General features: G+C 38.7%; 7 protein-coding genes across 10 annotated transcripts in view; 3 read left to right on the top strand and 4 right to left on the bottom strand.

The window, feature by feature from the left end:
* Positions 1–6,382, top strand: part of LOC135464356 (cubilin-like) — a 17,181-nt gene extending 10,799 nt beyond the window's left edge. The window contains 10 exon segments of the mRNA XM_064741785.1: positions 308–444; positions 1,499–1,685; positions 2,125–2,240; positions 3,932–4,172; positions 4,374–4,409; positions 4,412–4,553; positions 4,656–4,659; positions 5,176–5,338; positions 5,875–6,045; positions 6,363–6,382. Coding sequence (XP_064597855.1) covers positions 308–444; positions 1,499–1,685; positions 2,125–2,240; positions 3,932–4,172; positions 4,374–4,409; positions 4,412–4,553; positions 4,656–4,659; positions 5,176–5,338; positions 5,875–6,045; positions 6,363–6,382 — 1,217 coding nt within the window.
* LOC135461552 (cubilin-like) lies at positions 5,936–58,375 on the top strand. Its single transcript, XM_064738702.1, has 49 exons — positions 5,936–6,065; positions 6,363–6,516; positions 7,230–7,417; positions 8,166–8,337; positions 8,894–9,122; positions 10,618–10,748; positions 11,137–11,323; positions 11,998–12,158; positions 12,572–12,753; positions 13,568–13,721; positions 15,498–15,679; positions 16,142–16,301; positions 17,755–17,936; positions 19,166–19,334; positions 19,597–19,778; positions 20,766–20,928; positions 22,113–22,226; positions 23,300–23,542; positions 27,382–27,514; positions 27,989–28,188; positions 28,962–29,143; positions 31,855–32,062; positions 33,243–33,446; positions 34,290–34,451; positions 34,834–35,021; positions 35,220–35,575; positions 35,962–36,140; positions 37,048–37,258; positions 37,880–38,019; positions 38,510–38,691; positions 38,885–39,056; positions 40,464–40,667; positions 41,470–41,622; positions 42,374–42,495; positions 43,651–43,882; positions 44,972–45,156; positions 45,890–46,052; positions 46,683–46,838; positions 47,039–47,227; positions 47,721–47,847; positions 48,932–49,149; positions 49,799–49,998; positions 50,854–51,016; positions 51,636–51,844; positions 52,208–52,349; positions 52,801–52,982; positions 53,403–53,568; positions 56,513–56,751; positions 57,786–58,375. The coding sequence occupies exons 2-49, from the start codon at positions 6,450–6,452 to the stop codon at positions 57,888–57,890; spliced, it is 8,538 nt and encodes a 2,845-aa protein (XP_064594772.1). The 5' UTR covers positions 5,936–6,065; positions 6,363–6,449; the 3' UTR covers positions 57,891–58,375.
* A 1,871-nt stretch (positions 58,376–60,246) lies between these two features.
* On the bottom strand, positions 60,247–69,811 carry LOC135461577 (membrane progestin receptor gamma-like). Its single transcript, XM_064738738.1, has 2 exons — positions 69,780–69,811; positions 60,247–64,652 (listed from the first exon to the last, which is right to left on the bottom strand). Exons 1-2 carry the CDS (start codon positions 69,782–69,784, stop codon positions 63,596–63,598), a joined length of 1,062 nt encoding a protein of 353 aa, XP_064594808.1. The 5' UTR covers positions 69,785–69,811; the 3' UTR covers positions 60,247–63,595.
* A 4,510-nt stretch (positions 69,812–74,321) lies between these two features.
* On the top strand, positions 74,322–104,384 carry LOC135461558 (condensin-2 complex subunit G2-like). Of its 4 annotated transcripts, none has more exons than XM_064738710.1 (29): positions 74,322–74,346; positions 75,796–75,885; positions 76,645–76,800; positions 77,291–77,408; positions 77,915–78,072; positions 78,544–78,678; positions 79,223–79,317; positions 79,748–79,817; positions 80,087–80,179; positions 80,799–80,891; positions 81,195–81,320; positions 81,810–81,989; positions 82,607–82,759; positions 83,149–83,371; positions 91,013–91,146; positions 91,666–91,776; positions 92,095–92,166; positions 97,138–97,208; positions 97,744–97,918; positions 98,559–98,732; positions 98,977–99,093; positions 99,681–99,863; positions 100,319–100,418; positions 100,759–100,958; positions 101,523–101,666; positions 102,721–102,821; positions 103,127–103,227; positions 103,535–103,640; positions 103,996–104,384. In XM_064738710.1, the coding sequence occupies exons 2-29, from the start codon at positions 75,808–75,810 to the stop codon at positions 104,057–104,059; spliced, it is 3,531 nt and encodes a 1,176-aa protein (XP_064594780.1). In that variant the 5' UTR covers positions 74,322–74,346; positions 75,796–75,807; the 3' UTR covers positions 104,060–104,384. The 4 variants fall into 4 exon arrangements, with proteins under 4 accessions (XP_064594780.1, XP_064594782.1, XP_064594779.1 ...); XM_064738712.1 differs by having other exon boundaries at positions 74,323–74,346; positions 76,648–76,800; XM_064738709.1 differs by having other exon boundaries at positions 74,323–74,367.
* Positions 84,574–89,415, bottom strand: LOC135482363 (tripartite motif-containing protein 3-like). The gene has a single exon (XM_064762305.1). It carries the CDS (start codon positions 89,413–89,415, stop codon positions 87,118–87,120), a length of 2,298 nt encoding a protein of 765 aa, XP_064618375.1. The 3' UTR covers positions 84,574–87,117.
* Positions 104,385–105,291: 907 nt separating the features above from the next.
* On the bottom strand, positions 105,292–110,142 carry LOC135464346 (7alpha-hydroxysteroid dehydrogenase-like). The gene is made up of 9 exons (XM_064741774.1): positions 109,870–110,142; positions 109,486–109,578; positions 107,813–107,954; positions 107,414–107,454; positions 107,071–107,140; positions 106,700–106,736; positions 106,313–106,382; positions 105,876–106,023; positions 105,292–105,332 (listed from the first exon to the last, which is right to left on the bottom strand). The coding sequence occupies exons 1-9, from the start codon at positions 110,140–110,142 to the stop codon at positions 105,292–105,294; spliced, it is 915 nt and encodes a 304-aa protein (XP_064597844.1).
* Positions 110,143–116,256: 6,114 nt separating this feature from the next.
* LOC135461571 (proton-coupled zinc antiporter SLC30A2-like) lies at positions 116,257–138,401 on the bottom strand. Its single transcript, XM_064738727.1, has 7 exons — positions 137,590–138,401; positions 128,678–128,824; positions 126,168–126,324; positions 123,049–123,352; positions 122,213–122,324; positions 120,979–121,113; positions 116,257–119,312 (listed from the first exon to the last, which is right to left on the bottom strand). The coding sequence occupies exons 1-7, from the start codon at positions 137,996–137,998 to the stop codon at positions 119,158–119,160; spliced, it is 1,419 nt and encodes a 472-aa protein (XP_064594797.1). The 5' UTR covers positions 137,999–138,401; the 3' UTR covers positions 116,257–119,157.
* Positions 138,402–144,179: the final 5,778 nt, after the last annotated feature.

The raw sequence follows: 144,179 nt of genomic DNA, 5'->3' as shown, positions 1-144,179 counted from the left end.
TCAAATATGATATATTTTCATTTGTTATAAGATTCTTCTGTTTCCTGATTTTTCTGATGTTTTTTCTGATTCTTAAGCTGAATTTAGACAAGTGCGTGCATTTTGGTACTTGGCTCATTTCCGTCAAATCTTTGCTGAAGACACCTAAAGAGGTTGAAATGAAGGCATTTTAGGGGCCAAACACCCTTTAATGTCCAGCTTGGCTCATATAAAAGCAAATATGGCACTTAACTGATCATTGCCTCCTTATTTCACACTTAATATTTTACCTCTGCTAGTATGTGTTTCTCATGTTTTTGTTTATTAGGAATCGGTCCCAGTAACCGTGTGTGTCAGTGCAGACCAGGTTATACTGGGAGTGGAGAGGGCCCCAACGGGTGTCAGCCAGAGTCCACTTCCGGGCCTTGTGCGGGCTCACCATGTGTACATGGGGGAACATGCCTGGTAAGATAAGTTACAAGTATAAAGTAAACATCTACCCTCAGCACGTTCTTCTTCTTGTTGTTTTTGGGATACAGCTCTGCCTGGCGGGCTGTACACATAAGTAAAGAAGATACAAGATCTAAAGTCTTTCCTCGGTGAAACATTTGACAGTATGTTCTGATATATATGCAATGGCAATGTGGTAAAATAGTTGTACTTACGTGTGGTTTAGTAAGCACATGAGATTCACTGTGTTGTATGTCAGAGGAGATCCCCTTTTGGCCAGTTGGGTCATCTTCATCAAATAAATAAAGAATTAAATTAATTTATAAATTTGGGAGACAAAATTATGACCATGTTATACTGAATCAGGTGCTGTCACAAAGCATGTTATATAATGAGGGACAGATGTAGAACAAATATCTATCTTATACCCAATTAAGGTGGCATGGCTGTAGGGTTCAGATGCTAATTGTCTAGTATGTTACACATTGGTGTCAGTTCAACCCCATGCATGGACAGGAAAGTTTTGAGATTCCCTTGGTTGACAGAGCTTCTAGGGCCATTTAAGGTATTCGTCATGGTCTAACTTGAAGTTCAGTACTGCGTACATGTACACCTTGAGCTGTCTCAGTCGTTTAAAGAATTTGCTTGTGTCACATGTGGTAAAGTTTCTCAGTGACTTGCCATGTACCAGTGGTTTATTCTGGGTACTTCGGTTTTTTCCAGCCGTGAAGAAACAACAAGAAGATTAAACAACAGCCGATCAAGCATTTATATGTATATTTAGCATGGTCTTACCCTATGTGTACTTGTATGAACATTGTATACAGGAAGTGATGTCCAACTGCTTGCCCTTCTTCAGAACCTGTTAGAATCAGTGGCATTTGAGGATTATTGTGTTAACATATACACCGAAACATCTCCTTTGTAAATTAAAAGAAGTTGTTTTACATAGAATCGACAATACTTCATACTTCCAGATTTATCATCTTTTCTAAGATGTTGAATGTCTGATAAATTCTAGATGAGCATGACTGTTTCCTAAAATATCCCTTGGATGGTGCACTTTTAGGTGACGGGTAACACATATCGCTGCTCTTGTCCACCTGGCTACACAGGAAATAACTGTGAGACTAATGTTGATGAGTGTGCGAGCTCTCCATGTCATCATGGCGGAACCTGTCAGGACAGAATCAACGGCTTCGTGTGCATCTGTACCTCAGAGTACAGTGGCCCTACATGTGACGAGAGACAGGAGAGTAAGTGAAGATGACCTTATAAAGGCTTCATTTTGGAAATTTAACATCACAGGATAGTAAACATAGCTGGTTTACAATTTTGTTTTTTTAATATCAGCTTCAGTAATTCATGGGATACTGAGTCTTGATCAGTGTTTGACATTTATGCCTTGTGTATTTACTACATTCAAGATGCACCCAGCAAATAGTGGACATTAAAGGCACTTCCATTTTGCAAGTCAGGTTGATCAATTTTTATAGTGCTAATTTATATGATCCAACTTCAATGGCATTTTTAAATCCAGAGCCCATTAATACATTAATTAAAGCTTATTAATCATTAATTACTTATATACGCTGTGAAGTTATACTTTTTTGAAAGAATGTAAAAATAAAGGTTATGGGAATGTTGGGGAGGGTAGATTTGAGGGTGAATATTGATATGCGATTTGTTCTTCAGCTTGTGGTGGTGCTCTAACCGGAGAATCCGGTTCTCTGACCTTCCCACGGCAGACAGGCACCCAGACCCCACATGACCTCAGCTGTGCCTGGTCTATTACTACAACCCGAGGAAAGGTACGGCTCATAGCAGACACTCACTTAACTCATGAGACATAGCAAATTCTCACTTAAATCATTACACACAGCAAACTCTCACTTACAATGTAACTCATGACCTCAAACCAACTCTAACTTAACTTATGACACACATCAAACACTCGCTTAATTTATGGCCCACAGCAAACTCTCACTTAACTTACAAATCACACGTCTTACTCATGACTCACAGCAAACTTTCACTTAATTTACTGATCAAACATGTCTCACTTATGACACACAGCAAAGTCTTACTTAACTTACAGATCACACATGTCTCACTCATGACACACAGCAAATATTTACTCAACTCATGGTCCACATCAACTTTCACTTAACTTACAGATCACACATGTCTCGCTCATGACACACAGCAAATATTTACTAAACTCATGGTCCACAGGACACTAACTTAATTCGTGACTATCCACTGCATACAGTGTGTAATGCACTCTATAGTGTTTAATCCACTCTATACAGTGTTTAATTCACTGTATGTTGTGTTTAATCCATTCTGTGCTTTGTTTAGCACACCATATTCAGTGTTTAATTCACTGTGTGCTGTGTTTAGTCCACTCTGTGCTGTGTTTAGTCCACTCTGTGCTGTGTTTAGTCCACTCTGTGCTGTGTTTAATCTGTTGTTTGTTGTGTTTAATCCACTCTGTGCTGTGTTTAGTCCACTCTGTGCTGTGTTTAGTCCACTCTGTGCTGTGTTTAATCTGTTGTTTGTTGTGTTTAATCCACTCTGTGCTGTGTTTAGTCCACTCTGTGCTGTGTTTAGTCCACTCTGTGCTGTGTTTAATCTGTTGTTTGTTGTGTTTAATCCACTCTGTGCTGTGTTTAGTCCACTCTGTGCTGTGTTTAGTCCACTCTGTTCTGTGTTTAATCCATTCTGTGCTGTGTTTAGGCCAGTCTGTGCTGTGTTTAGTCCACTCTGTGCTGTGTTTAGTCCACTCTGTTCTGTGTTTAATCCATTCTGTGCTGTGTTTAGTCCAGTCTGTGCTGTGTTTAGTCCACTCTGTGCTGTGTTTAATCCACTCTGTGTTGTGTTTAGTCCACGTTGTGCTGTGTTTAGTCCTCTCTGTGCTGTGTTTAATCTGTTGTTTGTTGTGTTTAATTCACTGTGTGCTGTGTTTAGTCCACTATGTGCTGTGTTTAATCTGTTGTTTGTTGTGTTTAATCCACTCTGTGCTGTGCTTAGTCCACTCTGTGCTGTGGTTAATCCATTCTGTGCTGTGTTTAATCCGTTCTTTGTTGTGTTTAATCCACTCTGTGCTGTGTTTAGTCCACTCTATGCTGTGTTTAGTCTGACATATGCAGTGTTTAGTCTTAAATACGTGTAGAGAGTCAGGGTATGTTGCTGAAAGACTAGCATCCATTTGTGGGTTCATGCTTTTCACTTATTCACAAATGATTTTGCCTTCACATGTCTGAATAATTTTCTTCATTCCCACACTCATGATTTGTAGGGCTTTGATGACAATAAGCAGCCAACATGTAAATTGGTGTGTTACTTGTGAAAAAGTTTGTCATTAGGTTGCCATTAGGTCTGTGGCTTACCCCAGGCATTCCAGGTTTTCTCCACCCATGAAACTAATCACCATTATATAAGTGAAAAATTCTTGTGTTTTTGCATTTAACAATATAAAGTACATGTGTTTTGTTGGCAGGTAATAACTTTGACATTTTCAAGATTCAATCTGGAAGCCCATTTCAGCTGTAATTATGACTTCCTGCAAATTCACGATGGCCCAACAGCGTCTGCTTACCAGATTGGCCAATACTGTGGGAGTGGCCTTCCTAACAATGGAACTATCATCAGCACCCACCATCAACTCTACTTGTGGCTGCGTACAGATGCGTCTATTTCAGGAGATGGATTCTCCCTTACATGGGCTTCAGGAGACCCAGGTGCATTTAAGTAACAACCTTGTCTGTAAAACCAAGAATCTGATATTTTAAATCTTGTTTGGAAACATTCTAAAAAAATACATCCTACTATTTTCCTGGACATTGCTTAATTGTCTTTCATCTGATATATAATTATATTTTTGTTGTCTTTGCTTTTGAAAAAAGAGAGCAACATTGGCTAATATGTGTTCTCCTTGACAGTGTGTGGGGGTAACATCGTGGCTGAACATGGACAAATTAAGAGCCTGGGTACCCTGGCCGCTACCCTCACAACAGCGACTGTGTCTGGACAGTGTCTGTTCCCCCTGGCAACACGATTCTCTTCACTTTCGCTCAACTGAACATTGAGACTCATTCTAATTGCAGCTATGATTTCTTGAGGTAGGATACACTTTAATGTCATGTTACAGTCAACAATGTTCCACAGATCACCCTGTTACCAGGATGTGTTTCATCCCCTGTATATCCTTTAATGAAATGCAGAGATGTATTATGTGTTTTTTCTGTAAGTTTTACAACATTTATGATAGTGGTGTCATCAACTTCATAAGATATGTATAGTTAACATATTTATCTTCATTTGTCCATGTTTTAATCATTGCCGGGGGCCTCTGGGTTAGCCCACCAGTGCGGCGCAATGACCTAGAAGCCTCTCACCAATGCGGTCGCTGTGAGTTCAAGTCCAGCTCATGCTGGCTTCCTCTCCAGCCGTTTGTGGGAAGGTCTGCCAGCAGCCTCTGGATGGTAATGGGTTTCCCTCCACTCTGCCTGGTTTTCTCCCACCATAATGCTGGCCATCGTCATATAAGTGAAATATTCTTCAGTACAGCATAAAACCCCAATCAAATGAATAAATAAATAAAATAATCAGTGTTGTGTCCTGATAATGTAAGTTCTGACATCCTGTCATCTAACATGCATAATAATCTTTTTTTGTGTGATGGTTTAGACAAAATATGGTTAATGTGACATCAAGCTGTAATCCTTACGTTGCATTTTTCAGTTCCGTGATGGCCTGCTGGATTCCTCCAACCCCCTGGGCACTTACTGCAGCACCCTCTCCCCCGCCCCACTGGCTACCACAGGACCATATGCCTATGTGAGATTCCACACAGACGCCAGCCTCAATGATATAGGCTTTCACATTACTTTTGCCAGCATCCGGGGTAACCTATACTTTTAATATTTACAGTTTGACAAATCTTCCAATTATTTAACAACACATGCTGTTTTGCTGATGGTCAGTGATGTGTAGGTACTCTCTGAATGCTTTATTGCGTAGAAGCCACATTGCCCACAATTGGCAATATTTTACCACAGGATGACAACAGAATTTTTGCCTACCCTAAATCCTCATCAAATTCAACCACAGACATGGTGCATTTTTTGTACATTACAGGAATGTTACATGATCTGGACAGTTTATTATATAATTTCAGATATGCCCCTAGATGAACAATACATTTACTGTCTAAAAGATGATGAATTTTGTTTTCAAAATGCATAAAAAGTTATTCTTTGCTGATTCAGTTTGTTGAGGATTTAGGTTAAGTGATACATCCTTCAGATTTAAATGCATTCAGGCACTATTGAATGTACCTGGTTGTGTTATAGTGGTCTCACAGCATTGTACTATCCCCAGAAATAATTTGGTCATCAGCATATGTGTGAGCATGAATGAATATGCCTCAATGTATTTCAGCGGACACTCAGTGTGGAGGTGTGCTGACCAATGCCAGCGGTGCTATTACCTCCCCTGGCTACCCAGGACCTTACCAGCACAATGCTCAGTGTGTGTGGACAATCACGGTGGCATCTGGAAGTTCTATCTCCCTCACCTTTTCAGACCTGGACTTGGAGGGGCACAGGGCCTGTAACTACGACTATGTCGAGGTAATAAATCGGAACAGCTGTTATACAAATCAGACTGTAAAGAAATTACCAGCCATCCAGCAATTATATTACCTAAAACAGGACTCAGTGCTATTTTATTTAAACTAGTCAAGTCATTGATTTCATTTGATTCCCTCAATTCAGTGCCAATGAATCTGTTTCTTAGCTTTTGTTTTTCTGCAAGCTATTCTTCATATAACTTTCAGTTTTGCAAAGTGGGCTTGGTAGAAATGTCTTCTGATACTTGTTGATGGTGAGTCTACTGTCATACATTACATCTGTCTGTCTGTTTGTCAGGTCAGAGATGGGCCAGATGAATTTGCAAACACTCTGGGTAGATTCTGTGATGAGGTCCCAGCTACCTTAACATCTACAGGCAACCAAATGTGGATCAAGTTCCAGTCTGACATGTCTATACGAGGAACTGGCTTTAGAGCCACCTACACTACAGGTATGTGTCAATCACCTGTCCCCTGGATCACAAAGCAATTTTAGGCTTAAATCAAAATTTCATTTCACTTTAAAATTGTTATTTCTAACATAACAAGGTCAAAATATTGCTTGACAATGTAAATTCATGGGTAAATTATTGTAAACTAAATTTCAGCTAAAATAACAGAAAGGAACACACCAATTTAGTGATTGAAATTGTGGCGTAAGTGTAAAATTCACACACCACAATGACCCACCACCCTCTCTGCTGAAAACGTTACGTATTATTCCACTCCAGTTGAAAATAAATTGAACATGTGTCACGAACATATGGGACTTGTCATTTAATTCATTGTAGTGCTATAGTTTATGATTAATGAAGTTTGTGTCACAAAGGGGGACATCAAAAATCACTTGTTTGTGGCATTTCACAGTATACATGTTAGTGGGAGTTGTCACACAACACATTTACTCTGCAAAAACTATATGGAAATGACCAGTCTGATTTGAGCTCAGTGTAATCAGAATTACATGTCCTAACACAGTGTACGTGCATGCACCCTAATGATTCCTTCGTCGTCATATGACTGAAAAATTGTTGAGTACGACGTTAAACCCCAAGCACTCACTCACTCCTAACACAGTGTATGTGCTAAGTTTAATAGCCATCTTGACTTTCCAGTGTTATGTACGATTCAGGGTTTATCTTTTGTTTCTTTTGTGTGTACATAGCCTGTGGAGGCACATTCACCACCCCCACAGGATCTCTCCAGTCTCCATTCTACCCCAACTCCTACCCAAGGAACAAGGTGTGTACCTACCTGATCAGTCAGCCTGATGGATTCAGTATCACGCTCAGCTTTAGTGCTTTTGATGTGGAGGGGTCCTCAAACTCCAGATGTGCGTTTGACTACTTGGAGGTGAGCTGTGCTGGGTGTACTCATGTCTTACACCTACGTGTGTAATATGTATTTGTGTATTCAGTTGTTGTGGATGCGTTTTTAGAATGCATAATGATGCCCTTAAAGGACTGTTTTGGTCTTATAAGTATCTTATAACCATAGCCAACATATTGTCTGCAAAAGCATTGGGCAGGGTAAATTTTATTCACTTTTAAACCGGGGGCTCCTCACACCTTCTCTGGGGTTCCTTCACACCTGCTTTGGGGTTCCTCACATCTGCTCTAAGGTTACTCACACCTGCTTTGGGATTCTATACACCTTCTCTGGGGTTCTGCACACCTTCTCTGGGCTTTCGTCACACCTGCTGTGGGGCTCCTCACACCTGCTCTAAGGTTACTCACACCTAGTGTGGGGTTCCATACACCACTTCAGGAGTTCCTCACACCTGCTCTAGAATTCCTCACACCTGCTTTGGAGCTCCATACACATACTGCTTTGTAGTTTTCAAGGTTGTATTTAGCTTGTGAGCTCTGTTTGTTGGTGACTTTAAAAAAAAATAATGATCATGGTAAGCCCAGTTGTTTTATCATCTCATTCCTCGCTGTTGTTTGTTGTTGTTTCATTTCTCACTATGGCCTGACCCACACCCTGTTGGTAGAGGGTACTCATTGGTTTCCTTTGTTTACACTTGTGTGCTTGTAAAGATGGCATATTTACTGATTATTTGGTTGTTCCAAACAAACTATGTGAAATTTATCTTACACAGGTCCGGGATGGCGGCAGTGCTGATGCGGATTCTCTGGGCCGTTTTTGTGGACCACAAGTTCCGGCGGACATTAGTTCCTCTGGGAATCAGATGTACCTGACATTTGTCACAGATGGTTCTGTACAAAACACGGGCTTCAGTGCCACTTATACCACATCTGAAGTGATTGGAGGTGGGTGTGATCACTTTCAGCAGCGGTGGATTCTGAACTGTTACCGTGAATGTCACTCAGATGACAAATGTATAACAGAGAACGCTTTGTCTTTCTGTATGGTTTTTACGGTGTACATATGTCGGGTTACTTTAAACATCATACACATAGATATAACCAATGGCAACCCGGATATTAACACAAAAATGTCTTACTATGAGGCTGTCTGCACTTCAACAGTTCTAGTGCAGTAATCAAGCAGTTTTATGAACACCAGTATGAGGTGGTACAGTGTATATTAAGAGCTTTACATACATTTGATAGTAAAATCACCTATAATTATGAAATTTTTCATGTGTCAAGCTCTTTGCCCTGCCGTATTGAATTGGTGAAAGATGTGAAATTATGTATGATTTACAACAAATCCCATGCTTTTTTACATACTTTTTCACCCTCATGTATATGACAGTTCCTACAGTAGGTCAATTTATTTGTGGGAAATTCCATGAAATTATGGAAGATTTTTTTAGGCGGTACCTTTGCTGACTGCAATCACCCATGAATATTGTATGTGCAGGTTGTGGAGGGACATTCACAGACTTGACTGGGATGTTTGAGAGCCCTGGCCACCCTAACAACTACCCTCATGGTGCCAATTGCACCTGGTTCATCAGCGTACCTGCAGGTCTCATTATCAGACTTACATTCAACACTTTCAGCATGGAACGACATTCACGCTGCCGATTTGACTATGTTGAGGTCTTTGACAACTCTACAGCAACAGACCTTGGAAATTCATTTGGAACGTGAGTTATGGCTGGCATATTTAACTCACATATTTTGTCTCACATTAAACTGAACGAGTAATTTGAGTAAGAATCATTCTGTAGTAGTTTTACTCTAGACAGTCTGGTTTACTCCAGACAGTCTGGTTTACTCCAGACGGTCTGGTTTACTCCAGACGGTCTGGTTTACTCCGGGCAGTCTGTTTTAATCCAGGCACTCTGGTTTACTCCAGACAGTCTGGTTTACTCCGGGCAGTCTGGTTTACTCCAGACAGTCTGGTTTACTCCAGACAGTCTGGTTTACTCCAGATGGTCTGGTTTACTCCGGGCAGTCTGTTTTAATCCAGGCACTCTGGTTTACTCCAGACAGTCTGGTTTAATCCAGGCACTCTGGTTTATTCCAGACAGTCTGGTTGAATCCAGGCACTGTGGTTTACTCCAGACAGTCTGGTTTAATCCAGGCACTTTGGTTTACTCCAGACAGTCTGGTTTAATCCAGGCACTCTGGTTTACTCCAGACAGTCTGGTTGAATCCAGGCACTCTGGTTTACTCCAGACAGTCTGGTTGAATCCAGGCACTGTGGTTTACTCCAGACAGTCTGGTTTAATCCAGGCACTGTGGTTTACTCCAGACAGTCTGGTTTAATCCAGGCACTGTGGTTTACTCCAGACAGTCTGGTTTACTCCAGGCACTGTGGTTTACTCCAGACAGTCTGGTTTAATCCAGGCACTTTGGTTTACTCCAGACAGTCTGGTTTAATCCAGGCACTGTGGTTTACTCCAGACAGTCGGGCTTACTCCAGACAGTCGGGTTTACTCCAGGCGCTCTGGTTTACTCCAGACAGTCTGGTTTAATCCGGGCGCTCTGGTTTATTCCAGACAGTCTGGTTGAATCCAGGCACTCTGGTTTATTCCAGACAGTCGGGTTTACTCCAGACAGCGGGTTTACTCCAGGTGCTCTGGTTTACTTCAGACAGTCTGGTTGAATCCAGGCACTCTGGTTTACTCCAGACAGTCTGGTTTAATCCAGGCACTCTGGTTTACTCCAGACAGTCTGGTTTACCTCTGGTATTCTGGTTTACGCCAGGTGCTCTGGTTTACCCAAGGCACTCTGGATCACCTCAGACACTGTGACTAACCCAGGCATTCTGGCTTACCCCAGGCACTCTGGTTTCCTCCACCCATACACCTGGCCTCTGGCATACAAGGTGAAAATTCTGGAGAACAGTCTTTAATACCAATCAAATAAATACAATAGATAAATAAATATACATGTACTGCGATTAGATGAACGATGAACTGTTATGATAAACTTTAAGGTGTATTTAAGCTCATATATTTAATACATTAACTGACTCCTTCCTCCCAGTCCTGGTGAGCTGAGCTGATGGGCAGCTGTTATTATTCAGAGCATAACAAGTTCACAGAATTAAAAAAATATTTCATAAATTGTTTCTCTTGTTGGTGACTTGTGCAGTTGACTAAGTTAAGCTTTATTTCATACTTTGTGCCCTAGGTTCTGTGGCTCTTCCATCCCACCTGTGATCACCTCTTCTGGTAACACATTGGCAGTACAAATGATTTCAGACTCCAGTCTGGCCTTTGAAGGATTCTCAGCTTCTTATGTAGCCTTGAATGCCACCTCTGGTGAGTCCAAAGGAGACCCCACCCCCACTGTGCCCACTGATATTAAAGCTTATGTGTTCAATTCATCTGGGATAAATTCCTCTTTGCTGGAGTTGAACAATCAATCAATGAAATTTTGGGATTTAAGATATTGGAGTTGACAGTTCCCCCATTTCAGTATGAATACAAGTCTGTCAATTCAGATATTTTTGTTCAAAACGTTTACAGAAGTTTACTAGTTGACATCTCAGTGAAATAATTCTTGAATAAATTAGTGAGTTGATTCCATGATTAATTAGTGGCAGTAAACACAAAGATCCCCACCCTTTTTCATTTTTGTAGTTGTGCTTTAAGTAAAAGCTGTGTGATTCGTTACATTGTTTTTAATGTGACTGTGCCTGATTGACAGTGTGTGGAGCTGAGCTGAGAGACAACGTGGGAGTTATCACCAGCCCTGGTTACCCCAGCAACTACCCTCATAACCGGGAGTGCGTGTGGACAATCGTGGTGGACGCCGGCAAACAGATCCTCCTTAATGTGACGATGTTCAACATGGAGAGACACCCCAACTGTAACTACGACTATCTGGAGATCAGGTGAGCTTGTGCTGAGAGAGACAGTTATTCACCGAGCATTTCATGAAATCATTCACCTGTACCTAAAATTTCACCCATAATCACATGTAAGTTGCACATTTTACCTGATTTTGAGAGTTCTGTTGAGCTGAATAGAAAGATGTAAAAAAGGCTTATTTGGTATATAGGACGATATAGTTTCAGTACCAGAAGTAATAAATGTTAAATGACATTATTTGTAATTTCTTTGTGAAATTATAGGTTCTTTAACTTTAGGTGAAAAATCAAATGGAATTGTTTATGATTAACAGTAAACCGTGTATACTGTGGCTTTAATAAGCAAGGTGATTGCTTCATTTTTAAGGTATCTGTCCATGCAATTATAGGTCATTAACAATACTTGTAGTAGATCGTTCGCTATGTGTGTTACTGTCATGTCCAGTCTTGTCCACAGTCCCTAAGTTACAACATGTGGGCTAAGTTCTAGCCTGAACATTTGTAATTTTTATCTGTCATCATGAATATTTCAAAAAGCTATCAAAGTTGAATGAATGAATGAATGATTATTGCTTAAGGACACATCGGCAATATTTCAGTCAAAGTTGAAGTGATAATGATCATTTCAAGACATGAAAGGTTATGTTACGCCTTGTGTTGGATGTTTGCATGTTTTTTTTTTTTGCCTTTGTTTTTAGGAATGGAGGTTTCAGTACATCACCACTTGTGGGCAAATACTGTGGTAGCGCCATCTCACCTCTCATTCGCTCTCATAGTAACCGATTGTACCTGAAGTTTCGATCAGATAATTCCCTGTCAGCTGCGGGATTTAGAATTATTTACGATGGAACATCATCAGGTTTGCTATATTTATGTAATTGATGTGATTTTGCAGAAATTTCATTCAGATCCCTTTCTCAAGTATTAGGATGATTTACAGATTGAGTGTTTAGCGATATCATCCATTTTTAGCTCACTCATATGTGTCTTTGCTCTGTTTCAAAACTCTTTCCTAGGCAGTTTTCTGTTTTTTGCAACAGGCTTTGTTTACATTGAATTGTATATGACTTCACTGTGACAAGTTACAGATTAAGCTCAAGTTTAGCGCTCTTTTGTTTATTTTCAGCAAAATTATGTCATGTTACTCAATTTTTCTTCATTCTAACAGCTTAAACCAGTATAGTAGTTGTATAGAAAATGCATGTTCAACAAGATTTGCACTTTGCAAGGCCCTGCTATGTTTTGAGACTATTGTTTTTTCTATCAAATAAGGTTGTGGTGCTGACCTGACCACCCCTACAGGCAGCTTTGTCTCTCCCAACTACCCTGTGTCCTACTCACACAATGGGGAATGTTTTTGGACCATCACCACTTCAAGGGGGAGCAAGCTTCAGCTAGTGTTTGTAGACATGGACCTAGAGACGCATTCTAACTGTAATTATGACTATGTTCAGGTATGTATCTCACAGCTGGAACTTCATTGATTTTACCACATAGCGCCTTTGTGTACAGATAATTTATGAGACTTTTGAAAATCTAAATTCTTGAAATCTATGAAGGTATTTCAATTTCAGTTTTGTTGAAAGGTGTTAAATGTTTTGAAAGTCCTTGTACAAGAGTTCATTTCAGAATATGTGTCTTTCATATTTCTTGAATTTTAAATGTTAAATATTATTGCATTATGTTGTAAATGGATCCATATGTGAGTTACCAGAATATCGGGCCACTGTCACCAGACTGTGTGAGTGACATTTCTGGTAGCTTTGCCATATGGCGACATCATGTATGAGTGATGGTACGAAAAATTGATTAACAAAGTTTTGTGAATGTGAGCCCTGTGTGTGACATGAGTGGGAAGTCCATCAGTTACTACCAAAGGGCCAACTACTTTGTGGTAATACATGAAGGCGGTCAGGCTCAGGTGAGACACCCATACAGCTTACCACCCTCTCACATATTATCATTGTAGTGTTCGTGAGTACTGCTTGGAGCAGTAGTCAATCAGTGTGACTGATCTACAGGTTGTGTGGTGTACATTGTACATGTATGTGTATGTCACCCATGCACCTTACCACCCTCTCACATATTATCATTGTAATGTTCGTGAGTACTGCTTGGAACAGTAGTCAATCAGTGTGACTGATCTACAGGTTGTGTGGTGTACATTGTACATGTATGTGTATGTCCTTATTGTGTTCTACACCAAGGCATCAATGTATGTATGGGAAGATACATTTCTGAGAAAGCCGTATTTAATTTTTGCTGCAGGTAAAAGACAAGGACACGAATGGTAGAGAGTTAGCTAAAGTGTGTGGACAAACTCTGCCTGACCCCATCTTCTCCGTCAGTAACAAACTGTGGGTGAAATTCAGATCTGACGTATCCGTGGGAGGGAGAGGATTCCATGCTGCATATTACAGCAGTAAGTCACATGCCTAGCATATAGGCCATGGGTTCTGTAATGAGGGCAGCATATCACAGCACACAGCAGTAAATCACATGTGGATTCAGTCATGAGTGCAGTCATGCCAAGATACATTCCACGCAGCATATCACAGCAGTAAATCACACGTGGGTTCAGTCATGAGTGCAGTCATGCCAAGATACATTCCACGCAGCATATCACAGCAGTAAATCACACGTGGGTTCAGTCATGAGTGCAGTCATGCCAAGATACATTTCACGCACCATATCACAGCAGTAAATCACACGTGGGTTCAGTCATGAGTGCAGTCACGCCAAGATACATTCCACACAGCATATCACAGCAACAAATCACATGTGGATTCAGTCATGAGTGCAGTCACGCCAAGATACATTCCACGCACCATATCACAGCAACAAATCACATGTGGATTCAATCATGAGTGCAATCACGCCAAGATACATTCCACGCACCATATCACAGCAGTAAATCACATGTGGATTCAGTCATGAATGCAGTCACGCCAAGATACATTCCACGCACCATATCACAGCAACAAATCACATGTGGATTCAGTCATGAGTGCAGTCATGCCAAGATACATTCCACGCAGCATATCACAGCAACAAATCACATGTGGATTCAGTCATGAGTGCAGTCATGCCAAGATACATTCCACGCACCATATCACAGCAACAAATCACATGTGGATTCAGTCATGAGTGCAGTCATGCCAAGATACATTCCACGCACCATATCACAGCAACAAATCACATGTGGATTCAGTCATGAGTGCAGTCATGCCAAGATACATTCCACGCAGCATATCACAGCAGTAAATCACACGTGGATTCAGTCATGAATGCAGTCACGCCAAGATACATTCCACGCAGCATATCACAGCAGTAAATCACATGTGGATTCAATCATGAGTGCAATCATGCCAAGATACATTCCACGCAGCATATCACAGCAGTAAATCACATGTGGATTCAATCATGAGTGCAATAATGCCAAGATACATTCCACGCACCATATCACAGCAACAAATCACATGTGGATTCAGTCATGAGTGCAGTCATGCCTAGATAAGTACCATGCTGTGTATTACTGCTGGAAGTCACACATACCTGCCTAGATTGTGGTAAACTCCCATGCCATCTCTTTTGGGATTTACTGGTAAACTCCCATGCCATCTCTGTTGAGATTTACTGGTAAACTCTAATGCCATCTCTGTTGAGATTTACTGGTAAACTCCCATGCCATCTCTTTTGGGATTTACTGGTAAACTCCCATGCCATCTCTGTTGAGATTTACTGGTAAACTCTAATGCCATCTCTGTTGAGATTTACTGGTAAACTCCCATGCCATCTCTTTTGACATTTACTGGTAAACTCCCATGCCATCTCTGTTGGGATTTACTGGTAAACTCCCATGCCATCTCTTTTGACATTTACTGGTAAACTCCCATGCCATCTCTGTTGGGATTTACTGGTAAACTCCCATGCCATCTCTGTTGGGATTTACTGGTAAACTCCCATGCCATCTCTTTTGACATTTACTGGTAAACTCCCATGCCATCTCTGTTGACCTTGGTATAACGCTGGGATCGGGGCGCCATGTTCCTAGCTTAGCTACAAGTGTTATAAAATTCAGAATTTAGGTTATTTTGAGAGATGGTCAGCAGTAAAATTATTTGTAGTCCAGAAATCTTAGCAACATTTTGTGCAGTGAGATTCTGATGTATTTTGACTCATGTATTTTGTGTTGTAGTTTGTGACACGACCCTGACTGACCACACAGGAGTAATCGAGAGCCCTAACTTTCCTAATGCGTACCCTCACTCTCGCAACTGCACCTGGGTTGTGCGAGCCTCACTGGGAAACACCATCAATGCTTCTTTCTCACACTTTGACATTGAGAGCCATTCATCATGTAGATACGACTACTTACAGGTAACTAACAAGTTGTATGTATATTCTTTCTTGGTGTATGAAGTATGTGAATCCCATCATGAATGGATTGCATGATATAAATTGGTTTTCCAAAGGTTTTATGGCTTTTCGAAATATGTATATATGTCCGTACATGTGGATTTTTCAAGCTGTTACAATTTTTGCTGTTAGTTATCAGTACCTTTGATGAATTGATAAATGCCTTTGATATGTTCAACTTGATATACTGATGTAATATTGTTCAAGGTGAGCTTCTGTACATACATAGAAATGGTTTTTATGTTAGAACATCCTAGCAAAATTCTTTGTTTTATGAGAGAACAGGAAAGTCAAAATCTGACTAAAAACTTATAAGTATGACCCTTTAATTGCTCACATGGGGTTATGACCAACAAACACATTTTTAATGATGGCCTAAAACAGTTAATTTATTGAAGATACTCATGTCTCTGTATTCTGTAGATAAGAGACGGCCCTGACGAGACATCAGATCCAATCATGAGACAATGTGGCACAGATATCCCCAACAGCATAGCCACCACCCAGGAGTACATGTGGGTGCGCTTCGTCTCAGATGCCTCTGTGGCAGGGAATGGCTTCAGACTGGAATACACCATGGATGGTAGGCATACCAAAGCCTTTAGTTAAAGAAAAAGAAAGTAAAAATGGAGTAGACGTAAGCATTAGTAGAAAGATCATTATTGGCAAGATCCACAGGGCTACAAGGAGAGCTATGGAAATGTACTATCAGAGAGTAGAGATGAGAAACAATGAGCCTGTTTGACACTCAGATCAGCAAGAGGCCTTACGCAAGATCAAACAAAGAAACAGACATATTATACTGGAACAAAATAGACAAATAAACTAAAACTGACAATAATATACAAAACAATACAAATTTTTACAAATGTATATTTATATAGCCTCTTACTGAAGAGAGTGTTCAAATCTAGATTGAATATTCCAGCTTCCAAAGGCGATTCAGTCCATTTAAATATAGAATTCACAGTCAAGATGCATTCCCCACTGACAGTGTTTATCACCACTGCCTATATCTTCTCAGGGCAGACGGGTTGATAGTAGTGTCTGTGATACCAAACTGGCGATGTATGTTTCACTCCTTAGAAATATACACAAAGTCACTTTCAGGGTAAACTGAGATGAAATGTATGTAATCGAACAATAGATACAATGAGCGATACAAGCTCCAAAGTAATGTCTTAAAAAATAGCAAGTGGCAAAATTAAAGGTCACAAAGTGCTACGCACAAAAAACGGAGTACAAGTAACAAATGTCGAATGACATGAAAGCAAATTTCTCCAAACTCAGCAAAATCTTTTTAGTGGATGACAGTAAACATGACTGTGTCGCTCATTTTTATAGACTTAAGTTAACAAAATTCTGGATGGTTTGATTGTAAACATCTTTAGAACACCAATACTTATTTCCAGAATGTACATTCTATTTACAGTGACACTAAACTCATAAACACCGAAGCCTCTAGAACACTCGATTGAATTACAATGTAGGCTGTAACATACACAGAGGGGAAAATGTAGGTCAGACATTGACCTGGTAAAATAAAAAAATAAAAAATATAATACAATGTTTAAAGATGGGATTTGTAACAAAGGCCCATCATACAAGCAAAGATAGTTTGAGATAGTGTTTTCAATGGTCTATCCTTTGATGTTTGCTTCATTTTTACAGTTTTTTCCCCTTTACATTTATGAAACTGCCTATTGTGGGTTTTTTTAACCACATACATATCCTGGAAAATACTGTACTTTTTAAGCTCTTCGTATATTTATGGGCTTCATTTTTGGGCATGTTGAAGGAATTATTGATAAGTTTACACTAGATTTTGTGAAGCTTCAATATTAAGCTAACCCAATCACTGTGTTCTGTGTTGCAAATCATTTAGTTACATATATTGCATCCACAATGCCTGATTATATATTCATGGTCTTTAAAAATCTGAATTCATCAGTATTAAATTTTGTGTCGTGTTATCTGTTCTGAAAATGGAAACCAGAGTAATAGTTCTATCTGTTTTTTTTTTTTTTTTTTGCCAGGTTGTGGTGGATACTTCACATCTCCCACAGGGACATTTACAAGTCCTAACTACCCCAATCCTTACCCCCACCGACGTGTCTGTGAATGGAAGATCACCGTGGCAACCGGGTCAGCGGTGAAACTCACTGTCAGCAACTTTGATGTGGAGGCACACACAGACTGTCGTTATGACTCCCTTGTGGTATGTAGTAACCATAAAGGAGACATAAAAGTGAAAAAATCAGATGAAAGAGTGTGAAAACTTATTTTCAAATATGGCCTTTATTGTTTTTTACATTTTTTTCTTTTAGGACATTGAAAATATTTTTGTATGGTGGGTATCTGGGACCACCTCTTGATGTATATCTTCTTTACATAAGATTGTAATAAATAAGAATGTGATGCATGTCTAATAAATTTATTTGAATGTGTTTATATCTAAACACATGCATTTAATCTGAATTATGATAAATATTTATGAAAATATTGAAAATATAAATATAAATCCAGGAACACACTTTTTAACTGAAAAGACAAAATTCTAATGGAAACATATTTAGAAAACATATATTACGTCCTCATGTATAACATTATTACACGATGACAAAACATTCCAAGATGTGGTCCCAAAAAATATCAAAGAAATATTTTGTTGGAATTGTTGTAACAACTTGGTGCTTTCAAGTGTACTACAGAACAGGACAGCTGTAGGACTTGACTTCATTACTGTTTGTCTATTGGATAAATCCCAGTGAACAGGTTAATGCTTTTTGTACTACAAGAATTGACACTCTTCACAGAATTGACACTTCATTGTATTTGAAGAATGTGATGAACTTTTTCATTGGAAACTGAAATGGTTTGTTGCATTGTTTGTGTGAATGTATGGATTTTGAATCATAAGAGTGAACATAAAAGTCAACCTGGTACATTCATCTCATGAGGAATAATGTTACAAAAAGCTGTTATGTTTCTTAATGGGGAATACCAGCGGTTTCACAATATTTTTTTACATACATTGCATTGAACAGTTTAGGGATTTATATTACGAATACTTCAGGAATTACTGTATTTCACCTGAAGTTTAGCATTTCTCAAGCAACACATTTTGTTTGATTCATCCACTTGATGGGGCCAGGTAGGAGTTTTCTGTGAAATTTGATTTATTTTATTATGAGAAAAATGTACATATTGGTATGAAAAGAATAATTTTACAGTCCCTACATGCGTCTGAAAGTACATTTTGACATGTGTTAGGTGAGATACAGTAGTTTCACAAAGATTACTTCTGCAACCTGGTACAATATTACAAGAGAAGCCTGAGGAGAATAATTTTTGTTAAAATTGAAAACGTTGCTTTTTAACTTCATTTATGTAGTAGCTATACTTCGGCCAATATGCTGTGATGTATTTTGCGTTCTGATTGGCCAGGTGTATGGTGGAATGGACGACTCAGCACCAGTATTGACCACTCTGTGTAACACAATATCTGCCCCTCAGATCCTAACGTCCACTGGCAACACAATGTTTGTGCGCTTCACCAGCGATATCTCTGTAAATGGCCAAGGCTTCTTGGCCAACTATGAAAGTGTCACTGGAGGTTTGTACAATTATCTATTTTCTTTAGTTATTTTTTTCTGAGTTAATTATTTGTGTATCAAAAGTGGGTATTTTCTGATGGAACTCACATGTAAATATATGTATATGTGATAATAACCAGTGCTTTTTGATATCAAATGGCAAGTTTTGATGTATTATTTTTTGGTACATTTATATATATGTACATATGTACTTATTTAATTTGACCAGTTTTGCAAAGATAATAATTTTGACAGAATAATTATGCAAGTTTTGTTTTTCAGGCTGTGGTGGTAACTTCACTGCACAAAATGGCCTAATTACTTCTAAGAATTACCCTAATAATTACCCTCACGGGACGGACTGTGAGTGGCTGATCACTCTGATGGAAGGACAGATGATTGTTCTGACCTTCCAGGACTTTGAGGTGGAAGGATCCAGTGGTTGTCGCTATGACTACGTTGCTGTGAGTTCATATCTGCACATATACACATATGTATTGTAGGATTATACCAGATCAAAGAATGGGTATTTGTCTCCATTAGGCTCAGCCAGGTCTCCTTCAGTCTCTGTCAGGTCTCTCCAGGCTCAGCCAGGGTTTCCTCCAGGCTAAGTCAGGCCTCCTCCAGGCTAAGTCAGACCTCCTCCAGGCTCATTCAGGTCTCCTCCAGGCTCAGCCAGGTCTCCTTCAGGCTTAGTCAGGTCTCCTCCAGGCTCAGTCAGGTCTCCTTCAGGATCAATCAGGTCTCCTCCAGGCTTAGCCAGGTCTCCTTCAGGCTCAGTCAGATCTCCTCCAGACTCAGTGGGGTCTACTTCAGGCTCAGTCAGATCTCCTCCACGCTCAGTGAGGTCTCCTTCAGGCTCAGTCAGATCTCCTCCACGCTCAGTGAGGTCTCCTTCAGGCTCAGTCAGATCTTTTTCAGGCTCAGTCAGGTCTCCTTCAGGCTCAGTCAGGTCTCCTCCATGTTCAGTCCGGTCTCCTCCAGGTCCTGTTAGGTCTCCTTCAGACTCAGTGAGGTCTCCTCCATGTTCAGTCAGGTCTCCTCCAGGTCCTGTTAAGTCTCCTTCAGACTCAGTGAGGTCTCCTTCAGGCTCAGTCAGATCTCCTCAAGGCTCAGTAAGGTCTCCCCCAGACTCAGTGAGGTCTTTTCCATGTTCAGTCAGGTTTCCTTCAGACTCAGTCAGGTCTCCTCCATGTTCAGTCAGGTCTCCTCCAGGTCCTGTTAGGTCTCCTTCAGGCTCAGTCAGATCTCCTTCAGGCTCAGTCAGGTCTCCTTCAGGCTCAGTCAGGTCTCCTCCAGACTCAGGTTTCCCTCAGACTCAGAAGGTTTAGTTCGCTTGTAAACATCACTGCCTGAAAGCTCAATAAATCACCAGTAAAGATAGATAAGCAAATGGTATAAAAACAGGGACACAACCTCATCTTCAAATTAAAACATTGTTTGACTTTCAGGTGTATGATGGTGCCACTCAAAACGACACAGAATTGATACGTCACTGTGGAAACGCTTTGCCAGACAACCCAGTGGTCCGCTCCTCAGGCAACCAGATGTTCATTCGCATGAGGTCAGATAATTCCATCGCAGGGAAAGGATTTAAGGCCCAGTATGTCAAAGGTAGGTCTTCAGGCTGGTTAAGTGGTCTCCTGCCATGGTCAGCGTAGGTTGTGATTGGGTCTTAAATGTGATGACAACACAGAATCATACCACAGTATTTGCAATGTCAAAGAAATGCCAAAATAACAAGCCATATTTGTGTCTGGTGTGTACAAAGTTTTGTATTATTAGGTGGGTACTTCACACAAGGGACGGTAATTGCCAATCATATAGCGGAGACACTACTTTGTGGGTCAACAGTGGGTTTTATTTGCCAGAGTGGTCACAGTACATTCCACGTCTTTGAAAGAAAAAACCTCTGAAAATCGAAGTAGGCATCACTTATTAGACCACTTAAAACTTAAAACCATAAATGTACTTTCATTTATTTTTTTAGATTTTTAGGCAGAGGGTGATCAAATTAAATGTTTGAATTCTAAGGTGGGCTTTATTGACCATACTACCATTTTCAGAACTCTGATGTCACAAAAAGTTTTTATGTCTCTAATCACAACACTGAATGTTGGAATAGATCGCTTTACCTGTGAGTAAATGACTACTAAAACAATATTCTCAAAAATTCCTTCCTTCTGGTGAACATCAAAAAAAAAAAAAAACAAGGTGATGTGACGTCAGAGCTCCCAGATACAATCATTATGGCTTATAAAACCCACCAAAGAATTCCAGTATTTAAGTGCCTTTCAATACTCTTCAAAAATATCTAAAAAAATAAATGAAAGTAGTTTTACACATAGTTTTCAATTGTCTTTATGATGAACGTTACTTCATATTTTAGCTTTCTTTTACTTTATTGCTTGATTATACCTTTTAGGTTACCGCCATTCCTATATAACTCACATTCCATAGCACTGGCAAATTGTGTCGAAAGCTGCATCGTTTATGACTGATCATGACTGTCACATGACACTCAGCCTCAGCTCTTCATTCACACCATAATCATATACCAGTATATCATTTTTATGTGGTGTTGTAACATGTTTTTTGAGTTTTAGTTTAATTCGTTTTTAACTGGTTTTAAACGTCATCTTTTTTTTCTTTTATTTTGGATGTTGTCATTATCATATCAAAAACCATTTGCTGCCCTTTTGAATATTTTATCTCCGCGATATAGCTGAAATTTTGCTGATAAGGCATTAATCCATAATCCATAATCAACCTTTCATTCTTGTAGTACTGTGTTTCAGGCTGTGGTGGGACGTACAATGCTGACATTGACGGGGCCATTATGTCTCCTAACTATCCAGATCCGTATGACCTGGGGAGCAACTGTACCTGGTTACTCCAGGCACAGACAAGTGGTGAGTAGAAACTATGGTTACTTAAGGCACGGACCAGTGGTGAGTAGAAACAATAGTTACTCCAGGCACAGACAAGTGGTGAGTAGAAGCTATGGTTACTTCAGGCACAAACCAGTAGTGAGTAGAAACTATGGTTACTCCAGGCACAGACCAGTGGTGAGTAGAAACTATGGTTACTCCAGGCACAGACCAGCAGTGAGTAGAAACTATGGTTACTTCAGGCACGGACCAGTAGTGAGTAGAAACTATGGTTACTCCAGGCACAGACCAGTGGTGAGTAAAAACTATGGTTACTTCAGGCACAAACCAGTATTGAGTAGAAACTATGGTTACTTCAGGCACAGACCAGTGGTGAGTAGGAGCTATAGTTACTCCAAACCAGAAGTGAGTAACACCTATCCAAATCAGTATGACTTGGACTGCAACTGTCCCTGGTAACTCCAGGCATAGACCAGGCCAGGGGTGAGTAAAACGTATTCAAATCACAATGACCTGGGCTGCGACTGTACCTGGTTACTCCAGGCATGGACCAGTGGTGAGTATAAACTATGCTTACTCCAGGCTCAGATCTGTGGTGAGTGGAACTTATCCAGATCAGGTAAGTAACTGTGCCTGGTTACTACAGGCATAAATCTGTGGTGAGTGGAACCTGTCCAGATCAGTTAGTAACTGTACCTAGTTACTACAGGCATAAATCTGTGGTGAGTGGAACCTATCCAGATCAGTTAGTAACTGTACCTGGTTACGGCAAGCATAGATCTGTGGTGTGTAGAACCTGTCCAGACCAGATTAGTAACTGTACCTGGTTACTCCAGGTACTCTGTAACTAGCACAAATCTGTAAGACAGACATGTAAATTTTTACTTTTCTTATTTTTTTGCCTTTGCCTTTCTTGCCATATAATTCTATGAATTCCATTAATCTTTGTTCTGAGGTTTGTTTGAAAGATAGGGTGATATCCTATTGGAAATACAAAAAATTAAGTTCCTGCACCAAAATATTATTTTATCACCTTTATTTGAGAATTTTTAGGGCAAATGCACTAAGTTATATGTTATTGCTTACCTTCACAGGTGAGAGAGTTACACTGACCTTCACCCACATGGACATAGAGTCTCGCGAGGGAACATGTAACAACGACTACGTCCAGGTCCTGGATGGTAACTCCGCCTCTTCTCCTGAGATTAACACCTTCTGCGGCACGACCATCCCATCCACCATTACATCCCAGGGTTCATCACTCTATGTCATCTTCAATGCTGATTTGTCAGGTCAAAGGTCAGGCTTCAGAGCCACCTATACCACATCCACTTCCAGTAAGTTTTATGCTTCCAGTATTCCATTCCTTGTCCAGCCTCGTGGGTTATCATTTTCACTGCTCTTTCGAAAAATATTTATGATATTCAACCTTCACTGTGCAATATTCTCTATGTATTTGTCATTGTACATGTAGTTTTACATGTGTACAGTGTTCATGGCTGTTCACGTGTATGGGTGCATGTCATTGTACATGTAGTTTTACATGTGTACAGTGTTCATGGCCATTCATGTGTATGGGTGCATGTCATTGTACATGTAGTTTTACATGTGTACAGTGTTCATGGCTGTTCATGTGTATGGGTGCATGTCATTGTACACGCAGTTTTACATGTGTAATGTGTTCATGGCTGTTCATGTGTATGGGTGTATGTCATTGTACACGCAGTTTTACATGTGTGCAGTGTTCATGGCTGTTCATGTGTATGGGTGTATGTCATTGTACATGTAGTTTTACATGTGTACAGTGTTCATGGCTGTTCATGTGTATAGGTGCATGTCATTGTACATGTAGTTTTACATGTGTGCAGTGTTCATGGCTGTTCATGTGTATGGGTGCATGTCATTGTACACGCAGTTTTACATGTGTGCAGTGTTCATGGCTGTTCATGTGTATGGGTGTATGTCATTGTACATGTAGTTTTACATGTGTACAGTGTTCATGGCTGTTCATGTGTATGGGTGTATGTCATTGTACATGTAGTTTTACATGTGTACAGTGTTCATGGCTGCTCATGTGTATGGGTGCATGTCATTGTACATGCAGTTTTACACATGTACAGTGTTCATGGCTGTTCATGTATATGGGTGTATGTCATTGTACATGTAGTTTTACATATGTACAGTGTTCATGGCTGCTCATGTGTATGGGTGTATGGCATTGTACACGCAGTTTTACATATGTACAGTGTTCATGGCTGTTCATGTGTATGGGTGTATGTCATTGTACATGTAGTTTTACATGAGTACAGTGTTCATGGCTGTTCATGTGTATGGGTGTATGTCATTGTACATGTAGTTTTACATGTGTACAGTGTTCATGGCTGTTCATGTGTATGGGTGTATGTCATTGTACATGTAGTTTTACATGTGTACAGTGTTCATGGCTGTTCATGTGTATGGGTGTATGTCATTGTACATGTAGTTTTACATGTGTACAGTGTTCATGGCTGTTCATGTGTATGGGTGTATGTCATTGTACATGTAGTTTTACATGTGTACAGTGTTCATGGCTGTTCATGTGTATGGGTGTATGTCATTGTACATGTAGTTTTACATGAGTACAGTGTTCATGGCTGTTCATGTGTATGGGTGTATGTCATTGTACATGTAGTTTTACATGTGTACAGTGTTCATGGCTGTTCATGTGTATGGGTGTATGTCATTGTACATGTAGTTTTACATGTGTACAATGTTCATGGCTGCTCATGTGTATGGGTGTATGTCATTGTACACGCAGTTTTACACGTGTACAGTGTTCATGGCTGCTCATGTGTATGGGTGTATGTCATTGTACATGTAGTTTTACATGTGTACAGTGTTCATGGCTGTTCATGTGTATGGGTGTATGTCATTGTACATGTAGTTTTACATGTGTACAATGTTCATGGCCGTTCATGTGTATGGGTGCATGTCATTGTACATGTAGTTTTACATGTGTACAATGTTCATGGCTGCTCATGTGTATGGGTGTATGTCATTGTACATGTAGTTTTACATGAGTACAGTGTTCATGGCTGTTCATGTGTATGGGTGCATGTCATTGTACATGTAGTTTTACACGTGTACAATGTTAATGGCTGTTCATGTGTATGGGTGTATGTCATTGTACATGCAGTTTTACATGTGTGCAGTGTTCATGGCTGTTCATGTGTATGGGTGTATGTCATTGTACATGTAGTTTTACATGTGTACAGTGTTCATGGCTGTTCATGTGTATGGGTGCATGTCATTGTACATGTAGTTTTACATGTGTGCAGTGTTCATGGCTGTTCATGTGTATGGGTGCATGTCATTGTACACGCAGTTTTACATGTGTGCAGTGTTCATGGCTGTTCATGTGTATGGGTGTATGTCATTGTACATGTAGTTTTACATGTGTACAGTGTTCATGGCTGTTCATGTGTATGGGTGTATGTCATTGTACATGTAGTTTTACATGAGTACAGTGTTCATGGCTGTTCATGTGTATGGGTGTATGTCATTGTACATGTAGTTTTACATGTGTACAGTGTTCATGGCTGTTCATGTGTATGGGTGTATGTCATTGTACATGTAGTTTTACATGTGTACAGTGTTCATGGCTGTTCATGTGTATGGGTGTATGTCATTGTACATGTAGTTTTACATGAGTACAGTGTTCATGGCTGTTCATGTGTATGGGTGTATGTCATTGTACATGTAGTTTTACATGTGTACAGTGTTCATGGCTGTTCATGTGTATGGGTGTATGTCATTGTACATGTAGTTTTACATGTGTACAATGTTCATGGCTGCTCATGTGTATGGGTGTATGTCATTGTACACGCAGTTTTACACGTGTACAGTGTTCATGGCTGCTCATGTGTATGGGTGTATGTCATTGTACACGTAGTTTTACATGTGTACAGTGTTCATGGCTGTTCATGTGTATGGGTGTATGTCATTGTACATGTAGTTTTACATGTGTACAATGTTCATGGCCGTTCATGTGTATGGGTGCATGTCATTGTACATGTAGTTTTACATGTGTACAATGTTCATGGCTGCTCATGTGTATGGGTGTATGTCATTGTACATGTAGTTTTACATGAGTACAGTGTTCATGGCTGTTCATGTGTATGGGTGCATGTCATTGTACATGTAGTTTTACATGTGTACAATGTTAATGGCTGTTCATGTGTATGGGTGTATGTCATTGTACACGCAGTTTTACATGTGTACAGTGTTCATGGCTGTTCATGTGTATGGGTGTATGTCATTGTACACGCAGTTTTACATGTGTACAGTGTTCATGGCTGTTCATGTGTATGGGTGTATGTCATTGTACACGCAGTTTTACATGTGTACAGTGTTCATGGCTGTTCATGTGTATGGGTGTATGTCATTGTACATGTAGTTTTACATGTGTACAATGTTAATGGCTGCTCATGTGTATGGGTGTATGGCATTGTACACGCAGTTTTACATATGTACAGTGTTCATGGCTGCTCATGTGTATGGGTGTATGGCATTGTACACGCAGTTTTACATGTGTACAGTGTTCATGGCCGTTCATGTGTATGGGTGCATGTCATTGTACATGTAGTTTTACATGTGTACAATGTTAATGGCTGCTCATGTGTATGGGTGTATGGCATTGTACACGCAGTTTTACATATGTACAGTGTTCATGGCTGTTCATGTGTATGGGTGTATGTCATTGTACATGTAGTTTTACATGTGTGCAGTGTTCATGGCTGTTCATGTGTATGGGTGTATGTCATTGTACATGTAGTTTTACATGTGTACAGTGTTCATTGCATGTTTAAGTGTATGGGTGTATGTCATTGTACATGTATTTTTTTGTGTTCAGTTTCAGAGATAAGTTACACTGTTCTTTTATCAACCTATAAAATGGCTGGTCCAGACTTTTTAGCTGTGACTAAGTCCCTTTATTAGTTGATCAGCTTTGACATCTTGTCTTTTTATTGCAACACAACACTAAATCCCATACAAGGGATGTCTCAGCTGGTGCGAATTTGTGGTTGTTTGTACAGCAAATGCTTCCATTTTCTGACAACACTAACATGGGAGTAAGCTAGGGTTTCTCACAATCCTTACTAACATTTGGTTTTGTTTGTTTTTTTCCCCCCATTAGGCTGTGGTGGAGACTTCACTGCAGAACATGGAGCGTTTAACAGCCCAAATTACCCGCAAAGTTACCCGACCAGTACAGAGTGTGTTTGGACCATCACAACTTCTCCTGGCAACAGAGTCTTCATATCCTTCAGGTAAGTCTCCACTTCTTAGAATCTCCACGATATGTCTGTAATAAGTGGCATTGAGTTTTATAATCACTCATTGCTATTCTCAGAATAATTCTCATGATACGATTACAAGCCAAGTTTCAGTGTACAAGTGAATTAATTCATCCACTGATGGGAACTGAACTCTCTGAGAAAAAAAATATGAACTGTGTACATTCCTGAACAAATTTGTTAAACTGTGATGAAGAGACTGAGTTTAAACATGGCTGTTGTTGTGTCTTCAGTGACATTAGGGGATGTGTTTATGTATGATGTCATGGGAAATTTTATGACCATTGATATTGTTGTGAATAAATACATGTACTTTAGAATGTTTTTAAATCTCTATTTCATGGTAATAGAAATAATGATTATTTTCATTCATGACTGTTCAGATTTTCAGTTCCCCACCCCTCCTGATCATGTTTCACATATTGTTGCTTTTGTTGTTGTTTGCAGTGTATTTGACCTCGAAAATCATGTGCAGTGTAACTACGACTACCTAGAGGTGAGAGAAACTAGTGCGTCAGGCAGTCTGATTGGTCGATACTGCGGATCGGAGATTCCTTCCAACATCACTGCTGTTAATTCCTTGTGGCTGAAGTTCCGCTCTGATGCCTCAGCAACTGGCATTGGTTTTATGGCTCAGTATAACACAGGTCAGACATTTCATGTTTGTCTTTTGATTCCTCCATGTTTGTTCTTGAAAGATTCTTTATAAATCCTTTTGAATAGGAAACATAACAGTTATGCTACAATAAATATGGATGCATCTTATATGTATATCAATGCTATATATCAGGGTATCAAGACTAATTATATTGTCTACCTCGAACAAATAAATTTTAGGCTAACAGTTCTACATGTATTCTGTGGTACAAACTACAATTTCTGTATCTGGAATCTGGATGAAAAAACTTCCAGATGCTGAAAATCTTCATGTTACAGTTACCATGGCAGCCGTTGAGAAAATGTGAAGGATGGAAATTTTTGAAGACAATAACGTGCAATCACTTCATCATTACATCTAAAACCTAATCAGTGATAAAAATTAACATTTAAAATGTGACTCCAAACACTGAGGAATGAATATGAATTTTAAATTTTAAATACATAAGAATTTTGTTGTAATTCATGCATCATTCCTAACTAATCACACTACCTGCTGATTTCTAGATAAGAACATGAATATAAGAAGAAAGACATTACATTTTTTTAACCAATAATAGTTACTGACCAAAGAAGTTAAACTTATGAGGCTCTAACTTTAAGGCGGAAAATTTTAAAGGTGCTGTGGTTTACATCGAGGCTGTGCCTTTTGTGCCCCACCCATAAACCTGATCACTGTGACATAAGTAGAGTATACTAGAGTGTGCCATAAAATACCATTCAAGAAAGAAATAAATAACCTTTATTTGTTTTAATTGTTCAGTTTATGGAGGTGACATAACTGGAACATCAGGGCAGATTGCCTCCCCTCTCTACCCCAATCAGTATCCTCATAACACTGACTACACCTGGACGATCACAGTGGCTGTAGGTGCTCGCATAAGGATCACCTTTGTGGCTCTGGATATGGAAGGAAGCATTAACTGTGTGTACGATTACGTCAGAGTAAGTACATTAAATGTGTGTACGATAATTGTAGGTACGATTACATCAGAGTAAGTACATTAATTGTGTGTACGATAATTGTAGGTACAATTATGTCAGAGTAAGTACATTAAATGTGTGTACGATAAGTTTGCGTACGATTACGTCAGGGTAAGTACATTAATTGTGTGTACGATAATTGTAGGTACAATTATGTCAAAGTAAGTACATTAAATGTGTGTACGATAAGTTTGCGTACAATTACGTCAGAGTAAGTACATTAATTGTGTGTACGATAATTGTAGGTACAATTATGTCAGAGTAAGTACATTAAATGTGTGTACGATAATTGTAGATACGATTACATCAGAGTAAGTACATTAAATGTGTGTACGATAAGTTTGCGTACAATTACGTCAGGGTAAGTACATTAATTGTGTGTACGATAATTGTGCATACCATTACGTCAGAGCAAGTACGTTAATTGTGTGTACGATTTCGTCAGAGTAAGTACATTAATTGTGTGTACAATAATTGTGCGTACGATTACATCAGAGTAAGTACATTAATTGTGTGTACGATAATTGTAGGTATGATTACATCAGATTAAGTACATTAATTGTGTGTACGATAATTGTGCATACCATTACATCAGAGCAAGTACGTTAATTGTGTGTACGATTTCGTCAGAGTAAGTACATTAATTGTGTGTACAATAATCGTGCGTACGATTACATCAGAGTAAGTACATTAATTGTGTGTACAATAATTGTAGGTACGATTACATCAGAGTAAGTACATTAATTGTGTGTACGATAATTATGCATACCATTACATCAGAGCAAGTACGTTAATTGTGTGTACGATTTCGTCAGAGTAAGTACATTAATTGTGTGTACAATAATTGTGCGTACGATTACATCAGAGTAAGTACATTAATTGTGTGTACGATAATTGTGCGTACGATTTACATCAGAGTAAGTACATTAATTGTGTGTACGATTTCGTCAGAGTAAGTACATTAATTGTGCATATGATTACATCAGGTTAAGCACATTAATTGTGCGTGCGATTACATCAGGGTAAGTACATTGATTGTGCGTACGATGACGTCAGGGAAAGCACATTAATTGTGCGTACAATTACGTCAGGGTAAGCACATTAATTGTGTGTATGATTACATCAGGGAAAGCACATTAATTGTGCGTGCGATTACGTCAGGGTAAGTACATTAATTGTGTGTACGATAATTGTGCATACCATTACATCAGAGCAAGTACGTTAATTGTGTGTACGATTTCGTCAGAGTAAGTACATTAATTGTGTGTACAATAATTGTGCGTACGATTACATCAGAGTAAGTACATTAATTGTGTGTACGATAATTGTAGGTACGATTACATCAGAGCAAGTACGTTAATTGTGTGTACGATTTCGTCAGAGTAAGTACATTAATTGTGTGTACAATAATTGTGCGTACGATTACATGAGAGTAAGTACATTAATTGTGTGTACGATAATTGTAGGTCCGATTACATCAGAGTAAGTACATTAATTGTGTGTACGATTTCGTCAGAGTAAGTACATTAATTGTGCATATGATTACATCAGGTTAAGCACATTAATTGTGCGTGCGATTACATCAGGGTAAGTACATTGATTGTGCGTACGCTGACGTCAGGGAAAGCACATTAATTGTGCGTACAATTACGTCAGGGTAAGCACATTAATTGTGCATACGATTACATCAGGGGTAAGCACATTAATTGTGCGTACGATTACATCAGGGTAAGTACATTGATTGTGCATATGATTACATCAGGGAAAGCACATTAATTTTGGAAAAACAATTACGTCAGGGTAAGCACATTAATTGTGCATACGATTACATCAGGGTAAGCACATTAATTGTCTGTGCAATTACGTAAGAGTAAGCACATTAATTGTGCATACTATTACGTCAGGGTAAACACATTAATTGTGCGTAGGATTATGTCAGGGTAAGCACATTAATTGTGCATACGATTACGTCAGGATAAGCACATTAATTGTGCATACGATTACATCAGGGTAAGTACATTGATTGTGCGTGCGATTACATCAGGGTAAGTACATTGATTGTGCGTGCGATTACATCAGGGTAAGTACATTGATTGTGCGTGCGATTACATCAGGGTAAGTTCTTTGACTTTAATGGTGGTTATGAGAACAATTATGCCTTGGACCTTAAAATTAGCACTAACAGAATAACCACTCCTGCGGGCTTTTGTCATTATACATGCATGTAATCTGCCTGCCAAAATCAATTGCTGGATCAAAATTCAGTGTTCATTAATTCATAATTAGGCATAAATTCATATCTTGTATGAGTTGTATCTTGTACATATTTAATGTAATAAGGAGAAATGAATGAACGAATGAATGAATGATTATGGCTTAATGCCATACATACAAATGCATCTTGCCTATTTTGCCTCCCTTGTCAGGTTGTACTAAAGATTTTTAAAATGGTACTTGTTGCTCCTTGCTTGGCACTCTGCACTCAATATTTGTAACAAGGAAAGATGACTGGTTTGCCCGGTGTCAGTATGTGACTAGGTTTGGTGTCCTGTTTGGTGTCTTCGGCATTATACATGTACTTCAGTGGCAGCAGCACTTTAGAAGAATGGACTGCAAAAGGAGACTTTTTTTTTTTTTTGGCTAATACAACTTTGACTTTCGTAATGTTGCAGTTCTTGGATGGAGGAGATGCCACCAGCCCTACCCTGGGTACTTACTGCTCCACTGTCTTACCCAACTCCTTTGTCAGCTCTACCAACCAGCTGAGAGTAGAGTTCCATTCAGACTTCTCTAGCACCGGATCAGGCTTCCTCTTCAACTGGGCCATGACCTCAGATGTACCCATTTCCTCCACCACCGTTGGGCCCTCGACTACTGCAGGTAATGTACAGGGAATATAGTGATAGAAAGCTTCAGAAATGAATAAGCCTCTCCAGAAGTAGAACTGAAAATGGCACTGAAAATATTTCGTTAATATTTTGAAGTTTCTCAGTGTTATCAGATGTTTTAATTATATGGTGGGAACCGTGTTGACCATGTTAAGGTAACATGTAATCCTTCCAAACCTTAACACAGCTTTTAATGTTAAAATTTGTCTTATCCACAGATCAAAAATTGCCTAAATACTCTTCACAAAAATATCGTCTGTGGGTGAATTTATTTTAGGAAAAAGGTGATGTCAGTGTACTCTGCCACTGGCAATATGGTTCATGAAGAGCACCGTAGAATTCAGACATCTGAATGCAATTAATTCCATTTTAAAAAGTGTAAACTATGGGTAAAACAGTCTGTTTAGATATGCTTTCTTCAATTTTGGACTGTCTATTCCTTTCTTAAATTTGTGAAAATCTGGGTCTTCACTGGTGGAGCAGACCAAAACATTCTCTGATAAGAGAATTGGCCATTGGCCAATCATGTGATATGTCCAAATACAGCTTGTGGGCTGATGGGGCTACAGCCTTATGTCAGACAGTTTGTCAGGTACCTGTAAATGAAAGATGGTTTTCTCCAAGCCAATAAACCTGCCCCCTGTCATGTCATTGAAACATTTGTTCGAGAGCCATACATATAAACCTTAATTATAAATTAAATTTAAATAGAACAAACCCGTATTACAGTAATGAACATAAGGAAATTGCACTTTCTCTTTCAATATTTCCTCATCAAATCTGTCATGGTAGCACCATATTTTTCCTGTTTTGTTTGCAGTATGCCAAAAAAATTCATCTCTGAGCTGAGATACCATTACCAGGGCTGCTATGGTTTTGAATAAATCTGAACATTAATGTCCAGAGTTGTCATGAAAAAGTAAAAATTTTCCTTTCTCTGAATATGCCTGTGTGCAATTGTCATATAAAAACTAATGGTGATTAATCACATTAGCAAACATCAGAGCATCTTTATTTCTTCATTCATTATTTGAACCCTGACTTGTTTCCAGATTTTATTATTTGCTGTGGTATAAATCCTGAATTATTGTCATGAAATTTGTGTTTGCAAATGTCTGTGACAGCCATCTTTCAAGTTATTTAAAGGAATAAGAACTCTGTTTTGTCTGCAGTTCCAGGTTGTGGAGGGGAACTTGTGGCCACTCATGACACCAGCAACTTCACATCTCCAGGCTATCCGTCTTCATATGGCAACAATCTTAACTGTCTCTGGCAAATCACAGCTGAGCCAGGCCACAGAATCTGGCTCAACATCACTGATATCAACCTGGAGTCTCATACCTCCTGCAGATATGATGTCATCACTGTTTTTGATGGTAAGTTCTTCTGTAGATACAATGTCATTTCTATCTCTGATGGTAAGATCTTTTGCAGATACAGTCTCATTTCGGTCTCTGATGGTAAGATCTTTTGTAGATACAATGTCATTTCTGTCTCTGATGGTAAGTTCTTCTGTAGAAACAATGTAATTTTTGTCTTTGAAGGTAAGCTCCTCTGTAGATATAATGTCATTTCATTCTTTGATGGTAAGTTCTTCTGTAGATATAATGTCATTTCTGTCTTTGATGGTAAGTTCTTCTGTAGATATAATGTCATTTCTGTCTTTGATGGCAGATATAATGTCATTTCTGTCCTTGATGGTAACTTCTTCTGTACACCCAATCATTGATATCCACATTGATTTCCTTATTTATTGAGGGGCTTAATTTGCTGTGGTCATTCGGGCAGCTTGATACTTCTCCTTTGGTGTATAACAAAGTCCAGAACAAAACATAAAAAGATGTCTGCTTTGTTTGATGGTGCATTAATATTCATGATGTACTGATGCTGTAAACGACCTTAAATTTCTCCCATGATTAAGTTGCTCATCTTTGTTGAGTTTGGAATTCCATTGATCTGTTAAAGGTGTTATGAGTTTTTTTTGGATGGTAGGATTATATCTAGTGTGGGGAAAATGCATTGCAGTACCAAAAAAAATAATTTGTGACAATTTTTTGTCTCTGACTTTGAGCAAATTTTTACATCGTTTACAGATGTAATAACAACTTGCATTTAACTTCATTTGAGTTGATTTTTTTTTCTTTTTTTTTTGGTCTTTTTTTCATGAAATTTACATTTTTCAGTGCTGTTCAAAAGATTTTGCCTTTGTTTTGTTGCAGCGTTGTACAGCTCTGGGAGCTACCTGGGTAACCGGGTAGGTCGTTTCTGCGGTAGAACTGGCAATGACGACCCCATTGTTGTCATGAGTAACCGAATGGCAGTGCGCTTCACCACTGACAGGAGTATCTCCAGGACAGGCTTTGTGGCTAACTTTAAGTCAAGTGAGTACTTATTCTTTACACTCTGTTTTTGTAGTAGGGAGTGGTGAAGACGCTGGGATGCAATGACACGTCATTGGTGACAGTTATTACGCTCCCATGAGGAACAAAGGAAAAACGGTCCTGTGGTATCTCAGGTGTAACATTTTCTCAAATTGTCGAGCTAACCAATGAGACACTGATGTCTGTGGTACCCCATAGATTGTGTTCAGAACAAAATAATGTTTACATATAAACCATTGTCTGATTTTGAGTAGTTGATTTAGTCTTTTTGTGATGAAGCTGAAGTTTCATTGCAGTACTTCATGGTATTGTTGTGGGTATATGTACTTCTGCTCACTCATTAAAGCATATGAATGTGTGTGTGTTCTGTTTGTGTGAGCAGTTTGTGGAGGACGAGTAATTAACACACCCAGTGGAGAGATCCACTCACCAAACTACCCCAACAACTACAACAACAATGCTAACTGTACCTGGGTAATAAGTGTGTCCCCTGGGCGCACCATACAGGCCACCTTTAACACGGCCTTCAACATCCAGTCCTCGGGAAGCTGCAACAATGATTATGTTCAGGTATTTCTTGTTTTTTTCGACATTAGTTACAGAATAAAATTGTGGATTCTTAAAATGTGCAGATAACTGAAACCTTTATAGCTCACTCAAAAATGAGGCTTACATATTCGTAACATTTTGAGGCTATCGAGTTGTTATCGATTAAATATGACTGCTATTATTACTGTTATTTTTATTATTTATTATTTACTTTGTCAGCTGCTGAATGGCAACAATGCTGCCTCTCCTCCGTTGATGAACAACAACAATGGCCGACTGTGTGGTACAAGTGCACCGAGTGTCCCGGAGACGGCCAGTAACAATCTGTTTGTGAGTTTCGTGTCAGATGGGAGTTCCTCTCGCTCTGGCTTCTCAATCGCCTGGAGTGAGGTGACAGTAACATGTGGTGGGAGCCTGAGTCTTAGTGCTGCAGTGACCAGTGGGGTTTTCTCCTCCCCAAACTACCCTGCGGTCTACCCCCACAACGTTGACTGTATCTGGGTCATCACAGCCCCAGCCTCAGAGAGCATCCAGATTGACTTTGATTCCAACTTCAATATTGAAAGTCACAGCAGGTGAGTATAATAAGGCCAGTTGGATAAGTTCAAGATACTTGCACAAAATCTTGATGAGCATAGCTCTGTATTATTTAGAAATAATAGGTTTGATCTGTTGTGTTTTTGTGTTTTGCCGCTAATGAAAAAGATTTTAAGAAATTAACAGAGAGAAAAATACGTAAGAATTTTTTCAAAATCCAAATACAAATTTTTAAAAAGTTTGGCCTTTTTTTGGTGAGTTACTCCCAGTGAACATATTTTTGGTTATGGCCCTATTATTATTATTATTATTATTATTAGCTTTCTACAGGTATTACAGACCAAGCGCGGAATCCAGCATATTTCCCAGTATTTCTCATGACATGTTTTTTATAACTTCTTTAATTATGTACTGTTTTTGTTAGTTGCCGTTGGGACTACATCGAGATTCGTGATGGTGGCACCGAAAATGCTCCTTCACTTGGCTCATTCTGTGGCACATCTGCTCCTGGAACTGTACGCTCTACAGGGAATGTGATGTACGCACGATTCCGCACGGATAACAGTGTACCCAGGGCAGGCTTCAGGGCTACATACAGCCTAGGTAAGGTGTCTCTTAACCATTTACCAGACTAGAAGGCATGAGTGAGAAAAAATCATTTTCTGTACAAAATGGTAAAAATAGGTATTTGTGTGTAGGATAACAATCAGTATATATATGTGTACTCTAATTGTTCAATCTTTTCAACCACTACTCCAACCTATATTTGGGAACATTCTGATAAAACTACTAGTTTAGTGAAATAATCTGCCGTCTTTAATTTTTAGTATGATTTTCATAATAATTGTATGCATAAATTTCACTGAAAAAGTGCTTTAGTTGTTGAAAAGGTGGAAAATTTATAGTATTGCCAATGACATAATGTTTTATCTTTTTATGAAAGAATTGGTATTCTTTGTCTCCATCAGCTAAGAAATACATTGTTCTGTATAAAGTTGCTCATACATGCACGCCCAAGAGAATAGATTACGAGAATTGTGTGCTCAAAATGTCATGATGACAAGCTTGTGTATCATAAACGTGACTTTGGCTGGTTTAAGTGGGGTTTTATAACAAGAAGTTTATCGGGTGCATGTAGTTGTTGATTGATTGATTATGGCTTAATGCCACACTGCCAGTATCTCAGCCATATCGTGGCCACTGTAGTTAGTGAAGTGTTGCTGGCTGGATCATGCCAAAAGAGCACGGTTCAAATAAATAAATAAATAAATATAACAGAATGAGTAAATAAACCCACGAAAATTGTGTTAATGGTTAATTGTGGAATGTTTTGACATGCTTCTGTACAAGATTATGATGAAATGTTGTATTCATTTGTGGATAATTAGCCAAAAAATAAAAAAAAATAAAGATCAGAATACTAGCATTTTCTGCCAGCAGTGTGTGGTTTATGTATACCCGAGATTCAAGAAATCTGTGACTGGATATTGCTATGTTTCTGTTAATGAAGCTACATGTGGAGGTAGAATTACTGGAGACAGTGGAGTTGTGATGAGTCCAAATTACCCATCAGCCTACGACAACAACGCTGAATGTGTCTGGATGATCACTGGTCCAGTTGGACACTACCTCACCTTCACCTTTGAAGCCTTTAACCTTCAGTCATCGTCTAACTGCTCCAGAGCTGATTATTTGGAAATTCGAGACGGCAATTCCACAAGTGAGCTCATACAAATCTCCTAACAGATAGACGCTATCAGTATTTGTGTTCTTGGTGCATGTGTTGAAGGATTAACATTACGAAATGCTTAATAACAATGTTAGAAACGAATGTTACATCGAAACGTCAGTAAAAATAAATCAGGAGTTGTTACCCATACAGAAAGTCTGTGATGCTTAGTGTCTGTGTTTGAAATTTTCAATGTCATAAGTACTGTTATTTATTACATAATACTGTTATTCATTACATATTACTGTATATGACTTCAGAGTTTCGTCCATAACTGAGATACAGTGTACTTATTTATTTTTTTTCTACTTGATTCTGAGAGTTGCCTTTGTTTTGAAGTTTGTTTGGAAGGTAAGGCGACATCCTACTGGGAGAATGTCACTTTGAGTATCAAAAGTAATAATTTACATCCTTTATTTGCTTCAGATATGCACTTTTTGGGATGCATTTTAAATCCAATAATGTGGGTATTTATGTACGTGCAGGAGTGAAGTTGGGTTTAATAGTGGTAGGCACATGCAATGTCACCCTTTGTAAAGAATCATTTTAAAAATACATATATGTAAAAAAAAAAATGTTTTACTCAGGAACCTGTTTTGTTACATTGCTCTGGCCCATCTCTGTTCAATAACTGTGGTACCAGAAACCCTGACCCTGTCAGCACATCAGACAGCTTTGCCTACATCCACTTTCATACTGACAATAGTATTACTAGAACAGGCTTCAAGATTAACTTCCAGGCCAGTGTAGAAGGTAAATAAAGTCATTATTATTTCATTGTGCATGTCATTATTTCATTGTGTGTGTCATTATTTCACTGTGTATGTCATTATTTCATTGTGCATGTCATTATTTCATTCTGTATGTCATTATTTTTTTTGCCAAAGGCTAATGCCTGTAAATGTAATAGGTGAAAACTCATAGTGTTTTAGCATAATGATCATGAAATACTCAGGGTATGTTTTTGTACTATTCCCAGTCCTGAAAATCTTCTTCATTTTTCCAATGTATCTTGTTATTTGTTTATATGTGTAAATTAACATCTATGTAGATGTAAATCTGGATTTCTTTTATAATCTGTTGTTAATAAATGGGAATTTTGAGTGAGTTTTTATAATGTATGCATCTTGTCATTTGTTCATACATATATGGGTAAATTAAACTCTTCATGTATGTATACGTAGAATACATACATTAATAAGTGGAAATACTCTTTTTTTTTTTTTTTTGCTCATTTCTCCAGTTTGTGGAGGAGATTTAACAACTCCATCGGGGACATTTACATCCCCCAACTACCCAGGCCAGTATCCCCATTCCCGCACCTGCGAGTGGCGAATCCGAGTTCAGCCAGGTCGTAGAATCACACTTAACTTTAACAGCTTCCAACTGGAAGGCAGTAGCACCTGCAGATGGGACCATGTGGATGTAAGTAGCTGTTATTGCTAATTGTCATGCATTTTAGTATGTTATGTACAACAGTCAGGCCTAGCATGTTAAGATTTTGTGACTTTTTGTGAATTTTGTGAATGTTAGATAGCATACATGTAATTTTAGATATTTAATGGTCCGCTTTCTGACTGTTTCAGATATTTAATGGTCCGCTTTCTGACTGTTTCAGATATTTAATGGCGTACTCACTGACTCTCCCCGCATTAACCGGCTATGTGGGGAGGGACAGACCTCAGACCCCATCGAATCCAGTGGTAACACCATGATGGTTCGCTTCAGTACAGATGGGTCAGTGTCTAATGGAGGCTTCTCAGCCTCATACACATCCACAAGACGTGCCAGTGAGTTAACTCTTCTTGCATTGCCATGTGGCAAATTCCATGTTGAATATGATTTCATATTAGTGAAAGTTATTACTGATGTTTGCTGCCTGACACATGAATTACACCATCTGACCTGTGACTGCCGGGACTTACCCTCCCTAACCTGTGACCACCTGGACTTACCCCACCTCACCTGTGACTGCTGGGACTTACACCATCTGACCTGTGAATGCAGGGAATTACACTTCCTAACCTGTGACCACTTGGACTTACCCCACCTTACCTATGACTGCTGGGACTTGAACCATCTGACCTGTGAATGCAGGGAATTACACTCCCTAACCTGTGACCACTTGGACTTACCCCACCTTACCTGTGACTGCTGGGACTTGAACCATCTGACCTGTGACTGCAGGGAATTACACTCCCTAACCTGTGACCACTTGGACTTACCCCACCTTACCTGTGACTGCTGGGACTTACACCATCTGACCTGTGAATGCAGGGACTTACCCTCCCTAACCTGTGACCACCTGGACTTACCCCACCTTACCTGTGACTGCTGGGACTTGAACCATCTGACCTGTGACTGTCGGGAATTACACTTCCTAACCTGTGACCACCTGGACTTACCCCACCTTACCTGTGACTGCTGGGACTTACACCATCTGACCTGTGACTGCAGGGAATTACACTTCCTAACCTGTGACCACCTGGACTTACCCCACCTTACCTGTGACTGCTGGGACTTACACCATCTGACCTGTGACTGCAGGGAATTACACTTCCTAACCTGTGACCACCTGGACTTACCCCACCTCACCTGTGACTGCTGGGACTTGAACCATCTGACCTGTGAATGCAGGGAATTACACTTCCTAACCTGTGACTTCTTGGACTTACCCCACCTCACCTGTGACTGCTGGGACTTGAACCATCTGACCTGTGACTGTAGGGAATTACACCTCCTAACCTGTGACCACCTGGACTTACCCCACATCACCTGTGACTGCTGGGACTTGAACCATCTGACCTGTGAATGCAGGGAATTACACTTCCTAACCTGTGACCACTTGGACTTACCCCACCTCACCTGTGACTGCTGGGACTTACACCATCTGACCTGTGACTGATCTGATGTTGTGTCTGATGATGTTTGTCCTGTCTGATGATGTTTGTCCTATCTGATGCTGTGTGTGTTGATGTTTATCCTATCTGATGTTGTGTCTGATGATGTTTGTCCTGTCTGATGTTGTGTCTGATGATGTTTGTCCTATCTGATGCTGTGTGTGTTGATGTTTATCCTACCTGATGTTGTGTCTGATGATGTTTGTCCTATCTGATGTTGTGTCTGATGATGTCTGTCCTTTCAGAAATTGTGACTGTTCATGTTTGTCCTATCTAACATTGTGTTGTTGTCTTCAGCTTGTGGCAGTGTCATCACAGCCAGTACCAGCGGCAACATCATGTCACCAGGCTTCCAGAACGGAAATTACTCCAACAACGAGCAGTGTATTTGGCTTCTACAGAATAGGAACTATGTCAACTCTTCCTTCTTCCTCACCTTTGTGGACTTCAGCCTTGAGAGCCACACAAACTGTATTTATGACTACCTGGAAATCAGAGAAGGTAGGTAGGCTAGGCGCCATTGATGGGATAAACAACTGCTGTAACGATGATAACAATTGGTGTCTGGGAATTAAGTATCACAGTTACATCTATTCAGCTTTGGCTTTATAAATCTAGTGAACTCGAATGACGATTCCTAATTTGTACTTCTGTTGTTACCCTCTGTGAACCTTGACCCTCTTCATTACATGTTCTTAAAAACTCAGGGTTTTTTTAATTATAATTGGTTTTGAACAACTTGAATAATGAAACATGGATCTATAGGGACCTCTTCGGTGGCTTAATGGCTGGAACATCCGCCTCGAAGTCAGGAGAGCCGGGATCAAACCTGGGTTGGGTCGTACCAAAAACTTTAAAAATGGTTCTTGATGCTGCCTTGCTTGGTGCTCAGCATTTGGAGATTAGAGCAAGGAAACAGGACTGGTTGGCCCGGTGTCAGTGTAATGTGACTGGGTGGGTGTCTGTGGCATGATTCTTCAGTGGCAGCAGCACTCTGGTGGCATAGACTAGCCTTACCACAAGAAGACACAATATACATATACACACCTAATGACTCATCGATGTCATATGATTGAAAAATTGTTAAGTACGATGTTAAACCCCAAACATACATACATACATACATACATACATACAGGGATCTATGATGCTAATATTTTATGTTAAATGAGTGACTTAATTCTTGCATTAAAAGTACTTGAAACCTTCCAGTATGTGTGTAACTTTGAGATATGCTTTCTTATTTGGTGTACAATACATGTTGGACACAAATATATGGCTCATTGCCCTGATTTGTTCCTAGGAACGGATGAAAATGGAGCACTTCTGAACCGGTCTTGTGGGAACACCACAGTGCCTGATCCTGTATTTTCCCCAAGTCCTAACCTCTGGATACTTTTTAAATCTGATGCCTCCATTGTTGGACGTGGCTTTAACCTCCAGTACAACTTCAAACGTGAGTGTGGTTCCCAGTTTGCTTAATAGCACAATAGTTCAATCCTTCATTCATACAGACATAAGTGTGTTGAAACATCCTGGCATTTATGAGCTTTTTGGTGTGCTAACATAGTGTGTGCTTAGCCACTCTGGTGTGTTAACATAGTGCGTGCTTAGCCACTCTGGTGTGTTAACATAGTGTGTGCTTAGCCACTCTGGTGTGTTAACATGGTGCATGCTTTGCCACTCTGGTGTGTTAACATAGTACGTGCTTAGCCACTCTGATGTGTTAACATAGTGCATGCTCAGCCACTCTGGGGTGTTAACATAGTGCGTGCTCAGCCACTCTGGTGTGTTAACATAGAGTGTGCTTAGCCACTCTGGTATAACACTTCCTGGACTGACAGGTCTGAGCAATACTTTTGTAAGTCAAGATACTTTTCCACCAAGGCCTGTGTAAAGAGTGAAAGAAGCTTCAAAGAAGTAGAAAGATTTCAATTCCATATGTGAAACAAAAGGTTCTTGGATGGAATTTGTGCATTTGTTTGTTTAGCAATGTATAAGTATGTTAAATCCCAGTCAGGTACAAACCTTTACATTTATCACAGTACTTGCCTTCAGTACATGTATGTTAGTGAGCTCTGCATATGTTTGAATATTTGATTTTACATTAGATTTATGTGCTGTTAAAAGAGTTTGTTTTTGGAGGTGCTTTGATACTCGTCAAATTTAATCCAGTTCTCTAAAGATTGCCATGTTTCTGATTTCAGCTTGTGGAGGTATTTTAACTGATGAGACTGGCGTCATTACCAGCCCTAACTTTCCATCTAACTACAATCATCGTGATGCCTGTGTCTGGAAAATTGTAGCCCCTGAGGGCAACCAGATTGTGGTCAGTAGATAAGCCAGAGTCATCTGGGGAGGGAAACACTTCTAAAGCACTTTTAATATATACCCCAAATCAATTTTTTTTTTTTTTTTTTTGCTTTTCGTTTTTTGTCATTTACAGGGTTTTCAGGTGTGGAGAAAGGCCGTGTAAGTGTACATTCCTATGAAAGAAAGTATGAAGTACAAATGTAGTTACAAGGTCTTCCTCCCTGTGGAACAGTTGCATTATTGTGACATAATGAGCGATTTCTATGTGTAGCGCTGGGAGAGAGTGAGCATAGGAAGTGTGCGGATAGCACGGACACTATATTTTAGCTCAGATTCTTTATATATGGAGACATGGCCAAGATATGCTTGGCTGGACAATTCAGATCTGCCAGATCAATTTAGGAAAGTATGGCTACCAGTAATTAGGTAAAATTAGAGAGAAATTATTGTTTCTGAATAGAGTAACATCACAACAAGTGTTTAATATTTCACAACAGTTATATTTCACAATTATTTTTAGAACTATCCACTCCCTGTATATATAAAAGCATTGACCAATTTTCTTATATTCCATGTAACAGCTAAAGTGTTTGGTTTCCTTTCATGAGTGTGGTCCGGGGCCATTTGGGTTACCAGCAGGAGGTTTAGGCTCATTGGATATGACATGCTCTCACAATAGCACTTGCCAGAATTTTTGGTGAATTTTAATATGATGGCTTTCTTCACGCAAGTGATTTGCCTTTTGGGGGATTGGAAATGTCATTCTTATTTTACTTTTGATGCAAGCGTAGTTATAGCTGCTGTTTTCTTGCAGACATTTTGATTAAGGATTAAATAACTTTGTTTTCTTTTATAGTTACAAAAGGCTAGAAAATGTATTCCGAGTTAATCTCTCCATTGTTTATATGTGATTGTTGCGTAATGCCATAGTCAAGAATTGTTCACTTCTGTGATGGACAGTTTTGTGGGGGGAGGGGGGGGGGGGGAAACCGTTGACCTGTAGCAATTACTGATGATTGTCAGCCCCAATACTGCTGTTAGACAAGTGGCCTTCAGCAGTGTAAGACTGTACAATCGGTCTCACACAAGCTTATTGTCAACAAGGCCGTACAAGCAGTGAGTGCGAGAGAATATTTTTTGCATGAAAGTTTACGTTTCCATTTACAAACAGGTGACATTTACAGCTTTAGACATAGAACAGCACCCCAACTGTGCTTACGACTACCTAGAGATTTTGAACGGTGGATCTGCCTCATCCCCATCCATCAACAAATACTGCGGGACCACGTTACCTTCACCCGCAGAGCTCACCTCTCAGAGTAACCAGCTCAGAGTGAGGTTCCGTACTGACGCCACGTCTGCAGGCCAGGGATTTAGACTCACCTACAGATTCTCCTCATCAGGTACAATAATCGCATTTAACTTAGCTTTATTTACTTAGTTAGTTATTTGTTATGATTTAGTAAACATTAAAGACGCCAGTCCATACTACATGTATGTACAGCTTAAAGGAAAGGTGATGCAAATGATCTAAGAATAAAATAAAATAAAAAATATAAATTTTTGAGAAAAAAATAGCATTAATAGGAGAAAAAAATCTCAGCTTTGTGAAGTCGGTTAACTCATCTGTGTATGAATACATGTGCAACATGTGCCTACAAATAGCTTACAAATTTACGGTACTTGTTTGACCGCCTTTAATCGCGGTGTAAAAATGTGGAATACACACTCGTGCATATTCACAGTACGCTACGTGGTAACGTGGAAAGTATGAGAAAGTAGCTTTGGGGATAATTTGTAGGCTATGATTACGCAAAAGCACATTTGTATGTAAAAGATGCAAAAATCCCAGATGGACAATATTGAACAGGATATATACTTTCAAATAATGTATTTAATTTTCCTATTCTGTTCGTGAAAAACTCTCATGTCAACCATCAGCAAGTTGAATAGTTTTCCTTGTAGTATACGTAAACTTTTATTAGTGTCTGGAAACTCTTCTGTGAGTGGATTGGGACTGAGGAGTTGTCATGCTTGTCATTCATACACTAGGATACACTAACTTTTTGGTTCAGTCTCAGCCAAACTGTTCAGGTAACCTTACATGAAGTTCACAAGAAATGACTTACCTTCAGCTGTGTGCCAAAGGCGACTGGTTTTAACTGGGAATTCTGGTTCCATTTACCCAAATTCGTCAATGAGAGAGCAACTTTCAGCTCTCTTTATGCACATTTACAATTAAGCAAATCTACAATAGCTGGACCACTTTCAGGGCTGCACAAAAAGTATAATTTTATTAGGCGACACAGAATAATGTTTTCAGAATATGCTTCAGTAAACATCTTGCAAACACGTGAAACGGCTGAAGAATTACCGTAACATGAATCTCACTACTGTCATATATATGAAAAATTCTTGAGTGTGACATTAAACCCCATTCAGATAAATATATAACTACGTAAATAAATAATTGTGTGTTTTTTCGCTGGCAGGTTGTGGCGGACTGTTCCATGGTAATGAAGGGGTAATCTCCAGCCCTAACTTCCCACAGCAATATCCTCGGAATATAGAGTGTGTCTGGCTCATCACTGTGGAACCTGGTTATCATGTCTCCCTGAACTTTGGTGAATCGTTTGACTTGGAAGGGCATAGCTCCTGTAGATATGACTATGTACAGGTGAGTGATAATTGTGTTTTGTATATATATATATTTTTTTTTTTTGCAACTTTTTGATTGTTTGTACTCTGGAACTGTAATGGTGGAGGATAAAGAATCTGTGAAGTAAAGAGGTAGATTGATTTTACAAGTAAACTTTTCTCTTGTCCTTTGGGCTTGAATATCCATTTTTACCTTTCTGTTCATTTTTGTATGTGTATGCAGTTGTAGCTTATGTTTGCCCCAAAATAAGATGCACAGATCTGAACAAGTGTAAAGAAAGAGACAGTCAGTATTTGTCTATTTTCTGACTGCCAAACTTTTTCACCTGAATGCACGAATCTGGACTGTCTATAATTTGGTTCAGTGCCAAGATTTGCTTCCCTTGGGTTTTGGAAATATTTTGCTGTTCATCTTTAACTCAAACAATTACATATATACTAACAACAGTATGGCTTCCTCCCTGTCCATATGTGGGAAGGTCTGCCAGCAACCTGCAGATTGTCATGGATTTTCACCGGGCTCTGCCCACTTTCCTCCTAGCATAATGCTGGCTGCCATCATGTAAGTGAAATATTTTTGGGTACGGCACAAACAAATAAATAAATAAATGAATAAATACATGTATACTCTAACCAGAACATAGGTGATACAACAATGCGGAGAGGAATAACTTTGATTTATTGCATAAATCAGTTGCAACTTTGTTCAAGTACGTTGTGTTAACAGTATGTACTTTCTATTTCTATAATAGGTTTACGATGTTCTCCGCAATGGTACTCAGATACCCGTGGGACCTAAGTACTGTGGCCGACAGACCCCACCCACACAGCAGTCCTCAACCAATCAGATTGCATTGAAAATGAGATCAGATTTTTCCAACGCAGGAACTGGTTTCACGGCCAACTGGACAACAGGTTTGAAATTTTCATGGGATCGGGGTGTACAGAATTTGTATGTGCATGTGGTAGAATAAGTTTGTCAGCCATGTTGGCAACCGAGATTACCACCAGGGGCAAGCAGTATACAGTACCCACTTCCTCTGTTTGCATTATCAGGCATGTATATTGTATACGTAGATTGCTTATTATTATTTGTTGGAAAATTTAATACATGATGTGAAGTTTTACTATTGTTAAGATCTGAAGCTTGAATTGGTAAATCTTGTATGATCCACTACTTGCCTTGAATGGTATACGTTTCACAGTTCGAATAAAGAAGGACCTGTTAATTTGATAAAAGACCTGCTAAAATGCATTGTACTTGTGGCGTTTGCAATTGTGTTTTAGTACATTCCGTAAATAAAACTGCCAAAAATAAGGCGATTTAAACAGAAAATAACCTCTAAATTTAATCTTATACAGCCTATGTACTATATTGCTAAATTTTGGCCTACTTTTTACCGTTTTCAGCTGGCCATTCTGAACCGTGTAATGATGTGAAAAATTACTACTGTACATTTATTTTAATAGAATTCTAGTAACAGTCTTGAATGGTTTAAGTTTTGAGCTTATCACTGAAGTTGTTTTCTCTCTGCCCTTCCTCAGGCTGTGGAGCCACCTTTACAGCAGACACAGGCGTTGTCGTGTCACCAGGCTACCCCGCCAGCTATGGTCATAACCTTGACTGTAATTACACTATTCTGGTGGATCCTCAAAGGTTCGTCGTGCTGAACTTCGACCAGAACAGCTTTGATATTGAAGGTAAATTTAAGAAATAATGATTCTTTATCTAGTCATAGATGTTCACTTTGAACGAGGCAGACTATAAATATGTCATCTTTGGATGTGTCTCTCACAAGAATGCACTGTCAAGAAATAATCAAAGGCAACTCCAACCATCTAAACAAACTTAGTACAATTGTTCGTTTGGGACAATAACTCTATTTACAAAATGCTTGCAGGTGGAACAAACTGCCCTTACGATGCTCTCCAGGTATACAGAGGCAATGACACACAAGGAGGGTCATTAGGACGGTATTGTGGTACAACGGCACCCCAGCCTCTAAGTGCTCGGGGATCTATGTTCTTGAGGTTCACCACAGACAGCTCACAAGCCAACGGCGGCTTCAGAGCTGGCTACTATGTGTCAGGTAACAGCTTGGCCTTGAAGACTCTCTGATAAAGCTGGTAAAGCTGTTTTGTCAGTTACTACTGTTTTGGACAAACGTGTCATCCATAACTACATGTAAGGTAGCCCGTTCGCGTGATTCTGAGATTGCTATTGGTGTTAGAAAGGTGTTTGATTGTTTTTTGTTTTTTAATAATGGTATCCTACTCAGAAAATATTAGCACCAAAGCTAATATTTTATATCAGAATTTTATTTTCATTTCAAAGTGCAATTTTTCATGAGAATTGTTAGGTCAAATACTGCATTTAGACAAATTGTTTTCTTAAACGGATTTGAGGTGAATTCCTATTTAATATATGTGATTTTTAAGCAATGGACTTATTGCAACTTGTGTGTGTAAATCTGTAATCTATATTCATACAATGTTTGTAGCCATGAAACTAACTTACTAAGTACCTCTGCATATATGTCAGCTATTACATGTGATCTAAATCAGCTAATTTTCATTGGACAGATTGTGGCGGAGAGTTCACCGGAACATCAGGTTATATCTCCTCTCCCACTCACCCAACTGCGTACCACAACAACATCAACTGTACCTACAACATCACTGTCTCAGACAACAGAGTTGTCAGCCTCAAGTAAGTGGAACAACAGAATGACGAATTTCAGCAACGTAAGCAATGTTTTAAATCTTGCCAATATCTGGACCTTTGTTACCTCCTTTGATCTGGCAACACTAACATGTGGTCCAGTACCATTTACCAGAAGTATCTGAGACATTCGCCTGTCAAAGGCGATAAATACAAAGATGTCAACTGTAATTTGGGATAATAAATTCTTCATTCAAAAGCATTAGAATAGTATTATATGTACCTACATATGCCGAGATCAAAAGAGCATCTCCCTTTCTGCCTTGTTCAAAATTCTTTGGTTTGAATTCTTGCTGTGTTCATGCTTGACTCTTTCGTTTTAAGAACAAAGATAAGATTAGGCCAAGGACTGATAATAAATCTTATAGTAAGATATAATCTTATCTTTTATATCGGTATAAATCTAAATACCGATAGATTTAAGGGATTAATTCCTGCAAGCTAGTGAGAGATATTCTTTCATCTATAAATAGCTGATGTAAACATAAATTCATTAACAACCAAAGAGAAAACCGTGTCGAGTTGGAATTGATGTGAAGGCGACTGAACCTTGTGTGGTACGGTAATTGGGTCAAGCGTTTACACAGAAGCATTGCCATGGGTCTTTTTATCTAGACTGGTTTTACAGATGAGCCACAGGCATTAAGACGACTAAGTCTACTCTATAATATTACACTGTATGCCTTTACTGATGACACTAATGGTTCTATTTATGTGGTTATTAATAGACAAATTTAAACTTAGGCAAATTATTCCTTAAGAATAATTTTCTCAGATAATTTTCTGTGATATATATGTACTTTTAGTTCAGAATTTTTAAAAACATGACATGTGAAAATATACCATAAATATTAAGTGAACTTTTGTATGAAATTATACTATCTGCAAGAGAGAAGAAAAGACCATTTTGTTAAAGGATTACAAAAAGCTTTGTGTAATGAGAATAAGAACATTTCTGTCAGGGGGATTTCAAAGTCATCTTTCAGAATGGTTTGTTTACATGGAAGATTGCCGTTCCACAGACTTCTTCTGATGTCTCGTCTTTTGTCACATTATACATTGTTACCCTCAGGTTTAACACCTTTGATCTGGAAGCACACTCTAGGTGTAACTTTGATTACGTGGAAATCCGAGATGGCAATTCCTACGACTCACGCGTGATTGGCAGATACTGTGGAAGCACAGCTCCGCCCACAATCAAATCCACAGGAAGTTCCATGCTGATCACATTTATAACTGACAGAAGTATAACTCGGGAGGGATTTACAGCCTCTTATGCTGAGACTCTCGGTAAGGAAGATGTCATCACTTCTGAGAATAACAGCAGTTTCATTTATTGCTTAATGAGAATAAATCTTTTTTCCAATGTCGTTGGACATGTGAAAAATGTGAAAATCATCTAATTTGTGAAAAAATTTGGACTATCCCAACCCAGTGTTCTGTTGAAGACATATTTACATGATTGCAAAGCCTTGAAAAAAAAATGTTTTCATTCATGAAACCCTCAAGATCGAACGTAACCAAAATGTGAATTTTCAGGGTTTTTTTTTTTAATTTTCAGTGTAGGTTCTCCATAAATCACAAAATCAAATTGGTGTGGCCTTTTACACCATCAACTTACAAATTGTTCGAGGTTTAGTTCAAAACTGTTGACATTAAAGGTCATACTATACTAGTTATAGGTCATAATTTTTAAAGTTGTATTTAAAGGTATAGCCTCTATAGCTGAGTTGTCCTCGCACCACTCAGTGAATCAAGAGCTTTTCACGGCTCATGCGGACTTCCTTTCCAGTCATGCCAGTTGTATTTGGGAAGGCTTGCCAGCAACCTCCGGGGGTGTCCCCCAAGTTCTGCCTGGTTTTGTCCCAGCATAATGCTGGCAGCCATCATATAGGGAAAATGCCATTCAATAAATAAATGAAATATTAATTGTTGTCAGGTGAAAACCAGGGCTGTGGTGGTCTCCTCAACTCTACCTCAGGGTCCTTCAGCTCACCAGACATTGACGGAGACGGCAGTTACGATAGCGGGCTGGAGTGTATCTGGCAGCTTGTCGTGAGCCCAGACAAAGTAATTCAGCTGACGATACCAAATATGGTAGTTGAGTACGCAAATGACTGCATCTATGACTTCCTAGAGGTGAGATATCGTTATGTACTTTGTGGAATAGTTAGCACACCAGCATGTTGCAACGATCAAGGAGTCCCCTAAAAAGTGGTCGCTGTGGGTCCAGCTGCTTTCCTCTCCGGTCATATTGTGGTAAATGCCATATTGCAGCCACATCATGGTGAGATCTGAAGCTGAGAGTTATCAGAGTAAATACATGGGAATTGTGGGACAAATTTCTATTAGTTTGTATACAGTTTGTAGCTTACGTTTGTCAGCAACAAACTGCACAAATCGGGAGTATGTGGGAAGGTCTGACAGCAACCCACGGATGGTTGTTGGTTTCCCCCAGGCTCTGCTTGATTTCTTCCCAATATTCTTGAGTACGGCGTAAAATACCAAGCAAATAAATAAATAAATAAATCAAAAGGCCATGGCTTGTTCATCTTAGATTTTGACCCTGGTTAGTCATCTCTGACCGTCAACAATGTCATAATAATGGCTGCATTTTTTAAAACATGAATGAAGGGATGACTATGACATCATCATGATATAAAAACAAACAGAGATGGACTTTTGCTGTTCAAGGTTTACACTGGACAATTGTATGGATTTATAATAAAAATATTTAAAGTATTATTTTCCAAAAACAACTTTGATACAAATACTGGAGAAGCCTGTTGATAACCACTTTTCCTGAAAATTTGAAATGTTGCATTTCACATTTAGGTTTGTAACAAAAAGATGTAAAATGTAATACCCATACTGAACCACATGTAAGTAAACATGTTTTCATGGGTGTAATGCTACATTAGGTATCAAATTACAAATTTTATTAAAGCAGTTGCCAGTATTTTTTATTTTTATTTTTTTGTCTTATTTATGAAGATCCGTGATGGAATGACAAGCCAAGATCAAGTTGCTGCCAAACTCTGTGGAAACCGCCAAAGTTATTCATTCATGGCATCCTCCAACGCTCTTTACGTACGATTCTACACAGACAGGTCTATCGCAGGTGCTGGATTCAATGCTACCTTCACACAGGCAGCATGTAAGTATAATTTACAACGTTCAGGCTTTTGTCTCGTACACTTCAATTCTGTATGAAAATCATCATCAGGTGAACTTATTTCAGCTGAGGTAATAAAAGGACTTTACATGTACTACACTACGAAAATATGCATTTAAGTTTGTTCTGTATTGTTTCCTGTTTTGTTCCTCATATAAATATGTTGTGTATTATGTAATACCTTAACTTGACTTGATCGGCATTAGGCAGTGTCTTAGGCAGCATTTGCAAGTAAATGCAAAATTACATTGTACAGAAAAATTGCTCATTTTTCACTCCTGCCATACAAGTTAAAAACTACTCAGTCAACATATGAATATGCTGTAAACATTTAATAAATATGGTGAGTTCTGTATTTCACCTAAAGTTCAGTCTTTTTCAAGTAACACAGCTTTAGCTTGATCAGGATTGATTCACCCACCCTGGAGGAACACTTAAGATTAATTTTGGTGAAATTTGATTAATTCTTCTATCAGAAAACCTTAAGTGTTAGCATCAAAATTATTACAGAATTACAGGCCAAACCTAGTAAGGAGAAACTGAGGAATAGTAAATGACAATTAATCTAAGAGTCTCATAATTGTGATTTGGTACTTTATAGCTTTGTGTGGAGGAAACCTGGCGGCAACCAGTGAGAGTCAAACCATCTCGTCCCCAAATTACCAGAGCAGCCTGTCCTATCAGCTGCGGTGTCGATGGGTAATTGATGCTCCTCCACGCTCACAAGTACGACTCACTGTCAACAGTATGGCTATACTTAGAAACACAGACTGCGCTGACAACTTCATTGAATTTAGAGACAGTCCTATGGTGAGTTCAAAGATAAAAGTACCCACTGGTCAGAAGAATCTTAATGTACATTATGGGCCTATAACAGCTCTTGGCAGGGCTGATTCTGGTGTATATCACACCCAAAGCACTGATACTATGTTTAAATATACCACAGCCATGTATAGGTCCTGTTGTATGACAGACAGCATTAAATGACAAATCACTTCTTGAACTCCAAATACTCCAAAAACTCATCCAAATAAATCTCCGCCCAGTGTTTTTGAAATTGGGTTTTTGAGAAATGTTCAAAAATTGTCGGTTGATTGTAGAATTTATTCTTGACAGTGTGCATGTAAATTCCCTCACATTTTTATAAATCATGAATGTTTTGTTTTGTTTCAGGGGAGACAAGGAACAAGTGTTAAGTACTGTGGGTCTACAATTCCACCAGTATTTGATTCTCAAGATCGAACAGTCCTAGTTAACTTCGGCCTTCAAACTCTTTTTCCAAGAAGTTCATTCCAACTGACCTATCAAATAGCAAGTAAGTAGCACACATACATGTATCTTAGTTTGACCTATCCCATTGCCAGTGTTGTGTGTGTACTGATCACACCTCTTTCTCTAAGAAGTTCCTTCCAACTGACCTATCAAATAGCCAGTAGGTAACATAAGTACCTTCTGGAACAGGTGCATGCAAAACTGAATAATTTAACATGGGCATTTAACATGGAACGAAATATCATTATTATCAGTGAAGGAAATCCTGATCTTTGACCTGTACATAAATAATAAAAAGACCATATCTCATTAATATTTTGTTTTTATTTACTATCGATACTTTATTTCTTCATCCCTATTTTGCCCATGGTGATTACCCAAGTTGTGAGTAGATTTTTCTTCAGATTCCAGTAAAGGGATGTTTGCTTGATCAGACTTCAGTAAGATGGGACTGTGACATTGACTGACCTACTCCTGAATTTGCTTTTTTCCAGCCTGTAACCAAACTTACTCAGGGAATAACGGTCGTATTTTAAGTCCAGGCTGGCCAAATCATTACCCACACAACACAGACTGTGCCATTGGCATTGTGTCTCCCCCAGGCACAATGGTGGCTCTGTACTTTACAAGTTTCAGCATTGAACCCAACAGACAGTGCCGATTTGACTATTTACAGGTAGAGCACCACAGTAATGTTCACCATCAAGTTAACAGCAGTTTTGATTTATTTTTTTTTTTATAATAGATGTGTACAATATAATGTAATTTACACCAGCATCTGGAAATTGACCACTTCACAGAAACATATGAATAATGTTCCAAACTCAGTAGCTGCTGAACTGGAAGTGCAAATGCCAGACGTCAGAGGTGATGTGAGTGTTTGTGTGTTGCAGAATTGTAGAAGGAGTTGGAAGGTGATCTTAGATTGGAAATACAAGGAACAGGCTATGCTGGCCATGTTACAACAAAAATGATTTGTGAATGTGAATGTCGACCAATGTCCGTTGACCAATTATCAAAGTAAAAGCATTCCTTTCCTTCAATTAGCCAATCACAAAGAAGGTCTAATTGGTCCTTTGTTTTGTTTTTTTTGCAGGTGTTCAATGGTTCAGACTACAATGCTCCAGAGATTGGCAAATTTTGTGGAAACACATTGCCAGATCCTATTTTTGCCACTGGAAACAACCTGATGCTACGCTTTAAGACGGATTTTTCCATAAGACACGCTGGATTTGACATCTCCTACACCTCCTCGCCTCTAGGTCAGCTCCACCTACATTTTTTTATTTTTATGCTAAACCAGAAGCCAAGCAGGTACCTGTATGATGCACCAATTTTGTTTTGTGTTCTATGGGAGAGTGGCACGAGAAGATCCAAAATTGAAATAAAAATAAAACTGAAAATCCAATTCTTTATTTTGTCCAACCCTGGTGATTTTATGATTTCCTGTTTTCAGGGCTTTGCAGTCAGTCACATGAAAATGCGTTAAAGAGGAAAAGTGGCAGAGACAAAAGTTTCAGTTTTATTTTTATTCCATCCTATGACATTAAAGAAAAGTTCATAGCTGCCAGTTAAACACAAATTTAAACTTATGGAAGTGTGACACATTCTCAGTGGTAGTACATGATAGTACATATTCTTTTTAATTGCTTACCCTCCACTGTCACTGCAGGTACAGAAATATACTTCAGTATGCCATAATAACCAAAATCTCATTTCACAGACCATCTAAACATTCTTTTAGATATTTTGGGGGGTGATGATGTAGACTCCCTATGCATGTACATGTTAACAAATCAAAAAATGTCAACAAAAAGGAAATGTTTATTGTCAAAATATGCCTGTGTTGATTAAGTGTAGTATTGTCAATGATACACTACATTGTGTTTAGTCAGTGATCATCTGTCAGCTTTATCTGTATGTTATATATACTGTATACACATGGAATTGACTGTGTGTGAATGTGTGGATGCACGAGGGATTCAAGATTGATTTGTAACTCACTGATCTCGCTCAGGAAATTAAGCATTAGTATTATGTCATCATCATCACCACATATTTAGTATGTTGTGCAGGTAATTCTGTTTATTAAGATATTATAACCTGCAGTGTTTTATCAGGTAGAGCTCTAAAGATATGTCCATTTCCCTGTTAGTCCTCATGTTATCATTCACCTTGTAATTGTGCATCGGGAAACCTAACCAGTTGTCGGCGAGTATATTGGGAATATAGGGTGTGGTAATGTGTACGTGTAGTGTCAAACTGCCTTACATGATCATCACTGAATCACAGAATATCGGGTGTGGTAATGTGTACATGTAGTGTCAAACTGCCTTACATAATCATCACTGAATCACAGAATATTGGGTGTGGTAATGTGTACATGTAGTGTCAAACTGCCTTACATAATCATCACTGAATCACAGAATATCGGGTGTGGTAATGTGTACATGTAGTGTCAAACTGCCTTACATAATCATCACTGAATCACAGAATATCGGGTGTGGCAATGTGTACGTGTAGTGTCAAACTGCCTTACATGATCATCACTGAATCACAGAATATCGGGTGTGGTAATGTGTACGTGTAGTGTCAAACTGCCTTACGTGATCATCACTGAATCACAGAATATCGGGTGTGGTAATGTGTACATGTAGTGTCAAACTGCCTTACGTGATCATCACTGAATCACAGAATATCGGGTGTGGTAATGTGTACGTGTAGTGTCAAACTGCCTTACATGATCATCACTGAATCACAGAATATCGGGTGTGGTAATGTGTACATGTAGTGTCAAACTGCCTTACATGATCATCACTGAATCACAGAATATCGGGTGTGGTAATGTGTACATGTAGTGTCGCATTGCCTTACATGATCATCACTGAATCACAGAATATCGGGTGTGGCAATGTGTACATGTAATGTCGCACTGCCTTACATGATCATCACTGAATCACAGAATATCGGGTGTGGTAATGTGTACATGTAGTGTCAAACTGCCTTACATGATCATCACTGAATCACAGAATATCGGGTGTGGTAATGTGTACATGTAGTGTCGCATTGCCTTACATGATCATCACTGAATCACAGAATATCGGGTGTGGTAATGTGTACATGTAGTGTCACACTGCCTTACGTGATCATCACTGAATCACAGAATATCGGGTGTGGTAATGTGTACATGTAGTGTCAAACTGCCTTACATGATCATCACTGAATCACAGAATATCGGGTGTGGTAATGTGTACATGTAGTGTCGCATTGCCTTACATGATCATCACTGAATCACAGAATATCGGGTGTGGCAATGTGTACGTGTAGTGTCAAACTGCCTTACGTGATCATCACTGAATCACAGAATATCGGGTGTGGTAATGTGTACATGTAGTGTCAAACTGCCTTACATGATCATCACTGAATCACAGACTATCGGGTGTGGTAATGTGTACATGTAGTGTCGCATTGCCTTACATGATCATCACTGAATCACAGAATATCGGGTGTGGTAATGTGTACATGTAGTGTCACACTCCCTTACGTGATCATCACTGAATCACAGAATATCGGGTGTGGTAATGTGTACATGTAGTGTCGCACTGCCTTACATGATCATCACTGAATCACAGAATATCGGGTGTGGTAATGTGTACATGTAGTGTCGCACTGCCTTACATGATCATCACTGAATCACAGAATATCGGGTGTGGTAATGTGTACATGTAGTGTAGCACTGCCTTACATGATCATCACTGAATCACAGAATATCGGGTGTGGTAATGTGTACATGTAGTGTAGCACTGCCTTACATGATCATCACTGAATCACAGAATATCGGGTGTGGTAATGTGTACATGTAGTGTCGCATTGCCTTACATGATCATCACTGAATCACAGATTATCGGGTGTGGTAATGTGTACATGTAGTGTAGCACTGCCTTACATGATCATCACTGAATCACAGAATATCGGGTGTGGTAATGTGTACATGTAGTGTCAAACTGCCTTACATGATCATCACTGAATCACAGAATATCGGGTGTGGTAATGTGTACATGTAGTGTCGCACTGTTAAGACTAATGTTATTTGTGTTTAGGTCCAGGCTGTGATGTCAATCATTATTTGTAGCAGTTGGTCCTGACAAAATCAACGTACACGTTATAGCTTTTCTTCGTATCTTAACTGCTGTATTTTACATTTAGGTCTTGGCTGTGGTGGCAACTTGACCAGTGTAAATGGCTCCTTCACAAGCCCTGCTTATCCCAGTAACTACACAATGGCACAGACATGTGACTGGACCATCAGAGTCCAACGACGACGCCAGATCAAACTCAACTTCCTGGACATCGGAATTTTGGGAGCAGTTGACTGTACTCGTGACTACGTGCAGGTCCGGACGGGGAGCCTGACAGGCCTGCCATATGGCACCTACTGTGGAGATGTAAGCTGATGTTATATGCTTCTGATTTGTACAGGGTCTTAGAACAAATATATGTTGGAAGTTTTTGTTGCAACTTGCAAGTGGCATTTTATCACAAAGGGACTTTTGATACTCAATCATTGTCAGGAAATACATGAAATAGACATGATTTCCTGCATTAATAAATCTTACCTATTCAATGTATTCCCTGACGAGGATCACAGTTTTCTTCTTGAATCGTCTCTTTGTACTTTGTACCCTGTAGGGTGTATTTGTGGAAAGTCATACATGTCATATAACTATGCTGACTTGAGCCATTCTCATCTGGCTGGATAACTCAGTTAGGAAAACGCCGAGACAACCTAAGTGGCAAGTTTGACACTCACTTGAGGCTGTATTATTGCTGGTCTCGATTCATTATGTGGGAAATGATAATGGTTGTGTTCTGTTGCGGTGTATACATGGATGTTAATAGGTTTCCAGTTAACTAATAGAGACTTTGGTCAATAATTCATGTTTTTGGTGAGTTACTGGTGAACTTTTCTACGAGTGACATGTACTGGTGGAAGGTAAGTAGTCTCAGGCAAACTTCATATAAGAAAACTGTCAGCTACTTATTGCCACCAGTTAAGACTCCACGAACAATGAAACGAGGGGAATGGAATTGGACTGAACCCCCATCTTGTATGAAATAGCAATTGAAAGTGGGGGGCCGAGGGGCTTAGTACGCTAGCACGGCGCAGTGACCCAGGACAGCAGGGGAACCTCTCACCAATGTATTGACTGTGAGTTCAAGTCCAGCTCGTGCTGGCTTCCACTCGGGCCGTACATGGGAAGGTCTGACAGCAAGCTGCAAATGTTTGTGGGTTTTCCCCGTTTTCCTCCCACCATAACGCTGGCTGCTGTCATATAAGTGAAATATTCTTGAGTATGGCATAAAACATCAATCAGTCAAATAAATAAATAAATGTTCCATTTTTGTGTATACGTATTCATGTGCGTGAATTTGGTTAACTGCCAAGTTGTAATGACAAGTTGTTTGTTTTATGTCGCAGTCTCAGGTAGCGGAGATACGGACACTCAGCAGCAGGGTTTTTGTGCGGTTTGTTTCGGACGGACAAGGCAGTTCTGTGTACTTCAGACTGAAGTACACCAGCTAGAGCAGCATTGTGTCGTGTTGACAGCTGGTGCCTCATGGACTTCATGCACCTTACATTCCCAATGCAAGAGTCATTTGTAATAATACCAGCAAGCCATATTATATAAATACTTCCATTTTGTGTAAGATTTGTAAAAAAATAAAAGTGTAAATGAAATGTGTATGTAAAAATCATATCATGTATATATACACTCATTTGTATGTTCTATAAATACTGTACTACTAAAAATGAAGGTCAGTGTATAAGTCTGTTTTCCCATGTATCTGAACAGGTGTAATAATCAAAACTTCCCCTGCTGTCTGTTGCCAATCACTGATAAATATTTAAAGATGTATTATAATTTTGAGGACTTTTTCTGTATCAGTTGATGTACTATTTTATTCATCTGAGCACAATAAATTATTATTAACTCAGATGAATATGTTTCTGATGAAGCCTTTTGTTGTTTTTATTTGTACCTATAAAAGTCTATCAGCATTACAGTACCTGTTTGTCTTTGTGATCATTTATTCACTGCACGAAAATGTTTCTCACTGGCTTTCCAGCTCAGTTATTTAGAACATTGATTGATTTATTTATTTATTTATTTGATTGGTGTTTTACACTGGACTCAGGAATATTTTACTTATACAACAGCGGCCAGCCTTATGGTGGGTGGAAACCGAGCACAGCCCGGGGCAAACCCACGACCATCTGCAGGTTGCTGGAAGACCTTCCCATATACGACTGGAGTGGAAGCCAGCATGAGCTGGACTTGAACTCACAGCGACCACATTGGTCCTGGGTCATTACACTTCGTTAGCATGCTAACCAACTGAGCCACGGAGGGCCCATTTCTAGAGCTTTGAGGCCTGAAGTTGCGAGTTCAAATATCACGGAGATCAGTACTTTTACTAATCCAGGCACAGTTGCTTCAGATTTAGAATTATAATCTCTGCTGATGTATTCACTGGCCATGACTGAGTGTATTTCTACTTGTGTCACACATATTACACTGAAATGTAATGGAGTGTTCCCACAAAAAATAATATACATGTACATTGTACTAGAATATCAAAAATACTTTAATAATGTATTAGTGATGATTTAATAGGAATGTAATGCTACAAATGGTTAACCCTAGGCCTGGAGGCCCATCTTCAGTTTCCCAGCCTCTGGTGAAGATAAGCTTCTCACACCGTTGTACTGTGTAACAAATACGTGCAAATGGAAATGTGAGTAAAACTACTGGGGAGCACCAGCACTCTACACAGGCAAGCAAATCTTGTAACTGTACAAGAGAAATTCCTTCCACCCACTTGAACAACAGTACTTACTATGGTTATTTATGGTCAACTGTATTGTTATTGTAATCACTGGTACTTTTATTAACAAGTAGGTAGACGGGACTGTTGTTCTATGGATTACAAGAGTTCCTGGTTCACCACAAATCCTCTGATTCCCATGATACTACTCAAGTGAAATAGACATTGTGAAAAGTGGGACTATCACTGAATCACTAAGTGTTGCTCCTGCCGCAGCTAACTCAAATCCAACACTCGCTGGTTCGTCTGTGCTTTTAAAGGATTCATGGAATATATGGTTTTGTTTTGTAGTATGTTGTTTAGGATGTATCCAAACACATTTTTCTTTATTTATTTGATTGGTGTTTTACGCCGTACTCAATATTTCATTTTACCACAACAGTGAGCATTATGGTGGGAAGAAACAGCTTGAGCCAGACAGTTATAACAACTCTGCTGGGAGAGCTGCACAAACTAGAGGGGTTATTAAGAGATACAAAGTATGCTCCAAAAATGAAAATTTAAAACAAAAGCAGTTTTCTTAAGTGCCTAGATATAACAGTGAACTTGCTTTTATGTATGTATGTATGCTTGGGGTTAAACGATGTACTTGACAATTTTTCAGTCATATCACGACGAGGAGTCATTAGGTGTGTGTACTTACGTCATGTCTTCTCGAGTCCATGCAGCCAAAGTGCTGTTGTCATGAGGTATTGTGCCAAAGACACCAGGCATGACAACCCACCCAGTCACATTATACTGACACCGGGCAAACCAGTCATATACCCTTACTCTAACCTCTCAGTGCTAAGCACCAAACGAGGCAGCAACAAGCACCATTTTCAAAGACTTTGGTACAAGTCGGGTTTGATCCCCAGGTTTCCCTACTTCCATGCAGACTCTCTAAACATTAGGCCATCGAAGCTGTTCTAAACCAGCTCTAAACCAAAGTAATTTTTCATGAATCTTTAAGTAAGGACCTTTGTTACCTATTTAATAATTGAAACCATCTCCAGTTTCTTATGTAACTTTGTATGTTTTTGGATTTTCAGTCATCTGCAACAGGAGACCCAGATACTGGAGCCTGGAGTTGATGTTGTGGATTTAGTAATGAGAACACAGCAGAATGTGAATAAAAACAGATTTTTTTATTGAATGCAGCAGAAATCATTATACATTTGAGTCACATGAACCACACTTATCACATGTTTTCACACTCAAAAACATCATCTGGACACTGGCTGAAAACATCACAGACAAGCTCCTACATATCGTGGGCAAGAACCGCATTTCAATGGTGGCCATTTCATTTTATGAGGTACACAAGTTTCTACAATTCGATTCTTCTAACAAAATGAACGTACAAAGGTAGATTCCCAAACAGCACTTAACTCATTTGTTCCAAAATGCAATAAACTCAGTATTAACTTTAATCTTGACTGAAGTCCTTTTACTTTTGTATCACGACGAGAAGGGCATCAGAATTTAATCAAAGTTTAACTTTAAAACACCTCTGAACAACTGGTCTGTTGTGAAGCACTTTCATTGCTACATTAAAGACTTATATATGTGAGAATTCAGTTTTGCTTTTGATGTTTGCACATACAACAGTTCTTAAACAAACAGCTTAGAAACTTATGTAAAAAGTAAATGCATGAATAAATTAACGGAAGTCGTAACACTACAAAATATCAAATATTACCATTAAATTTGTTATAGGGTCATAGAAATTAATAATAATAAACACATCAAAGACCTGGATATGCCAGAACTAAATAAAAGCTTTCTTGTTTTTGATCAAGCCATAGGTTTTGATAACTTTGTTTTTGATCAAGGTTTTGATAAGATCCTGTATAAAATGTAAGAAAATAGTTCATGAATTCAAAAACTGAAAATAACTCGCATTATCCTGAAAAGATATATATATATATAGTTGTGATATATTCTTTATGCATCCTGAAGATTGAAAAGCATTTGATACAGATATCAAGCAAAGCTCCATATCCAACTGCATTATGAAGTGCACTGCTTTTTACATGTTTTTAAAGGCTGAGCAAAGCATAGGGGAAAGGATATTTGAAATAATTTTTGTAGGGTGGGGATCTGAAGAGACCTATTGGAATAATAGCAGCATTTACCTAATTTCTACACAAAAGTGCATTTTTAGAGGTAAGTAAGTGTCACAAAATATCATTTTTGGCGATGAAACTTACAATTTTTCACCAGAATCATCCCATGTTCCAAGCAAACCTCAAAACACCTTTCTACCATCAAAATAACTCTCCGAATCAGGAAAAATGGGCAGCCTAGTTATGGACAAAATTTATTGTCACTTAGGCTGTGTATATATGCTCCCAATGATTATAACATGCATGTCTAATAAATTTAGTTACATGTATATGTTACATGTTTAGATCGAGTTGAATGCTGTCTTGTTTCAATATGATGTTCATATTTCCTGGCAGATTTCTGGTCATTTTCTTTGATGACATCCACAGCTATATAAAGCTTAAATACGGTTCATAGGTCTTGCATGGTGGTTAAACACGAATTTAGAACGGGTAATGAAATTCTGGTAAGTTGGCACCTATCTTTCATATTTACCTGACCTGTCATCAGAGTGAGCTGACATGTGATGAATGGTGCAATCATGTAAGGTTACCATACATGTTCATATTATAAAACTTTAGGCTGAACAGGCATCAACTATTTCCTCCTTTGCCCCACCCAGCTCAATTCTCATCCCATAACTGCATGTATATTTATTTTCACCAGGTTTTGATATATTTTTTTTTCAAATGCAAAATAATGAAATATCAGGTACGAAAAATAACCTAAGTTTGCACAAGCTGAGTTCAGACAATAACACTCATAACACAGTAAGGTCCTACAGTATATACACGTGTACTAAATAACACATCTATCTCAGGACTAACATTATCTACAAACATAAATTTGTAACCGGTGGAAAATCAGAATCACAAACCCTGCTTTGTCATAAATGAACATTAAATAACAAGTAAATATATCATATTCATTAACATGGAGAATAATATATCTCGTTAGTCACACTCAGTCCACAGACTGATTACTTTGATTATTAGCTATTCCTATAAGTGTAAATATCTCCCCTTGTGCGCTCACAAAATGTTCCTACTGCAGTGATAAAACAAATAACTGCTTCCACATCGTATGTACTTTTTTGAAAGTCATTGTCAAAGTTGTCAAGATGTAAAAACTGTCAAACTTTGTGAACAAGTCACCTTACATCACACTGGTCACAAGATCTGGTCGTACAAAATCAGGGGAGGTAACACCTTATAGGAAAAGTTAACATGGAATGTGTACAAAGACCTGTCTGGCACCTGAAACTTGATCTGTTCAGTTTAAAACAACCCTTGAACAAAGTAAAAACAAAACCTGCAGAAATGTCTTCATTGGAGTAGATTTCCTGCATACAAATAACATTCACTCAAGCTTCTATGAACAATTCACATCTCAAGTTGTATAACTGCTTAGCAGCACTTCATTTTAACATCAACATTAACTGAATGTCAAAAAAATGTCTTCATGGATTAAGATAAATATGAAATTTCTTGTAAGATCACAGGTAAGGCTTACACTACAAGTTTGCATTTGTTCCTGATGTTGAATGAGCAAAGAGAGCATGAAATAAAATAATTTGCTTATTACTGAGGTAGGCCTATGTTCAAGTGTGTTTCTTATAAAGACTTGTAGAAACAGAGCAAGTTAAAAATCAAAACAAACAAAAAATCTACACACAATCAGCAAAATATTACAAACTGTGCTCTAGAGCATAAAACTATGTTAAATGTGAATAATAGTTGTATCTACAGGCATAAACAGTGAGATCCTACCAAAAACCTAATTAGCACTTATTTGTTCTCGCCTTGCACATGCACGTGAATATGTAGCTTACACATGAAAACTACTAGTCTTTACCTACATGTATGTCTACAACTAGCATTAACAAAATGAATACCTGTTTTGTTTACCTGGGGAACCTAAAGTCCATGCATATATGATGTGCATATTTCACACAAACACAGCACACGCTAAATGCTAAATTACACATCCTCATGAAAAACACAACAGAAAGACGTCTCAACAGCAGCAGTATCCTAGGTATGTTTGGTCCCTTTAGCTCAGTAAAGATAGTGGAAAGCTTATAATGTATTCTATAAAACATTTGTTCTTGTAAACTTGAGAATAAGGAAACAAAAGCTACACGTAAGAATTTACCTATAATTAGAAACTCTATGAATCTTGTAAATACAGATTACTCTAGAAACATTCACCAATAAAGCATTCAGTACAAAAATATTACAAAAACTGATTTCCTTATATATATATATATATATATATATATCTGTATAGTTATACATATGTTACTACTGTTGGCTAGAGAGATTTCTCTTCTTTAGTCTGGACAAGCTTGGCTGGCTCACTGAGCATGGTTTGGCTGGTGGACGTCTTGGACTGGCTGTTGTCCAGCTTGAAGGAAAAGTAGAGGACAATAAGGGCATTGTGCAGCACAACAAGGCTGGTCAGTCCAAGGCACATGGCGGCAGACGGATAATCCCTGATGGAGTCTATGTAAGGACGTCGATGTTCTTGGTCCATCAATGTGGCTCGCATCTGATCTAAGAGGGCCAGTATGGTGAACACATGAAATAGCTGATGACTGTGTCCTACAATATCAAACCAACCCGGATAAAAGCGCTCAGGAATGTGGCTTACGTATAAAAAGGCGGATGTCGCGATGAATATGAACTGCCGGAAGTGATAGTACTGGGATTCCATCGCCAATTCCTCCGCAGTCCCATACAGCAGTCGGTAGATGACAGGGCTGCAGTTGTAGAAGTACGGCGCTGCAAATGCACTGATGCGCAGAAGTTTTGGGTAGAGACTTGGGGTCATAAAACGGCTGTGACAGGAGACCACTGTACACAACATGGCATTCACCACAGCACCGATGACAAACACATTCACTGACACCGTCTGCCGAAGAGCATCAGGAAAGACATAGGCACGGTAAGAAACGGCAACGCCAAAGGTGAAGACGCTCAATGCAGCGTAATCCACGAAGAAACACACATGGCGGGCTTTGTCAGACATGGTGTTGAAAACGTGGGCTATCGCACTTGCCATAGGAAATGCACATGATGCAAGCATATACGTCAATAGTGGCCAACTATAAGGGTCATTCCAGAAGTCTATTTCCTCAGAGAGACCCTTCAGCACCCAGAGGAAGTACCAGCAGGGCAAAAAGTGCGTCCAAAAGTTCAGCGTCTCATTGTTTGCATCAAATACACTAAGGATACATTGGATGGCAGAGCTTTTGGGATTGCGGTAACCCTTGACGATGAAAGACTCATGGAATTCCTCTGGTACCTGATCCACTTTATAAAGTGGCCCACCAAGTCTTGGGTACACAGTCAGCATTCTGTTTGTTAGTCTGCAAATAAAATAACAACATTAGCTTGGCAATATATGCACTGACATATATTTTTTTACATAAATTTGTTAACATAATAAGCGTATAACATAATCCTCAATAATTTATTTATTATTTATTTGATTGTTGTTTTACACCTTACTCAAGAATATTTCCTTTACACAATGGCGGCCATTGGTGGGAGAAAACAGAGCAGAACCTGGGGGATATCCATGACCATGTGCAGGTTGCTGGTAGACCTTCCTTAAATTCACAGCAACATACTGGCGAGGGGCTACCGAGTCATTGCGCCACGCTGGCACACTAACCACCTCTGCCACTCTGAGGCCCCTCGTCAACATATATTTGTGTACACAAAGTTGCTTCGGGTCTAACATAACTCTCAGAGACTTCTTGCACTTCTATGAGTCAGTGATGTCAGACTACTGGGTGAAAATAACAGCTCTGCACAAGTTACAAGAGAAGTTTCTTAGAGGCACGTCCAGCTATGCCAGCCAAACATGGATCCAGACATGGCCTACGGTCTCGAACAATTTGTGTCACTTGAGGAAGACTACCCTATTTACTAGGAAGGGTGCTGATGCATTAATATCATGTTACATTAATATTCATACTTGCATTCAGTCAGTAGAGGTATAACTTTAGACTTTTGCAGAGAGTTGCTATCACGCTGTTAACATCTCACAAAACACTATATAACATCACCAAGTAGAATTTCCAGTCAACTGATGCCACCTTAATGTAAGCCTAGATGGAGAATGTCTTATCCATCAGTTTTTACTGTTAACTCTACAGAGATAAAAGGTTTCTTGAAAATGAAAAAGGAAAAATCTGACAGAACAAATGCTGTGCTTATCACTTCCTGACCACATTAAATTTACCACTATGATGGTGGGTACACATCTACAAGTAAGAATTCTCCAGTCATCACATATCTTACAAGCTCTCCATAAGAATACATTAGTGAAAGAGATATATCTCCAAAATCCAAAGCTGCATTTTGATATTGGAGTAAAGCAAGTTCTCAGCCATGAATTGAAAAGTACAACACATGTGCCCTGTAGTAGCAAGGTACCGAGAATGCCCTTGTGTCAAAATTCAGTGTACAAACAGGATTTAAAATTGATTTATTAATTTCTTACAGCACCTGATCAAAATGTTTTCTTCACAATTACTTCCATAGATGCCATATCGTTTACTGGCATGACACGGCTGAAATATTGCCGATGTGGCACTAAGCAATAAATATTCACTCCATCTGGTCTGAATAACTTTATTCAGGGACATTGTTTCAAGAAAATAAATTGAAAAAAGCCCGATCCAGGTTTCAGGCATAGACACAGGTGTTAAACTATTACTTTTTGTCCTACGTCTTTCATGTGATAGGTACTTTAATTTCTTTTTTTGGGGGGCATGTGCAAATTTTCTCAATCTGTTCACTTCTGTTAATATATCTGTTTCAGATGACCAAACATCATGCTACTCTCAAACAAATACAACACAGCAGAGAAAAAATGTTTGGTCCCCATAAAATATTTCATACATTTCACCAAATATTATTCCAAAATGCACCTGTCGCATTTGACAGGAAACTTGTTTTCATCTTTCACAGAAAAATAACCTGTTCGAGACAGGCGAACAACCTGTTATTTTAACCCATGCAGATAGTGGCAAGCTGTGTTTCACATTGTTAAGTAGTGAATTCTGTGGACACGGTCTACTAGCCATGCATATAGGACTGGGCTGCACACTGTGTTTACTAATGCTGAAGTTCAATGGCCTATTCATTAAACTTGGTATATATTCTGATGAAAATACATGTATGGCAAAGCTAATGTTTAGCACCTACACCTCTGCAAAAAGTATTTCAATTTTGATGCAAAATTAAGGGTAAAAAAGGATAACACACAAAAACACAACTAAACTAAAAAAATGTTAACGCATATCTATTCACAACATGTACTGTCTTAAAACAAAATGAAATGTTGCAAAATGGAATTTTTCATCAGGCCACAATTCTGCCGACTACACCAAAAATGAAGATTTAAATATAGCTGAATACTACTAACATATTATCTACATACCAAAAAGTAGCCAATTACATAATTTCATATACTGGTAAGTCTAAAAAAATTGCAGGTTGCAGAATTATCTATTAACAGAAGGGTGTTTCAATTCCAAAACAGGTTATTTGTTTATTAATTTTATTAAGTTTTATACAGCCTACTCAAGAACCTTTCAATTTGGTGATGGAAACTGGAATTGGTCATGTTAAACCATCAATCTTTGGTGAGTAACTTTCTCACATGTGAAGCACAGATTTTCACCCACAGAGTAAGTTCAAACTGTATGTGGATCATTAAGCCACACTGGGGGAAGGCAAATCTCTTCATACTCGACTGCTTAGATGGTCATAAGAGATGTCAATAACTTATTTCTACCAAGAACCCAAGGCCCTGAAAATAGCGACGACAACAGAATCTCCAAGACTCTCTGTCCCAGGCTAGGACTGAGCCATCACCTTGTGTGCACCAGGAATTGGAAGATAAGTACACGTATCTGAACTACTGCACATAATCCACACCTCCCAGCCATGTTCAAAATGACAAAAGCACAAAAAGGATATCTCCAGATGAGAAACAACTGTTCAAATCCTTTCAAGTCATTAACAATACTTCAGTAATTAACAAATTTTCACTTCATGAAGATCATTTAATGAAAACGCTGAACACCTAATTAATCACATAAGAAATGATTGCTAGACTGACAAAATTTCATAAATCAATTATCTTATAATGTTTCTGTAGAGATGATTCTAGATGAAAATACCACAAGAAGGCAAAGTGATATATTAAAACTGTTACAAAAAGTTTTCCACTGCTGGATCCTATAAATTTATACCATGTACATGTACACACATACTGTGCTGAGGCACAACACATGCTGTGCTGAGGTACAACACATCCTGTGATGAGGTCCAGTGCTGAGATACAACACATCCTGTGCTGAGTTACAACACATCCTGTGATGAGGTACAACACATGCTGTGCTGAGGTACAACACATCCTGTGATGAGGTCCTGTGCTGAGTAACAACACATCCTGTGCTGAGGTCATGCTGAGGTACAACACATCCTGTGCTGAGGTACAATACATGCTGTGCTGAGGTACAACACATGCTGTGTTGCAGTACAACACATCCTGTGCTGAGGTACAACACATCCTGTGCTGAGGTCGTGTGCTGAGGTACAACACATCCTGTGCTGAGGTCGTGTGCTGAGATACAACACATCCTGTGCTGAGGTACAACACATCCTGTGCTGAGGTACAACACATCCTGTCCTTGTACATGACCACTCAGGCAGAAAATATATGTATCAAAACTGGTAGCTTTATTTCATTCCGATTTCAGTTTTTTCTAGTCTACACCTTTACACCGCTGTTTTGGGGGCCCATATTATTATGTATGCATGCATGCATGATTGCACAAGGGATTTATTCATCTGCACACTTCCTCTACCTGAAGTATACTATCTACCACACGATTGTGTTCAACTCTGAGCCAGTCATATTCATAGCCAGCTTATCCATGTAGCACCGAAGGATACCAGTCAATCAGGTCAGCACCAACACTGGGCACAAAACCTTATTCATTCCCAGCAGATTAGCCATGTGAGGAGATTATGACTGCTGACTTGTGAACACCTCAAGCTGGGGTTAGCTGGTCTGTCCAGTGCTGAGATCTGGCACCAGTCTCTACAGCTCACCAGCACAGCACAGCACAACCCAGCACAGGCAGTTGTGATGGTCAATCCATATGCAGGGCTACTCTGTTTCTGTGTTCTAATGAAGCCAATGAGCCATACAACAGCAGCAGAAGATATGGGAACCAGGGAATCTTTACATCAAAACTTATACATACATGCATACAAATATCTTTATCACAGACGAGACCATCACACAGCTGACACATACATGAATGCTAACTTGTACATACTTGTACAAACATGTACATGTTTATCACAGACTGGCTCATCACTAAGCTAACACACAAATCATAGTTCATACACAAATCACAGCTAACACACAGATCACAGCTCACACACAAATCACACTTTACACACAAATCACAGTTCACACACAAATCACAGCTCACACACAAATCACAGCTCATACTGTACTAAACGTATGTGATATTAGTGATTTATTTATTTGCTTGGTGTTTTACGCCATACTCGGGCAGAGCCCAGGGGAAACCCATGATCATCCGCAGCTTGTTGTCAGACCTTCCCAATACGAGATATATACTGTGTATATATGACAGAAGCATACAGTAAGATGCATATTGTTTCAACAAACAAATGTAGCTAATATCACAAAGTGCAAAAAATGAAATTCTTTGTCACGCACAGAATATATTCCATGGTTAATTTATGGCAAAACATCTTAAACAAGTTTAATGTGGAGTCCCTTCCATGTTTAACATATTACTGGACAACATTACAATGGACTGATAGGTGCTGTAAAATTTTTAAAAATTAAGAAAAAAGACTGAACACTGGAACCATATAAAAAATTGCATCAGTCTGCAGTGAGCTCTTTAAAATGATTTGATGTCCCGTTTCTACGCAAAAAGGCCTCCCTCCATTTCTTTGTTATTATGTGACATGTCAGAATTATACTCTGTACAGGTAGAACTTTCAGATCTGCTCAGAGCACTAAAGTTCAAATTTGTAAAAAAAAAAAAAAAAAGGAAAAAAACACACATGTTCATGACAACAGTAGTAAGAAAGTGTGTACAGACTTTGAGCAGTCATACTTAATTAGTTTTTAAAATATCTTGCTCCCAAGATTATACTTAAGAGGAACACACAAACATATTGACACACCCAAACACAGAAATGCGCAAATCAAGATAACATAAAAACACTCCACGCCGTAACTACCTGGACAAGTGGTTTAAAGACTCCATGTTTACACTCCAGTCTCCTGTGTGTGGAAATTATGCTGTTTCCACTGACTACACATAGTATCACTGAAATACCCGAGGAATGATCCTAATGGACACTTATTATACTTTCATATTTCCCTAACTCGTAATTTTCAAAGGAAGCATACACGCACTTACCTCATATTACTAGCAGCCAACAAGGTTCCACATGTAACACACAGGAGCTTGAATACTGGTACTGAATAAGACCCCCTGACCTCTCTCCACCAACTTACTCCACACTGACATATCAAAGTTTACAAGCTCACAGCACTGCACTGCATTGAACTACACTAAACTGCCGAAGCGTGAACATCAATAACCATTACAGCTATTGTTCTCACCTGGGTGACCAAATAAACACAAGCAGCAGTCAAAGCTCTACGTGATACACCTTTATAATTCACTCCATATAAACTAGACTGTTAAATGACACCTTTATAATTTATTCCATATAAACTAGACTGTTAAAAAATATGCCAATGCAGGACTGTCTACACTCAACAGTTTATATTATATAAGTTCATCAATATTGTGAAATCTTATGTTTATACCATACATACATGTTCACACAATAAACCCATATTCATTTACTCATGTCTCTCGCATATCTATTTGTTCAGTTTGTTGTTCCGAATGTTCAGCAATTCATCTTTTCATAACCATATTTGTGTGTTTAAAACATCTGCATGCAGTCACACCAGTGTTCTTTATAAAAGATATAAACTTCTCAATCAATTAGGAATCAACTGTATCACAGAACAATCTACCTAATCCACAATGTTGTGTATGGGTAAATATCAGCTAATAAATGGTGCACTAACTATAAACACTAATAGAACACATAAACTTTCTAGCAAGTAAATCAATTCTGCAATCTGCCTACACAAGATAATTTTTTTTTTTTTTTTTTTTAATTGGTGTTTAAGGTCGTACTCAATAATATTTCACTTATACGACGACGGCCAGCATTATGGTGGGAGGAAACCTTGCAGTGACTGGCGGAAACCCATGACGATCCTCAGGTTGCTGGAAAACCTTCCCACATACGACTGGAGAGAAAGCCAGCATGAGCTGGACTTGAACTCACAGCGACCGCATTGGTGAGAGACTCCTGGGTCATTACCCTGCGCTAGCACGCTAACCAATTGAGCCACGGAGGCCCCCCCACAAGATAATGTACAAAGAAGTGCACTGGATAATACTGCCTGCAGGAACTCTGTAGTACAAATGTTATATGTATATTAAATCCATAATTTAATGCATTTTGGGTAAATGTATGCATATTTCTTATCATTAATGTTCCCATGAACGATCTATTGATTTCCACAGAATTCAAGGACCTTGGCAATAATATCTTGGTTTACTTCTGTTCATTTATTCCGCTGACATTTTATTTATTCATTTATTTGATTGTTGTTCAACACGTACTCATGAATTTCTTTCACATGTTACATTGTATAGTAAGGAAAACAAATGATGACAGAGGCAGTAATGTAATATTAACTATAAGTAGTGTAGTATTAAACTATGTCATTTAAATAGCATACATTTATGTAGGCCCACATGCACCAATTAACCCACAGTTCACATGAAAACAGTGAGAAATGAAACCAATAATGGCAAACAATTATGTATACATATGCAGTTTCAGCTGTAGTTTATCCAAATTTATGTCTTTTCATATGAAAGTATGTGTGTACACACATAATTATGGGGGACAAGATTTGTGTTGCTTTACATCCAATTTCTCACTATGTTGAAGTGTCTTAGAGCGAGGCTAGCCTGTATATGTAAAGGCAATTTCATAACCTGTGAAAAAGATCAATAAATTTATATAGAAAGCCAATTAAAGAATTTGTTTGCCGTGTGTGGGGATGTTTTTACATACTGGAATGTTCTGATAATTTTTTGGACACATGGGAATGTTAGGACTCACATGACATGACATTCTGACCTGCTCCTGACCCGACAAATGTCTGTGTCTCTCAGTTTAATTAACACAAATCTTGAAGACTATTTTCAACAATTTCTGATAATTATCTGTCACAACATATATGTAGCACGAAAATATTCATGTACATGTATGGTGCAAATTGTATTATAAGTGAAGTACCGGTATGTAATAAGAGGGTCGTTGGCCACAGACAGCACCCGACATAGGCCTACATATTTTGAACAGACATACTGCATCACTGGATTGTAATTGGAAGGTAGATCAGTGTACATGTGTAATACAATAATTTCCTTACATTGATACATACATGTAACCATCTTAGACTCCTAGTGTTAGTTCTACCAGATTTCGAAATTGTACAGCTTTCTTCACTGAAATGTTTGAAAACCTGTAGTGTTTAAAGACATGGAAGAACAATTTAGTGGAAAATTTTGAGAGATAAATGTAACTAAACTACACTGAATTGATTCATTTACTTCACTTTCCCCCATGTATAATACTTCTAGATTATATAACGGTGGCTAGTTTTTTGCATGTAGAAGAAAATGGAGTGCCATTGGTCACCCATTGACTATGCTTAGAAACTGAAGAGCTTTCTAGTGTGTGACTCACAGGCCAACACCCCATGCGGAGTAGGGAAACAACTGAGAAAGACAACCTGAAATGTCTTCCCGTAAGCACTTTCAACAGCTTATTTTGATTAAGGCACCCTGAACTTGTGTGACGGAATTTCGAAATCTAGGCCCTGCCATTCGAGAAGGACATTCATCCTCAGTAGCCAACCCTCAGTAGTCTACACAGGATAATGCCCTCATAATATGATTGAATAAACAACTTGAAAACATGCAAAAAGATTGAAGAATTACAGTATAATGAATTAAGTAATCAGTGCTTGTAATGAAGAGGTGTATGCTGTTACAAAACACAAGCAAGATTACTTTTACATCACATTAATTACTCTCCCTTCTCAGAGCCCATGGGTTAAACAATCTGTGCTTACCTCAATTCACTGTTCATTGTTTCATATGAAAAAAATATCTGAATTAGCTATTTGGAAACACAACTCACAGAACTGCATTGTTCTTATGCGGGATACCACACTTTGTAAATAAAATGTTCCTGATTGCAGCATTATTGAAAGAGTATATTCAAGGCCTATAACTCTTAAGACTTGATTTTCCAGTCACCACAAATTTTCCAGACCTGCACAAATTTTCCAAAGTATTCTTGACGGCTAACCTCAACGGACTAATGAAGCAACTTACAAGCCCATTCGGCTATATCGGACAGAGGTGCAGTGAAAAGAATCTCAATGAAAATTGACTCAAAATCACATCTCCACTGTACAACCTGCCCCTGTGACTTCTTAACATTTTTTAAAAACTTGTATCTCGGTTAGTTGCTTACAACAGTTTTACCTTGCATCAGCTATTCCAACGAACTGGTTTTGGAAGGAATAGAGTTTGAGGAGTATATCTGCATCCTGTCTGTTCCCACCAAATACTGGTGCTCACAAAAAACGCATCAGCTAAATGTTAAAGATACTTTTGAATTATCCTCTTGCTCTCCTTATTAACATGCCCGATAATCAACAGTTTACAGAAACTTGTCTCCACAGCTGATTCGCATTTTGGCACACCAGTAATCAGCTGGAGAGATGACATAGCACAAATAAGTGGCGGAGAAGCCACTCCCATTCTCCTTCATAGGTGGGACAAAATCACAGTACATGTATGCAAAGAACAAAGATACAAATTATCACAAATTACCTGGGCAGATTGTCGAAATGTGATTTTAAATCAATTTTAATATTGGTCCTCTGTGCAACACACCTGTCAGAAAAATCAAACCTGGTTCGGATACAGGAAGTTGCCTGATTAAACATTAATGTGGCTGTTAACTATCAGATCGTCAAATATAGCCAAAATCAACATTTTACTGAAGCTGTGCTCAGCATGTTCAATAAATAAATTAACCGTCTAAGTACTGTACTATGTATCACAATAAAGCACTGTTCTTTTTAAATCACTCATACTGGACCAAAAGACCAAATATTCTTGTGTACAATAAATTGTTTTTAAACTTCGACTGCTAAAGTCCCTTACACTATCATAGTAGTACATGTATCTGTTGTGAACATGTCAACTTCAGTGAACACTTGAGCTCGGCCTAAACACACCTGTGCGTGCGATATCCGTCTGAGAATATTTTTGTATCACCTCCATCAGTGGCATGATCCATAGAAACCGATTAAGAAACAACACTTGTGTGACACTCTTGTCAAAAACAAATGCTACAGAAAACAGCGTATTGACTAGAACAAAATTATCTTAGTTAGTTACCTTTCACGACCTGAACACTTCAAAACGGGGAAAGCCACGCCTGCCTGTCATCCCCTATTCGATCTTGACGATGCTGCAACTCAAGTTACCCTAGCTTAGAAGCTTGGGTCAATTACTTCCGCCTTGGTCTGGCAGTGTCTAATGTTTTTGGCATTACCTAAACTGATTCAAATTTTTCAATATTTTATTAATTCTAGATAACACTGTCATTTGGCGTTGTATTACTTTCAAAATATCAGGGGGAAAACTAATACAAAACAGTATGATGTAGACATTGTATCACGACAGACCAGCTGTTGAATTTCTTGTAGAGGATAGTTACCAACGAGTCTAGTTCAACTCTCGCGAGGTTATGCGAGAACATTTCCTGGCGCCACTTTCAACCTCTCGGACTGATTTGCCTTTGGTGAGGAAAAGTGTAAAGACTGTAAGCCTAATATACATCTAAAAGAAAATGAGAGAGTAAATTGTTTTTCGGTGTTCATAAATCACCTTTGATCTGCTAGTACGGGAAATTTTACCCATCAAAAAGCCAGCATGCATCACGCACGGTGGCGTGTCTGTCAAAACAAAGTGATACATTGAAATTGAATGTTGCATAGTCAGACAGTGTCGGTGAACTTTGAAGGACTCCAGATCGGCAAGTTTGTGTGGCTCCAAGATCTCCGTAACATTTTATAAAACTTCCGATTTAGTGATAGGCTTGCACAGATTGTATGGAATGTCCAACCTGGGTAGCATCCAGGCAATAGTTTGAGTTCATATGACTTTTGACAGGCAAATTATGATACACCATTGACCGTCAGACAAACTGGGCCAGTCTTAAGACCGGAATGATAGATTGGACAGGTGTGAAGACAAGATTTGAGAGTCATCTGGAACCAATAGTGCCCGTTACATAGATTTTCTCAAGGACATTTTCACTAAAATAACAGTTCGAACCTATTTAGATTTGCTATGGCCTGATTCACTGTGTCGACCAAACTGCAGTTATGCCACAGCTATCAGCAGTAAAACAGCTTTTAACAGTAATCCAGCCATTTAAACTTTTGAATCAAATGAGTCGAACTAACGTCCACCATGTTTGAACTTCCTCCAAGGCCTGGCATAGTCCAAGATTGCTCTGACGTTAGGTATACCAAAGATTTTGTTTGGCCAAAGATGGCCCCAATCCAACATCAGAGCGTGCTCCATTTAAAAACCTGATGCAATTGCTGTGGCAGGTTGTCACGGCATTTGAGAAGAAAATCAAATATTAAATACGTCTCCACGGACTAAAATTAGACACTTATGTTCCTTATCTTTTTGTTTGTCAGCTGATCACAAAGCACAGCGTCTATCGGTTATTTCTTAGGCTGTTTGGGTGATACTGAAAGCAAACTGCTGTACTGACAAGTCTCTGTATATTTGACAAGGGCAGGTAACTGCCGGAGATTTTTGAATGGAGTGCATTCTGCGTTGGTTTGGGGCCAATGTGGTCAGACAAAATTTTGCCAAACCTAACGTCAGAGCATTCTCGGATTGGTCCTGGCAAGGACTGGGGTGTCAAAAAGTTCTATTTAATTATGTGTTGTTTTTTATATATTGAGGCATACAAATGATACAGTTGGTCGAGAGTTATATTTTGTTTTACCCCTGGGCACTGCCATCATAATGCTGGCCACCCTGGTATAAGTGAAATATTTTTGAGTACTTGAGTACAAAACACCAATCAAATAAATAATTAGAATATTTTCTTTAATAGTGGATGTACAGAGTGTGTGAAGATTATGCCCTGAGTACTGTATGTTGTGTGAATAAGTACATGTACATGTATTTAGCTGGTTAATGTCTGGTTATTCTCTTCATTTTCTAGCACAGAAGGAAAATGACTTTAAGGGAAGAACTCCTGGATACAACAGAGAAGCAAGATGCAGACTTGTTTATAGCATTCATGGTGAAATATGTAAGTACTGTTAGGTGGTAAATTAAGAATGTTGAGTGGCTTGGTGTTAGATGGTATATATGGTATATATATGCCTAAAGACAAAGTGCTGTTTGGTTCATTGAACACAGTGTAAGCTTGTGACATGTCTACTACATACATGTATTCTGGAGAAGTTCATTCTTTGTAAAATACAGTTATAGTTATATGTACAACCAAATCTCTGAAGAGTAAAACAGTGGACATAGAAAAGATATTCTTACAGCAGTAAAAACGCTAACGATACAACTAACCCCAAGCTAACATTCAAAAGGGGCACGCTTGCAAAGGTGCATTTCTCACCCCAAAAAATATGGTAGGGTGGCAATTACCACTGCCTATGATCTATTAACGTTGCACCGGCAAAACTTCAGAGGGCAGGTGTAGCACACTTGTAGAAAAAAAGCCTGGCTGACTTAAATATGTGCTGTTGAATTTTGTATATTTGAGAACATCAGCTAAGTTTGGTTCATTTGTTTACCTGATAACATGAGTAGTTGTCATATAAAATACTTCTCACATTTGTTCCTGTTAATGTTATGTAGTTTTCTTGATCTTTATTTTGAAGGCCAATGCTCTGACTGTATAATATTGTTGGTTGTCCATAAGAACGAAGCTTGAATAAAGTGGACAACGCCAAGAAATATTAGAAAAACATGCAGTCTATTTGTTTACAACAGCTGCCCTAAAGAACTTGTATGCATCATGGCGACGAGCATTTGAATCAAACTTTATTTACAGCAGAACCACACAAAGATAGTAGATCTTGAAGAAGCATTGAACAGTCTGGGTGCCTCTCAGTTTGCTGATGTATGGGAGAAGGTTCATGGGGTGTGTACTTCCACATTGCTCAACCTTGATGATGATGACAACCCTGATAATGAGGAGAGTGTGCAGGTGAGACGGGCTCGTGCCAATGCAGATGTAACATTAATAGAACTAACATTACAGTGAAGGATATGTTTACATGTTTTTCTTTGTGTTTTGTGCAGTGAATAAAATGCATCTAAACAATGATGTTATGTGGTGGAAGACACCAGACATGGAGGCACATCACAAAGTACATGTATAATGACAGTAGGACTGTGCTTATTCCCCGGTGTTGAGCATAACAGAATATTCATTGTCCGAATGATGAATGACAAAAAAAAAAATAATCTGAAGTTAACAGAACTGCTGGTTGTGTTCACTTACCAAAGTTGCTGTCATAGACATGATATTAAACTGGATTAGCCTCCACTTTTAAGTTTCCTCACTTGGTCACTGGTCAATCCCCACAACACAGTGAGTCTATTAAGAAAGTTAGCTGATGCTGTTGGGCTCTTGGGTTTCCCTGATACTTGTACATGCACTTAACTTCATGGAATTTGGTTGTATGTTTTTTCAGAAGAACAAACAGATGCTGGACGTGTTACAGAGTGTAGTCACCTTGGCTACAGCTGCTCTGACGTCTGATTCTCCGCACGTGCCAGACTCCTTCTATGACACTGCAGTTATTATACATGGTAAGTATTATTAAATTATGCAGTATTTCAATTTTTGCAAACTTGTTATTATTTCATTAAATTGTTTTCATCATGTTAGTTTTATGAACTTTTTTAATTTCTGCTGCATAGTGATCCACAGAGTTGGCCAAATTTTGAAATCAGAGTGTAGCGTTTTCACTTTTTTCTTATTCCTCCCTTGTTAATTTCATCTTACGGACACTGAGACACGTTCTCACTGACATATGTAGTGATCCTGGATAAAACATGTGTTGTTATAAATTTTTTGGTTGTGGTTCATGCATAAATTTGAGGAGGACTTTACTGTTATCAGTAAAATAAAAATGTATCTATGAAAGTGGTTATTATTCATTTGTATGCACTATTGCGTCAAAGCACATGGACCCAACTGTCTTATTGCTTTATGCCTGCTATACTTTAGCTTTCATTGTGTGGTGAGAAGACTTCTGTTTGTATACAATACAAGGCCTGGTATATGTCTCTGGGCATGATTGTTCTGACTTCAGGTGTGATGCTTTCCCTTCCTGACACTGCTGATAAGCTGAAGAACTCCATGGCCAAATTGTTTGAGTTATGGTGGACCCGGGAGCTGAATGGAAGAGAAGAACTTGGAATAAATACATTCACCTACTTACTGGAACGTAGTTTGCAAAACAAATCTCCTGTAAGTATTCTATACAACAGGTATCAATCCTTTAAAAGTTTTAACCTGCTGAACATTTCTAATTGTCTCTAGCAAGAAAAAATATGCAGAAATGCCTATTTTGTACTACATGTTATGAATGCTTACTACATAGTGGTTTGTCATTTCCCAGGACTGCATGTATTTCCACACATTTGTTCTTCCTGTAAGGGGCCCACCGCTGACACGGCCAGTCAAAGGACGTAGATAACGCAGCGGCAACTGTCAGGCCCTTGACCCATGGGGTCACATGTTCGAATCTGCCTCCTTATTTCGACTGCACTTTAAAGTCAGGAGGCAGCTGGCAAAGGGTGGTGGTTTACTCCAAGCTCTCCAGTTTCTTCTGAAAAATTCTTATAAACCAGGGCATCTAAGACCGTTCAAATAAGTAAAGAAATGTTTTCCCCAGTTTTATTAACTCTTTCCCCTATTAACTCTTTTGTGACTCCACAGGTGACTGATCTGAAGAGAGTATGGGCAATGAGAGAAGCTGTCAAGCTGATAGATGTATGTAGCCAGGCGTCTGAGCATGTCCGAGGACTTTTGCTCCACTGCTATATGCATGTGTCATACCTGAAAAGCGATGAGGTTTGTGCTCTCAATCTTAATACTGCTTATGACATGTTCACTCTTGGGAAGTGTTATCATCTGATCTTACTCTTATAAGCCACAAGTGTAACAGTTTTGAATTTTATTAAAAGGAACTTCATAAAGTAAAAAAAAAGGCCTCAAAACCTCAATCAGAATTTTAACATTTTTTAACGGTTATAAAGACTATTTAACCGCCACCCTCTTGTACACTTTTTTTAAAATTTTTACCCGTGACAAATGAGGTTGCAGTAAGTCTTTTGGTGGGCACCTTGTTAAGTACAGTAGCTGTCTCCCCTTGATGCCCATTTTGCCCCGCCCCCCCCCCCCCCCAAATCAGATATTTATCAAGTGAAATTTGTTGAGTATAACAGCAAGCTCAGATCAGATTAATAAACCAAATGTTACTGTGTTTCCAACACAGATAAATGACCTTGAATGGAAACAGAGTAGAGTGACACTTCTTCTGATAGCATTTTCATATCCTTCTGTGATGAAAACTGGTTTCAATTGTAATAATCATCTACTAATAATGTGTTTTCAGGGGCGAAGGTTTTTAAGTTTTCTCTTTAGTCTTGGACAAAACATGATTGAGTTCATACATAACACCATTAAAAACCAGCTACCAGTAGCTCCCAGGTGAGTAGGTATTTTCACCACGGTAAATATGTGAGATTTGGAAATATGAACTTGATGTAAAATGGTTTACCCAAGACTATTAAGGTTTTGAAATTTTGTCACAGATAGTAGACCTTGAAGGAACAGCCTGAGTGCGTCTCAGCTTACTGATGAATAGGAGAATGTTAATGATTTGTGTACATCCACCTTGCTGGACTTTGATGAAGATGAAACCTCCAAAAAGGAAGAACCTATAAAATATTGTTTACATTTGGAGGCTAATTACGTTTGCCCTAAATGACCATAAATTTTGACCATGACTAACATGCCCATTTTTTCCAATTCTGAGGGTTCTGTTGATTTTTTGAAATCTGTTTTGAGGTTTGTTTGGAACATGTTTTTTTATGTTAGTTTCCCAGTAAACTTTCATCTTTCTGCTACTTGCTGGCAGGTCTTTTCTGGAGCACTATGGGGAGGTGTACTTCCGTGCATGGAGAGTTGCATCAGGCCAGTGTTTACAGGTACTAAACTGGTTTCATGTGGGTACACATCTGCTTTGTTTGTTGTTAGATACTGGAGTGGATGTAAACATAGTCAGGTGCTAGTATCAGATGTTATATATCCTAGTCACTTAAAGGGGCTTCATTTGACAAAATATTTAATTAAATGCATTAAATATTGTTGTAAATCCTGAGATGACATGCACCTTTTGAATGCGTTGGTTTGTCATACAGTTTTCAACTGATGTTCTTAATATTTATGTTAAAGTGTCCATTTTGTTGTTTTTCAGAAAATAGAAGTTTCCTGTATTCAAGATTTGATGCATCATGCTGTCCATGCAAAAAGGCAGTCCTCACGCTCAATGGCATTTGTGCTAAGAAAGGTAATGAAGGGCAGTAAAGTCAAAGCTTTCATAGCTTGATGAGCTACTCCAGTGTCAAGACCTGTATGTGTTAAAAGCAGGGTTTAATGATAAGGATCAAGATAGTCTGAATTGTTTTCCTAAATTGTAAAAAAAATTGCATTCAGTTAAAACCTTAATTGTTAGTGTAGGAGGATAATGCGGAAACATCATTCCAGCATAGCTGCTTTACTTGACGTCATATCCGCCCGATTCATCATCACATAGGGAAATAACATCACATCACATCAGGATAGCTGATGAGAATTTAGTTTTGAGGACTCTTCACTTATACCGGTTGAATAGTGTTATTCATGGTACAACTTTATGAACCTCTGTTTCTTAGGGCTTCGAATCATTTTAGTATTTAGACTTGGTTTCTCTTGGGACTGAACTTTCACTTTAAGGAATTTATAAATGCTATGAATACACATGTTAAAGGGATTGGTATATATTTCCAAGGCAATTTGTGCAAATAAGCCGTAACCTGTTTCCTTTGAAAACAGCTCAATCAGATTTCATGCCAAAAAGGATAGTGGTTGGGGAGTCTCCTCTTCAGAATGTTTAACAGAATGTGAAACAGATTCATGAATATTTCCAGGTGCTAGGATACATCCACAAGCAGAAGAAACAGAGAGGTGTTGATGAAATGTTATTGAGACTCTATGAGCCCATTTTGTGGCGATCCCTCAAGGTAAGTTGTATGACATGTACATCACAATATTTGCCTACATGACAAGCAGTGTTGCTGTTTTATATTGCTCTGACCTCATTGTTGATTGTGAAACATTTTTAACACCAAGGACAGTAGTGTTTGCTTTTTTAAATAGTTCAGATCTCAAGGTAAATTCAATGAGATTCTCCTCCCCACAGTACTTCATATGTCTGTCTGCTTGAGAACTGTGTTGCTGTTTCACATACATCAGATTTCATGTTATAGAGAGATTGCCAGTTATTCTGTGCTGCGATTGACACATGCGGTTCTTGGTTTGATCAGGTGGCGAATGGTGCAGTACGGGCCAACTCTGCTGCTCTGCTGGTGGACGCCTTTCCCCTGGAGAACCCTGAATCTAATGTAGAAGAGACAGACCGGTTGCTCCAGAAACAGTTTGATCTTCTCCAGGTACGTGTCACCTGTTCATGATACGGACTGTACCTTTGAAGTTCGTTATAACTGCCTTTTATCATGAGTTTGGAGGTTTATCAGTTATCATTTCACTTAAAGAATAAAAGGATTATGTCAGTGGTTGTCTGACTTATGTTATCTCACTTATCACCAGTACATCAGTTGACAGTATTGTGAATTGACCGGAAAAACAGCAGTCATCGATCCTGAATTACAATTAATATATTTTCCAATGATTATGTAAATTGATAAGAGTCATTAGTGGTTTCAAAACACATTCCTTGCCATTTTCTTTTTCTTGCCTTCCACTTATTTTATCTCCATAAAAGTTGATACTTCATTTTTGGTAAGGGTGCTTCATTTAGGGATAGGTTTATGAGATTTTTACTTGATCGAAGGGACATAACTTGTGTGAGATGTGCACATGAAAAACATCCTTCAGAGGTTTGATGGTAGGAGACCTTCATACTTATGGTATACTTGTAGACCCTGCTATCCGACCCGTATGTTGAGGTGAGGACAGTGACTGTACAGGGGGTTTGTCACATCATCTCTGTATACTGGGAAGTGATCCCCATAGCTGTCACCCAGGCTCTCATCACTAAGCTTTACCAGGAGGTTATCTATGATGTCTCCTCAGCTGATGTCCGTGTGGCAGTCATCAAGGTTAGCAGAACTAAAAAAATTAAACTGAAAAGTCGGATGGGATCAAGTTTATTTTTATGGCAGTATGTTTTGTTCATTGACATTCGTCTTTAACCATTATAATGCTGTCAACAGAACTTACCTTTTGGTCTGTTTGTCTTCTTAAAAATCATACGACTCTAAATAACTTTGGTGTGAGTGGTTAAAGCATCCTTGAGCCAGATGGCAGTCAAGACTAAAATATGCAACCTGTGTACTACCTTTATTGCTCTCTCCAGAAGGGAATACCTTAAGCACTTTGACTGGGTAGAGGGTCATTTCTGGTGCTTTGTAAGCATTCCAGCGAGACACTTGAAGTGTGACACGTTTGGAATAGAAAGGCCATGAAATGCTAGAAAGGATTGTGGAAAGAGACTCCAAAGCAATCAAAAATAACATTTTGCTTCACAGGATACACTATCAACATATTTATGATGGTGTATTCAGATTAGTTTGATGTTTTGTTGGGTTTTGTTGGGTATGAAAGTGTGCATTATTCTCTCAGCTTTCAGTAGTATATTAGGTGGACCATTTCTGATCAATGACAAACATGATTCTGACCATCCTAAATGATCATATTTTCACGTTGAGGATTTTAGGGTCAACTGGAGCTCCTGGACAACCACTTATGTCACCCTTTGTTGAAGTCTCTCCTGCCAGCTCTTAAGGACTTCATTCACGATACATCAGAAAAGGTCCGTTTGACAATGCTTGAACTTCTTCTCAAGGTGAAAAGTGTTCGAGGAATAAAGGTGAGATTTTTGTTCACTCCAACTCATTTTATCATTTGAATAAACAGTATTAGCTGTCTTTGGATTCAGTTGCGTGATACTAACTTTGACTACTTTTGATTAAATTCAGAAAATTTATTACTGTTAATGGACTGGTGAATTTATTTTTGTATTGTGACCATTTTTCATGTGCTATCATTTATAATCCTGTTTTTCTGTTTCCTGAGTAAATGTTTATGAAATTTTGTTAACTCTTAGTGGGATGACCCATTTGGAGATGTATTTAATAGGTATGGATTATTTTAAATTCTGGAAAATGGATTTGTAATGTTCTATTTTCATAGGAGGAAGGTTTTATATGTTGGATAAACTAATATTCAGTCCCTTAGTGTAATGTATTGCCATTGTAGTTCTGGTCTGTCATTCCCATGGAGCACCTGCTAGCCAGACTGGAGATAGATACCGCACCTGTGGCTCGCAGAATCATGCGCCTCATCTTTAACAGCTTTGTCACTTTAGACAAGACACCAGATGTTCAGCTCAGTCGTTGTAAAGCCTTGCTGCGCAGTAACCCTGGTGCAGCGCGTAACTTCTTTCGTTATGCTCATTTACACATGAGTCTGGAGGAAACAGGTAAGATTTATGTCAACTCTCAATAGCAACAGCACATCTGAATAAGAATCTTGAGAGCCTCTGCAGCATCTAACTTAAACATGGTGTTTTAGATACAGGTTTCCAGAATGCAAAGATTGTAGCCATTTGCCATACATGCTTGGAATTTTCCTCTCAAGGTGTCGGGGAATTTCCTCTTGAGGAAGATTCTGATTGGTTAATATAGCCACAGTAGCCATCATACCCTAATTCTTCAAGCTTTCCAGCCACCCGTGCGACCAATATTTTGTAACATTCCGAGAGAACTGTGGGTGTAGAGAAATATTGTGCATGTTTTTAGCATCATTTTCATCATAATTGTATACACAAAATTGTGCTGAAAACAAGTGTTAGAGGGTGAAGATTTACATACACAGCTTTATTAAACATACAGTACAGCAGTATACATTGTAATTCCATGACATTCCAAAAAAAAATGTACACTTTTAGTAAGATACTTTTGTTCTGTACACTCTTTTGATGCTGAAGAATAAAATTTAACTTCATCAACAAAAGGATCTCACTAAGAATGGGCATTTTTGTTTTTGAATGTCATGGAATTAATGTACTCTCTTAGTAAGATCTTTTTGTTCATGAAGTTAAACTTTCTTCAACATCAAAAGAGTTTATAGTGTAGTGTACATGTGTTTTTCTTTTTTCCTAAAACTTGTTAGCACATCTTAAGTAGAACTGAAAAGTAACCCATTATAACATTGTTTCTGTTATGGTTTTCAACACATCTTACAGTTTCATAAAATTTATTAGGAATCATCCACATGTACTTGGCAGAATTTCCTTCATAAAACTGAACATGATGCATCAGTTGGAGTGGGTTGACACTTAAAGGAGAAGAAAACATCAAAATGATGCCAGAAAGATGAATGAGCGTCAAAACTTATTTGCAAATATGATCTTTAAATTTTTTTTGGATTTATTTTTTTTTGTAAGAGAAAAGGGTATTTGAAAATATTTTTGTATGGTGGGTATTTGGGACCAACTTTTGGCATTTATGGTTGTTGCATAATAATGTTCTAAATAAGGATGTGATATTTGTCTAATAAATTTATTTGAATGTAAATTTTTTGTTTATATTGCAACATATGCATTTAACCTAAATTATGATAATGTTTATGAACATATTAAAAATATAAATATAATCCAAATTAAGCTTTAATACATTTTTAGCTGAAAAGAACAGATTCTAGTGCATAAATATTTATTAAACCTTTTTTACATCCTCATTTATGACATTATTAAACAAAGGCTATAAATACCAAAAGGTGGTCCTTTTGGTATTACCCACCATAGAAAAATTATTTTCGAGTGTCTTTTTCTCCTTAAGGAAAAATTGGAAAAAATATCGAAGACCACATTTAGGAATAACTTTTTGCACTCTTTCATCTGAACTTTATGTCATTTTTATGTTTTCTCCACCTTTAAACAAGTGATTGCAGGGTGCGCACAGTCCTTGAAACTCCTTGAAAGCGCTTGAAAAATACAATTTCATTTTCAAGTACTTGAAAGTCCTTAAAAAAGACAAATACTCGTGGAAACTCTTTGAATATCTTAGTTTGTCCCAAAATTAAATATTGTCTGCTGACCGCCGAGTCTGTATATCAGGGGGTTGCTCATAATTCTCCCATAATTAGGGCCTCTGCTCGCACTCACCATTGTCGCAAATTTAGAACAATTTTTTGAAATGGCGATAAAATGCAAAAAAAAAATGAAAAAATGCAAATGTGTTTCTCGACAAATTTATTTACTTAAGAAAAAATACAAACGTTATACAAAATCTACCATGAGAGTTTCCTGGGGTGTTTAGCAGATTTTCACAATTTTTCTAATTAAAATAAACTACTTAGTTTCATTTCAAACGGCCTCATCTCAGCGAAACAACACAGTTGTATGGCGATTACTTGTCAGAAATCTACAAAGGGGGTTCAGCATTGCTGCAAGTTGACTTACATTAAATAACGCTTGAAATCATTATTGTTAAATAACGAATGAGAGCCATGGCATTTTGGGGGATACCTTTCATCGCCAATTGTAAAAATAAAAATAAAAAATTATCAAGGGAAATAAATCAAGGTAGAGTTACACATGTAAATGAAGTTACCTTCCATGTAAAATTTAAACTTTTCCACTTAATAAACATTTTTTTTGGATCCAAAGTAAATTAAATGTTTCAGAATATGTGCCGTTACATAAGTGTGTACGTCATCTGGTTTTCTTCTGCCACACTGTTTTACTTCAATGTACCGATCATAATGTTGCATTTAAATAAACTGAATTTACCATTTAATTTCGTAACAAATTTTTCTGATAGAGGAAATTACATTTTACTAGGATTCTACAAAAAAGTTGAAAAAAGGATTGATTTTTTTTTTCAAAAAACAAAAGGAAGCTGCCAAGCATTGTTCCATTATTTTGAGGGCAACTGTTCTAAATGTAACATTTGATAAACTCCAGATATAGTTGAAAGAGACCAAACTGATTCTAGTAGCTACACCAAGGCAGATAAAACGAATTGCAGAAGGAGACCTACAAGTGTCCTATCTGCTAAGGAAGTATGGCTAAAGAAAAATAGTATTTACTACAAAATCTGATGAGTGGCTAAAGTGACTGGCTGAAAAAAATACTAAAACTACTGAACCAGAGGAAGCCCTGTATAATGATATATGGCAATAATTTTTTTACTGAGCCAAGGCCGGGTCAAGGAATGTGTCACATTACAGAGGTGAAGGGCAGATATTTCCTGCAAAAGCAAGCGTACTATTCAATATACATGCATGTAAATTAAAACATCTGTAATTCAGACCTAAAATATAGTGTATAATTTGCACCATGGTATGTTTAAACTAGCCTTAAAAATGACAGAAAACTCGTGGAAAACTACTTGAAGATTTCATTTTCATATACCTGTACATTGTAGGTACCCTGGATTGCATGTATACATGTACATACAGTATCAATGCCAAAGCAATGTTACGTGTAATTATGTTTTATTTTAATAAAAATGGGAGAATGGACAAATGCTCGCAAACTTGAGTGGAATTCATTTCTTCTTAACTAATATTTTGCTCTAAATGTGTGCTCAAACAAGATGAAAGGCATTGCAAAGGTGTGGGGCTTTTCCATTCTTTCACATTTTAGTAATCAGTGTTAAACCTAAATGAGAAATTTCTACAATAAACTTAACAGTAAAAATAATAAGCGTAGTCCTTTTACAATGTCGTACTGTCACATGTTGCCTTGTAACCAGACATTTGATATGTTTAGATTCCAAGAACAAAATAAACATGTCAAGGGATGTCTCTGATAACAATCTATAAGATATCATGTTATTTACATATGATGACAAAATAAATTCCAGTGGTGATAAGCACATAAAATTCTTGAATATGCAGGGTTTTAATTTAGAATTGCAGAAGGAGGTTCAAAAGTAGGCGGCTGAATTGAAAGTAATTATGTCACAATTACGAATGATTTAAATAGTTACAATATTCAGTGTAGGCGGCTGTGGTTATGGCAGTAAACAGCTGCAGCCTGCTACATGCTTTTTTTGAACACCCTGAATATGGCATAAAACTTAAACAGCAATCAAATAAATATATAAATCAGTAGCATACAAATGGATTTATGTCATTTCTCTTAACTGATATTAAATAAATTATGCTAATAAGTTATTTGAAATGTCACACATTGATTGGTTTTGTGTGGGTCATTGTTCACTGGAGTGGGAAGTATCTATACATTTTGATCATGCCTGTGCCGTCAGTGACAGCTAAATGACCGTCCCTATCCACACAGACAGCTGTTGGATCCCGAACTCCATCTTGTACTGTGGCCAAGAAACAGCGGAACTGACCCTCCATAGATATCATGTGAATGCGGTTATTTCCCCTGTCTACCAAAATCAGGTTCCCGTATGTGTCAGCACAGACACCGTTAGGGTACTTGAGTTGTTCTTCAGCTGCACCACGTGTGCCATACTGATACAGGGCTCTTCCCTCGGGGTCAAAGATCTTAATACAGTGACCCATGTAGTCTGAGACGATTATGTCATCACTTGGCGTCACACTCACGTAGTAAGGGCTGTGGAATAACGGAGATCCGTCCACCCCTGATATGGAGTTCAGCAGGTTGCCATTAGGATCAAACACATACACTAACCGTTTCTCCCAGTCCGCCACAATGATTTCATCCTTACTGTTGACGGCAACTCCGTGCGGATCTGCTAAGCCGCCCTGAAAAGAGTACAGAAACTTGCCCTTGTGGTTGTAGAATTTGACGTTGTGGCTTCCTCTGTCTGTGACCACGATGTTGTCGTTGCTGAGAACGGCTACCGACCAGGGGTCTATCAGCTTCTGTCTACCTGTGCGACCTATCTCTGCCCTGAGGAACGTCTCTTTACTGAACACTTTGACTTTCTTGTTGTTGCTGTCCACGACCAGGAGCTCCCCAATACTGTTGACAGCTATGTCTGTGGGCCAGCTCTTCTTACTGTCCTGACTAGTCCTCACTGGAAGTGACCTGATCATTTGGGCTTTTGACAGGTGGGCGTTAGCAACGCGAGTCGGCTGTTGATGGACAGGCGGCAGACGCGTCTCTGCCGACTGCACATGCTCTCTGGCAATCGGGGCCTTCTTCACATTAGGGGGTGTTCTGCGGGTGTCCCTCCTCACCTTGATTGGGCGGGTGTAGAAGGGGTGGGGGTGGACAGGTATACTATCTTCTGGGTAAGTATGTGAAGACTTTAGAATAGGCACCGTATCTCTTGGCTTTGTCTCAGCATAAACATACTCTACTGGCTTTTCAGCAGGCTCTCGTACTGGTGAGATGCCTCTATCTCTGGGTTGTTCGTAGCGTGGCGTTCTGTCTGCCACTGGCTTAGGAGAGATTGTTGGTAGAGGAGTCACCGATCGAGGCTGTGGAAAGGCTCCTCTAACCAAGTTCCCAAACACTTTTTGTAGCTCCTCCTTGGAAATGGAGCCCATCTGGAACTTGAAGCCATCCTGGAATTGTGCAGCCGAGGTTTCCAGTGATTTGAGCCAGACCAGCCTGTCGTGTACCAGGCTCTTCATACTGACGATTTCTGCGTCACGGCCGTGGGTTACCAGCTTGTCTGTGAAGTCTGCAGCTGTCTTCATGGACTGGATGTCTAGCCTCAGCGACTCTTTGTATCCCTCCAGCTGTTTCTGATGGCTGACAAACACTCCGTCTATCTGGGCCTTAAGCGTGTTACAGCGATCCTCAATCATCTTACAGAGGAAGTCGCGGCGGGCGTGCAGCTCCTCCATCAGGTGCTCTCTGTTCACCATCACATCAGTCTCGCTACTTTCCACTTCCCTTAGCTGCCTCTCAAACATTGGCACTTTGTTTTTGACGGGCTCCATAAGTGTTCGGAGAAACTCACGGTCATGCGAGCCAATGTCAAACAGGTCAACACACTTGTGCCCATCGTGGTCAGTGGCCTTACATGTCAGACAGAGTAGCTGCTCACACTTCGTACAGTACAGCTTCACCTTCTTCCCTGGGTGTACCTCACAGGTGATTGGCTGACGTATCCGAATGTCTCTATCGTACTTGCCGCTCTGAAGCTGGTACATGGTGAGTACCAGGTGGCTCTGGGTAAGCTTGGTGCGACAGTGCACTGCGGCACAAGTGTCACAGAGAGACTGGCGACAGTCCAGGCACCGAGATGTCCCCGATTTATCTCTACCCTCACCTGCACAGAACTCACACCACGGTGTGAGATCCTTTACATCGGGGAATGTATCCTTCAGGCTGGACAGGAAGTGGTTGGCTTTAAACCTGGTGGCACCCTCGGATGCTGACATGGTCCTTGTTTTACAGACTGGACACGCGAAAACCGAGCTGTTCGTGTTCTTGCTAAGGTAGTCCTGTAAACAGGAATGACAGAAGGAGTGCAAGCACGGCAGAGTCCTGGGGTCCTTGTACGCAGAGAAACAGAGCGAACAAGTCACAAAGTCATTAGAGATGTAATTTGGAAGAGTGGAAGCCATGCTGGGCTCGTATTAAGTTTGTCAGCAGTTAAGTTGCTTGTCCACCTTGAGCAAAAGATCAGTCTTAACTCTTCCTCTGCACAGAATAAATTGTTAAGTGAAATTGGATTTGCAGATACTTTGCGACCAATGTGTGAATCAAACTGTTTATCAAGCACCATGACAACTGCCCACCCATAACTACATTTACGTCTTTGTATGCCTTGGATTCCGCGCATGTTATGTGATGAAAACTCTCTCAATTTAAGTTTTTGTGTTATTGCATTTTTCCTTTGCATTTCAGTGTCTACTAAACTGAAATAAACTGACTCTTAAAACAGAATAAAACCAGTGTAAGTGGAAATAATTTTTAAAAGTATGAGGGTTTTGAGTGTTCTTAGTGGATATTGGGAACAAAAAGTAAAGAATCCGGCAGTTAATAGCTGTCACCTGATACATATCCTTCTGTACACATTGACTGTATAGAGGAGTTGGGAGTATTTGTTGACTCTGCTCTAGGTGTGACCTACCGTGCCTGTAGTCACACAGAAGTGTGCCATCACTTAGTGCCTAGTGCTTGTACAAATACACATCTTTCTACTTCTCTTGTTAAGCATTCTTTGAATGAACTTCGCATTTGTTGAGCAGCTAGCAACCTGTGCGGGCTTATTTTTATTTAGGTGTGAGGAGTCTTTCTGAAGACACATTAAAAGTTCAGGGAGAAAATCTCTTCACTCCTAAGAGAGATCATTCTTATAGCCTTTGTGTGTGTGTTGGTAAGACACATACTGTATAATTTGAGAAATGTCTTAGTCATTGAACATGTATCACTCCCTCCCTACTGCAAGTGTGAAGACCACATTCATGTATATCATGTGGTAGTATTCTCTCAGCCAAAACTGTGCATTGGTGATTTCATTCACTGTAGACCATTAAACTCAGCTGTCATTTATAGTGTACCCTTGCTGACTTCTTCAGCTAAAGCATTGTTTCCATCACAACACATTCTGATTTTCTTCCACCTATAAAGTTGACATCTGTCTTACAAGTTAAAAATTGTTGAGTACGACATTCAACCCTAATCTAATTATTAAATATATATCTTCACCTTATTAACCAGTATTGTTGATGTGTCTTAGAATTTTAGTCAAATTAATTGGGGAATAGATTCTTCAAGCACAACCCTGTTCTAGCCTCTAACAAGTTGAGGAAAACACTGTATCATCAAGGGTTTAATCAGCTTCTTTAACAGTAATCTTAATGATATATTGGTTTGTTGGGGGGGGGGGGGAGGGGGGGGGGATGAGAGGCAATTAGCATGCCAGCACAGTGCAATGATCCAGGAGCCTCTTACCAGTGTGGTCTCTGTTAGTTCCAACTCATGCTGGCTTCTTCTCTGACTATACGTGAGAAGGTCTGTCTGCAACCTGCAGATGATCGTGGGTTTTCCCTGGGCTCAGCCTGTTTTCCTTTCACCATAATGATGGTCACCCTCAAATACATGAAATATTCTTGAGTACGGCATGAAATTCCGGTCAAATAAATAAATCAGTAATGAAATATCATGTAAGCATGTGTCCATAAGCATAAAGTGTTGAGTGTACTTGTCTGATTTCAGTAAAGTACATAACACTGTTGTGTCGATGTGTGTTGTGCTGTGTGCGTTCAGAGCAGAGAGCTGCTGAGTCTAACTCCCAGACGAGTGGAGGGGAGAGAGAGGTCAGCGATGAGGAGAGAGAGGATGATGACAAGGTCAGGCAGACGTATTAATACATGGGTACTATACTGTATATGTGTGTCATATCGAGGCAGCCAAAAAAATACTTCATGTTCTTACCACACCATACCATAAAAAATACTAGTGGGTGTGTATTTATAGGAAATTCTTTGAAATGCACTTGATTTCCACCAATATAAAGTGTACATCACACACTGAAATATTTCTCAGCACCGTAACTCAGCTAAAGAATATTGATTTACCTAAGGTACTTTAGTTTCCTGTACCCCCTCCACTCCCCTCAAATGTCCATCGTCATATACTTATATAAGGGGAAAACTCAGATATATAAATATATTGCTATTAAACTTGACGTGTATGAAATCTGATTTATTATTTATCTTATCAGGTCTTATTATTCAGACCTGTCACACTTATGAATTATGCATTCTAATCATAGGCTGTCTGTGTGCCAGTGATTTGTGTCACCAAGAAACGGTTAAAAGACTGTGAGTGTTATGCTAACCCATCATGGCGTGCTTTATGTGTTGTAGGAGAATGATGGTGGAGAATCTGAGCTCACTGTGCATGACACAGACCTGATGGTGGGGCTGCTAGAAGCCATGGCCATACTCTGGAGTAGTGTCTCTCACCAGCTTGACAAGGTCAGCTCAGTGTCACCCCTCTCTTGTTTGAGCCTGCAGTTCCTGTGGGTAAACTCCTTCAGTAATCGACTTGACAAAATGAAAGAAGTGGTACATTGGAGAGTTTAAAATTTCTTTGCTCATTCACTGATGGCTGGTTGTGTTCTGGTTCTGAGACAAAGTTACAGGACAAAGCTTCTCCGGAATTGTTAAGTCAAAAACTAATGGTATGGAACCAGGTAAATATATTACATATGCAAAAATGTCGCAAGAATGAGTTCATTAGTTTATAACTAAGTCATAATACATACACACAGTTTGAATGTCTATGCTTTCCAGAATGAAGAGTTACGTCGAGGCTTGAGGAGAAGGTTTGCCATTGCCATGCCAGAGTTCCTGAACACATTTGAGGTAATAAAAGTATAAAAAGATGCACAAGATTTACACCAACTTGCCTGGGTCTGTGTCAGGTTTTTTTTAGAGAGAGGGTCAAAAAGCTTGTGAAGTAAGGAGAGTTGTTGGTCAGAGGGTGAATCAGATGTTGGCAATGGTAGTGTCAATGTCCAGTTTGGTTTGAAGTTTTTGGCCAGCCAGGTAGCCAGTTGTTTGTAGCGATTTGCTTATCAAAGATCAAGGAAGTTTTTTCACCTCGGAGCTTAACATTTACTCATTCACAAGGTTGCAGTTAATTGCTTCCCGTAGTATATGGATTGCCAAATGCAGTCATGGCAGTTTGCGATTTGTATATCAAAGACCTCAGCAGTAAATTTATGCACGAACACAGTGTCTTTACATACAAAGTCATTGCTCTGCAATCCTCATGAATACACTTAATAAACGGTCGTAGTTGTGACAGTATAACAATTTTGGCCTTTCTTCTTGATTCAATAGCAAGATCGTAGTACTGTCTAATTAGAGAATAATATCTGTGTATGAAAGTGTCAGTCATTCTACTTCATTTTAGTTTAGCGGTCATGATTTGAACGTATCATATGACTTGAACATGATGGGGCTTTACGAACTGCTCAATCAGACAAGCTACCAATGTTCTCTGAATGCCCTGCTTGGTGATGCCTTGACTTCTTCATTATCATCACAGAACGACTATGGATCTAAAGCAGTAATTAACATTTCAGGTATTACATCTGTATTATCAGGAAGTACTTATTAATGGAACATAAGCATTTCCAAATTCATCCTCAGCTGCAAAATCCTGAAATGAGAAATCATTGAGTGATGAGGACACCATAAGTATTGCTCTTTTGCCATCCGTCACAAATCTGACCTACTGTATATGCTTGTAAACAAGCAAAACAGTATGTTGGGTGACCTTTATTAGAACCAAGCAGTGTATCTGGATACACGGGGCAACTACACATTATACTCCCCACAGTGTATGTTGGGGGACCTTTATTAGAACCAAGCAGTGTACCTGGATACAAGGGGCAACTCCACATTATACTTCCCATTGTGTATATAGGGAGACCTTTATTAGAACCAAGCAGTGTACCTGGATACAAGGGGCAACTCCACATTATACTTCCCACAGTGTATGTTGGGGGACCTTTATTAGAACCAAGCAGTGTACCTGAATACAAGGGGCAACTCCACATTATACTTCCCACAGTGAATGTTGGGGGACCTTTATTGGAAACAAGCAGTGCACCTGGATACAAGGGGCAACTCCACATTATACTTCCCACAGTGTATGTAGGGAGACCTTTATTAGAACCAAGCAGTGTACCTGGATACAAGGGGCAACTCCACATTATACTTCCCACAGTGTATGTTGGGGGACCTTTATTGGAAACAAGCAGTGTTCCTGGATACAAGGGGCAACTCCACATTATACTTCCCACAGTGTATGTTGGGGGACCTTTGTTAGAACCAAGCAGTGTACCTGAATACAAGGGGCAACTACACATTATACTTCCCACAGTGAATGTTGGGGGACCTTTATTGGAACCAAGCAGTGTACCTGGATACAAGGGGCAACTCCACATTATACTTCCCACAATGTATGTAGGGAGACCTTTATTAGAACCAAGCAGTGTAATTGGATACAAGGGGCAACTCCACATTATACTTCCCATTGTGTATGTTGGGGGACCTTTATTAGAACCAAGCAGTGTACCTGAATACAAGGGGCAACTACACATTATACTTCCCACAGTGAATGTTGGGGGACCTTTATTGGAAACAAGCAGTGCACCTGGATACAAGGGGCAACTACACATTATACTTCCCACAGTGTATGTAGGGAGACCTTTATTAGAACCAAGCAGTGTACCTAAATACAAGGGGCAACTCCACATTATACTTCCCATTGTGTATGTTGGGGGACCTTTATTAGAACCAAGCAGTGTACCTGAATACAAGGGGCAACTACACATTATACTTCCCACAGTGAATGTTGGGGGACCTTTATTGGAAACAAGCAGTGCACCTGGATACAAGGGGCAACTACACATTATACTTCCCACAGTGTATGTAGGGAGACCTTTATTAGAACCAAGCAGTGTACCTAAATACAAGGGGCAACTCCACGTCATACCTCCCATTGTGTATGTTGGGGGACCTTTATTAGAACCAAGCAGTGTACCTGAATACAAGGGGCAACTCCACATTATACTTCCCACAGTGTATGTTCGGGGGCTTTTATTGGAACCAAGCAGTGTACCTGAATACAAGGGACAACTACACATTATACTTCCCACAATGAATGTTGGGGGACCTTTATTGGAAACAAGCAGTGTACCTGGATACAAGGGGCAACTCCACGTCATACCTCCCACAGTGTATGTTGGGGGGGGGGGTCTTTATTAGAACCAAGCAGTGTACCTGAATACAAGGGGCAACTACACATTATACTTCCCACAGTGAATGTCAGGGGACCTTTATTGGAAACAAGCAGTGTACCTGGATACAAGGGGCAACTCCACATTATACTTCCCACAGTGTATGTTGGGGGACCTTTATTAGAACCAAGCAGTGTACCTGGATACAAGGGGCAACTCCACATTATACTTCCCATTGTGTATATAGGGAGACCTTTATTAGAACCAAGCAGTGTAATTGGATACAAGGGGCAACTCCACATTATACTTCCCACAGTGAATGTTGGGGGACCTTTATTGGAAACAAGCAGTGCACCTGGATACAAGGGGCAACTCCACATTATACTTCCCACAGTGTATGTAGGGAGACCTTTATTAGAACCAAGCAGTGTACCTGGATACAAGGGGCAACTCCACATTATACTTCCCATTGTGTATATAGGGAGACCTTTATTAGAACCAAGCAGTGTAATTGGATACAAGGGGCAACTCCACATTATACTTCCCATTGTGTATATAGGGAGACCTTTATTAGAACCAAGCAGTGTACCTGGATACAAGGGGCAACTCCACATTATACTTCCCATTGTGTATGTTGGGGACCTTTATTAGAACCAAGCAGTGTACCTGGATACAAGGGGCAACTCCACATTATACTTCTCATTGTGTATATAGGGAGACCTTTATTAGAACCAAGCAGTGTAATTGGATACAAGGGGCAACTCCACATTATACTTCCCATTGTGTATATAGGGAGACCTTTATTAGAACCAAGCAGTGTACCTGGATACAAGGGGCAACTCCACATTATACTTCCCATTGTGTATATAGGGAGACCTTTATTAGAACCAAGCAGTGTACCTGGATACAAGGGGCAACTCCACATTATACTTCCCTTGTGTATATAGGGAGACCTTTATTAGAACCAAGCAGTATACCTGGATACAAGGGGCAACTCCACATTATACTTCCCACAGTGTATGTTGGGGGACCTTTATTAGAACCAAGCAGTGTACCTGGATACAAGGGGCAACTCCACATTATACTTCCCATTGTGTATATAGGGAGACCTTTATTAGAACCAAGCAGTATACCTGGATACAAGGGGCAACTCCACATTATACTTCCCACAGTGTATGTTGGGGGACCTTTATTAGAACCAAGCAGTGTACCTGGATACAAGGGGCAACTCCACATTATACTTCCCATTGTGTATATAGGGAGACCTTTATTAGAACCAAGCAGTATACCTGGATACAAGGGGCAACTCCACATTATACTTCCCACAGTGAATGTTGGGGGACCTTTATTAGAACCAAGCAGTGTAATTGGATACAAGGGGCAACTCCACATTATACTTCCCATTGTGTATGTTGGGGGACCTTTATTAGAACCAAGCAGTGTACCTGAATACAAGGGGCAACTACACATTATACTTCCCACAGTGAATGTTGGGGGACCTTTATTGGAAACAAGCAGGGCACCTGGATACAAGGGGCAACTACACATTATACTTCCCATTGTGTATGTAGGGAGACCTTTATTAGAACCAAGCAGTATACCTGGATACAAGAAGCAACTCCACATTATACTTCTCACAGTGCACACTTTAGTTTATACCTCCACTTGTGTCACTACAAACATGATGTGTGATACTTATGGCAGGGAAAGCAGGAAAGGGGTTTATACAGAGCTTGCTGTTTAATCATTAACCTGTGTGAGACAAAACCGCTTCAGTGGTCCAATGGTTAAAGCCCCCGCATTGAAGTTGGGAGGTCTGGGTTCAAACCCCGAGTCGGGTTGTACCAAACTTGCTACCTTCCCTGGCCTGTTGAAGTTAGAACAAGGAAATTGGTTGGCTGCGTGACTTGGTATAATATGTAAGTGACTTTGCAGAGTGTCATGTCGGGGGCAGATTCCACAAAGACCAGCTTTGACTTGAGTCAAACATTGAAATGTGAATTTGCAGCTTATTTTTGAACCCTATATATTAAAATTTTGACAAGCTCATCTATGTTATCATAAGATATATGTGTCAAAATTTCAATTTTCATTACCAAAAACTAAGCATTGTGACAACGTTTTAAATTTTGACTTAAGTCGGAAATGTCTTTGTGGAAGGTGTCTTTAGCACTTTGACAGGATGGACTCGCTCTGCCTCAAGAATACTCAATATACATACTATACAGGGACTTAATGTCCCCTCGTCATCAAATGACAGAAAAAAATTTTAAATATGTGTACAAACCCAGGCATGCATACATGCATACATTGAGACTTGGTCTTGTCTCAGTTTCTCAGACAGGGAATTTTCTAGATACCCTTCCTGTCATCTGTCTCAGTATCCTTGGTGATAGTGGTGATCACTTTAAATTCTTTCAAGCTCACCAACATATTGTTTGTCACAGGCAGGAGAGTTTGCCAATAAATCTACAGTGATTTGTGTTTTCCTCTGGGCACCCATAACATGAACCGCACTGAATAGAAGAACAGGTTTTGAGTAGTGTTAAACAACACTGCAATAAATGGGTCAAATCTGTTACAGAATCGACACGCCTACTCTGCTCTAGTCCTGCTGGCCAGTCTGATGCCCCCTGACATGGTCCCACATTTCAGGTAAGGTAAACCTCAGTACTATTACTACCAGTTTGCCCAGCAGGATGACAGTTTGTAGCTCTTGCTATATGCAAAAACACTTTGTTTTTATGATAAGGTATGAAGTTTATCAATGTGTTCATTTTGCACCCTTATTTGCATTCATCACTCCTTCATAAAATGAATGAGCTACATGCTTGATTGCAGTTACATATGTACAGGCTTAGTATTTATCTAGTCTATTTTCTTGCATTGTGCAGTTTTTGTGCTCTTGACAAGTTTGTTTACTTAAATTGTACAGTTTTTAAGACTTCCTTAAGTCTATTTGCTTAGAATATACCTTTTTTGAGCTTTGTAAGATACACGCCCTCAAGTTTTTCGCTTTAAAATTGTGTACTGGTTTCTGTACATGTGGTGAGACCTTTCCAAGCACATCCTTTTCACTTTGATGAATGGCCCTCTTGTGATGGCTGATGTTTAAAGTGAAATTTTATGTTTATTATAAGTCAATAGCTGCAATCTTTGACAACCCAGTATCTCTTCTGTCCTTTCTCAGCCGCAGCTGTTTGTCTCGCCTGAAGGACATGACAGATGAGTGTGGATCTGATGACTACTGGGTACTCCTTGAGGCCATGTGTAACTGGGGCAAAATGTCTGAACTGGTGGAACTCATTACAGAGTGGTTAGAAGATGGTTTAAAAATTCCTGATCCCTGCCAGTCCAAGTCAAAGGTAGGTACCATCCATGGAGAATGGGTTTACAGTGAAAAGGAAATAAATATGTGGCAGTTTTCGCCCAGAAAAGGCATACATCCATGACACTATAATAAAGACTTTATAAATGTATACTTCAGCTGTTCATAAATAATGCAAAGTCATACCAAAGGCTTTAATAATTGTACTAGTTGCTGCCTCACTTAGTGCTCCGCAGTGAGAGGTAAGAGCAAGCATACAGTATCAGTATAATGTGACTGGGTGAGGTGTCATGTCTGGTGTCGTTAGCATGATATGTCAGTGGCACCAGCACTTCGGCGGCATGGACTCGTCTTGCTACAAGACCAATGACTCTTCATCGTCATATGACCAAAAAATTGTTAAGTGCGACATTAAACGCCAAGCATACATACATAGATACATGAAACATGTAGTCCTGTTTCCTTGCCCTAACCTCCAAAACTGGGCACCAAGTGAGGCAGCTCTATGTACCATTTTAAAGTCTTTTGTAAGACCCGGCCTAGGATTGATCCGGGTCACCCGATTTGGAGGCAGATGCTTTAACCATTAGGCCACCAAAGCAGTTGGTCTTCATCAAGGGTTGATGTCATGAAATGCACGTATGGTTATTTTTTGAGTTTCATATGCCAATGTGCAGGTAAAGAAGAAAGAGAAGAAGACAGTGGCGTTTAGAGAGCCCAGAACACCCCAGCCCACGCTAGCCATCAGATACCTGACAAGTCTGATGTCTCACCCCAAATGTCAGAGCCTGCTTCTGATCAACTGTAAACAAGGACTGCAGGAATTGTCTTGTCTCCTCAAATCAGTGCTGGTGAGTGTAAACACTTTCAAGTGTCAGTAACATGCTTTTCACTCCTGTGTACTTAAGATTTCCCGATGTACCTGTACATGTATATTGATGGTAATTTTGCTTCAGATAAGGCTGACACACAATTAAAACATTCTTGTATAGTGTTAAACAACAATTAAGCAACTATTATGAAATAAATCAAACAAGACTTTTAAAATTCTGTTCATATTTTGTTCACAATGATCTTTGTATATCTGTCCCTTAGAAATGCCTGGAGAAGAAATTTGCTTGTCTTGATGCATTGGGACCAAGGACAACGGATGAGTTCCTGACACAGGCATTTGTCATGTATCAGAAGCTAGAAATCCTACTCCACAGCGATGTAAGTGTGTCCTAAAGGACTCTTTTGTTGACACCTTAAGTTCATGCTAAGTCTTATCCATATTTTGTAGATTCCTTCTCAATTTTGTTTGCAGAGTATTAGGTTCCTTGAAGGCCTCTTGATTTCCAAGTCGGTACATTAGATGTGAGAAAGATTATTGAAATATACCCTAGATTGTCTTGTTTCCTCCAACGATACACCTGTCATCATACAAACAAAATAGCCTCAGCTATGGAGTTAAACAACAGTTGCATAAATAATTGAAGCTTGTTTCAGTCAACTATACTTTCAGTTAAGCAGCTAGAGCTTTTTATTGAACTTCTAGTGGAGGGTTATCCAATACATTTTTTTTTTTTTTACCTTTTTACCTCTAAAATATTGTATTTTGTTATATAGTATATGTGAGAGGAGATAATTTATACATTACAAAGTAATTGCTCATTTCCACAAATTGTTTTGTTTGAAAAATTTGGCTGTTTCAACCAGTAGATCTATGATTCAGGTTCTGAAGCAGATAACGGCATACTGTTTTCAGATTCTAATGTCCTGCCAGTTCCTGTAATCTATTTATCCTGCTCATCTTGCAGAACAACTCTGGCCATAATGCTGTGATATCCATGGAGGAACTGTACAGCTGGGCTGACCGGGAACTCTTATCCTATCTCCACAACCCACAGCTGGACCACAGCTCTGCAGATGTGTCTACAAGGAAACGCAAAGTGGACAAGAACTCCAGCACCTTGAGAACTTTGGCCATTGGCCTGGTTCAGGTATGGCCAGTCATGTTAGCAGCCAGTGTTGAGACACCCTTATTGCATTTGTTAATGCTCAGCCAACTTTTTCCGAGTCTTGAATATATGTCCATCCGTCTGTCCATTACAGAAATAACTGGAGAACTGACTCATGTATTGTTTTCACATTTCATAAACTTTTTAATTCACAGTCAAGTAGGAAGCCAAAGGTAAATGGACATTGTTGTAAAATTTCTCCGATGTGTGATATAATTTCTCCAGTCCGAGTTTATATTTTGCTACCATCAAATTCAGTGAAATGATCAGGCCTGAATTCACTGCTGGTTCTCCAACATGCAGTGTATCTTGATTAGATGTGCTCTGTGCAAATGACATTTGGCCTACATTCTCTATTCATGAGTTCATATTAGACTATAAGAGTATGGTTAGTTTAGATGATTGAATGCATCAAGTGGCATTTTGTTATTTTCCAGAGTTTGCTGTGCACTGGTTGTAACATGCTGCTGGTTGGTGTTGGCAGTGTGGAGTTTGCATCACGCTTTACAGATTTTGTGTCGTTGTGTTTACAGACAGGTTGGTAAAATCACCATGAACGGACTTAGTAACAAAAATACATGTAGGATAATCATTTTATATTTGCTTTTATTTGTATTCTCATTTCACTATTTACAATGCTCCTTTCTAAGTGCTAGTCATGATACAACATAGAGCTGGATTTACAAAATGGTAATGGACATAATGTTGAGTTATACAATTCTTTTTAGCTGTCTGTTGATGATGTCTTCCACCACAGAAAGTGTTTTCTGGCTCTAACAAGGTTTGGCCACAATATGACTGAAATTCTGCCAACATGGCATTAAACCTGAATCATTCATCCATTCATGCTCATGCTAACGTTTATTATTGAACCTAGGTGCTTGTGGAGAGTTACTTCCCTTGGCTGGCCAGGCCCTCTTCCAGCTGACAGAGCAATGGAGGGTGTGTGAAGCCGAGGGCAGTGTTCACTCCTCCCTCATCCCCTCACTCTTTACCAAACTGCTGCAGTCCATGGCAGCCTTTGTGAACATGGACAGTCAACCACTCACACTGATGGAACAGGAGAAAGTTGATGCGGTAAATCTTACTTCTTCTTTGCCATAGATGCACTGCAGGGTTTGAAATTAATAGTGGATTACCTGCTCAGGACGACCCCAGCTGAAAATCTTAGCCCCCAAGCCCTGTACCATTCATTACGTTAGATAACAAAAAAAACTTGTGATTTTGTTCAGATTTTTCCCCGTAATTATGAATGCCTCAAGATTTTTTATAGCAGATAAACCTGACTATAATTAACATCTCACAACTCAAGGCTTGAAGCTTTCATCCTGGTTCATACTGTGGTCATTTAAATATTGCATGTTTTCTGTTATTTTTTTCAAATACAAACTGCACAGTGACATCAAGCTCATGCTGTCTTCCACTCTGGTCATACATGGGAAGATCTGTCAGCAACCTGCGGATTGTTGTGGTTTCCCTAGGGCTCTGCCTGGTTTTCTCCCACCATAATGCTGGCCGCAGTCGTATAAGTCAAATATTATTGAGTTTGGGGCAAAACTCCAACCAAATAAATGGATCAGGTACAAAACTGAAGGAAGTGATTTTATTGGTTAACAAAAAAGAGATGATTGTATATTTCAGCTGTTATCCAGTATGAAGCCCACCATGACAGAGATGCTACAAGCAGTTTACAGATGTCGGCAACTGGAGTCCAAACTTGTCCCAGAGATCATGTCCTCTGTGATGGCAGCAGTTATTTCAGACCTCACCCATCACAGTAAATTAGTGAGTCACTTAATACAGTTGTCTGGGATGTCATACCAGACCTCACCCATCACAGTAAAATAGTGAGTCACTTAATACAGTTGTCTGGGAAGTCATACCAGACCTCACCCATCACAGTAAAATAGTGAGGCACTTAATACAGTTGTCTGGGATGTCATACCAGACCTCACCCATCACAGTTAAATAGTGAGTCACTTAATACAGTTGTCTGGGATGTCATTTCAGATCTCACCATCACATGGAAATAGTGAGTCACTTAATACAGTTGTCTGGTAGGTAATCTCTAAACCTCACCCATCTCAGTAAAATTGTGAGTCATTTCATACAGTTTTTTGGGGAAAGAGAGCCAGATTTTTTTTAAGATTTAAGCGTGTCAATAAAACACTTTTCTCTAAATCTCAGACCTCCTGCATCATGGTATTCTGATGAGTCAACTGATATCATATCCGACTTCTCTGGGAAGGAGATATCCATAAAGTGAAACCTTAATTGTTTCATCTCAGTTTTATGTGCCACTATTTATTAAAGCAACAGATATCTGATGGAATCATTTAGTCTCCGACATTATAGATTGATAATTTTCTAGTGACTTCATAGCTGTAAAGCAGCTGTCATGTAGACGTCAAACCTTTTTCGTCACAAAATGTGTGGGAGTCAATTCATAAATGTTAAAGCAACAGATAACGTCATATCTCTGACCTCAGCGTATAGTTATGTGTGATTCGTAGTTATGGAAGAAGGTGATATCTGAGTGAGTCACTTAATAATTTTCAAAGCAGCAGATATCGGAGTGAGTCTTCATAGTATGTAAAAATGTGAATCTCGAACCTTAGTCATCACATAAACTCGTCACTGAATATAGTCCTCATGGAATGAGGGCAGAAATTTGCTCAGACACCAGAGGTGTAGTTTAGTGCTGTATTATTCACATTGATTCCCTGAAAAGTAACCAATAATTCTATAAAACAATGTGTGTAGCTAGTACCTGTGTATGACACGAGCTGAATAATTCTTGCTTCATCTGTGATGCATTTCCATGTTTTCTACCCCCTAGGGGAAACTGGATCAAGATGAATTGTGTGAATCTTTGTCAGATTTACCTCCCCTTTCTGCATTTTTACTGAGCATCATTTGCAAGAAAAACTATATGGCTACGTAAGTACACGTGCTCTGAAATCTAGGACTCTTTTTGATAAAAATTTATTTCTTTTTGTTAAATATTGTAATGTTACTTCAGATTTGTTTTAGATAGATACATTTTGCAAATTGTGCCTCTTGTTTCTACAGCTGAAATTCATTCTTTTTAAGTCATTTGTGTTTGGTACGTGGAGACAATGATTTTCGTTGTGTAGCCATTGGATAAGTAAAATATTATTTTACATGTTGTTAAATCCAAATGAAATAAATAATAAATAAATAGATGTGTTGTAAACTTGATATCTTTTGTTTTTCCATTCCAGGTCATTTTCGTCAGAGCTGAGTGAGTGCATCAGCTCCGGTGCTTTGCCTGGCCTAAACGGACTGAATGGAGCTGTGTACTTGACTGCAAACCTCTACCATTGTATGTATTGTATACTTGACCTGCTAGTTTAAACAAAAATATGTCTTAGTTAAATTAAATAAAATTTAAATTAGAAAAAGATACTGCATGTGCAGGCCGAATTTCATTGGCCCATTATACTGTTGTGCCTCAGTGTTTTTAACTTGCCAAAGGTTGATAGTTTCCCCGGGCACTCCACTTTCCTCAACCTATTAAACTGATTGCCATTTTTCAGTTTATCTTTAAACAATAATCCAATCAATTACCATTCTGCCTTACTGATAACAGTCCTGGGATAAATGCTCAGAGTGTTGCTCTATTGTCACAGGTAAATCATCAGTGTCAGGTCTGAAGGACTGCCTGGTCTCCCTACAAGTACAGGCTGAACAAATGCAACAGGACATGGCTGACTACGAGGAGGACAGTCCTGATAGGTACTCAGCATTAACACCATTATTTCGTGGTCTTTGAATCCTCTCTCAAAATTTTTTTGAGAGGAAAGAATGGCAAATGTGGGTTAGTGTTGTTTGGTGGAGACAAGCTATGATATCAGCATGTAAATCTCACACATAATAGTAAAGAAAAAGGACAATCTGACAGTAAACTTTGATCGTAGACATGTAGGTCTTGTATTGACCAAATATATCATCAGAATGCTGAAAATTGCCCTGAGTCATTTAATTTTGGTCTCCATTTATAACAGTGAAATCCTCTTGAATTGACGTTGAACACTCATCAAATGAATAATTTGCAGACAGAAATGGTCTTATGTGTATGTTTGATTTACAGGCTGGTGTTGAGAGGACTGATGTCCAGATTACGACAGATACAAGACCAGTTGATAACAGGGTAGCTGGGATTATGGGACACTTGTGTGAGATGTGTATACTCGGGGGGCAGGATGTAGTTCCACAACATAGAGCCCTGTTTTACGTTATACATGTCGTGTGAACAAATATTTAAACTTCTTAACATTAAGTCAATGTTGCATGATAGATTAAAGTCATCTCAAGACAAGAATGCAGTAGGTTGAAACCTCTAAAGCTGTGCAGTCAACTTGTTAACATCCCATTCAGACCTCTTAGTTATGAGTGTACATCTACTCTGTAATACGTTAAGCAGATTTTGTTTCCCCACTTGTGTCATTTTCTGCGTGTATCTTCAATTTGTACTGTCATGGGGTAATAAATTTTGTTTTCTATATCATTTTGTTTTACACTGTTATAATTGGCCCACTTTCACAAAACTCAATTGTGTTTCCATTTGTGCCCAAGGTGGTTAGCATGCCAGCGCAGTGCAATGACCCAGGAGCCTCTTACCAATATGATCGCTGTCCTCATGCTGGCTTCCTCTCTAGCCATACATGGTAAGGTCTGCTAGAAACATTGTGGGTTTCCTCCCACCATAATGCCGGCTGCCGTCGTATTAGTGAAATATTCTTGAGTACAGCAAAAACAACTCATCAAAAAAATAAATCGGTTTCAAATTTTTTACTTTCATCATAAATCATGGCGTTATAATCTGCAGATAGTATTATTTACATTTTGTGAAAGTGGTCCCTATCATCCATTAACACAAAGACTAGGACCAAGACAAATTTATCAATAATTTTTTTTATTCCATGCCATAAACTCATGAAGGCAGCTAGTCATCACTCAACATTGTAAAACACATCACACATATATTATCACATATACTTGTATGTCAGATTTGTGTATTGAGCTAACTCCAATCCATTTGCGAAGGATCTTCTCTGTACATTGTGGGCTAAAATTAGGGCAAAAGGTATCATTTATGAAGCCTCTGTTTCACAGTTACCCATGATTTACCTCTGATTTTATATGTAACTTTGGAATGCTGCTTGTGTCCATCAGTAGGGCATGCAAACCATCTAGACTTAAATGTTCGCGACCAAGGAATTTCTACAAGACAGAGCACCAATGAACCGAGAGAGCATTAAAACAAAGGACTGCATATGACACTAGCTTAAGATTTATCTGATAGGTTGAAGGTGGAAGCTAAGCCCTGAGTGAGGAGGAGAGAGGTCGGGAAGGATGAATATCACAATGACCCTGTTCCTGTCCATCAGTCAGAGTCGGAGGAACCTCCACTAATGGCATCCAGTCCTGCAATAACATATATCATATATCGCTATCATAGGTACATCGTGACAAAGGATTAATGCAGTTTCGGTATCAGAATATTGTTTAGAAGAGATTTTCATTGACAGCCTCCATGTCAATCCAGTCTGTGTTTTTTAGTTTTTTCCATATTTTACCAAGTTATAAATACCAGATCTATAAACAGCATAATCTTTATGAACCAACGGTTTGCTAAACTTCAGTAAGTTGCATGTAACTTAATGTTTGGCGTTATCATCAAGATTGTTTAGCTGAGATTTATGCAGGTGATTGTTGTTAAATGCCATACTCTAAAATTTTCCAGTTATATGATGACTATCAGTTTTATCGGAGGAAAAAAAACCGCGTAAACTTCCAACTTTTTCCAATTTACTGTCGGTCTTGTGACTTACAAATTGTTGATCTTTGTGGCAAATAAATGACGTTAAAGTGTACAAACGGGCTGTAAAATGCCCACCAGTACTTGTGTCAACAAGGCCCCACAAGGAGTGAGAGCAGGCTGATCGATTTAGATTCAAGTTGTCTTACTTGGGAAATGCATTCCTCCGTCCACACAAATATTGACACCTGTGATAAAGCTTGCATCCTCTGATAAAAGAAAGGCTACGGTTTTGGCGATCTCTGATACCTTCCCAACACGCCGAAGTGGTTGCATGGACATTATTATTTTGTTCATCTGAAGTGAAAAAAGTATTGGGAAAACTAAGTCAAAAGTGGCCCAGAAATAGTTCTTGTTACTGAATGACGGTTTCCCCTGAGACTTCATCTTCACATTAATACGCTTGCTGTGGTTGTTCCACTAGTTTCATGTAAAACTTGACAGTCGCTTATGTCACAAGCTTTCGATGAAAGACTACACATAACCCGAGCAACTATTTACTACATTGACAGCCATTGTGCTTGACGACTTTCTTACATTTCATGGTTCATCGTGCACATTCTACCAAACCCGGCAGTTTACTTACCGCCTCAGAACTCACAGATTCCATGCCTGGGAACATTCCTTCCTTTAACTTAGCGGGGAAGTATCCTGGCCTGAAATGTAGGCAAAATGATTCATTGGCACATTGGTAACCTTGTATATGTGTAACTTCGTGGAGTTTCACTTCAAGGAGCCGGAACTTAAATATTCTGGCGCTTATTGTGTATTGCCTCTTATTCAACAGAGAGTGCAAATCATCATCGTCATGCTATATCATTGCTCTCCGGCTAAGGTGACTAGAATTTTATAATTGTGAAACCCATTGAAAAATATCTCAAATAGAACAACAATCAGAACTGTTGCTGGTGACTACATAGTTTTAAATGTATAATTTCCCCAAGAATGCAATGTAGAGTAGATGAGCACTCACTGAACACCGCACACCCTTACTCCAGACGGACCGACGTCTGAAAATAAACATGTCAATGTACAGTCCACATGAACCCGGTCAGTCTGAATATTACATAGGTTTATGCATTATGACAGAATTTAAAAGTACGAGTTCAAAATTAAATCCTATATTTATGTTTGGTTGTAAATGGTATGCATGAACGCGTAACAAAAGATTGGTCAAGCAAGACAAGAATTAATGTACTGCTAGATGATATATATGGCAGCAATTGAGATCAACACTACAAACATTCGAGGAATAAATAGTGCAAACATTTTGTAGAATATATGTTTTATGTTCCATGTCCGTCTAATAGCTGATCGGCGTGAAGTATAGAACTGCATATTTACCGTTTGCCAATGCCTTTGTAAAATAGTCTAAGGCAGCCTTGGACATCCCGTAAACTAGCGTCTGGGCATTCTGCATGGGGAAAAATCATTAGAACATGCATACATATATCAGAGTCAAATTAACCTAATCTCACAACTGCCGTTTCACAAAACTCAATTAATTAGTTTTTGCGAATTATTCGTAGAAATCAATTTTTCACTGACAAAACTCGTGACAAGCGTTAATCTACACTGCGTCGGCCTATATATACACTGTTAGTCTTCCATATAATGCTGGTAGCCCTGCATAAGATGGCGGTAATTCATCCGCAACCAGAAATCCTAACATGTTACATGAACTTACCGGCATGTCGGATGCGATGCTAGATATGTTGACAACAGTACCTGGAACAAATCGGAACATAAGTTGTAGTATAAGATTAAATGATAATTTTGCTTGCAATATTTACTCTTGGATGATACGGCGATTACTTTCTTAAGATGCTAAATTCTGTTATTCTGGGACAAGAGTTTGTGCTTCATCCGTAGTCAAATTGAAGTTATAGACCCGAATTCAGCGCTCGCTGGTTTAGACGTGGCCTTAAGGTTTGTCGGGTATCTCGTGATGAGCTGAGGTCTGATCCTATCAGCCGTAGTAAATATTACATACATATTTCAAGAATGAACATGAGTACTAGTATATCGCAGTAAATACCAATCAAATAGGTAAATAAACACAGGTTGATTACCTTGCTGTTCTTACCTTTTGTTTCTTCTAGAGACGGCATACAGATTTGTGTTAGGTAAAACGCCGCTCTTAAATTTATCCTAAATATCTCGTCAAACTCATTTAGTTCCACTGTATCTAGACGGTCTTGTGGGTTTGCAATTGCTGCGTTGTTAATCTGAAGCAGAACAGAAAACCTGCCAATGGGTTTATTTATTTATTTTGATTGGAATCTTACGCCGTACGGAAGAATATACGACGGTGGCCAGCATTATGGTGCGAGGAGACCTGGCTCTGGAAACCTAGTCTACAGGTTACAGGTATGCCCGTGGAACACTGTCCAAATGAAGCTTTTGATCAAACAGAAGATACTTTACATTTATAATATCTTACTTTTGTAATTATACGCTGTTGGGCATATTGTCAATTGATCAATACCCCATATACTAATCAAATAACACTGGTCAAATGATGAAAAAAATATTACATCGTGAATTTTTGAAAGCCTAGCTTTAAAAACATAATTCTTGTGATTGGCACAAAGGCTTTCCACTCGCCTCGAGAGGCAAGGGGAGGTAAAAAACAATCTTCGTAAATGAACAGCCGATGTAACCTAAGCTATTAACTGCTAAAGAACAATGTAAACCTAGCCCGGTTGGACAGTGCTCTTATTTACCGTATAATGATGGATGTAAATTCTAGGACGCGTGCTCTTTCGACATAAAGACAATTCTGCATCCTGTTAACCCGCCAAAGTGTAAAACAGCCAGAATGTGCAACCAGCACTCACTAGCTCTACTGCAAGTTGTATACGATATTCGTCATCACCTTGGAATCAGACGGCTGCCGTAAATGCAGAACAACTCTGCTTTAACTATATATTAAAGGGCCACTTTTTCCTTTATATTGCTTGTGTTTCAAACAGTGCATTTTCACCATTTTTTTCATCCTTTAATGACATCAAAATGCATCAAATCTAGTAAAATGAGCAAAACAGGTGAGAACACATTTTGATCGATGATCTCCATTTTGTGAGATTAAATATGTAATATTTGCTCCAGGACGGAATCTACATGCATGGAAATGGTTAGATGAATGAACCATAAAGCGTGTATAAACACCGCAAGCATGTTGGTCTTGGCTGAGTGGTTCAGATGTTTGTCTTTCATTGGTAATATGGGAAGGAGATACGATTTCTTGGTTCAAACCTGTAGTACTGAACAACCTAGAGACTGCCTGCCACCATGCACTGTATGGTGAAGTTTGTCTGAGATTATTTGCCTTCCGATAATATACAGCAAGCGTTTGGAGTTCACTGTTGTTGAAAACCTGTTCTACTTTGTCAGCTATTTGCGAAAGGTCGAGGGTTTAGTCCCAGCACTCCGGGAGGTTCCTCTAACCATAAAACTTAGCACCGTGGTATTAGTTAATACTTATTAAGGTCTAAGTAACACTAGATAAAAACAAATAAATAAATAGATAAAAGCGCAACATTTTCCAATGGTATTCTTGTTGCGACACTGCATGTATGCTATGCAACACCCTTCCCCCAACTCTCCTCTCCAACACCCCTCCCCCAACTCTCGTCTCCAACACCCCTCCCCCAACTCTTCTCTTCAACAACCCCCCCCCCCCAACCCCCACCCCACCCCTCCCCCAACACCACCACTACATCCAAACACGTGTTTTTTCGTATATAACTGACTTACCAGCGCATTCAATTTTCCGAATTTCTCTTTAGTTTGCCTGGTCAGTTCTTCAATATCCTCTGGACTACGGACGTCTCCTTTAACTAGTAATATCTGGAATGGTTAAAACATTGAACAACATGGTGTATGACTGACTAAATGTCGGTAAACCAGTGTACATCAACAACAACAAACACTATACCTCTTCTTGTATCAAAAACTGTACTAATCTCCACAAAAAGGCTTCATTAATAAGGCATCATATATACCTGATACTTATACGTATAGCCGAGCTGTTTTCATTAATACCAACATATACGTATTACACTAGAAGATTTGCATGTGATGTACAGGTGCCTGAGGAATCTAGCTGTATCCACCGGGAATACTTTAATCTCCACCCACCGCAGTGTGATCCCTGGCCCAATGTGATCCTGGCCCAGTGTGACCCCTGGTCCAGTGTGATCCCTGATTTAGTGTGATCCCTGACCCAGTGTGATCCTTGACCCTTGGTCCATTGTGATCCCTGGCCCCTGGCCCATTGTGATCCCTAACACCTGGCCCAGTGTGATCCCTGATCCCTAGCCGATTGCGATCCCTGGCCCAGTCTGATCCCGACCCCTGGCCCATTGTGATCTCTGACACCTGACCCAGTGTGATCCCTGACCTCTGGCCCATTGTGTCCCAGATCCAGTGTGATCCCCACTCCAGGGTGATCACTGATCCAGTGTAATCTCAGACCCCTGGCCCACAGTGATCACTGGTTCATTGTGATCCCCGACCGATTGTGATTTCTGACCCAGTGCGACTCCTGACTCAGTGTGATCCCTGACCTAGTGTGATCCGTGACCAATACTTCAGTGTCTGTCGTCATAATTTTACCATACATGGGCTACTGCTTTGATACATTTTGATTTGTTAATAAAATGGAAAATGATTAATAGAATTAAGCCAACGACATCAAAAACCCGGAAGCAGAATTAATGCTGGTTGTTTTTAGATATGACAGCACAGTTTTTGTCACTCAATCTGCAGACTGATTTTGAATTCAGCACCAATACTTCGATCAGCCTATATCAGAAATATCTCACACATCAGTCAAGCAGTGAGGATTCTCAAGGCGATATAACGTTTGTGGACTAAGGGTGTATTATGAGACGTACATCAGACGCGGGGGCTCCGAATTCATGACACTCCTTTGCTGTTGTGGCTAATTCTTTCTCGTCCCGACCGTGAAGACTGAGGGCGTAACCCCGGGTAGCTAACTCCACAGCTATACCCCGGCCAAAGGCACCACTCGCACCTGTGTAGAACATATAGGCGACTCGTAGACAACATACACATGGGTTAAATTTATAATTTTCAAAGTTAACAAAATTATGCCGCAGTTTATGTTAAAAGGACTTCATATGTGTACTTCTTGAATAGGCCAGTTCGTCAAGGTTAGTTCGTCGGAAAAGACGCGCAGAATCTGTTTGAATAATTAAAGTTTGAGGTAATAATGACAGATGCCAAACTAGTCGATAAGCGCAGCGATAAACAGATGACACTTCTCCAAGAGTTTAATAACGTGTGCACGATGCATGAATAGGCAAACTATAAAGTACTGAATGACATAGTGCATAATGAAGTCTGCATATACATGTATATTGACTTGTTCTGACAATCTTCACAGTGTCAAGGTCAACACGTCCACACAGACTGTAACACATGCATATACTAAACAGAATTGGACGTATTTATACACATTAGATATTCACAGTCAAATAATATACGCTAATTGACATTCAAAACAAAAAAAATAAATTGATTGAAACAGTCCACGAGAAAATATGGTATGTGGAAAATGAATTTCTTGCAACTGCCTGCAGATCTTACCCTGTTTCTTATAAAATTTGGGACACCTGGTGTGCGTATTTTGGCCAATATATATGTAATTCTAGCAGGGATATTGACTTTCTTTTTTCTCACATGGTTAGACCATCTAATGAACAACATACTCATATCTTTACTTTTCAAATAGGCTGGTAAAGAAATGAAACATTCTACATTCAACACTACTAATATCTGTCCCAAATTTTAGAGGAATTAAGGTACGAATGACTTCCTTATTACGTGTAGGGCCTAATTGACGTTAAACCTCACGTTGACATGACAATTAAAATATACTTGAGCTGAATATTCCACTACATATACATATATATATATATATATATATATATATATATATATATATATATATACGTATGTAGTAAAACAAAATCTGGGTCATTAAGTACAGGACAAGAAGTAAAATATGAATTTTATGTAGATATAATATACCTATTATCAACGTCTACTTCAAACAGATTCGTATGTGAAAGATGAACAATCGCATAGGCCAGAAAGTTGTAATGCAACGGCGGAAGTTATTTATGCGGGCTGTACAGTACAGCTGCTAACCACCTGCATGATTTCAATGGTGCATCATGCATACATTTTTTACGGTTGAAAACTATCTATATCTGACCTGTGAATTACAGCAATGTTGTTGTCTATATAGCTTTTGCGATACATTCTTAAAGTATCTTATAGATATAGCTCTGTAGATAACTGCATGCAGACGTACTATGGTTGATTAGGTCATTATCTGTTCTAACACGGAGACAGTATTTAAAATGTTCCGTTTGAAATGTACGTTATATGTACTTGGTTTAACCAGCAAAGTTAATCTGTGTGAAGAGGTCATTTTTACGAGTAGGCCTACATATGTAAAACATATTGCTTAACCCATGCATTGCCATTGTACCATAAGGGTATGTATGCTAAGATAATGCTCTAAGACTCGCTATACTTTAACATAGATGTTAATTTATAGGGCCAAAGATGCACAATGAGACAAGATGCGTTGTTCATAATTGCATTTATTTCAACATCGAACTTTAATGTCAACTTCTTTAACATAAAGTCACCCAAACTGTTCTACATTCAGTCCCATCTTACCCGTAATAATGGCGACCTCCTTCTGAGAAGACTGCCTGCTTAAAGATGGAGAGATACAGAAAGTCCTTAAGTTTGGTCTGAAAACTTTCTTGCAACGGATTAAACCCGAAAGCGTTTTCGCAAACATGGTAGCTAGTATAGTTTACAAGTAAAGAGTTATAACCTGATGAAAGGTAAAACTGAAGTTCAGTAAGGTTTAGCCTCAGTTATGGTTCCGCGACGCTTCGTTGCTCATGCAGAAAATATCATCCCTGAACCCTGCGCATATATAGCCTTATATAGTCCATAAATAACCTACCCAGACATGACCTCTTTCCCTGAAACTAAGCTTACATCTTCCAGGGTCGTCGTCTGTAAGGTTAGAGTTGTCTCCGCTGAAGGCAGTCACTGCTGGCGTTATTTATGTGAAAACTTTTTTACGAAGTTTCGTGAAAGTGGCCCAAATATATTATAGGTTGAGGATACCGAGGGGACATCGAACCTTTGATAAGTTATACTATAACACACTTTTCGAGGACAGTATTCGTCGAACACGGAACGGAAAACGGAAGGAGACGCATCGTTAAAATTACCTGTACAATTAAAGAATGGGTTTGAACGTAGGCCTAGGTATCGTGCGACACAGCGACTGAGAGCAAACTGTGGCACCTTAAACAGTCGGTCATGGCCAACTTTTCACCCCTTTGTGAGGAGACTCTTATCAGAACATTGCTTCGGGTCTGGTATATATTTTATTTATTTATTTGATTAATGTTTTACGCCGTACTGAAGAGTATTTCACTTATACGACGGCGGCGAGCATTATGGGTGTATATTTTGGAGTAAACATAACGTGAGTACCGGTATTACCAAAACATGTAGGGTTCCCGTCTTAATACAGCACTGTTGTGGAATGTTGTTTTTGGAAAACTACGCACTAACGACGGCACATTCAGCTGTAACAGTTGTAGCCTACATAAGCTGAGTCACTACGTCGCTCTTTTGTTCACAGTAAATGAGGTAGTTTTGCGATCGATCCTAATTTACTGTCAGTCATCATTATTACAGGGTATTATTGCCACAGATATTTCAAAACAAGACTGCATCACCTTTCATGGACAATTCTAACAATAATTCATGGCTTCTATACAGTACGAAAGGACGAAAATTGAACATAGTACCGCAACAAAAGAAAAATCAACCGATGACCATTCATTCGGTGGCTATACATTATTACATGTAATGTAAAAGCAAAAAGATGATCAGGGAAGGGAAAATTAATGACTTTGTGTCATCACTTCTTCCAAAATTTTTGAATTCATGCAGGCCTGGGACATCTTTATATTGTATATGACTTTTCATGTTCATTCATAACCGTAACAAATGTTATTAATCTTATTAATTCGTCCCTAATAAATGTATACAATCTACAGTACTACGATAAACCCCAACCACTACAATCTATATACATGTATACCGGTATAGCAGATCTTTAAAGATCACAGGTAGGCCCTGATCTGCATAATTCTGGTTGACACCTGTCGTTGATGCAAAATTGCAGAACTTTAAAGCACAACTGCAACGCCGGGAAAGCTGTTAAGCATGCTGAGGGAGCTGTCAGTACCTGCTGTAAATGTTTTAGGAAAGCCGGTTTGTGCATCAATGGTTTCAGAAAACGTTCGTTTTTTTTGTACTGCCATTGGTTCTGACGAAATGAGAAGGTCCTGTGCGTTGATAATATTTTGAAGATGATATTCTCTTAATGATTCCATAAAGATATTAGAAAGCTTGATGAAATATGTTTGTCAATGAAAGACCTGAGACCGATTTCTCGGATGTTTTACGCTCAAATCCAAATTTAACAAGGCATTCAGAGAATACGGGTAGCTCGCCTGATTGAGCAGTTTGTAAAAAAAAAAATGCATAATGTTCATGTGATACATGCAAATATTGACATCTACAGAAAGTAGAATGATAGACACTATCACACCCTGATATTTCCTCTGATCATATATAGTGCTAGCCATTAAATCAACAAGAAAGGCCAAAACCATTATACTGCGACAACTATGTTTATCGTATGCGTAAAGATTGCCCAGCAGTGAGTTCAAATGTTATGGAGTTGTAATCATTGTGGTGGTAAAAAAAAAAAGACACTGTGGATTGTTACTGTACAAATTTACCAGGGGTCTTTGTTACGCAAATTGCGAGCAGCATTTGGCAATCCATGAGTGATGGGAGGCAATTGCAACCCTGTGAATAGCTGAACAACAACGCTGAACTGTGAGGTAAGACTTCTTTGGTCTTTCATATTCAAATCGCTACCGTTGATTGGCTATCCGTGCACTATGGGTGTCCATTGTAATCCTATGATTGTCCAAATACTGTAACAGAACTGGACACCGACACCGGCACCGCCACTGACAGCATCTGATCCCTCTCTCACAATACCTCTCCTTACTTCGTAAGACAAGATGAAAACTGATTTTATGCTTGATTTATCAAAGAGTGAGTGAGTGCTTGGGGTTTAACGTCGTACTCAACAATTTTTCAGTCATGACGCAGGAATCCTTAGGGATTATTTATGAACAGGGAGAAGTTACTGATGAGTGTAAATTACAACATGTAAATCAATAAAACAAATAAAAGATCAAAAATTATGAAGGAGATTGGAATGTTTATTTTGTAAAGCAAAATTATAATCGGACTGATTCAGCAACAGATGTTAGATCCTGAAGGACAATTGGGTGTAGTTACATGTATTTTCTGGCTAGGTACATACTGTATTTCACCTAAAGATTTCCATTTTTCAAGGGAAAGATTTTACTTGATTCATGTTGATTTAATCAAATTATAGGGTCTCGTAACACCGTTTTGTGGAGTTAAATTAATTTCTTGTATGAAAAACTTCAGCATTTGTGACAACAGTATCATTTTCAGGCCTTTGTGGGTTTGTGAAAGTGCATTTGTACATATCAAACCTTAGGTGAAATACAGTAATTGTCGCAGGAAACTTCAAAAATGAAAAGCCACTGCAACACAACATCTGGTTACAATAAACCTCCACTAAAACTTGATTATAATGATAATAATGAGACAAAATCACTAATGTACGCTAACCAAAATCATCACCAAAAATTCATGTGACAAATATAATGTTTTTTTCATGTACTAGTGATTTACATATCACACTATCTGAATAAATAATGACACATAGCAAAGATATTCAATTAATGTTAAAAGATACACTTCTACTAAAGCATTACACTATACTATGATCTCCAGACTTGTTACACAACAACCCTTCATTCATTCTAGACCGCTTATAATCAATAGATCTTGGTGAGTGTTCTTTCAATAAACAGATCTGTGTGTGTCATGCAGAATTCAAACCCAAACAAATAATTTCCTATGTGGAATCTGGGATTAAGATAGGCTTCTATCTTACTCCCAGGTGGGATAACCCCAGAGGCCGTGATCAGCATTATGCAGAGTGTGGAGTGGGTTGGGCCAGTTGGGCGAGGAATGTGATGCTTCATCATACAATAATTATCGCAGTACAAAATCCTCAAAAAATAAAAACAAAAACAAAGAAAAAAGAAACACAATAACTCACAACAAATGAAATTAATAACAAAATGAACAAATATCCTCACCAAAACCTAGTCAACAACAAGTATGTATCTCAAATGGAAACACAGGCCAACAAAATGAAATGCATGTCTAATACTTTAAATACATGTATATAGCCCACCATCCAAACATTTATGTATTCATAAGTTTGTCTGTGTAGACATATGGTGTATTTGTCATCACAAAAAAAAAACCGAAATCTGACATCAAAAACAAAACAAAAAAAAAACAAAAAAAAAGCCTAACACAGAAAATAAACAAAATGTACAATCACAGGCCATAAACCAGGTACTGTCACCAAGCATATCTGCTTTTATGATGTACACAGTTACCAATTTTCAGACACCATAAAACAAAAAGAAACAACTGACAAAATCAAAAAAAACACGCCTATAAGATCATAGATGTAATAATTTAATAATGAAACTGAAAAGCAGATTTTGTTATATAGGTGGAAACTAGAACACCAAAAGCAATACACTAGCTTTGATTTCTTTCTTGATACATTTCATACTTAAGATTGGACAACTTAATTCTTCTATAGTAAACACTATATGTATCAGTTCAAATCTAAATGTGAATCTTCTACTATTAGATTTGATTAGATTTATTTGACTGTTGTTTTACGCCATACTGAAGGGGTTATCACTTTTACAATGGCCGTTAGTTCCATGGGTGAAGGAAACTGGAGCGCCTTGGGTACACAGCCAACCTTTGGTAAGTTACAAACTAACTTTCCCATGTGAAAAAGAGCCTGCCGGTCAACCACCTGTCTGTAACCCTAGAGAATTAGCCTAAACGTAGAAAAAGCCCCAACTGAAGAGGGTATCAATACCTTTTAAGTCATTTTTTAAGCATACATAACGGCAATATATATATGTAACTGTTTATCATTTGCAGCATAAAAATATATCAACACCTATGTTAGACGACATCACGATCTTCTATGATATAAAAATACATTTCGATTACTTCAAATCACGAAATCTGCATATACAAAACCATTCACCATTTACACAAAATCCATATATGTTGATTATCAAGTACAAATATCAAAGAAGAAAATGCTAACCATCTTTGTCATATCTTCAGAAGTTGAATAAAAGCAAAGCCATTCATATACTAGTATCATTCTGTCACAGACATGCTTTTTCAATGGTACAAATACACAGGTTATTATGTTTACCACATAGCACAGTAAAGTTAAGTTAATATAATGTTAACACACACAGACAGGCTTGGTATGTATATGTATGTACCATGAGATCAGAAAATAGTACAGTGCATTACTGTTGGCCTTCAGCTCTCTTGGGCAATCAAGTTGTGTTATTGAGTAATCACAGACTGATAAATGACACCTTATCAAAAAAACATGGTGAATCTAGCCAATAACCTGACAAAATATTTGATTACCAGCTACAGAACATGTATTTGTATTCAATCACACAACATGCAATTTCTTGCCAAACGAGCTTATGACCTGGACTAGGCCCCAGGATCACCGAAACTGTCTTACAGATTTACGTGAGATGTAGTCTTGACATTAAACATTTAGTTGCACTAAAATTTGGAGACTCTATTACTTTAAGGATTTTTTACCACTAAGAGTTGTCTTTGACCTTCGTGCTCAAAATGAAAATTAGCCTCTAAGTTCAAACATAAGTTCAGGAATAATACTACAAGTTAAGATTAAGTCTGTTTTCTGGGGATGGTAACAGGAATGAAGGAGTTTCAAACATCATCATGACGTTTTAACAAGTGCATGTTCACAATTTATAATGCATTTATATTCCTGGTTAAGTAAATTATCCATGATAAAAATTAAGATGTCTAAAACTTGACTGATTGACAAAATGACAGCAAACTACTTCCTAAAGCTAAAACAAACAGAAACACTCAATACTAGGTATCTCTGCATGCTTATGAAGAGTGATTGTTTATAAAAGTATTACATAATAATGAATAAAACATTCAACAACTTTGTTCAATAACAAATTTGCTTTTTTCTTTTCTGGCCTTCCATGTACTTGACATATTTGCAGATCACTTTCAAATAAAGAAATACAAACTTTTGCCATCATGCAAAAACTGCATAACTTGGAAGAGAATAAAGAATAGCTTGATATGACAACAAAATGTCACAGATAATGTACATCATGTGAGGTCATAAAAACTTATATCAATAGGTGTGAGAAAATGTTTGTCTTCCCCCTGATGCTTCTATAATCAGGGTAAATGTTTATATAAGAGAAGGTTGGCCTTTCACAAATCTACAGGTGGGAATTAGTCAAAATACTTAATCAACTCTCAAGCAGTTCTTGTAGTTTTGTTGTGAAGGATACGCCAGCGACCCACAGCTTCTAGCTCTGCTAGAGACAGGAAGCTAGCCAATCACATGCTGACTTCCAGGTGAAAACTAAGTGATCTGGTGTCTTTTTGCTCTCTGATATGTGACACCTCTCATGGAGCAGGAACCATTCACTGCAGTATTAATCAGTCAACTATGTACGAACTGACAAACACAATGATAATCTTCCTGCTCAAACAATAATAATATGCAGCATCTGTACAAATATCTTATACATAAAATTTTGTTCTTTTAATGCTACCTGACCCTGTCACAGAAAAATGTTTCATTCATACTACATGAGATATTGCAATACCTCCTGCTCCTTGAATTAGCCATCAAATTATTTATTTATTAATTTATATAATTGTTATTTAATGCAATACTCAAGAGATCAGTTAGCTTTAAGTGTAGATGAAACTTGAGTACCTCGGGCCAAAGGGTATCTGTATGCAGCACCTTAAGCATATTAACATTACATACAAGTTAATGATTCATAAATTATATGATTGTGGTCATCAAAAAGCACCAATATTTTGAAGTCTATTAAGTACAGTAAATGTACCCCAAGTACAAAATACACCTCTTCTTCACTACAGTGGGATGAGCCTGTCCAACAACACCACCACCACCTGAGTGCATTCAACCTGTAGGATGAACCTGTTTTCGCAACAAATAAAATAAGTTAAAATGAGATAACAGTAACACTTATTACACAAGGCACCCTATTTGTAATAGTGTCCCTGTGATATTTATATCCTTTGGGGACCTCCTTGACAGCGGTTGCATGTAGACATCAACTCATGGTTGTACCGCTCAACTTGAACGGTGCAGTGGTAGAAATTGTACTGATTGCGAAGTTTTGTAGATGATATGGATAACACCCGCTCAAAATCAGCATTGGAATCTGAAAATAGAGGGAAGATAAAATTTATGTGTGGGTGGGTCTTGTCTTAACCCTACTGTAATTCTTCAATCTTTTGGCATGCTTGCAAGGTGTTTATTCAAGTACATTATAAAGGCATTATTCTGTGTTGACTGATCAAATTATAATTTTTCTGAGGCCAATCCAGCCAATGTAGTTTTGTCTCCAAATCTAATTAAAAATATGCATAAATTGCACTGAAAGTTGCTCTTTTATATGCAAACAGTTTTGCTAATCCAGCCAATGTAGTTTTGTCTCCAAATCTAATTAAAAATGTGCATAAATTGCACTGAAAGTTGCTCTTTTATATGCAAACAGTTTGAGGAATTAGGGTATATCAGGAAAAACACTGTGGCAGCTTAAACTCTAGCCTCAGGCTCACCGAGAGATCCAGAATATGAATATTCAAGATTTTTTTATCTTTTTATGTGCACAATCTAGCTTGGTTGCAGATCTCCAGGTGAGTACAATGCTCAAGGAAACATGTTAAAGTCGTTACTCTGAGATAACCAAATATATAACTCAATTAACCTGGTGATTACTGTTCATCTGGCTTTCCGTTGACAAAATCCTGTAAGTCAGATTTTTTGTAACTTTTTCGATAATCATGTCACCTTAGGACATGAGACAATGTCATTTACAAAGTAATGAAAAACTGACTAACAAAGATTAGCAAAAGTAGCCACAGAAGGCAGACAATAGCACAAGCAGAACCATCGAACTCACAGGGTTTGTTTAAGTATTGGCTGTAATATTATTTCGGTTTATTGAGATATAAGCGGAAAAAAAAAAAAACGCTGTGTAAACTGTGTGAATCCGAGCAGCTGATCATACAAAAGTTTGCGCACCATTTTTTTCGTTTAATTCACAATACTCCTAAAATATATCACAGCCAATCTTCAATGCAAGGACATATTTGACTTAAAACCTGAAAACCTAACTGTGAACAACTAAAACAAACCAGTTTCCAACTGATGTCCAAAATCCACATTAGGCTCCTAATACATTTGATGACTAAGATTCCACGTGCCAATGAAACTGGTGATCAGCGTTTTACAACGGCACGTGCCCAGTGAGCCAAATGACAGGGCAAAGTGGAAACGCACAACGGGATGATTTCATTGTGTGAGATAAATTTTCTCGGTGACCTCTGCGCTGTGAATAACGGACAGCTGTTGTTGCTGCATGCAGTGAATATGCAAGAGCATGTACACGGGTGACTTCACAATGCCGTTTGCAAAACGTGTCTAGCTGAAAAAGGTCATATGCAAAATATCTCACTATGTGAATCTCACTGGTTATCCAAGAACAACAGTGTGTATTTTGGACTTCAGTTGGAAACTGGCTTGTTTTAGTTGTGCATTTATCCATTTACCAACCCTTTGATGCTATTTTGATAATTTGTAAATGTCTCTTTAAGAATTCATGCGGAACTAACTATAGTTCAATTTCTAAATGTCTCTTTAAGAATTCATGCAGAACTAATTATGTAAATGATGTACAATATTAATACCACATCAACTCATGGTTAGGTTTTCAGGTTTTAAGTCAAATATGTCCTTTAATCAAAATAAGCATCAACTCATGAAAACAATCCCATTTAGAGCCCAGTGTGTTGAACAGGGAGCATGACAGCGGTGTAACCTACCTATGGCTAAGTGGACAGCTATGGCATTCTTGTCTATGGTCAAGGACCACAAGTGTAATCCATGAGCCATTTCTACACCATCTATTGACTCTAGGTCCTTTAGTATCTCCATATACTTCAGTTCACTTGGTACACCTGTAACAGTGATATGAATGTACATGTAGTGTGAACTGTATACATAAAACGCTTTGGTTTTATTTTTTAATGTGCAGATCATCATGCGTTATAACATACAACACTACAAACAAGTTTTTCAACTTCCACGCAGGGAACTTTGGGGAGGTAAAAATGGGTTCAAAGTAGTTTTTTCTTAATGCCCCAAAAATCAGTCCTGCAAATGTAGTATGTCAACGATGATTCCTCTTTAAAAAGAATTGTGGGGGATAGACCAAATGTGCCTGGCTGAATGGGGGCGGGGGTGTGGGGAACAGAGGGAAAGGGGGCACAAATGAAGGGGCACGGAGGGGATACTAAGCTGGCCCGAAGAAGACATGCAGTATCTGTGTACATGTCACCTTGCCCACACTGTATCGTCATGGTTCACTGGGCTTGGGGCACTTCGGGGTGTTCACCTAGTTCCAAGCAAGATCAACGATGACAATAATTTCTGAAAAAATCTGACCGCTGATGGAAAATAGGCATGGTGTAGAGGGGTAAGGAACAGGTATAAAAATACCCAGCAAAATGAAATTTTTAAAACACCAAACTTAGATTACCTCAGTTGACCTAGATATTTCAAAGCTGCGTAAGTATGGTGTCATGAAGGAATGTAGAAGTTTACTGTACAGGTATTATGATCTCATATCACTGAGCTCAGATTGGAAGGTCAGGAAGCAAAATGTTTCTCTTTCCATGACGTCTGGGTGTAAAATATTAAAATTGTAAAAATAAAAGCGATATCTATAAATTGTGCAAAATAACACTTTCATTGCTGAAGAAAATTTCAATATTTCACATTAATATAAATCATAACAACAAATTTAACAAATACACTGTCATCTAACTTAAACATGTAAAATATTTGGTGAAATAAAAAATCAAATCAAATTAAACAAACTCAAATCCTTTTACCATGAAAGGATATTATTTGGGGAGGTAAACGTACCAGCCAGTGTGTTGCGTGTCACACCTACTGTTGTTTGAAAGGTCATTTCTATTTGATATGTACATCTGCACACAGCCGGCAACTAACAGTGAGGCAGAACTTGTTTTAACCCCTGCCTAATTTACCTACCTTCAAGGATTACTCTTAATGTATCTCTCAAAATAGTTATTGTTGTTACAAGCACAAGAATGGAAAAGAGGAACGTACAGATGGGATCAGCAAGGCGGTAACGGTCATCTGCCTGAAAACATGAAACATAAACTCCAAATAAGTTTCCATTTGTGATTACGTAATAGGCAAAGATGGCATATACATGTAAATTTGACTGGTTTGTGCCAAAGCCCTTATGACAAATTTCCCATACAGAGTTACCCCCCCTTCTATCATGCCATTTTAAGACATGCAAAAAAGGTTTTGCAGGATTTTGTACAGTTTGGCGTGATTAATCATTGATCTTTGTTTAATTCAGAGAGAAGCTAGTTAATTTATAAAGCTTTAGTATACGAAAAGTGTCTTAATACTACTTGCCAAACAAATCGGATAATACATGTAAAAATTCTACCGATTACGGTTTATTCGACATAAGATTTTGTAATATGAAAATGTAGGTTTTTTTAATATGAGTGAGTGAGCGCTTGAGGTTTAACGTCGTACTTAACCATTTTTCAGTTATATGACAACGAAGGAATCCTTACAGTGCATGTAATGTGCCTCCTTGTTGTAGGACAGATTTTTACCGCTCTTTTATCTAGTGCTGCTTCACTGAGAAGACTTACTGAAGGCAAGTAACATCCCCCCCCCAACCCCCCACCCTGAGCTATTGTACTGATACGGGTCAACCAGTTGTTACACTATCCCCTTTATGCTGAACACCAAGTGAGGAAGTTACAACTTCCTCTTTTAAAGCTTTTAATATGAAGACTAAGATAAGCGAGACTGAGTAGAAACGGATATCGTAGGCTCACCGTGCATTTGATGATCAGCGCTGCGGTGAATACGCCCAGGCTCTGTATAATGTCTCCTATGACATGGATAAAAGCCGCTCTAACATTGATATTTTTGTGACGTTTTCGTTCAGCGGTGTGGTGGGTAGACTCCTCTTCGGATTCATCATCCAGAGGCAGTAAGGTGGCATCATTGTGTCTGTGCCTCTCGTGGGAATGTCCTCGGCCGCCATGGGAATGTCCATGACCCCCGTGGGAATGGCCAAAGGACGTGTGGGAGGTTGCAGACTTACAGCACCGATCTGACTGCAGCACTATTCCCATCCTACAAACATAAAACATTTTATGAGGTAAATTCAGGTCCTAAAATATTACTTTTGGTGCTGAACCTTACATCCCCACTGTATACCACCCTATATGTAACTGCCAAATACATCTCAAAACACCTTTCTAAGATCCAACTCCCAGTTTCAGGTACAATGTGCAACTTAGTTAAGGATCAAATTTTAGGTCTTCAACACTTTGAGCTTAGTAAGATTTTATTTTCAAAACCTTCTCTACAACTCCTTGTTGTAAACCGCATTTACAAATACTTTCAGTTTATCTTTTCATTTTGAGTTTTATTTCATTTTTTAAACCATGAGCCATAAACCAATAAATTGACTCTGCTTGTGTCAGGGCTAGTCCGAGCCGCCAAAGTGATGCCATCTCTGAAATATCACCATTACGCCACTGAAGTCGTCTTTGAAGAAAATGAAGCAGAAATTCAAATAAAGACATGCAATATCATCTAACAACTCTTTTTATCAATATCGGTTTAAACCTTGAAGGGTGATAAACATGTTTAATAAATTTTACAGGCAAACATAAGTTGCAAGTTAAAGTCGCAAGATATTGTCCTGGACATGATAACAGTGTGCATCACATGAGTACTAATGAACTTATGGGAACGAAGTATAAAATTTGTTTTTTTGGTATAACAGTACATGTATCGCCTTTCTCCATTATATGCACAACAATGGTAAATTTGTATGTATGTTCACACAGACTGTAGGATTACAGTTTGTGTGCGATAACATCGGGTGTTTCTATAAATCTGGATCGTGTGTCCATTTCCTGTAGATACAAAGACCCCACACAAGGCTACACTATTTATTTCACTCATGCAACACAACAGATGACTGGGAGATACAGAAAAGATATATCTGAATGATGATGTCCAAAGGTGACAGAAATGTAAACAATGAGGACAGATGACAAGACTCTTCACATCTTCTACGCCGGTATCTCAACTGAAAGGGGTTCAGTGAAGACTGATATAACTGACTGCAGAAACGATCTTGCCTAGGTAGCACAATGAGACCAAGAACAAGAACTCTGGTTATATTTCATACAAAGGATTTACATGACTAAGCAAGCATAAAACCCACGCCCACAGACTCTGATGTAAGACAGTGATAAAATAGGTAAACAGATCACAGACACATGTATTACGTAATGCAGTCAGAAGGTGTCCATTCTTGGTGTTTATCTGATAATGCTCCTAGAGTTTAGAGTTTTCAAGAAACATAAACAAGTGCATCTGACAGTGTGGGTTACTACAGTACAAATATTAAACATTACGCCCGGGTTGCAATGGTTTAGGTTTATTGTATTCCGGAATCCTGGAGGCCAAAGATCCGCTTCTATTGGTCTGATGAGAGATTAATAACATATTTGTACGTGTTTATAAGTGCACACATACCTAGTACTGCTTTTTCTAGACAGCATTATGTTTTCATAGTGGTGCTGAGAGAGCAACAATATACATTTAGTACCCTTAAGAAAAGGCATTACACTAATTTCTCAATATTTCCAAATATGAAAGAGAAAATCTTAGTGCAATTTATGAACATTTTTAATATGATTTTGCTGACAAAACTAGATTGGTTGGATTGGCTAATTTCAGGGTTTCACAAAAAGTATAAACACAGCATATTCTACACAGAACAATGCCTTCAGAATATGCTTGAATGAACACCGTGCAAACAGGCAATAAAGGCTGAAGAATTACAGTAGCAGGTTTAGAATTTCATGTTTGTCTTATTTGTGTGACTGGCATTTTAATGCCATGCTGTATAATTTTTCACTTATCTGATAGGGGTCAGTTTTATGGGTGGAAGAGTGCTTACCTGAGCCAGGTACTGCATACACTTCCTGACTTCAAAGCTGGATTTGTATGCACAACTTCACTGGCCGACACAGCTTAAGCAATCTTCATTATTAGAGCAAGGTGATGTCATGTTAACTCTAGCTCTCTAACATCGAAGGTATTTTCCGTATAATTGTCTACGCAGTAGCCTATGGCGGATAAAAGTTGTGGATTTGAGTCATTCCTGGTTCAGGTCTTAGCCTCTCTAGGGGTTGTGCTGGTGATTTTGACCCCTGTTTAATGTTTTCAAAATTACAACGGGATTGTTACAACTCGATTAATGCTCAATTCTGAATCAAATGGAAGAAAGTCCAAGCACCACTGAGGATGATCTAGGCATTCGACTGCTGCTGGATTTTATGCTTCAATTTTGTTGTGGTGGATTCTAAGATGAAAGCAGTGCTGACCTAATTGTCACAGACAGAGAAAGCACCTCGGCTTGAACAAAAACGTTTCAATAACTTTACTTTGTTTCATGACATAAAACAGAAAAAAAAACACCGTAAGAGAAATTAGCAAAATTAAAATTTTTCATTTCTAATAAAGAAAAAAAACAACAAAAAAAACATAAGATTTAATTAATGTCCAATGACATACCGTCTTCTTATTTCCACAAACCTTTGGCATCCCTAATGAATTTGCACTGACTCTGATATTTGTTATTCCCAAGCTGCTGACTAAGCACCAAAATGAATGACAAAAAATGTATTTGTATAATTTGAACAGAGTGACAGGCCTAAGGTCTATTGGGGAGGTGAATGCTGTTTAGGCCGAGGCGATATGCTAATGTCCGACATAATTTGTGATGCTGACATTGAATATTACATGGCTTGTGTAATATTTATTGTACATCAATTCAGTTGTAAATCAACCGAATTTACATCTGTGGTGGTCCATAAACAATACAGACCTGTCCCACAACACCGTCTGAAATGACCCTATAACCTACACAATATTGAAGACAACTCCAAGTCCAGCGGTTACCAGCATCTCATCGGCTTTTACATCCTTGTAGTGTTCATGTATAATCCTCTCCACTGCGATGTAACACAGCACTCCCGACACCAGCCAGATGAAGAAAACACTGAACAGTGCACCAAGGACCTCTGAAACAGCACCCAAGCATAACATACATCGACATACAAACTCAATAATATTATCTGAAAGGTGAGTCTGGGAGCCTCTCACCGATGTAGTCGCTAGAAGTTCAAGTCCAGCTCATGCTGGCATTCTCCCTGGCTAAATGTGGGAAGGTCTGCCAGCAGCCTGGGGATAGTTGTGGGTTTCCCTCAGGCTCTGCCTGGTTTCCTCCCACCGTAACGCTGACCGATGTCGAATAAGTAAAATATTCTTAAGTACAGTGTAAACCACCAATCAAATAATTAAATAAGAAAGATAGGTATCATCATAATTGCTGAGATGCGTAGTGATAAACACTAACTAGTGCCCCAAGAACCTCTGAAACATCACCCCAGTACAACATCCATCAACTTACACAAAGCCAATATCATTATGTAAACAAAAATGACTCACTTATTGCTCAGATGTATCGTGATACATTGAGATTATTTTTTTTCATGCATTCAACAATCATGGTGAGTAAGAAAATTCCATAATGTCTGATTATATGAGCACGCAAAATTCCACACAATTAGTCTAAAATTGGAAATAAATTATTCCAGTTACTTATTTAAGTTAACTTTAAATTTTAAGACAATTGTTTCCCAGTTTGAAGCTTATGGACTGTAAACTACATCATACTGAAATTTAAAATCTAAAGCTATGTACAACTAACTTTGTAGAATCAGTCCTAGGGTCTGAACTTGCAGATCCATTGTCAGTGAAAATGATGACATAGATCCCATAATAACATTTATGTTATAAAGGTCACATAAACTGATCCAGAACACAATTTGAGTCCACAACCTCATACCATTTAGGTAAAGGTATGAATGGCTGCCCCAGCATAAAATACGGCCAAACAATACTCCTTATAGATAAAGGTTTTTAATTTGAAACTAAGAGTTATTAGATTATGATTGGGTTACATTTTCCATTGCTTTTGTACATGCATATGGGAATTTTAATACGTGTGAAGAGAAATACATAGTACATACAGATGTCCGTACATTTGACCAGCACAACCAATGACATCATGACGTTCAAAAAACAAACAGAGACAAGTGATGTACATTTTAAGTACATTACATCTGACAATTATAAAAATTTATCAGCAAATTTCCATATCTTATACAATAACAGGAAACTGTTGACAATAAAATAAATAAACCGAAAGATTTCACACATATAGCAATTAGTTAATTAATCAGTTAATCAGTTAATAAGTTTACACCAGCCTCTGTGATAAGGCTGTAATCTTCAGTACATCGCCAGGGATAATTAAATTTCATCAGGCCAATGACAAAAAACCTCTTGTATTCCATCAAGCACTGCATTCCAGTAATTGTCAAAAAATTATGATATTGAAAAATGTTCAGAGTTCCACCACTCGTACCTAATTTTCAATTTGAAACTACTCAGGAAAAACAAGGAATCAAATATCATCTGCCTTATGTCCATTGTTATGAGTCTGTGGTCACATTCCTGGGTTAAAAATAAATCAATAAGTTGATATCAGTGATTGTTACTGACAAGTATTATCATGACACTGTAATAGCAGTCAATTATCCGTGACAAGAAATTAAATAACAAAAACCTCTCGAAGCCTGTTTAATGTCATAAAAGATCAGCTCTAAATATAAAAAAAATATTCCGGGTCAAATTGTCATTATGTATCAACACTATAACTAAATCTACATGTAAGTTGATTTTAAAAACTTCATTCCAAAATCGACTGTTATTCCACAGGGTGCAAACAATCTGATAGACTACCCTTACTGACCACAAATTTCATCCAGGACTAACTTGTCCATTTCCTGATCCTGAGAGCTCTATCAATTTTAGAAAGGTATTTTGAGGTTTGCTTGGAACATGGGATGATATTCTACTGGGAAATTGTAAGTTTCCAAAAATAATGTAAGTTTGTAAGCACCAAAAATAATAATAATTATGTGACATTTATTTGCCTTAAAAAGGTACTTTTGTGGGCAAAATCTAAGGTCATTTAGAGGCAGTCATGTCCTTAATCAAGAAATGGGTTACAAAGGCCAGCATTAAAAATACTGTCTGAGAGCAAGGATTCCTTCTTGTGCCTAGATAAATAAGTTCATCAAATTTGTAAAGATACCTGAATCTTTTCTCCAGGTATTTTTGAAACAAACTGGAAACAACTTCAACATGTTTCAAGCTAACTACATGGATATAAGCTGTATATTACTCAACACCTGCCCATGGAACACCCACAAAAAAACACAAAATTTGTGAATAATTTCAGTATTTCAGGTATGTACGCATCCTAAATGTGCTATACTCCACATTCAGTTGAAATGGCTGACTTACCTGCCCTATGATACCCAAATGACATCTTCTTGGAGGCGGGTTTAGTTGACAGGTAGATGGCCAAGAGGCTGATGAGAAAACCTACCAGATCACTGCCCAGGTGCAAAACATCTGTGAATAGGGCAAGGCTATTGGCCAAGTATCCACCTGAAAATAGGCAAACACATCTTCAGTTCATTTATTGTTTTATATAATATACTCACACTTTCTCTCCTGCACACACTGCATGTACATAAAGGTATCTAATTTCATGCAACCGTGGAACTATTTCTTCAGGTATTTTGTCTTGCACATCTCAGCAGTTTGGAAATATCAACTTGAAGTCCAAAATTAACTCTGACCCAAGGATATCTGACCCAATCAAACATATAATACTTTCTGGGTGATGCACCAGAGCACCTATGTACATTGAATTTTGCTATATAGTTTTGGAGATACAATATTAGCAAGTCAAATATGAATTCTGAACAGAGAAAGTCAGCCAAAGGCCCGTAAAATATTACCCACCGAAGTTCACTTTCTATAGTTTTCCCACTAGTGTTAGGACACATAAGTTAACATGCAGGTAAAGGGCTTCGCTAAATATCACCAGGAGTAACATCACTATTAAAAACAATACTCTGCCTTCATCCAAAGTAAGCCAAGGGGTATAACAAAAAAAAAAAAAAAATAATTGTGAAGTTTGTATGCTTTGGCTTCGGACAGACCATTTTGAACAGAAACAGAAAATCCACACGGATCATCTTTACGATGAGTAGACCTACCAGAGTTTGACAACAAGTTAGCATATCTCGATACATGAAGAATACTAGATTTCGCTGTGGTCGGTAGTGTATCAGCAAATCTGACAGGTAACAGCTTATACTGTCATTCCATTGCCCTATACAATTTTATATTTTATGTTGCATGACCACCACAAGATTTGAACCTTTCATTTTTTTAACCTCGAGCCACACAAAGGAGACCACAGGAATTATGCCTTTAACTTTCTAAGCTCAAGCCACACACAGGAGACAAGATTCACAGCTCATGCGCAAGACTTCAGGTAGCACATGGAAGGCCGTGTGCGAACAGTATACTAATGTTTCCTCACTTATCCACGCCTCATCATTGATCAACGCCAATTTATTTTGCTGTCATCTCAAATTATCACTCCATTTTGACTGCTTGGTAACTAAAGTCATTCAGCGAAAAGGACACGCCTTTTGTGATCGAAAAAGTTTCAACTTTCACAATGACCCATTCCTTTCAGATCACTCATAAGTGACAGGATGAATGCAAACTGACTGATCATCAGGCTACCAAATTATACACGCGGTTAATATCTTCATGAAGATTAAACAGCCTGGCTGAACAATTATTAACTAGACCCTTATTATGCCAAGCTATCTTATGCAATAATTTTTAATCCGCTCCTCAGATACGCAATCTATTCTATTTTATACATATTTTCCGAAATTTTCGAAAATGATGCAAACAATGAACTCATGAATATGGATTCTTCCCTCCACAGAGATGTTTTAACAGCTATACATGTGTCACCATTGACGTCACAACTTCAGGTAACATGACTTCAAATTTAAAAACATTTTTAACTGAACGAATGATTATTTTTAACTGAAGTATCTGAAGTACACACGCACGCAATTTCACAGAAATAAAAACATGCATTCCAATGTCATTTAGACCTCCTGTATAGCTCATGCTCAAGTCCCCTATTAGCGCCACAGAAAGATTACACATTTGTAACCAATGTGTGGGACGTCCAGTTGACTTAAGTACAACAATACTGCTTATAATACTGGTCAATTGCGTGTTCTTGATTGACAGTTCTGACAAGGTACACAAACAAAGGTATATTGCACGACAAGGTACACGAACAATTAATCTGCATGTGGCCACTGGGTACTGCTTGTCACTGTGTGTTACTGTAAACCACATCATCAAGAACAATTAAAGTCATCTGGTGCATAACGTATGTATCCATATATATATATATATATATATATATATATATATATACATATATATATAACCTCAAAAGCTTCTCAGTTACATGTATATCAATAGCGTCATAAAGCTCATTAAGTGAAGTTTAACTGCCAGCATGTCACGCATGTACTTCCTAACAAACAAGAGTAGAAAACAAAACAAAACCCGGACATACAATGTATTTGTACGTATACATAATGTATATGTGCACTTATGGCCCACTTCCCTCATTAGTGAAATGTTCTTCCTTTAAAATATCATAAAATGACACTGTCTGTTAAGTTTACGACAGGAGAAATCCACAGTTTTGAGAAAGAAGACAACTACTGTAGTGTCATAAGATACAAGTACCAGTACACATGCACTCATACAGAATTCAAAACACCAACAGAAGCTGACGCAGGGTAATGATGTGCCAATGAAGTGATGCAAAAGCTTTTAGCTGCACTGCTCTGTACACAATGGACAGGTTTTCTCACTATCATCTTAGATCCTGTGGGAGTCATGCAAAATACCAGCACACACAAAATCGAACACTTAATGAACTCTCAAGGAATTACTAGTAAAACAAAATAGGCAGAAACACACACACTAACAGACCTTCACACACACTGTTATTGGATATTGGTATATCAAACTTAACAATGAATGTGTAACTCAGGCTTTGTGTATTGTTTGCTGAAAGCATTCAATACAAACTTAACATGTCTTTTGATCCTTACATGTACATTATGGAGGGAGCACATGATATGGAGGGAGGACTGAACACATGATTTAACCTTTAAAAAATAATTAAGACAATTTTCGAAATAAACACAAGACAAAGCTTTCAAGCTCTTCTGTTAACACCCAGATGTTATTACTCATGAAGACAATACATTTTCATTCATAAATTAATAAGAAGAAAGATGCAATTTATTATACATCTATGAAAAACAGTTTTGGCTACACCCTAGGTCATATGTATCTTATCTTCTTCATGACTTAAAAGCAATCCTAGTGCATCAACAACTGCAACACACACAACTTCCTCAATTGTGTCTCTGAAAGATACCAGTAGGGATCGGTACACTAATGGTATCATAAGTAGTGCTAAATGATGAACTAGTGAATACTGTTCAGTGAAGTTACAACGCAGGGACGACTGTCCATTTGACGTTCATGTGTTCAGTGTTACATTAGTGAAAAAGGTCAGGCACCTCTAACATGTCTAAAGGTGTTGGAAGTACATGTATGTTTCGTGTTAACCAGTCTTGCAGATAAAAGGTCACCTACTGGACATTCGACTATCCCCTCAAACTCTTACAGGTCTTAAGAGCTCTAGGTCAATACATTACCTTTCCCAAGGTTAAAGCCAACCCAACAAATAGGTCTGTTTGCATTATTAATTTATTTATTTATTTGATTGGTGTTTACTGCCGTACTCAAGAATATTTCACTTATTCGACGGTCGTCAGCATTATGGAGGGCAGGAAACCGGTCAAAGTCCAGGGGAAACCCACAACCATCTACAAGTTGCTAACAGACCTTCACACATACTCTGTTTGCTTTAACACTTTTCAAGTGTGTGCAAATCAAAATTTCAATCAATACAAGGCATCGCCAGATGTCATAATAAACAGAGCCTTAGTTTATTTATTTATTTATTTGAATGGTGTTATATGTCGCACTCAAGAATATTTCACTTATACGACGATGGCCAGCACAATGGTTGGCGGAAACCGGAAAGATCCCAGGAGAAACACCACAACCATCTGCATGTTGCCAGCATGAGCTGGACTTGAACTTACAGTGACTGCATTGGGTCATTGTGGCGTGCTGGTGTGCTGACTCCCTCGGCCATGGAATTCCCGAAACATGAGCCTTTGTTTAAGCAGAATGCACACATTTGGTCGATGCAATTATGACAACAATTTCAAAACATACAGATTGTCAGCACACAGTCATCCATTCTTGTTTCGACAACAAATGTCTGAGCTTAATAGTTAGTACCTTACAGCTTTGTACAACTTTAATATGGAGATCTTTAAATTGCATGGTTTACACAGATGAAGCTATGCTTCCTGATCTCTGGTTAATGGGACAATAAACAAACACTTTAACTTTCAGGTGTAATAATGTGGCCTGAAGCAAAGCACTTATGACACAGAAGTTAGCTGGACTGTCCATGGTAAAACTTCAGGAATGAAACTTCAAAAGAATACCCAAAAACCAAGATGCTGCACCTGAACACCAAAAGAAGCTATTCTCCAGACTCCTGAGCACCCTTGTTGGGCATTTCCTTCGCCCAAACCACCATTAAGTTAGCGCAATTTTGAGGGGGCTGCTGATGATGTACAACAGACTTATTTTTAAAGGATGGCCTATCGTGACTTTATTCAGAGCTGAAGACGATAAATGAACACGCTGTGCCCACATGACTCTGTAATAAGACACCTATTATAATGCTTTATGCTGTCAAAAAGCTATTTCTGAAGTAACTAATATAACTTAATATATATGCTTACACATGCCAACTCTTTTGTGTTAAACCACCTTTGTCTTTACAACGTGTACCAAAATTAAGTCTAATTTTATAACTTACAGAACAATTTCTATATTCTCGGAGAAACACTGCAATCAAGATATGAAAGGACAGATAGTGTGTAACAATCAAAAGTATTACAGCTGCATGGCCCATTTTACAAACTTGTACATTTATATGTATTCATTCGTTAACAAATAACAATTCTCAGTAGTCCAATTTACAACGTATAGTATGTACATACACTCTATTTGATTCAAAGGCATTAACAAGAGAGTTTGATGCTGTAGTCTAACTTGAGGGATCGGACACTCAAGATGTGGGTTCAATCCTAGCTTTGGACAGTGAAGTTTCCGGATCACTCCAGAATCATTTACGACTACACCTATGTTACTGAGTAACAGAGGTACCCAGCACTTCAAATATCTCCTGACGAAGTCACAGCTTTAAGCAAGCCAGTTACCTACATCAAACATTTGAGCCAACGAGGATATTTTTTATTCTTTTCACTCTAAGCTTGATGTTATAACAAGGCAAATAAGGAAAATTAAACAGCTTTAAGATTTTTTTCAGTATTTCCTTGATTAAATACGAGAAAATTAATTCCGGTGAACCCATTGTTTAAGTAAATCTGGGAAAATGAATTCCAGTGAATAATAAGTACTTTACAGTATGCAACAGTAAGGAAGTATGCAACAAAAAGGGGAAAAAAACAAGTCCTGTCAGTTCCGAATTTAACACGTTCACTGCCGGCTATCAGATATCTCGTGACAGCATGTGTGATCCTATATGCCACTACAAGATACATGTAACTCCTACTGAAACACACAGTTTTGCACCACTGGTCGGCTGCCAATGGTGATAATACAACTGGGAAATTACGGCAGTTTTTACAATACATCTACTAAATAAAAATAATCGCTTGGACTGTATCATTTATGTTTCAACATTTTTACTGGACCTTTCTCACGCCACATTTATAAGGGTCAACCAGGTCTAGTGCTCGATCAGGTGAACACCAACTGTCAGTTATTCAGGAACATGGTGTGCTCTGAAGCATTTGTCAATGCAAGGCCTGGTTTTTTGGGACAGACATCACACATGCACCGACCTTTGCTTCTCTGGACTGTTCTTTGTGCATGCCCGACATGGTTTAGCCCACAGGTACCAGATACTTATGCGAACTGACAGAATCATGCCCCTAGATTCATACCGTTTGATTTCCTATTTGTGTCTATATACTGCCGATATAACAGCTTGCCACGCTACAACACCAGGGACTTGTCTATACATAGTTTTTTTCTGGGATAATAGATTTGCTTCACTGTCTTGTTGAGGTGATCTAAGACTCATCACACTTTGTAAAATTTGTCTTCAGTGGGCTGTGTGTTATCTGCAAAAAGCCAAAATCACAACAGTAACTGGACAGGATTTCTAATCATCACATCTCTGAAGAGGGTTGTTCTATAGAGTTCCAATGTACTCCTATACAGTTCTAATGTTGGGCGTGTAAGAGGCCACACCTGGATCTCCAACCCAAGGAACTGCTTCATTTCTACAGCGTTCGTTTCTACCCAACAGTTTATGTATGATGCTTGGCAAAGAGCTCTTCGTTTATTCATATCATCCACTGCATATCGGTGTGTTTCCGTTACCATTATATCTATCAATTCCAGCTAAAACAGGCCAAAATAATCTGATGTCAAATTGTTTTGCATGGGGTGTCTAAAACCAGGGGTTTCATTGATGTTAAATACTGGTGAATTTGCTAATATTTCCGTCCATGAATGTGGAGGGACTGGAAGTACCTAAAATGCCCATGAAAAGGAGTAACAAAACCCCACGAGCCACCCCTTGTTCTTGTTCCATCCCCTCTGGTACGAACACCACCTGTTCCCATGTTCTCCCAATTATGTATATCAGATTGTTGTGTAAAAATGCTTTTGATCTGGATGACGAACAAATTCATGGGCATTCAAACACTGAAATGAATAGTTCAACTGATGTGCACCGACAATACAAAAAAAACATGAAATGAATTATACTGCATTTTCAACAAAGGTGTAAAAGGGGATGGTGTTTTGCCATGTTTTGGGCTTTCCATTATAGGTGTGACTCGCGTACTGAGGATTTTTACTTGTGGAGTGAGGCTGATATCATTCGAGCACTGCAGTGGCAAGTGTCATGACGTGAAACAGACACAAACGTGTCAGATTTACAGTAAGGAACATTTGTTCACATGTGCACTGAAACTTTCACACTGTCAATTGCGGTGAACTGAATGTTTCCACAACTTAGCTAACCTGCTCTGACGCTGGTCTAACCATGGAGGTACATATATATAAGAGGCACGACTCTGGCTCTTCAAAGTGTTCAATGTACGATATCTACACAGCAGGGCTCAGGCTTTGTTTAACAAGTCATTGACCTGTCTGCCTTACTGTAGATGATCGCGCATGCACTCTCGAGACCAGCAGCTTTTGATACCTTTTGTGATATGTACTTAGAACCCAGTAGGTACACAGCTTGCTCGCAACAGAGGCCCCTTGTACAAGTGGCGATTAATTCAGTTAATGAAGACAGAATGGATGTCAGACCACTTTGATTCACTTATCATAGCAGAAAAAATTGGCAATCTCCTTGGGAATATCATGTTTAAAAGCAAATAGCTTTAAAATTATAAACAAAAACGCGCTCTCAGTGAACTGAAACGTGGTGCATTGTTTCACCATGATGATATACAAGCCACGTTTGAATTTCCTCTTCATTTTCAACAAAATTAAGGCCAAGGTTTTGTCTTTTTTTCTAGTTTTAACAGTTGTCCATACTATTCAAACGTATTTATCATACTGAATTACTGCTTGGTTACTGATCAATATGTCGCCAACTACGCTTGTCGGTTATTTCTTGTTGCTCCTGGGCCGGTGCATGTATGCCTAATTTGTATATTGACTTTTGGGATTAGCCAGTAGTTCCCGATATTTCTCCCCGATGGATTCTAGTATTCTGAAACACAGTAGATTTGTGCATATGACAAAGTGTGTATATGACATGTCTGCATGGAGGTTGAATATGGCGCATCTATGTCGATCAGCAGTCCTTTTCAATTAAGTATTTCCCCGCTCTTATTTTTATTAACAGTACAGTTAGTTGTGCGAAAATGTGCTTTTATGGAAGTCAAACATGACCAATTTTGGATGTTTGTGAAAAAAGCCCATATATTTCAAATGAGCAATTTTCTCAATTTTCATTCATATTTTTTTTAAAAACTGAGCTCCGGGGCCCGTACCCCGTTAGCACCAGGTAAATCGTACAAAAAAATGCTAACTGAAAAACATAACTTTATCATACTAAACCAAACAGAAAGTAGCGAAAAATTAGAAAATGTTCCCGATACCGAAGTAAGTATCATTGTCCTAGACAAACTATATCTGCCAATGCACTACTCGTGTAGATGTGATTAAAATGATCAGTTAGACGCAAAAGTATGGTCATACTGTATCTTTGTTGTGCACAGAAAATGCAGTTGACAATTTTTACTCAAAATTAGTGAGCTAGGTGCGCTATCTGCTTTACATGCATTATCACGCGAGATTTGTAATACTGGAACATTGCTGTAAACGAACAGGAATTAATGAGTCACGTGGTCTGTCTGGCCGAGAAAAGCCAATAATTTCCCTTAATGAAGTTAGTGTGCATGATGGAATCCTTTTCCTGGTAGTTCACTCTACGCCTGGCTGGCGTACATTGAACATCAAAGGCTGCGTGGCCACTGGAGATTTCATTCAGACTAAAAAGGCACAGCGGTTGTGTCTGGCCGGGGCAAGTTGTTCCTCCTTCTCCCATACCTACCTCCATGGTCTAACAAAAAATGGCCAACAGCAATTATACAAATTCCCCAAATAGGATAATTTCAGAGTCTACCTTAATGCGGCTGCCATCTCGATGTGGTTGTCTAATAGTCACATTATCAAAATGGCCACTCAAAATATCATTCAAGGGAGATAATGCCTGGATTTAAGCGGACAAGGGCAATGACCACTAAGTCGATCACTCTCGACAAAGCAGCATAATGGAGGTGGGCTCACCAAATGCCATGGCATAGGCTAGAAAAATGTGATTATTTTCCATAAACTGCCATGGACCCATCTTGCTTTGTCAAGTGTCAGAACTGGTTACTTCAGAAAGTTCTAATGCACGTGAGAATAGGGGTAAATGTCCTTACAGTAAATGCTTTTGACGGTTTGGGACTGCTTCTTGCAATTGAGTGTCTCCACTGACAGTTACCCCACTCTGAAAGTAATACATATGCATGCAAGTCAGACATATTATGACATAATCTGAAAAGTATAGTAAGTAAGAGAAGGAAACCAAAAAAATGAAAATGCTCCCTTACCTACAGACTCTCCAATCATAAATGCAAAGCACAAGGCACACACTGCTATCAGTTGATTTCGAGCCACTTTATCAGGCTTGGCCTCCTTATCACCATGACAGTGAAACGGTAAGGGTCCTCGACTGTCACCGTGATTTCTGCGGTCCTCATCACTTTGGTTTAACACATCGCTCTCACACAGCTGACTGCTGCTACCAGCAATAGTCGTCTGGTGACTTTGTTCACGAGGGTAGCCCAAATGTCCATTAGATTGGGTGATACGCTGCCTTTGTACATTGTTACCGTTACTGGTTGTCTTCGAGTTTGATACATTCAAAGGGTCATCTTCCAAAAGCGGAAGCATTGAGTCATCACCATTAACACCTTCAAATTCTACTGAGACAGGTGAAAACATTTCAGCTGACTCCATATTCTTAGTTGTACATGTTTTTGTAGCACAAAACTGAAAATAACTTAACAGGCGATGAATACATAATGATCACAAAGTTAAGATCAGCCCGATCCTGGTGATAAATTTACCATCATAACTGCACAACCCTCAAACTTGAATTTGCACTTGAAAGTACAAAGCTTGCAATCACGGATATCCAACAAGAATGGCTTTCCCGCAGACGCACTCTATGTACGCCAACTACATCGACATGGTGTTGTTGTTGTGATCATGTGTCACTGTCAGTCCTCAGCATTTGTCTCTCGTCAACTTCAGTTCACTGACAAAATCCCAGACACTTTTCTCTCTAACTGACCATCATTAGTTGTAAATACGTCTCTCATGTAAATTAGGTAAGCCGAATCCAAGCCCATTTTCCGCTTCATATGTTGAAAACAAGGCAAAAGTTAGCCTGCGATGTCAGCCATTTTTACATTTGTGTTTCGACCACGTGACCTGCTTTTGACGATTCCTCGTCGCAATGTACTTTGACCTTAAGCCGTAGACTGTTTCCCCCTACCTCCAAATTAACCACATAAATTTTTAGATAATATGTGCACTAAACTTGCGCTTGTGCCGATAAGCTGTTTAGTTTGAAAAAGATACCAGTTTAAAACAACGACAAAGACTATTCCAAAACCTTCTGATAGGTCTATAAGCTTACAGTACATCTAAGCTGGAACTAAAAATATAACAGCTATATTAGCCTCAGGTTTAATGTATAGGTACATGTGCCGGTAGGCCTAGACCTGTTCCGGTACGCATCATTCGGGAATCCATAATCCACATAAATTGTACTTAGGCCTAGCAGGCTTACTTGTCTAACACCTGTTACTGTAAATGCCCCGTGGGGATTAGAGTGTGTAAAACTACCAAGCAAACACTGTCTCTTAGTGGCCCACACAAAACGGGTCTAGGTCGTTATCAGTTCAAAAAAAAAAATCCCTCAGGTATTGTCAATTTTAGGTGGAACGAATATAACAGATATAGCTCTTATATTAGTCCCAGCTTTTACGTAATCTGCATGCATACATTTTTAAGCAACTGACTGGGAAGTAAATGAGGCGCTCAGGTCTGATGCTGTACAGAGTTGATACATCAGATGGATCATTGCATGGTCCCTTTGCATTGTTTTAATGTTATTGTGTGTTAAAGGAAAAGATCACTAAAAGTCAAAGTAGGCATCATTTAATAGACCACTTCAAACTATGCATAAGGATACTTTCATTATTTTGTTTACATTTTTGTGAAGAGAGCTTAAGCCGTTCAAACGTTGATTTCTAAGGTGAGCTTTGTAGACCATACCACCAATGTTTATGGACTGTGAGGTCAGAAGAAGTTTTTGCAAATGTAATCAAAACATTGGGTGCGGGAATAACTCAATTTACCCGTGAGTAAAAAATGACTAAACTAATGTTCTCAAAAAATTCGTTCTCTCTGATAAAGATCAGGGCAAAAAGGTGATGTGGCGTCAGAGTTCCTAAAGACTGTTAATGTGGTTCATAAAGCCCACCATGGGATATTTGAATGCATTTCAACACTCTTGAAAAAAAAAATCTAAAAAAAGAAACAAAAACATCTGTATGCATAGTTTTCAGTTGTCTTTCTGATGAACCTTACTTCACAATTTAGCTTTCTTTTACATTAAGTGTGATGGTAACACAGCGTTTTGAGTTATTCTAGATCAGTGACATGTAAATTGCAATTAACACCACTGCAGGTTTGTATCATCACACTGTAGCCCTCCTTTACACTGTTGTCCGTTTGTACCTTTGACACCGAATTGGAGACATTAACCAAACACGCAAACCCTCATGTAGATGCTGACCTGCATGTGGTGACAGTTTTATAGACTTACATGCCTGAGGAATCTGGCCACGGTGATAGACATCGTCATATCAGGCTTTCCATCGTTCCCAGCTTTGTTTACTGGTATTTTGGGTGGTTTGCAAATGGTTCATGCAACTATCGATTTGGAACGTTACTTTAATTCGTGGTTTACGTGTAGTGTACGGATGTCGGATGATTCGCGCACTAATTAAGTGAGAAATGCATACAAAAAACAGCCATTACTGGGTCCATTTTTACTCCTGAACACAGCATTCAGGCCCCCAATGTATACATATAGCGATATACATGTATAACAATATTCTAGTAGCTTTATATATTGACGACACTTCCAAAGAGGCAGATCTATTTATTATTTCGACTAATTCTAACGAAAAACTTGAAAACATCTGCGGCCTTAAACATACACATGTAGGTCTACGTGGGTGTAAGAATGAAATCATTCAAGAAAGGTACAAGATGGTTAAATATCTGTATCAGGAAATTGTGAAATCTCAACTCAATATGTTGAGTCACATCTAAAAATAAAAGCAGCTGCCGGTAATTAACAAGTAAGGATATACCATTGTTTCCTTGCTGTAAGACTGACGAAAGAATAGCTATGTTTACATTACATATCACCTTGGGCAAACACGATGTGAAACTTCTACTTAATACAAATATACACTAAATGCCACTTATGTAAACGCAACTTTTTATTACTTGATGGAACCCTCTCCTATGAATACGACCCTGTGTGTAAAAATCTTGATATTGGAACAAGTATGATATCTAATGTAGTATTCAGTACAGATATGTTTATATGTAATTCTGTTTGATCAATGGAAAGGCTTAGAAAAGAGGTCGATTCACAAACTGTTCTGCATGGAGAATTTTTTTTCAAACGATAATAAACAAACAACAGTCCATCAAACTTTATCTTGATTCCAAATTCGGCCAACCAGATGGTTTTAATCTCGGCTTTTAAGCAAAATGTTAATTTTCACATGCGCCGTCCTCATGTATGAAAGAGGCCATCATCCAGAACCGCGTATAGCGAAATGAAAAAAACTGTTAACATTGTGAAGGTAATGTGCGAATATTAAAGATTAGGCCTACGGCATGGGAAGTAACACCTGTGTGACGGCAGTGTCGTAGATGTCAAATGGTTACACACTTAACCTCTGAAATCCAGCCTCGTCACTTTACTTCAGTCATAATGGGTTTATTCTGTTTACACATAAATGCTTTAAAAGGGCCAACGTAAATGTCCCCAGCACCACGGCGTAAGCGAAACTAAGTCAGAAACGCAGTGATGCCAAAAGCAATTTATGTATAGACGTCATTGGTCAAGAATTAATCAAAATGATGCTCACAGCTAATAAAATCATATAAAACGACTACCAGGCCACGTACAGTCCACAGGCATGTAGGATTACGAATCTATCATGAACTGATGGTACTCCAATTTAAGCGGCTAAAATACCTTCCCTCCATTGACATCAGTAGGGAACTTGCTTTACAATGCCGATACACCAAAGTGCAAGTTTGTAGGTCCCCAGAGACCTGACGCGGTATAACGTATTTTTTATTCTTTTGCACAATATGTCGAGGATAAAAGCTAGTACATTGTTTGGTATACATGCTATTTATAAAGGCAGCCTGTATAGAACACAGTTGAATGTTACTGAAATAGCACACGATTTAAAACTGTGAAGCTTTACTGTCGCTGGTTGTGACACAACAGTTTTTTTTTTTTAAGGGAGTGACAAATCAAAACCAATTGACTTGGCCCAGTCGTTGGCCCAGACGATTTGTTCACAGATTTGGAAGGTTCAGCATGTACAGAAATAAAGAGCATAAACAAATACTGCTGAGTCGTGACTGGTAAGCTAAAAACCAAATGAGTCGGAGACATCATCAAAATAAATGACTTCCCATGCATTCCAGAGATAAGTGTAAATTCTCAAGTTTAGGTTTTTACAACTTTTTCCTAAATTCATGCAGAAGCTGGTGGAAATAATGCTGATGAAAATGATAGTTTTGAAGAAACGAAGTTACCGACGATTCACCAAAAGCCAAAATAATATGTCAGTGACAATGACCTCATCTTCTAATAACGAAATGGATGAGAAAACAAAAACAATGGTTTGCAAACTTTTCCTTTTTAAGCTCTTGCTAAAATGCCTGATGTTGATTTTTGGTGCTTGGCATGACTTGATAGTGTTGTTTAGAAACGTAATCAGTTTGATTTTTGCGTACATATGCGTTAGTCAAACATTAGAAGTCAGTTTGTCAACTGACGAGCATTTTTACATTAAATTTCCTATTCTTGGGAGCTTTGAGTTCATTGATATGAAATTGTATGTTGTAAGCATAAATCCGCCAAGCTGATGGGTTTAGGTAGTTTGGATTTTTTGGCATCTGCCTTAAAAAGTCTGAAGTTTATGCATAGGACCCATGTATACGATGTGAGCGCAGTTCATGAAGTGCTGAACTCGTTTGTCAGGGGCGCGTTGAAAGCATATCTATTGTAGTATTTATATATGGCTTTTAATATGGTGTCTGAGGGGCGCAAAACGGCCCGAAGGTTCGGATTAATTTTGTGTGATGATATGCATGGGCCGTCAGTAAAATGGCAGTAATATAAGAAAGGTTAAAACGGGCACTTAAGTGCTATTGTTCTTCGTCCAATACTGTCTGCAGCTTTATCTTGACTAAAATTGCGTCTAAATCATAGGAACCACATAATTCAGAGCTGAATTTCAGTTGTTTGGGAGTTAATATTTTATTTCATAGATGGTATTTGAAAAGAATAACTAAGTAACATTGTGCTCACACGATAAAGGTCATTGATCTGACCGGTAAATATGCCTAATACATGTACTTCGTTCAATCCGTGGATTCTGTTGAACAGGCATACGCTGACATATTAACGCTATCGATGCACCGAAACAATTTGACGAAGCTCGCTGATATACAGACCTGTCACATGTTTGTCTTATAGCCTGATCTTATGGGGAGATGTAGTATTTCTTTGGAAGTACTATGTCTAAACACCAATCACATGCAAACGTAAATATGGTCAAGCATACATTACCTTACCTATAGTTTATTTCTTTTAGAGAGCCTCATATGTTCAGCCTTTTATTTTTTTATTTATTTGATTGGTATTTTACGCCGTACTCAAGAATATTTCACTTATACGACGGCGGCCAGCATTATGGTGGGAGGAAACCGGGCAAACCCTGGGGTAAACCCACGACCATCCGCAGGTTGCTGACAGAGATTTCCACTTACGACTGGAGAGGAAGCCAGCATGAGCTGAACTCACAGCGACCGCATTGGTGAGAGACTCCTGGGTGATTACGCTGTGCTAGCGCGCTAACCAACTGAGCCACGGAGGCTCCCCTGTTTAACCTTTATAGTCAGTGACACGTAACAACACAAGCTGTACACATGGGTGTTACGACCCAAACTGTCTGTATTATAAAGAGATGGCTTGTTCGAAATACACGACAGTTTAGCCGCACCAAAAAGTAACCAAAACCAGCAGATTTTATTTTACAACAATTTATTAGGTTTAACAAGAACAGATAACAAGACTTTTACAAATACTAAAGTACTTAAGTTTAACAAGAAAGGATAGCAGTATCTATACAAATACTAAAGTACTTACATGTACAACGGTGTCAAGTCCAAACGGACGCATATATTCTACAATGCTGAAAACCATACAGGCATAAGTGCACAAATAAGAGGGAAAATCCACAGTATAACTGAGTGCAAGACGAAATATACACAAAATTCCACAGACAGGGTCCGTGTACAAATTAAATATACAAGTTCAGACTGAACAAGTGCTCGGTGGAGAGATGATATAACAAAGCCAGAGGCTATAGACACCAAAGTTCAGCACAAAGGGCCTACTAAAGTAACACACAGCGAAAGCATCCAAACTCTCATTAACTCTCCTTTCCCCTCTTTTGACCTGCTTTCATAGGTCTTATGTAGACTTGTGGAATTTTCTAGAACAAGAAAATTCTTGAACACTTGTAAACAAACAGGCCCCGAACTAACGGTATTCTGGAACATTCTAAAGCAGAGGCTGACAGCAGGCTCTGAACTCAGCATATGTAAACAGTGGCAAGCTAAATTTAGAAGCTGACGGCAGTTGCTCACATAACATGGGTATGTTGGAAGTTCATATTCTTGCGAGGAAAATGTCTAATTTTAGGCACGTGTTGTACAGCCTCATCACCACTAGCGAGTGCCGAATTCATGACTCCGATCGGATTGGTCAAAATCCGTGTCGGCCGTGGCGGGAGCAATG

This window comes from Liolophura sinensis, chromosome 1 (genome assembly GCF_032854445.1).
Source record: "Liolophura sinensis isolate JHLJ2023 chromosome 1, CUHK_Ljap_v2, whole genome shotgun sequence".
NCBI lineage: Eukaryota > Metazoa > Mollusca > Polyplacophora > Chitonida > Chitonidae > Liolophura > Liolophura sinensis.
This window is presented reverse-complemented; position numbering and strand designations above follow the sequence as displayed.

What these genes read in the sequence shown, in the direction of transcription:
- LOC135461552 (XM_064738702.1), top strand. Translation starts at nt 6,450, where the DNA reads ATGTGGATCAAGTTCCAGTCTGACATGTCTATACGAGGAACTGGCTTT. An exon ending in GCAACAATGATTATGTTCAG is followed by an intron (nt 35,022 to 35,219) that starts GTATTTCTTGTT and finishes TTACTTTGTCAG; the next exon opens with CTGCTGAATGGCAACAATGC. An exon ending in CTCTTATGCTGAGACTCTCG is followed by an intron (nt 49,150 to 49,798) that starts GTAAGGAAGATG and finishes AATTGTTGTCAG; the next exon opens with GTGAAAACCAGGGCTGTGGT.
- LOC135461558 (XM_064738710.1), top strand. Translation starts at nt 75,808, where the DNA reads ATGACTTTAAGGGAAGAACTCCTGGATACAACAGAGAAGCAAGATGCA. An exon ending in CATGAGTCTGGAGGAAACAG is followed by an intron (nt 83,372 to 91,012) that starts GTAAGATTTATG and finishes GTCTGATTTCAG; the next exon opens with TAAAGTACATAACACTGTTG. An exon ending in GTCTCCTCAAATCAGTGCTG is followed by an intron (nt 98,733 to 98,976) that starts GTGAGTGTAAAC and finishes TCTGTCCCTTAG; the next exon opens with AAATGCCTGGAGAAGAAATT.
- LOC135482363 (XM_064762305.1), bottom strand. Translation starts at nt 89,415, where the DNA reads ATGGCTTCCACTCTTCCAAATTACATCTCTAATGACTTTGTGACTTGT.
- LOC135464346 (XM_064741774.1), bottom strand. Translation starts at nt 110,142, where the DNA reads ATGGGCCAGAGGTCAGGGATCACACTGGGTCAGGTGTCAGAGATCACA. An exon ending in TCGGAAAATTGAATGCGCTG is followed by an intron (nt 107,955 to 109,485) that starts GTAAGTCAGTTA and finishes GTTCTGCTTCAG; the next exon opens with ATTAACAACGCAGCAATTGC. An exon ending in GTCTCTAGAAGAAACAAAAG is followed by an intron (nt 107,455 to 107,812) that starts GTAAGAACAGCA and finishes GATTTGTTCCAG; the next exon opens with GTACTGTTGTCAACATATCT.
- LOC135461571 (XM_064738727.1), bottom strand. Translation starts at nt 137,998, where the DNA reads ATGGAGTCAGCTGAAATGTTTTCACCTGTCTCAGTAGAATTTGAAGGT. An exon ending in ATTTGGGTATCATAGGGCAG is followed by an intron (nt 126,325 to 128,677) that starts GTAAGTCAGCCA and finishes GTGCTGTTTCAG; the next exon opens with AGGTCCTTGGTGCACTGTTC. An exon ending in AGCTGTCCACTTAGCCATAG is followed by an intron (nt 119,313 to 120,978) that starts GTAGGTTACACC and finishes CTCTATTTTCAG; the next exon opens with ATTCCAATGCTGATTTTGAG.